General features: G+C 40.8%; 4 protein-coding genes and 1 non-coding gene across 7 annotated transcripts; 2 read left to right on the top strand and 3 right to left on the bottom strand.

Annotated features, from left to right (window-relative positions):
• Positions 1-749: 749 nt before the first annotated feature.
• Positions 750-20,713, bottom strand: F5 (coagulation factor V). The gene is made up of 14 exons (XM_040053871.2): positions 20,540-20,713; positions 17,336-17,427; positions 16,215-16,337; positions 14,945-15,157; positions 12,243-12,386; positions 11,069-11,290; positions 10,372-10,537; positions 8,450-8,627; positions 7,269-7,371; positions 6,683-6,894; positions 5,793-5,943; positions 4,905-5,117; positions 1,221-3,162; positions 750-831 (listed from the first exon to the last, which is right to left on the bottom strand). Exons 1-14 carry the CDS (start codon positions 20,698-20,700, stop codon positions 750-752), a joined length of 4,002 nt encoding a protein of 1,333 aa, XP_039909805.1. The 5' UTR covers positions 20,701-20,713.
• Positions 20,714-27,626: 6,913 nt separating this feature from the next.
• On the bottom strand, positions 27,627-49,553 carry ATG3 (autophagy related 3). Its single transcript, XM_040054819.2, has 12 exons — positions 49,403-49,553; positions 46,675-46,716; positions 43,443-43,492; positions 42,239-42,309; positions 40,421-40,528; positions 38,777-38,826; positions 36,784-36,865; positions 36,253-36,287; positions 35,364-35,519; positions 34,612-34,739; positions 29,551-29,619; positions 27,627-27,904 (listed from the first exon to the last, which is right to left on the bottom strand). The coding sequence occupies exons 1-12, from the start codon at positions 49,472-49,474 to the stop codon at positions 27,823-27,825; spliced, it is 945 nt and encodes a 314-aa protein (XP_039910753.1). The 5' UTR covers positions 49,475-49,553; the 3' UTR covers positions 27,627-27,822.
• Positions 49,554-49,733: 180 nt separating this feature from the next.
• Positions 49,734-61,240, top strand: SLC35A5 (solute carrier family 35 member A5). 3 transcript variants are annotated; one of them, XM_040054822.2, is made up of 7 exons: positions 49,734-49,823; positions 51,126-51,278; positions 52,014-52,112; positions 53,269-53,405; positions 56,535-56,602; positions 57,823-58,618; positions 60,055-61,240. In XM_040054822.2, the coding sequence occupies exons 2-7, from the start codon at positions 51,149-51,151 to the stop codon at positions 60,121-60,123; spliced, it is 1,299 nt and encodes a 432-aa protein (XP_039910756.1). In that variant the 5' UTR covers positions 49,734-49,823; positions 51,126-51,148; the 3' UTR covers positions 60,124-61,240. The 3 variants fall into 3 exon arrangements, with proteins under 3 accessions (XP_039910756.1, XP_039910757.1, XP_039910759.1); XM_040054823.2 differs by lacking the exon at positions 49,734-49,823 and adding an exon at positions 50,066-50,159; XM_040054825.2 differs by lacking the exons at positions 49,734-49,823; positions 53,269-53,405 and having other exon boundaries at positions 51,254-51,278.
• A 3,364-nt stretch (positions 61,241-64,604) lies between these two features.
• Positions 64,605-84,309, bottom strand: CCDC80 (coiled-coil domain containing 80). Its single transcript, XM_040055901.2, has 8 exons — positions 83,703-84,309; positions 81,415-83,315; positions 77,115-77,271; positions 73,234-73,370; positions 72,473-72,621; positions 69,129-69,232; positions 67,464-67,544; positions 64,605-65,881 (listed from the first exon to the last, which is right to left on the bottom strand). The coding sequence occupies exons 2-8, from the start codon at positions 83,305-83,307 to the stop codon at positions 65,535-65,537; spliced, it is 2,868 nt and encodes a 955-aa protein (XP_039911835.1). The 5' UTR covers positions 83,308-83,315; positions 83,703-84,309; the 3' UTR covers positions 64,605-65,534.
• A 2,440-nt stretch (positions 84,310-86,749) lies between these two features.
• LOC120749721 (U6 spliceosomal RNA) lies at positions 86,750-86,812 on the top strand. The gene has a single exon (XR_005699771.1). It is a non-coding gene; the product is annotated as a U6 spliceosomal RNA (small nuclear RNA).
• Positions 86,813-144,179: the final 57,367 nt, after the last annotated feature.

Genomic DNA, 144,179 nt, shown 5'->3' on the forward strand with positions numbered 1-144,179 from the left:
CCAGCTGAGAATGAACATCTCTGGAGACACCTATATAGAGGTCTAAGCATAAAAAAATTCTTGATTTTGCAAGTGCCCGAAGAAACTGTCTTGTTTCTGCTAATTTTGCAAGTGCCATTTATATGGACTGAGATGAGGCAGGAATAAAACCTAGAGCATACTGAAAAAGTTTTATTTCCATCAAGCTAAATGGAAATTCAATTTGAGAAATAATCTACATTTGCAGATTAATTTTGCATAATGAAAATTTTCTTGTTCCTGTTTTGGCTGCTTTTGATAAAAATCTAGTTGTGCAAGCTTTGGTTCAGCTTTCTGATGAAAAGTGAACAAGGAATTCTCTGCCTCGTTGGGTGAGCACTGATCCTAACCTGTATCAATTAAGAGAGTGAATTTTTAGTACAGTGTTTCTCTCAGTATATTCTCAGATATTTTTTGCTGTGGCACAGTAGCCAGTCTTCCCCATCAAAACGTAAGAAAATCCCTCAACATTAGGGTTTGTGATCCAGATTCTGATTCCCCTAAACAGCAGGAGCAACAATAATACTTCATGCAGCTTTGTTTTTACTCTTAATATAAGGCAGTCTCCAGTGTGGTTAAACACTTTGCAGCTTTCATATACTTTTCAATACTGCAGCTTTGTGAAGTTGGAAAGTGCTGTTATCCCATTTTCCAACACAGAACTGAGACACCAGAACTATTTCCTGCTAGTGCTAGAAACTGATTTCTTCTGCCTAGAAGCACATCCCACCCTAGATTCCATCAGTTAGTCCATCAAATTCCTGGAAAGACATTGCACAAGGAGGTCTTTGTCCTACGTACAGGTACCAAGAACTAGAGCACAAAGTAAAACAGGTCATTCAAGTACAACAAAAATAACCTGCAAGATTCCCTCTTGAACTCTTACAATGAGTTTTCTAACTGATGTATTGAAGACTCTTTCTAGTGAGTCTACAAAAGAGGGTTAAGAAAAAAAAAAGAGTTCTTAGCTGTGTTGTCCTTGATTATAGTAATCTCACTGATATTTCTAAGGGGTGTGAGTCTCCCGTGGAAAATTCTCATGGTTCTGCCACTGAAATGTTGGAAATCAGATGGCACATTACAGATGATTTTAAGTTTATCAGCATGTGAATCAACATTCTGCAAGGAGGTTTCAGGATGGCCAAATGAAAGCCAAATGAAAGCCAGGATGGCCAAATGAAAGCAAACTATTTAAGGCAAACCTTTTCTTGTATCCTGCATAGTTCCAGCAGACCTCTTTAGCTGCGATGTAGTATCTCCTCTCGTTGCCCCTGCTGCGCAGGTAGTGCTCAGCGATGTCATCAGGGTTACGCTGCCTGCTGATGTTCACCTTGGGGTCTGTCATGTAGGGGTCATCAAAGCTCACATAATGGTACTCGTATTCCCCAGCCAAGCTTTCGTCGCTGTAGGACTCTCCTATCACGTATTCGTAGTCTCCGTCGGTTCGGGGAAGCCCGATTGTGATGGACGGCCTAAACTGCCGCGGGGTGAGGGTGTGGTTCAGCGACTCTCCGTGCCTGGCTCTACTCAGATCCACCCTCTGGCTGACCTCACCGGGCTCCTTGGTGGCGTTTGTGCAACACGGCGCTGCGGTGTGGTTGGTCCCACCCGGAAACAACGCACGGCCAAACCCCACCGTGGAATTGCTGGGCTTTTTGGGGTTTTTACTCCTTGGGCTCAGCAAGTAGGTGATCTTTGCATCATCCTTCTTTCTCCTACGGACCTTGATGAAGGTTCCAGACAAAGTCAAGGTATCGTTGTTGTTTCCCTCCTTTCCTCTCTGAGTTGGGTCCACGTGGATTCCTTTCTGGTTTTCCCCCATCAGATGTGAGAACCTTTGATACTTCTTCATATCATCCTTATTTATGGATGCTGTACCATTTCTGCCATGATGATGTAACTTACCATCAGCAGATTTATCTAAGCTTGCCTCTAATCCCAGATTCGTCTTTGAAGACACCAAATTCCATTCCTCACTAGTCATTTTAGATGAATATTTCCCAGCCCCGGGCAATGATGATTCGAGTAAGTTCTTCACTACAGCAGGGCTGGAGTTAGGGCTTGTACTGTCTAACATATATTCTAAAGAAAAAGCATCTGCTGGTTTATCTTTGGATATCCTGGGTTCAGAAAGGCTGGATGCATTAGACTCATCTCCTACTGTGAGGTCCAAATCCAGTGTCAAGTTAACTCTGTGTGTGGCATTTTCCATCCTCTTTCCCTCCTCTTCCAGATCATCCTCATATTCATTTGGCAGTTGGCCAGTTCCCACCATGGCTTCATTGGATGTGTCCTCTGTATGATGCACAGAATGAGGTGCATCAGTCTTGTCAGAAAATGAGGCATTTTTATTTCGGACATGATTTAGAAGGGCATTCATCTTTTGGACAGAGTAAAACTTAATGGCCAGTGAGCTTCGCCTTTTCCTTTTCTTATTAGTGGTAAAATTTCCTCTTCCTGTGCTTTGCTCTTGATGTTCATCTGGAAAAGGTTTACTGTCCTTTCCACCAGCTGGAAGTTCTTCTGCAACATTCACTGGGCCTTCCCCACTGCTCAGCAAGTGTTCACCTGAGGACATGTTATTGTGAGTTATTTCATAGTTGCTCTGGCTTCTATTCACAAATACCAAGTCAGCCTCTCCATCACTTGTGGTAACTAAAAATAAATCCTCTTCTGCTGTGACTGATGTGTGATTTGTCTGGAATGTTTCGGCCTTGACTGGGGGAAGAGGAGTGATAGGAGTTTCTGAGAACTTAGAGTTGTTTGTTGTTCCACTACTATTTATAGCTGTCAGACCTGAGCCAGCTGCCACCTCAGAACTCGAGGCATCAGTGTCTTCATACTGCTCCCAGGCCAGTGCTGTAAGATTTTGTTTTTCTTCATCACCTGCTGCATTTCTTGAGCCTCGGATAGAGTAAAAAGAAGCCAGGTAATCCTGATAATCTGATTCCTCCTTGTCCTCCTCATTTTCTTGCACATCTTCCTCAGCTGAGGTGGGAACAGCCTTTCTTTCAGTCTTGGTGGGAGTTAAATCCACAACATCCAATGTTTCATCTTCCTCAGACTCACATTTAGCGTCCCTGAATCTCAGCCTCATGCCATAACTCATTTCTGGGGTGCCCCAGGATGCCAAAAGCCAAGTACCTGCAATTGAAATAAAAGTGTTATGAGAGTGGACATTGTCTATCAAGTAAGTGGCCAAGGCAAATAGCTGGGGTTGCTTCTACTGCATCTGCTATAGCAGACTGCTAATTTTTATCTGGGATATTCATGGGCTCTCATTGCAATGAAAAAGACTTATTAAATGTAGACAAATAAGAGCACATATAAACACATCTAGGAGATGGAACTCTTCTCCATAGATTAAGCTGTAACTAGAACCTGAAGCCAAAAATAACCCATGAAAGAGATGGATATGAAAAAGAAAGAAACAAATTAAAGGATCCTATGTTTAGATCTGGATCTAAGAGTGAGACCTTTCAAGATAAAGTTTCAATTTTATCCTGTCCTTACTAGTGCATGCACTGCTACATAGATAGAACATTCTGAGCAGAGCAAATACATTGTGTGGCAATGTTGGCAAACATCTGATAAACACAGTATTTTAAAAGCTTTTGAATGAATAATGGATGATCTTTAATAAGTATAATAAGAATAAAGCAATTTGAATTTCCAATCTGGCACAAGCTACTAAGCTGCCAATCTGAGGCATCTCAGATTAATTTAAAGGTTTTAATAATTCCTCCAAAACCTAGTCACAACATAAGTTCTCTATTGGAAACTAGGATCTTCAGAGAAGAAAATAAAATCTGTTTCCCCAGACAACATCAAATCAAATTCTTTGCTTGTTACACCTTGCTTTTGGAACTAGCAGAAATGACAGAATAGACGGAATTAACACCCTGAGAAAACAGGGGGTTTTATTAAAAAGGCCACATACAGTTCTTCCTGTATTGATCAGCTTGAAGTAACATGCACAGCCTTTCTGTTTACTCACAGCAAATTTATCAAAGAAAATATGCCCTAGATGGAAAGAATAGAATGCATACCAAAATCAAGCAAAAATACAACTTTATTACTGGGGAAGTTTCTATAAAGTCTAATAAAGTTTTAATGATTCCCTAGTCTTGAGCAATACAAGCCACTTAAACATTTTTATGTTAAAACGTCTTGATGCTGTGCAATACATAAAATATATTTTTTAAAAAATAAAATATTTTAAATGTGATAAGGATACTTAAACCTCGAGGGATTTTAGAAAGGATCACTCAAAGTGCACAGACTTCTACAACAAAGAATCTGTCCTTTTGGAAGTAATGCCTTAAATGTGGACTACATGGGTTCTGATGCCCCCTCTTCCAAGACATGGCATTAATTCTGTGTAGATATTGAGATGCATCCCACAGACCAGTGACCTGGCTCAGGCAGGCAGACTTTACTGCTGCTGAATGACCACAAGCCTAAGGTCAGGTGGAGCCATTTTGCTCAGTAATGACCAGCAGAATTTGACAGTTTCAGCCCATTTTACACTGCTCAGGATAGAAAAGAATGTGGCAAACCTGGAAATCATACAATGGACTTGATACCAGTTTCTAAGAAGATTCTTGCCTTAAAATTACCATTACTAACTCCAGTATTAGTTGTGAAGTGAAGAAAAACAAATTACAAGACAGCCAACAAAAAGAGCTTCAGTGCAGCATACAGTTATGCAAAGTTGGTGCAGCCAGCAAGACTCCATGAACATCACTTGCACTGGGGAATGATTCGATGTTTTCCAGCACTGTGTTTATCAGAAGGGTTTTTTCCCTATTTAGGTAAGTCCTTATAGACTGGAGATTAAACAATGTCTTAGAAGTGCTGTCAAACACTGCAGTTCCACCACTTACCACCATTGTCCATTTCTACTGTGACCGATTCTCCGCTCATTGGGAAAAGACTCAATGTATCCTCGTATTTCCCTTGATACTGAAAAGAATGTCCAGCCAGGCGAACAGAGACGACCTCATCATGAGTGCCAACACTGAAGAAGTGCCACTGAACCACAGTATCTCGGCAAAATCCAAGGATTTCGCTGCTGTCAGACACATAGCCATTTATTGCTAAAAGGAAAGCAAAGTAAAACTGGTTTCAGTATTTTTATTTTAAAACTTCCTGTTATTTGATGCCAGTCCACTGGACTCATGTTTGCACTGGAAAGACACCGGCACAGGGCTGAAATCATGGTAATTTCCATCTCTGAATATATTATCTCTAGGGCAGCAGGGTGCTGCATCAAAATTTAGCTGACCCTTGTCTTTGTTTCTGGGTCCAGAGCCAGCCTAGCTACTAGTGGCAAGGTGTGGGCCTTTTCTCCCTGGCAGCTAGCAATAAAACAAGGGGAAATGGCCTCAAGTTGCACCAGGGGAGGTTCAGGTTGGATATTAGGAAAAATTTCTTCACTGAGCTGTTCAACCACTGGAACAGGCTCCCAAAGGAACTTACAGGGTCATCATTCCTGGAAGTGTTCAAAAAAACAAGCAAACGTGGCACTCTGCGATATGTTTTAGTGGGCATGCTGGTATTAGGTCAGAAGTTGGAGATGATCTTGGAGGCCTTTCCCAACCTTTCAAATTCCTATGATATTTCCTACTTCTGTCCATTGCCACTTGGCACGGTTAGAGGCTCACTGACTCTCCGGAGGATTCCCCGATCACACATACTTCTGAGAAGAAGCAACCACTGAGTGCTCAGGTTCATATAAGCTTTCCTATTATTCATCTCAGTCTCACACTCACTGTGCATTATGTTTGAGTTATAGAACTTGGGATCATCCCTTTTAACAGTGGCTGGGTTGCTGCAGTACTCCTTGATGTTATCCTCTAGGTACCAGCTCTTATTTTCATCGAACACAGCGAACATTGCCTGCTGCTCCTCATCTGCCTTTTTCTGAAAGACAGTCAACACCACAATTACATTTTATCAGCAGACACACGTGTTAAGAACTCAATGCTACAATCTCTTTCTTACTATATAAGCAGCATAAGCTTCACCAAAGTCCTGGAAAGTGTGATCCAAAGGCTATGGGGAAGGGAGTAGAAGATCCAAAGTTCAATCCTACTACTGCAACCAACCTGTGGTAGAACACTGGGCAAGCCTCTAGCACTGCTGATACACAGGTGGTTTATTATTGGGTTCTCTGTAACACCGCCAGACTTCCGGTTTGACCTGACAAAGCTTTAGATATTTTTTAATCTCAAGTCTTGCTCAAGTCTTTGACAAGAAAGATTTCAATAACTGGTAAAGGGAAGCCCTCTCCCAGAGCCCTCCCATGCTGTTTTGTTTGTTCTAGATTCATTGTGCCTAAGATTGTCAGATGCCGTGGAGTAAAGGACCTGGTCGGATCTAAAGATCTTCAGAGTATGAAAATATAATAGCAGCAGGAAAATTTATTATCAAGTCTAGAAATAGGCTTTCAAGTCAGGCTGACCTTTTGTTGACCTTTCTTAGCTCTTGCTAAGAAACACAGAACATAATTCCTCTACTGCTATGGACAGTTAGAGGATTGCTCCTTCAGGAGCCTATTGGTTTAACTGCTCTCTACAGAACAGTTCTCGAAGGAAAGTAAAACTAAATTCAGTGAAGACCAAATAACATTACTTGACCAAAATCTGCCCAAACAAGTTACCTGCACACCCTTTTGTGTCAGTGCTTCACTTTTACAAATCAGAAGTGGGCCAATCAGTCCAGAGGCTATATCTCTCTCAATATTTACAGCACTGTGATACAGCCTTGTAATACACTGTGCATCCTGTGCAGTGGGTTGGTCTGTTTTAGCAATTTTCCACTCGTAAGTGTACGTCTTCCCTGGTTCAACTCCTCTGCTCTGGGTGCCATTGCCTAAGGGAAAACAAGAACAGTAATGCTACAAACTCAGACACAGATCTTAATATCAAGCTGCACCTTCTAATAACATTGGTGCAGTTTGGCCATTAAAAGCTACCTTGAGATAACTGAAGTTCAGCAAGAGCTTTTGTCTCTCTAAAATCACAAACAAGAACAGAAAACTAAGACAACAAATAGAAGGTATTTGTCTCTGCTTTGCAGAAAATACCTTGGTTTCTCTACAAGGCAACACAGCAGGTAAGCAGAGGCAGAGCACAGAACTGAGGTCTCCCAGTCATGCACATTCCCAGCCACAGCACCCCTTCAAAGCAACAAAACCATCCATAACAGTTAGTGATGTGCAAAAATATATTTCACAAATTTTTTACCTGTGGGATCCAGAGGATAATCAGCTCCTTCTGCATTCTTTGCAAGTGTCACTCCATGGAAATAAATGCTGTAGGGTCGACTGGCCTTATTTTTGAATACGATCTACATTGATAGGCAAATGAAAAAAAAAAACATAATTAGAATTCAACAAATCCTTGTCTGAATACATAATGAAGTTACCACTACAGTAGAATTTGCCTGGGTTTAGCCCAGAAAGTACCAGGAAGGCAAAAGGGTGTCTTAAATACTGTTTGATATATATAAAGCCAAAGAATGAATACTGTTACCATTCTGATGAACTTTGTAGACCCCACTGAGTGAAATTCAGCTGCTTACAGCTGGGCTCTGGAAGGTCTAAAAAGAACATTTCTTCTGCCAGCTACTAGGCACACACTATCTCTGGGAATATGAAGTTACTGACTGAAGTCCTTAAAAACCTCCAGTATGGGAGAAAAGAAAATTTAAAACCAAAACTTGTCACAGATTCTAAGACCCAGAGGGGATATGTAAGGAAAACATAAATTTTCCTGCCTATTCTTGACAAAATCAGGATTAAAAAAAAAAAAAAAAAATAAAAGAGAGAGACAGAGAAAGAGAAGAAAAAAAGGAACATGCTAAGCTCAAATTCAGAGCCACAGAGTCATGGTGGAAATTATAGAAGTTAAAGGCCATGGAACTTCATGGTGCATTATTAAATGACAACAGAAAGACAAGTGGATGTTGCAGCAGCACAAGTTTGTAATGCAGATGTTTTGTAGTTTCATGGTATAACCTCATGAAATAACATTTGATTATGGAAACTGAGTACCTTTGTCTAAAACAGCCAGAAAAAAATATCAGCATAAGAAACAAGAGGCTCATGAAGTTCAGCCTCACATATAAATCCCCTCAGAAGTCCACCCATGTCTAGGGTTTTTCCCCCACATTTTGGAATGTCAACACACATTTTATAGAGTGCGACTGAAGCACGTTTATGTTGTAAAATAAAGCACAATCACAGAAACTATAGAAGGAATACTGAAAAATGCAAGCTAAACACTGTTACTTGTGATCATACCTTTTAACAGGGCCAATATTTAGAACATCAGCTATATTCTTTGAAACACAACACAAATCAAGCTAGTTCCTTTGTATCTCTGCCTCAATGAAAACCAATAATCTCTGTATTAATGTTACTTACTTTGACTTTATCATTGATCTGAGCTCTGATAATAGGGCCCAAGATTCCAGTTTCCTTGGGACGAGGATTTTCCAGGCGTTTGGTGAAGCTGGCATCAGTATATTGCCTAAAAATAGCCTTTTTATACCTTTTACCTATGAGATTGGAGAAGTTGTCCAAGTGTTGTGATTTATAGTGTCTTAAAAATAAAGGAAAACAAAAAGAAAAAAAAAATTTAAAAAAGAAATATTCAACAAAACCTGAATAGCAGCATCTGTTAAAATACAAAATTAGTGTTCAAGCAACTGGTAGAAATCTCACTGCTTGAAAAAAAAATCCAAACCCTAAACTAACTTAATGCTTTTCACCCCAAATTCTAACCTAAATTAGATAAGAAGAATCTTCGACAATCACTTGTGTTTTGTTATTACATATGACCAATTAATATCAGAGTTTACCTTTAATTTAACAGTGTACATACAAGTAAGAAACAAACTGGAGCAGCAGGTACTTTCAAGGTAAGATAGAAATCACTGTTCTCCTTTTTCAAAGGCCTAGTTGAGCATAGAGAAAAATTTGCTGATAGTAGCAAAGACTCCAGGAGAAATAGGAACACAACCCTAATCCCAGCCAGGCACCATACAGTAAGCAGTGTTACACAGAGGTTTCAAACATTAAAACTGTTAATGCTGAGAGAAAAGCTGGAATAAACACTTCGAATTTACACAGAGCAACATGTTTTTGTCATTCATACTTCAAAAAACGTTACAGTAAAGGGATAAACTCTGCAGTTTTGAACAAAGGAGGAAAAATCGGAGCACTCTGGTGGTTAAGTGAGGCAGTGTGATGGGCAGGAAAGATATAAATGTTAGTTCTGTGAAGTTCAAGAGCACATAAGGGAAGCAAATCACGCCAAAGGAGAACGAGTTGTGCCAACACTGTATTTCTAAGGAGGTATATGAAACTATAACCCTTACAGAATTAGGAATTTGTTTTGTCCTCCTTAAATCCTTAAAGATTCTTATGAATATCAGCTTGCAAAGACTTGTAAAGGTGCAAATAGCATTGGGGAATTGACAGATTGCAAATTTAACCCCACAGTGCACTGATAGCACTATATACTATGACATCATGTATGTTACAGAATTCCTTCTATTTGTCTTAAGTTGAGCAAAACAGCCCAATATGCTTACTTATTATGATTTGTACTCCATCTACATTGGGACTGTGCAGAGGTCATCTATAGAGAGCTCTTTCTCCTGTCACCTTATTGTACTGAACTTGTAAAAACTTTCAATCTCCAGAAATAGTCCCTCCCTTTCTCTTCCTCTTAAGGATTGTTTATTTCAACAGAATTGATGCTGAGAAGTATTTTAGAAAATAGGCTTGTATGCTACTTTGGACAATTCCTAAGTAATCTTGTTATTTTGGGCTCCCAGTGAGAAGCAGAAGGTGTCCACTGTTGGGCTTCTCAGCAAAGAAAGGCACTGACACTGGTGAGAGTCCAGTGAAGGGCCACTGTGGTGATCAGGGAGCCAGAGCACTTGGCTTAGAAGCAAAATTCCAGATTCTTCAGTCATGCAAAGACATAGCTGAGGGAGCATCTTATCTTTAACCTCAACTATCACATTGACATTATAGAGAAAGCAGGACCACATGCTTCTCAGAGCTGAATGGTGAAGAGATGAGACACAATGGACACAAGGTGCAATGTGAGAAAGAACGTTTAGATATAAGGAAAAGCTTTTTCACTGTAAAGTTGCAAAGTTGCCGAGACAAGCTGAGGGGTCCCTGCACTTGGAAACTATAAAAATGCAACTGCATAAGGTCCACTGCAACAGGATCCAACCTTGCTCTTGGATACCAAGTGGTTCTTTCCAAATAGAATTATCCTGTGATTTCATGCTAACATTCTCTCTTATACTGACAAAGTATTATTTTACCTATCAAGGGTGTCTGGAATATTTGGGGCATAATCCCAGGTAACTTCTTCTGCAGCAATGAAATAGTCCCAGGTTTTGACCATAAGACGTTCTCTATAGGAGAGACGACTCTTCTTCACCTCTTTGTCCCCACAGTCCCTTACAGTGAGGTAACCGTGCATGCCAGCTAATTGAGAGGAAACAGGACCAGAGTGATTTCCCATCTGAGGAACTCTTACCACTTCGGCTGTTTTTGACCCCCCAAAAATATCTCCAGCTCTTATAAGACAGATTTCTTTCCTCATTCTTTAAAACAGAATTCTGATCATTGCTGAAAGATACCACTTTCAAATGACAAACAGAAAATATTTTCATCACATTGAAGTAGCCTTAGGTGAAAGCACTCAGTTTCTCAGGAAACAGGTGGTTTCTTACTAAATCTATAGTGGTGCTTATCTGAACAATTCACAGACACTTAGATGCTGGAGTATTGAATCACTGCTGCTCTGTAAGGTGGACACTGCAGTAAAGCTGCAGATAAGAACATCTATCAGTTCACCATACACTTCCAACAGAATGCCCTGTTCTTGGGTCAATTTCTTAGTGAAATGACAAAACCACCTGAAACAGATTAACTGTACTGTTGCAAAACAGTAGAAGCCATTTGGGACATAGATAAAGACAGCTTTACATGTGCCTAATAACTAGGTTTCCTTGCCTTGCAGGTGCTTTTGGACAAGAGAAGATATGAGCCACCTTCCTTCCTCAGTCACGGTCATGTTTATGGTGGTTGAGGCTCCTCCCACCAAGTTAACAGCAGAAACTCGGCGATGTTTTTGCTCCATGGACTGGCCATTGATATGAATGGAGAAGATTTCTGGCTTGGAACTCATTCCTATCAAGTGCCAGCTAATGTTGTCGTATGCACAAGCCTCTAAATCTGAAAGAGACATGAGATTAGGGTTCAGAACGCAGGCAAATCATGCAAGTTCCCCATGCATCCTGGGTTTGAAGTGAATCTTCACTGAAAACATTAAAAAAAAATTGCTGTGATTGATGCTTGCAACAAGAGGAAGTTTCAGAAGCGTGTAAATGGAACAGATACCAAAATCCTGTAGGCCAGTGGAAGACAGGTGTTAAAATCTTACCTTCAAGTGACAAACTGACTTACAATGAGATGGCAAAATAAGGAAAAAAAACAGTGCCTTCTTTTGGAAAGCTGACCTGGCCTTGCCTGGGGAGTGAGGTGAAAGCAGGGCAGGAAAGGCAAAGAACAAAACAAGGATCTAAGCTAAAGACTGATGGCAGTACCTGGTGACAGTAACTACCCTCTCCAATAGTTCCTTTAAAAAATCTCCACTTAAGAAAACCTTATGTATTTGCTCAAAGGATGGGAGAGAGATATGAAAGTTTTTTTCTTAGCAGAACAGAAAAACACTAGTAACAGAATAGCCCCACCATCATCTTCCTAGACTTTTCACTTAATTGAGTCTTTTAATGATAACTGACTTTCCACTTTCAAGAAGTTTTTCACCCAGCAGGATCTATATGATGTAGAACCAACAATTCACTTAATCAAATCACTGTCTCACCATCAGCTTGGTAAAAAAAAAAAAAAAGAGGAGCTTACTACATTTTTTTTTTAAGTTAGTAATCCTTTTCTTCAAGCAAAAGTCTTCTTAGAAGCAATCTCATTGCTCCTACCAGTAATTTAGCATGACTTCCCTTCAGCAGCACAGTTTTTCTTCCAGAATTTAGATGCTCACAGACACATTCTAAAAAAGGCTGTATCCCATTTCCCCACATTCTCATTCTTGTGCATGAAAAGCAACTGAAGGTAATATTCAGTGGTCATAAATGTTAGTTTAATTTCACACAAGCCTGGACAGTACCTGGTAACGTTCCATCAGAATAGCCATTAATTGTATACTTGACTGATGCTGATCTTTGCCAACTCTTGTTTTCATCAAACACACCGAACATCAGTACATATTCCCTGTCAAAATGTTTCTGTGACCCATCCTCATTTAGACTTCCTGTGAAGGAGAAACAACAGGTCTTAACTTAAAGCAGAAATAAGGCAGATTTCATGTGCAGTTGCACTAATGTGTATCTAATGAGCTTGCTTCACCTGTTAGCATGTACTGGCTGAGCCAGATCAAAACAAGGCCTTAAGAATGCTCATAATGTGATTTTATTTCTGGAAGTACTTTTGGATTGGGTAACCACCAAATCAAAAGTCTGAAGTATTCCAGAGAGGATAAACATCATGCAATGAATTGTCTCAGACAATTTCTGGCCATGTGTTGCAGAGATCACCTTAATGAAGGGGAGCATCAAACACCTCCAGTTCACAGTCAGGTGTTGCCCTCTCTTTTCAGACTGTGAGGCAAGGAGAAGAGTGATGGCAGAGTCACCAGCAGTGTGAACAGCACCTTTTCAAGCACTGAGGTCATCAGCCCTTTTAAAAAGCTTAAAACTGATCACTCAGCAAACAACATTTATACACAAAACACTTCAACAGACACTGCTGCGCTGGATTAGTTACAAGAAACTGTCCTGGTTGATTTTGTGACACAGATGTAATTTCTGCCAAGAAGGAGAATTCATTCTGGACATGCCACACAGTTCTGTAGATAGCTCACATCAAAAACTTCCACTTGCTACTTTCAAAACATTATCTGGTCCCTCTGGATTCCAGGAATTAAAAATTTGCAAACTTGTTGATTATTCTACCTAGGAAAAACAGCAATAGAAGAAATTATGCCTCCCCATCTCAACAGGACAGGAGAGAATACAGGAAGAACAAAAAAGAAAAATCTCATGGGTCAATAAAGATGGTTCAAAGGTGAAGGAAAGAGGGGTAAACAACTAGCAACACAGAAGAAATCACTCATCATCTCCCACAAGCTGACTGATGCCCAGCCAGTCTCTCAAAAACAGTCACCTTGGAAGTCAACACCCCTTGTCCTCCCCACACTGTTGTTTCCTCCTCTGCCTCCAGCTTTTATTGCAGAATGATGTTAATGGTAGAAAATAGCCCATTGGCCAATTTGTTTCATCTGGGTCCCCTCCCAACCCACTGTTTGGGGAGGTCTGAGCAGGAAAAAGAGAAAGTCTTGACAGTGTGCAAGCACTGTTCAGCAGCAGCTCAAACGTGGGTGGGTGTATTATCAGTGCTAATAAGCCACAAATACAAAACACAGCACCATATGAGCGAAGAAACGAAACTCTGTGCCAGGCAGACCAAACACAGAGGTACATTGTACATCTACCAGACACAGTGCCCAGTCAAAAAACTGTGTTCAGAAATCTTAAAAATATGCATAGTGAGCTGTTTGTCTTTGTTCTGGCCAGAAATGGACACCTGCATTTTCGTGAAGGTAGATGTCACACCAGTCCATCCCAAATTCATATCCTACTCAAGCCCAGAGAGCATGAATTTGAGAAGCTTGAGAAGGAAGTAGTTTCAAAGTATCTGCCCAGATCAGCTCAAACAGTATGCCATAAAATATACATATACACAGAAACCCAGAGAAAGAGAACCCAAGAAAATTAGGAAAATAACAAGTCCTAGATAATACTAAAAGCACTGATCATCAAAACAATTCAGGAGGAGCATAATTAATACTAATGCCACTCCTTTGGGGTGATAAGAGTAGGTGTGTTCTGCACTAAAAAGGGTATCTGTGGGTGAGGAGAGTGTCCTTGTGCAACCCACACTGAACCAGTGTTCTGTTTACTTTCAGGAAAGCTTTGAGGTCCAAGTCCATGCAGTCTGCACAAAATTTTTGACCCAAGCTAAATAACTCACAGCACGTTCACAACAAGAAGGATATATAACTTGGATAAACCTTGGATTTAAGGGACCAGTAAGTAGTTTAAGTACTTTACACCGTGGCACATTGTTTCAGTTGTCCCTTAAACCAGGGATGTGTATCTAGCAGCTATTTACAAGTGCTACAAGACACCAGTTATTAGTGGAGATGGAATCCAATGGTTCAGACTGCTAAAATCTAAAACCCCTGATCACATGAAAAAACAATTCTAAGATTTATAATCTGTTCAAATTTGGCCATATCTTCAAATGACTAGCAAAATACACACTGCTCTGCAATTTTAAACCCATGTTACAGAAGAGAGATTCCAGGTTCTGGATCAGACAGCCTCTAAAAGACAATGGATAAAACAATTATTTCCTGCCTTATTCTCTGAAATGGCCAAACCATTTTGAATGAAGTTTTAGAAAATATTTATTCTAAGACAAGAAATTTGAGGTCATAAATTTAGCAGTTAAGCAACTGGAAATGCAACCGCTAAAGGAAAACATATTTATCTGCAATGCAAATAAATGAATGCAATGCAAATTTATTAATGTTTTCTGCTCATCTTATAATTATAGGATGGAACTGCATGAAAGCTGGCATTTAATAACTTTAACATCTAAAAGAATGATGTTAAAAATATTTGGTTTATACTGCATGTAAAGATGTGAAAAAGAAAATAATGTGTCTTCTCTCATTATCATACATTATCATCTTTGTTAAGAAATAAAGATGTATTACCTTATAGTAGGCTTACTGCATTTCATTACCTTTCTTACAGATCAGCAATGCTCCAATCAGACCAGAGTTAAAATCCATTGCCATATTCTCATGAGAATAGTAAACATAAGTAAGACAAGGAAGGTCAGCTTCTCTTGGACCAATTTCTTCTGATATATCCCACACATATGTGTAGAGCTGGCCTGGAAGTACAGCATCATCTCGTTTTTCTGCAGGTGATGTTCTGTCATCATACAGGGAGCCTGCCAAGAGAAGAGTCAGTGAGGCGTCATGAAGACAAAGAGCAATTAATAAGCCTGGAATATTTCCCTACAATCAGTTCCAAAAGCTTGGTTTGATCTTGCTTATATGATATTTCAGCTTCAAAGAGATCACTCATGACTCCACTCACACATTCAGAGTAGCATGGGGAGAGTAGCTATTTCAACACCACCCTGTTTCTTACAGATTAAAGATTTCCTGGAAGTATCATCCCTGCCAAAAGGTTGGGCTCTTTGTCAGTCTGGCCAGGGTTAGGATGGGATGAAGCTTCAGCCTTTGCTCACTGACGCTCTGCAGTGGAATGCTGCTCACTCTGTCACCTTTCTAACTGTCTCTCATAAAGCCACTGCCTGGGCAGGCACTGCCTTGCTGCCTTACGCCTTTTGTACACTGCACATTCACACTGTGAGCAGTAATGGCTCATGTCTGAGCCTGCCATATCCAACAGACCTGCAATATGACAAAGGGGAGACAGAGAATCGAAATCCAAAGTGCAAAAAGTACATTAATTAATAAGACAGTCAAACTGAACTGCCCATCACTTCCTATGAGATGTCCTGTTCAACTTCATGAGATGGAGTTGCAAAACTCCTTTTGCACCCACACAAAAAACAAAGTCTTGCATGAATTTGTAAACTGAGGGTCAGAGCTCTGTCTCAGCACCCAGGACAGGGCAATCCAAGAAGCATGAGCAAGTAAATGTCTATACTCGTCTTGGTATAGACATTTTACTGTCCATTTGGTCACAGTTTATCATCTCTTTCTGCTGGTCTAGCAAAGCACTACAAAGCTGAGCATTAAATGCTGAGTATCAGAACAGCATGATCAGCACTGTTAGGAAACTGTACTCATGACACTCATATTCCTAGTGTTACACAGGAGAACAAGAAAGGAACAAATAACGGACGTGAGGTTGAGATCGAGGATCAACAGATATCTGTGTTACACATAGCCTCAAACACTGATCTGGATCCCTCTCAACATTTCATGCAGTAGTCTACAAGTAAATGAACAAAACAGAGTTTTTACAGTATTTACCTTCTTGATTTTTGCTGTAAATGAGGCCCTGAGGATGAATACTGACTGGCTTGTCAGCCATATTTTTAAGGTGAACTACTAAAGTATCTCCCACTTCAGCACGCAGGGTTGGTCCCAGAAGTCCTGTAGTTATTCAAGATAAGAGAGAGGAAAATATTAATAAAACAGTATGTTTAGTGAAACAAAGAATTTTCTCCCCCGTTAGAAAATGCTGGCTCTCAAAGTACACGTTCCAAAATTAATGCAGAGAATGCAATAACACTGCAATGAAGACTTACCCATAACGAGGCATATCAGTACTTAAAGCCTGTATTGCATAGCCAGAAATGTTATAAATTATGTATCTGGCAAATAGCACTTAAAAATCACAGGAAGATAGTAGATTTAGGGATAAAAAGCTATTTACAGATACAGAAACTTTATCAAAAGTCATCTTGAGGTTCATTGCAAATTTCTAGGAATCTTTCACATACAATTTAATTAAATAGTTCTAGAAGATAAACAATTTATAGTTTAAGAGTTTAGAGAAAGACATTCAAACACATTGCTTCAAGTAGCACTCTGAATTCACAGAAGCCACAGAACAAAGAGATCTTTCAAACCCCAAATGTTATCCAAATAAATAATCAGTTCCACACTGCAAATTTCTTGAGGCATTTCCTGCAAAAGGTTTCAAGAGCTTGTACCCCTATTACCCATGTTGCAAAAACAAGCAATTGAAAAGGCTACTAAGACAACTTTTGGCTTCTTAGTCTCTTTTCTTGTAAACTATTTTGTAAATATTTAGTTTCAGGCCTCAGGCTCCTTCCATGTGAACTCAGTGTTATCACTGCAGCTGTGCCATACAAATATACATGCCTGTGGTAAATCTCATCAGACGCTGAAAAGAAAGGAAACAACTTTGTATGGTGCAACTGATTTGCAGACAGCCACATCCTCTGAAAGCCTAACCTTTCTATGGCCTTTGGAAGCCTCGTTCCTGCACGGCAGAGACCTCACCCCCTGTGCCTATTTGGTTCACGTGCAAATAATGGACACAAAAATACAGGCTTGCTTAGGTTGCCAGTGGCTTTAAAACAAGCAACAAAGGAAAATACTCAGAACATTTAATTCCTGTTTACCTGCAAAGGTATTTGCTGATTTTTCTTTTTTAAAATCCACTTCATATTCTCTGTAAGAAATTTTCTTAAATACAGGATCTGAATGTTCCAATCTGAAACCAAAAGAGTTACAAAAAATATTGAAAGGACAAAGATTCTCAGAGAGGTCATTGCTGTTTAAAGGATACCTCAAAAAATGAATCTTGGAGATATATTTAATCACTTGCACATTTTACTGAAGGCAAAGCACACAATCCAACTCTTTGTAGTGTCGTCCCTTCCCCCTCTTACTCTGTAGAATCTATGATGTTCCTGAGCCAGATCATATAGGGCATCCAATATGCATACCTAGAACAGTTCAACACTGATTTTGCTGGTGGTTTTAATGGGTCCTTTTGATTCTGGGGTAAAGATGACTTTGTTTTGTCCAAGCTACAGAGGAAGATGTCCCAACCATACTTAACCTAGAAAGCATCTGACAAGACACAGTGAAAGAAATCTGGATTTCTGTTTATTTAGCCCTATGTTTGAACTTTAGGACTCACCAGAATGGTTTTACAACAGCACTAGCAGCAGGTTCCTGTCACAGGAATGACTCTGGAGGCAAGCACAAAGCTGTTCTCTGACAACAATTACGGATCTCACAGCACGTTAGAAAATGAGAAACACTGCAACTGCCCTTAGTCTCGTTTTGTAAACAATTTGGCACCCAGTAGACCACACAATGTTTTCTTAGAAAATATTTAGGCAAGCAGAAGGAAACCAGCACAGGGCACTTCTGCAATGGAAATAATGACGGGAAGAGGGCTGAGAGCATAACAGCCATTCACATTTATTGCTTGATTTACTACAGTATGTACGACGACTGAATCCAACAGTAATTCCACTTGCTTTCTTTGTAATGCCCTTCCAGGCACACTTGACAGTGAGGATGGGCTGCTCAAGCATGTCGAGGCTGAGCAGAGAGAACAAAGAGAACCCACTTCAGTAACATCCAGACTGCATAAGGGGGAGATCGCTTTTGGAAGAGATCTCTTGTAAATTCCTCTGCAATCCTCTTGCCACAGCAGAGTCAGACAGAAGAAATTGGTGTTTCAGTTAATTCCTCTCTCCTTAAAGTCATTGATAAAATTTTGTTTAACTCTTTAAGGGGAAGGATGGGATCCACAACCTTCATTGACAAGAGCTGCCCTAATGTGGCAATGTTCAAGAGAATATGCATGTAAGACTGTAGGGTAGAAGAGGAAATTTATCAGTTGTATAGTGAGGAGGAATAAAATACAGAGTGCACTAACACTTCAGAAATATCACACTATGCAAGCAGGTCTAGATACATAACTTTAGGAATTGCAGCAGCAACACTGCAAGATGCACAGATAATATATTTTCACTTTGTGCTGAAGTGCCTTACAAATAAATAGCACTTGAGCATGGTAAACTCTGTGAAGATGAGACTGACACTCAGAGATGTTAGGTATCCTTTTCTAGCCTGCATGACTGGAAAATTAAGGAAATCACTGAGGAAGAATCCATTTTCCTTTCAGCCTCTCCTCAGTTATTTAGAAATAAAAGCACCAAAGTATCAGATTCTGACACTGCATTTAGACATTCAGCTTCCACTGAAATCAGCACAAGTTACATACTCCAATACCTTTGGGATCCAAGCCATTAATTCTTCCTCAGTGAGCATATTTGTGTTGTGAGGTTTTTTGTTTTTCTGGTTTGTTGTCTTTTTTTTTTTTTTTTTTTAAGTTGCTAGTTTTGTTGGGTTTTGTTTGCTTGTTTGTTTGTTTTGGGTTTTAGTTAAATTTCTATAAGCTCTACAAAATTCATTAGACCCATCTGGGATGTGACTTGCTCTAAATACTTAGGCAAGGTAACTCAATAGATATTGCATATAAAATACTGCTGGGTTATCTCAGAGAACTTCAGCTGAGGTTTTAGACAGTCTTGTGAGTCTCTACTGCATGAAAACACTCCATCCATAATGCAAATTTAACCAAATAGCAGCTGATGCTCAGCGCCCAGTGCAGAAGATAATGAAGTTCTAATTCATTCAGGTCAATCCTTAAATGGCATCTGGCTTCATGTTCCTGCCTTTAAATCCTATTTTCTTCTGTCTCGCCAGTTTGACATCATGCTTATACTAGCTCTATTAAACTTTCAAGGGAGTTTTAGAAATCAAAGAATCTTTGTTATAATTAAATCTTGGGGAAGAAAAGCAGTTAGAAAGTCATAATCTGAACTAGAATTCTTCCATATGATCCTGAAATGCAATAAATGTTTAGGAAAAAAAAAATTTAAAAAAATTAAAAAAAAAAAAAAGGCAAGTAATCCATCTGTATATATATATATATATATATATAAAAGCAGAAGTATCAAAGAACACCCCAATTTTTAATGTAGGAAAACAAGTAATTTTTAATTAATATTAATGTTTAATTTTTAGTAATTTTCCCCCTAATTTAAACAGAACTCGAAATTACATCCAAGTTCTGTAATCTGTAGCATTGTACGTGCAGTATTTATAATCCTAAGGACAGTAGTAGTAATAAAAATAACTTATTTCAATACTCTTGATTGGTGGATGCAGGTAGGCTGACCACTGTGCAACACTATCTGAAAAAAAATAAAATCATTCTTTTTCACTTAATGAAGCAGAGTAACGCTTGATCTTACCACCTTTACTCATCAGAACTCAGAATAAACATTTCACAAAACTCCTGAACAACTCAGAAACTGTACAGCTAGTTCCAAAGTTCATCTGGCTCTGAGGCAAGTGAAAGTGATAGCATCAAAACTGGAACATAATTATTCCTTCAGCAAATTCAAAAGTCTTAAGGTTTTTGAAATCTTACCAAACCGTGGCTCAACCTAACATTGCTCAACATCCATGCACCTAAAATAAATACATTAAAAAAACCCAAGCAATCGACATTAGGCTATGCAATAATGACAAAAGTAAGTCCTGGAGCTTATTTAACAGAAGTGCTCTGAAAACATAAAAATAACTCTATCCAATAATGCAGCAAATAAAAAGGAGCTTTTAATATGTCACTGGCTCTAGTTCAGATCATGGTGTTAAAGGTCAACCAGGTTCCTCTGAAATCAACAGACTCCAAAGTCCTCTTGGGCTCTGCAATTCCACAGGAGATGAGAGACACAAACCACTTCTCAGGCACAAGGGAGGACTAATTTCATCCTCCTTTCGCTGTACTTTGTTACCTGGACTTTTGCTCCGGCTCCGGTTTGTAGGTCCAGCTAGTGATCTGTGCAGCTATATAGTGCTCCCTGACCCGCACCGCTCCCGCCACGTGCTGCTCTGAGTCTGGCCACCACGAACCAAGCAGAAGCAAGAGAAAAAACTGCAAGCAGTGCAGCGTCATGGTAGAGGTGCCTGTTGATGCTGCTCTGGAAGACAAGGCAGGAACCACTGCTTTTATTGCCGTTGCTGCTTCTAACTTCCCCTCAGAAATGAAATAATTATGATGCAACAGGGTAACATTTGCTATGCTCAGGTCATTGCTCTTCACCGCCGCCTCCCCTTACTGACAGGGATCCAATAGAGATAAAAAAACTGTTTAAACTACCTTCCTTCCCCTCCTCCACACCACCTCCTGCAGGAGACCAGCACCAAGGAGAAGCAGCTTCAGCCCCACTAGGTGGTTGTGCCACTGTGTACTGAAGCAGCAGGATATCAGAGGCAGAAGATTATTTAGATTACTTCAATTACAGGATGTTTGACCTGTACGGCCAGGAAAAAGGGGGGCAAATTTTCTATCTTCCCAGAAAACAGAAACCCAGCACATGGCTGGCACTGATGGAAATTTCCCAGGTAGATGCTGCACCTCCTAAGAAATCATTCCCAGGTTAAAAGCAAAATACTGAAGGATTAGGTAATGAGGAGTAGAATTGGGTGCAGAGCTAAGATCTAGTTCAGATCACCGTGTACTGCACGCTCAGAACAGTAAGGCAGCCGCCTTTCCAAACACTGCCAGCTTCAGCTTGATTCCCACTACACTCCCAAATACCTCAGGTAATAGGTAACCAATGAGCTTCTCAGTGGCAGCTACCAGGTCAGACTGGAGACTTTTAATCTAGTCTGGCCTAGGGTCTGTTGACAGTTATCTAACAAGAAATGATTAGGAAAATACCTTTTGATAAGGTAATTACCAGTGTCAGATGTATTACCAAAAATGTTTCCCTGCTTTTGCCAGTGCTAAGAAGTTGGACAAAACAACAAGGAAATTGTTGATCATGTTTCCACACACTCAATTACTAGAAAAAAGAAAAAAATCCTACTATTTTTTTTTTTTTTTTTTGGCCAGAAAATGAGAACATTTTCAATAATGTTGTCCTAATATTTTAATAAAAAAAGTATCTAGCACTCCAAATCAAAATAACTCCACTCCAAAACTAGACAAGGACAACGTTTCATGTTGGATTACTTCAAAAGAAAACCTGATCAATTCTAGCTTTGATCTATTTTTTTAACAGCAGAATGGCCTAACAAGCAGCTTGGTTAATTTTATCCAAACTATGTGGTACTTAGAAGAAACAGGGAAGATGGTTGGGAAAAAAACCCAAACCAAACCAACAAACAAAAACAAACAAACAAACAAAAAAACCCCAAAACAACAACAAAACCCCACAACAAACCAATAAAACAAACAAAAAACCAAACCAACAACCAACCAACCAAAAAAAAAATTGATGAAGACCAACAAATCTTCCTGTGATTCTGTTTAATGAACTAAGTGTTTATATTTGAATCTTCCATTATAAGTAGGCTTCTAATAATTTTTCCTTTTAATAAAAGGCTAAAATATTGCAAGCTAAAAATTATTACCCAGATTACCTGATTAACAGCCCCAGCTTTGTGTCTGTGAGCTGGGAATCATCAAAGCTGATGTCAATTGGTTACTTCCCTTTTATCCATTTTGAGGAATGTGGGAGCTGTATTTTTAAAATTCCTTAGTCAAGAATTATGCAGTATCACTCTAAAGGTAAGAGTTTCTTTCATAAGTGTGGCTGATCATATTGATAGTTTTAAAGAACAGTATCAAATTGCACTAGATACTATCCATTAAGCTACATTGATTACCATTTGTTACCCTTCTTTAGCCCTTTAAGAACAAGAAAGCCAATACTGGCAGCTTGCTTATTTTCTCATCTTCTCACATTTTAAGTATCAATGTAAAATTGACCTGCCTGAAATCATCTGCATCAGCCTTAGAGTCTTCTCTTTTTTTCTTTCTTTGTTTAAGCTATTTCATCACACTGTATCCTCTAGGCTTTATGAAGTTTCAGTGTTCTGAAAATCATTATCAATCATCCAAAGACATTGTTCCCTTCCACCTGATCATTAATTTCTAATATCTGCAATTATATACTGTCTGATGTTGCAACTGTCTAACACATATATATATATTTTTTTTTAAAAAAAAAATTAACATTGGTTGCCTGAAAGCTATTGCTATTAGTCCCTGACAAGTGACTACAGAATATATTCTTTCAGGCTGGAGTCTTCCAAGACAATGCAACTTTATTGGCTATTCATATATTTAGCTCTGACCTTTTTTTCTACTTCACAACACTGCACATGCTGCAAACTTCGTATTTCATCCTCAGTGCTTACCCACATGTTCAAGTGTAAATTACTAGTCAACAAGAACATCAAAAAATCATGTGGTCAACAGCCATGCAGGGAGGAATGTGGCTCCAGTGCAGGCTGGCAAGACAATCGCTGCAGCACAATGAACAAAGCCATTCCCAAAACAAAGTGGTACCTTTGGGATGTACTGATGCTGAAATGCCAAATGAAAACAAAGCCGTTATCTTTTAGCACTAAGAGCATGTCTGCATCTTCCAACTGGGCAAGATTATTGTCTATTCTGACACCCAGTAATTATGGTCTTGATTTCTTGTTATGCTACATGTGAAAACATACTAAAGGTATACTTGCAGTCCTGCTCTAAGAGCTGAACTGTGAAATTAACTAGCGGTGCCAGTTTTCCACCTGGCCTGGGTGAAATAGCCTAGGCTGATTCTGAGTGATCAAGAACAGATCATTAAAAAGAGATGTAAAGCAGTGATATGCAAATAACATTCCTGCAAATAACAAATTAGGATCCACAACAAACCTGGTTCTATTTCATCAAAAAAAAAAAAAAATACCCTAAGTGCCACAGGCAGTCATATCCTGATGCCTGCCATCAGCTTTCACAACTGGTGGTGGAGAGGGAGCTAGCACAGAGAAGAAAAGATTGTACAACAACAGTTGTGGAACTGGTTGCTAATAACGCCCTAAGAGAGATCTCTCTCTCATTCAAACACACAAATCAATCCACAGCAAGCGTACTTTAGTGCAGGGTGAGCAGGCTTCATGGGCAAACAAGGCGTTAAGTATTGAATCAGCAGCGAACACGTGGTTCTGAAGTGGGTAAAAGCCAGAGGGGGCACTTACCAACTCTGCCAGGCACAACGGGGAACAGAGGCCGTCAGCCCAATATCTTCACTTCTGCAAGCGGGTGCTAAAGCCAAGAAGGGTTAACCTGTGAAACAGCTCCGTTTAGAAGCTGAAAGTAGATGTGCCACGCCAAAAAAACATACGGGCAGGCAAAAAGAAAAGATGGCAAGAGAAACTGAGGCTTTCTTTCAGAGAACAAGTTACACAAAAGAAGATGTATGTGTTTTGATGACAGCCCACACAAGAACACATTGTGTACACTGTTAAGGGAAGGCAGGCTGTATGACTTCTGTGGTCATAAACAAACTAAAAGACAGTAAGAATGTAGAAGGGCATTTCTGTTTGTCCTGGCACTTCAGAAGCGCTTCAGAAGACAAATACTCTTGTTGATTTAAACCTAAATATATTCACAGTATAAAATTGTATTTTTCCTTAGCAGAAAAGCAAATGTCCCTTGTTAGAATTGGGTGTTTCTCCAGTTGATGTTTGCCAAAACCACTGATTTAGCAGGACCCAAAACTATTTGCACAGAGATGCTGAATTCAGTAAAGTTACAGGAAAAAAAAATAAACATGTTTATTTTCTAAATGCCGTAAAACCTAATTTCAGTGATTTAAGGAATTTGCCTAAAACCACTAGCTTGTGGTCTGAAAAAAATAATTTTAAGGAACAAACACGGATATACAAGCTTCCTCTCTTCAAAAACTGCATTAATGACATCTCACTTAAAATTTCGGACTGACTCAAGTGAAGCCCATCTTTTTCTTCCTGTATGTTTAATTTTTGCCAGAAAAATTTCAGTTTTACTCAACAAAGAATTTTGCTCCTACTCATTGTTTGTGTTCTCTGTGTTCCAGTTTGTCCTCTTTACTAAGAGATTTCTGTATTTGCTCAAGCTTACAACTGATATGCACCATGGGAGCAGCTGGCCTCATGCTGTCCGTCTAGCAGCATATCCATCTTGGACTTTTCTGTAGAGAACAACAGTAAAAGGATACCAGTGCAAAAGTTTGGAGCAAGGAAGATCCATATTTTTTTCATCATAAATCCTTGTGGCAACTGAAACTGTACTATCAAAAAAAAAAAAAGCCCCATATCAAGTTGTGCACACCTACTTCCAACAATAAGGATGATATTCTGAATGAATTGAATTTTTCATTCTTTATACAGTTTTATTTTCTACATCCAGGTTTGTTTGTTTTTTTGTGTGGTTTGTTTTGTTGGTTCCCCCCCCGCCCTCCCCCCCAAATAACAGACTTAAAACAGATCTTGCAAGTTCCTGGCATAAAACACTATTTTCCACTAGAAAAGCAGATAGGCATGTTTCAGAAAGAAACATGAAATCAGTAAGCTTTTAACATAATAAACCCCTAAATTATAACTGTCCCTACAGACTTCACAACACAGACAAATTCAAAGCATTCTAGTTCTCTAGTAGGCTCAGGCTGTTTGTTAGCAAGCTGGTTAAACAAACTATTTTCCCACATCTAAAAATGCTGTCACAGAAGGACAAAGTTGAAATTGCCCTGTTTGTGTAACACTATTTCCATCCTGCATTACTTGCAGCTTAGGCTTTGATTAGACATTTAAAATACTAAATACAGAACTGCACTTCCCACAGTTACTGCTTTGATTTTTATCTTCCACATTTATTTTTTATTGGAAGCAAGTATTTACTGGTTTGTTTTGTTTTTTTACTATTATACTATTTTTACAGTTCATGTAAATGGAAGACTAGATATCTGAAGTTTTGAAGTTTGACAATAGGCTGGTCATTATTTTACATCTCTGTGAGGTTATTCCCTTTGTATCATAACTCATTCACTGTGTATAATCTTTACATTCAGTAGAATCAAAAATTCACTCACACCTTCACTGCATGCACCTGTAAACAAGAATGTACCCAAGGTCCAAAATCAAGCAAGCAAAGAACCACAAGAACTGTAAGGTGTGTAGTAGGAAAGTGTGCAGAGCAGAACTTGTCAGAAGCTCTTCTGATGCAGGCACAAAATTCAGTTAATTAATAATCATGTAGGATTTGACAGAAGCTTTAACTGAAGTTACTATGTTTGTATGTTTATAGTAGTTCCTACAGCAGCAATCTTTGGTTCTATCAGGAATTTGAAACATTAATCCCAAAGGAAGAGGAGGATTGAGGTACAGTACAACTGCTGCAAGTGCACCCAGGTCAAATTTGCTTGCAGGTAAAGCCACTTTGATAAGCAGCCAAGCAGAGTCCCATGTCTTGGTCACCAAGGATTGGCTTCTGTGACACCAGACAGCACAGGGCTAAAAATACCATAAGGCATTTAATATCATGGTGATGATGGAAGCCATTGGCAAGTTCTCTTCAGTTCTGCTGTGCCTCTTTTTCTGTTAGGGTCAGAGAAAAAGGCCTTTTTTGGTTTATACATAAAAAAAAAAAACCTAAAAATCATGCCACTAGCTTTCATCAAAAGCCTGAAAAGGAAGAATGTGGTATTTTATAACTTAACTTACTGGAAATTTATGAAAGTAAGTCACCTTCTTAAAGGAGGAGAACAGATACCTTTTAGGGAGAACGATGTTTCAAAAGATTCTGATGCATCAAAGGAAAAATATATACATCACTACTGGTTATTTTAAGTCATACTCCCTCTCTTTGCCCTGCTCCAAACCCCCCTATATATTGGGTGGAGGACAGCTGTTTCCTCTGTTACCAGAAAGCCCAAAACATCTTTGAGATTAGACTCATAGGCAAATTCCTATGGCATGACTCAGTGGGTGTGGTCAAGTTTTTGACAGGTTCCAGCCAGCATTACTCTTCAATTGCATAGAAATTGCTTAAGATACTGTCTAAAAAAGGAAGTGAAGACAGATATCAAGAGGAAAGTCAATTTTAGCATAGAATACAGAACCTGATTATGTGTTTCCATGTAAGTAAGAGCATGGCACACAGGACAGCCAAACCAGGGACCAGCTGTGCCAGGACTGGGACCAATCTTCCTACCCAACAGTAAATTCAGCCCATTGCAGACACCCAACATCTGATTACTTTGAAAAATGAAAGATGGATGTTTGGGAGACAAAAGTGCTTTCCTGAAAGCCAGTTTAAGTGAATCTAATGACTATAAATATGTGCACAAATATATATATAGAGACATGATGGTCCTTTCCTACAATTTTCATTAATAAAAACCTTACATTTTACAGGGCAGAAAGTGGCTGCTAAAACCTGGATGCTTCTGCAATATCTGAATCCACAAACAACTCCATGTATGTTCATCCCAAGGAGGAAACCATCCTATTAGACTGGCAATTAGTGTAGCTGAGGCAGAGAAATCAAGATTGAACCTTGCTCTGCCACAGCAATCTTTTCCCTTTACCCTCAAGCTGTATTTCTGTCAATAAGACAGCTCTTTATTACAAGAAAGACTACATAATCAGTATTCCTCCTCTGTCTCCCTAAATATTCCATCTCTAGTCTTGCTCAAGTGTAAATCACCTTTCAAAGACTAGTTAGTTACAGTTACTTGTTTAAGCTGTAGTCAAACCTTCCTAACAAGACAATCAATCACTTATTTTTTTCATCTTTTAAAACCTTCCTCCAGCTAGAGAAAACATAACCATTCAGAGCTGAAAAAAACCCAAAAAGAACCCTCCACAAAGATCTCAAGTGAATTTAAATGGGAGGGAAAAAAATAAAAAATGAACATTTTTATGTATCAGCAACAAAGCCAAAACTATTAGGCTTCTACTACAAAAGTAGATTTCAGTTTCTAATATACACAAAAATAATCTCATGGAAGAAAATTAGAGGAGTTATGGAGAAAAAAAAAATCCCACCTCTTAGAGCAGCATCTGTACTGGAATGAAAGTGATTTATTTATATTACACACAGAGATTTTTATTAAAAAGGCTGGTAATGGAACATTTTATTTTAATGCATCAAGTTGATAAAAGATTAGTTACAGAAATTGTGTATAATGTTGTATAAGTCACATGGATGGGCTATTTAAAAAAAGATTTGATAATTAGAGGAACACATCTCTTATTTTAGTTACATCGTAAAGTGCCTTGTGTAGTCATACTCTATCGTTGGAATGACCGCCTGTACAAATTTCAAGAAAATAAGAAGGTACCTGAGTTTCTTATTAAGGAAAATGTACAATAGCTAGAAATCCTGCAAAACAAAGCAGAAGTCACATTCAATGGGCTGCTCAGCAGTATTACCTGCAAACAGGAAAATAACACCTAGCTACTTCAGAGCTAAGAGACTGGGAGATCAATATTACAGAATTCTGATAATGACATCCGATGCTTAACCAAAAATAGACCTTCCTGCTTTAAGTTAATGCAGGGAACCAGGAGCCATCTTCAATATATCTTGCAGACACCACAAAAACGTTACCAACCCCATTTACATTCTTAATATTTGTTAGTAACAAATGCCAATGTGAATTGTACCCAGCAAGGCTAATACCTAGCTACCTTCCTGTAGTTGCAGGTAAAGCAGGCTCCTCTGCTCAGTATTTCAGAGGCTCAGGGAAAGAAAACAGCTCCTATTCTGAGCCATCCTTTGAGAGAGCTCCTGCCTGTTCACAAGGAAAATTACAGAGATTAGCTTTACCAAGCTGAACAGTTTACCTTTGCAGAGAAGAGTTACGTTGTGTATATCACCTTCAAATGCATGTTGGGCCTGAATTTGCAGTCTGGAGCATATTGAATAATTACAATCTAAAATCTCTGTCTATGTGGGAAAGAGGTAGACAGGAAACTGAAAAAATAATATAAATCACTACTTTCAACTGACTATTAAGTTACATTGGTACTGGATGTAAGCAAACTCAACTGTTTTACATAACGGTCTCATGGACTATTTCTTCACAAACGGAAGATACATGAAAATGAGTAAAGAAATGTTAAAAATGCCCCCATTTGTTAAATGATTTAAAAAAAAAAAGGAAGCTATTTGCAACTACTGAGGACTAGGAGACTTGAACAACCGTGACGGACAAGTTATTTGCCAATTCAGATGCAGCTGCTTGTTGCAAAAATCGAGCAAGTCTCAACTCATGTAAATAAGAATTTTACTGATTCAGGACCTTTAGTTGCTCAGTAATTCCTGCTTATTTGCCTTACAACAGTAAAGAACACTATTTTGAAAGGACACACCTGCTTTTATCATGGAGTTTGCTCCAGTCAGAAAGTATACTATCAATTACTACAAAGCATAACTAAGATCACTCAACTTCCTGAAAGAAAATACTAATTGTAAGGTGTTTGATATTGATGTTCAGAGTGATTTAAGTGATTTTCACTGCTTCCTGTCAGCAATGTTGTTTTACCACATGCAGAATAGAAAATAGTGGGAACTCTACACCTTTCAGAAATTAATTTCAGATTAAAATATATAAAAGCTGCTCTGCTAAGCAGTGATTACACTCTGGATGGAGTCTGCGAACCTCCAGTCTCACCCTCCTACACTGCCATCTCTGTTTCATGCTCACAACTACCTCCTTCACCCTTACAAACAAGGGCTCAATCCTGTCCCTTTAAACCTACCTGCTTTCCCATTGCTCCTGCTGGGCACCACCTCATGTTCCCCCAAAAACTTAATGGAGTCTGCTTGCACAAAGGAGCTCATCCCAGAACTCCAGCAGGTGCTCTCCCAAGCAGCTGTTCACTGCTTTCACACACAGTTTTGTTTCAGCTTATGAACCCTGAGGTAACAGACCTTACACTGCAAGAGGTCTCCAAGAAACTGAGTAATAATGAAGAAGGATACATATGAACTCCAAGTTCTCCCCCACCTTCTGCAACAGTCTCGATGATTTTCTTCATGACTTCTGCATGCCTGAAAAACAGATCAGAAACAAAATATTTTAAAGAAGGGGCAACTCCCTCTTCATCAGCGAGAATAGGTTTTGTGCAAATTGAATAATTTTGGACCATTAGCTTCAGAAGCAGCAAGGAAATTTTCAGTTTACTGAGAAAGTAAAACAGCAACAGCAACTGAAAATTAACATTAAATGATGAATGTAACATTATTTAACAGCTCCTTACATTCCCAGAGAAAGCAAATAATGTATGCTACAATGTAGACTGAGTGCCATGAGAGTGAATGCATACTGCTTGACACCAGTGTAATTTTGATTGCTAAATGCCAATAAACTCCCCAGATAAGCCCCCAGAAGATAATATTGACCAGCAGCCGGCCACCAGAAGTTCCCAGATGCCCCCTGAAGATGATGTTTAGAGACTGCTGTAATCTTTCTAGCTGTCTCTGCTGAACTCAAACTTGTAAAGCTCGAAGAGATTTAAAACAGTAAAATAATTCGTAGTTTTCTAGGAAAGGCATATTAAATCAACCCTGCAGAAATTCAGAACTATTGCTTGAGGACTGGTTTAGGGATGGAAACTTTCTCTGGGTTCTATGGCAAACCAACAGTTTTTAAGCTAATTTCTTCTTTCTTGTAACTGTTATTGTAAAGCACTACAGGGAAGGATAAACAATTCCTCAGGTCACTGAGTTTTTACATTCTCAGTGACATCCCAAACCTACTATGAACCACACAATATTTGTGTACAATGCCAGTCCTGGGAATGCAACACAAAATTACAGAATAGCCAGTGCTGGAAGAGACTGGTCATCAGCTAGTCTAAAACCCTCCCTGCTCCACAAGCAGTCAACTGGAACAGATCACTCAGGACCTTGTCTGCTGTAGTTTGGAATATCCTTAATGACAAAGACTTCAAATCTTTTAATGACCAGTCACAATGTGGAAGTAATGTTCTTGCGTTCAAGGCAGTTCAATCCCATAAACTAAGCGATGAAGAACATATCAAATCAGAGAGGAGAACTACTATATGTTAAATTATATTTTATTTATGTACCTTTAACACAAACTCCCAGGTTGTATAGTTAATCTTACTTTTCTCTATACTTCAACCTTGTTTTAAATCGATGATTCTGTAAGCAATCTTCACCAGTGTCATAATACTGGGCTATGGGCATCCACCTACACAGCACTGCAGGTTAGTGAGCAGCAGCAGTTCAAAATGCCCATCCCAAACAAACAAAGTGCCAACTTTGAGAGCAAGGATGAGTGGGAAGCAGAGTTTACATAACTTTCTGACCATGCCTTGATACCAGCACGTCAATCCAAACAGCTGACCAGCAACTGGCATTTAGTAGTTACCTCCAAAGTTAAACATGCTGCCAGTGACTGCAAACAAGGAAGGAAGCTGTGGCAAAGTTACCAAGACACACTGTAAACAGGAACATGCAAGTCTGGGGAAATATTAAAGGTCAGCATTTGTCATTTACTGTTGGTCTTTGCAAGACAACTAACCCTCAGAGCTGATTCCAAATCTGGATCCCCACGATGCCCTGTGGAACACATGCCATTTCAGGTGCCAAGGCCAGCTGCTTCTCTGTAGGAACCTGGCCATTGCCAAAACCTAAGTTTTGACCTTATGCATAACTGTGGACTATTTTTTTTTTTTTACTGGCACAGAATACAGGTCACCATGCAGCCATCAGAAGCATTCTGGCTCAGCCTCATACATCTTAATGACATTAATGACATTTGTGCTTTTCCATTTTCCAAGAACTACTCAGGTATCTCAAGCTCTACAGTGGCCACAGAGTAATGGTCATCCTTGCAGTAACAATGGTCATTCATACAGTAACTCATGGAAAGCTCTGCAGGTGCTTTATAAACTTTGTAACGTTTGTTCCCTGTTTTCAGTCTCCTGTAAAAAAACTTGGAGGAATGAATATATAATATGTAAATACTACTTCCATTACAACGGAAAAAAATAACTTCTGAAGAAATGTAAGCTAAAATATCCTGCTATCTAGAAATGTTTCCCTGCAGATATTTAGAGTACAACAGAAGAAGTTCAGAAGCCTATCACTATTTATTCTGAAATGGAGAAAAATAGGTCCTTGGAATCAGTGCAAGTAATTACAATTTAATTGTAAATGCGTTGAGTAGTTAACTTGTTTGACAGTCCCTTCATAACACTTTTTCGTAACAGAAAAAGCTGAGAATCATGATTAAAGCAGTTTACAGCAATTAATGAGGAAGTTGACTATGTTCCTTCAAGTACCATAAAAACGCTGACAAGTCCTACAACTTAGAGAAGAGCTGTAAGATGAACAATTTTCACTAACTACTCAAAATAGAAGCCATCCCGAGCAGCTGACAGTGGCATCCGACCGCCGTTTCTTTCCTTTCTCTGACGCCCGACACGAGGATACCCACGTCACAAGAAAAATGTTTGGAATCATACAAATATCCTACATTGCACAATTTCTGTAACATGAGGAGAAGCAACAGCAGCAGACATAACTAAACGCTCATAGCTCCTACCTGAATTAAAAACAAAGCAACAGTTTGGCTCTTAGTTTTTATTCAGAAGCCCAGACCTTCTTAGCTGTTAGCCTTACCAATCTGAAAAAATTGAATAGCTCACCTTGGAGAGTAGGAAGACCTCCATTTTAGATTTGCTAGATTAGCCTCCTTCTTCACAGCCTCAGTGTTACTTTTTAAACTCTTTCCAGTGTTAAGCAGCTGCAGACCCATGACATCACTTTGTGAAAAGGGCTACAGTTTCTTCCACTTTTAAGACTAACAACAAACCTGTCTCACTTCACTATCAATCATCTCTTTCATGCTTAAAGCTGAAACAAGTCTCATGATGTAAACCATTCCTTCAAGAGTAAGTGTAAATTACATTACAATGGAAATAGCACTTCACTGGCTTCAGAGAGAGAAGTGAAAACATGACCACAGGGCTCTCACCTGGGAAGAGACTCAACCCAAATTCACAGATCAGCAGTGCACTGCAAACACCTCTGCAGAGCAGTAATTAAAATGAAGCAGATAACATTGCAGCTACAGCCCAGGATAAACCCCACAGTTCTACCCCAATGAGGGCTGTCACGCCCAAATCTCTCTGCATCTTTGTTCTGAGAGTGACCTCCAAATATGCATCAACAGGAGCTTCTTCCCAATTTACTAGCAAGGCTTCCAGCAAACACAAAGTAAATTAAATTTTGGCTTCAGGATTTTTTTTCCTCCTTTTCTCCTATTAATCATCTTCCCAATCTGTCAGTTAAGACCTCCTACATTCCACTCACTTGACACCCCTACCAAAACACTAGTTGCACAAAAAAGCTGCATCAATTTTTTTGTCTAAAATCCTTCAGACAGCAAACAGTAAGACTGTCAAAATCACTAACAGGTTGAGATTAAGCCTGGTATGTTCATACAAGGTGCAAGAACACCTGACTGCATCAAAACAAAGATCTACCTGGTTCTGCTTTCTGCCTTACAGTACATGCTCAGTAAAGAGGCTGGAACAAGCACCTCATAAATGCTCTGTCCAAATTTCCAGCAGTACGCTGGAAATTCCCCAGGGACTTTCTTATTCTGAACCCTTCTAGTAACAACATTTTTAATAACCTTGACAATTTTTTGTTAATTTCATTAACATACTATTGTTTAAATAAGTACTTAGTTTAGTTAGGTGGTGTGTGCAGAAATCAATCCTTTCTGGCTTTGAACATGCCAGCAGAGTAGCATTCAATGCCACCAGTTTCACTACTGGAAAACTTCAGTCCTGTTACTTTACCTCCTGTATCATTCATAGTGAAGGTCACTGATGTCACAACTCCCTGCTCAGCTTTTTGCAAATATTAAGGGTCACAGATTATACATCATTTCTTATGGGATAGAGCTTTATAACTCCTGTTATCCCAGACAAATCTCCGTATCTTTTCCGGTTTTAGTCTTCTTTCACCTCACAGACCACAGAACAGATGACGACAGCTGTACTGCAGTATTTACCATGTGGTGGTCCTACAGATTAACAGAGACCTTATGTTGTTTTCTGTTCTCTTCTTTATTATTTGCCTTACAGTTCTCCCAATTCTGCTTCTTGTATTACTCTCGAGCACCCAGACTAAAATTTTCATGTTAGTGCAGACTTAAACCTGACGATTTAAAGACCGAGAATAAACTTTACAAGTCAAAGGAAATTAAACTTAAATAGGCAATCTGATCTCTGATTTTTTTTCTTTTAAACATATTCAATCATATAAAGAGTATCTTTTCTTAAAAGATAAAAGCCCAAACTTGTATCTCCAGGAACTTCATAATGTCAAGAGGAATTACACTGTTTCAGCTACTGGCTCTGTATCACTAAGACATCTAAAAGGATGTTAGGGCCTACATCTAAGACAAGATGGCCCTTTCAAAGACCTTGAAAAAATATCTGTGCAGCAAGTCGAGCTACAGGCTCCCTATGTCTAGGGTGAGAAGTGTGGAAAATGGAACAGAAAATACCTAAAAAAACCAAGTGTGTTTTGCAGTTGTGCTCAACAAATATTTCGGTGTGACAATTACAGGATTTCTATCAGTGCAAAATTTAAAGGGGAGCAGGAGGTAGTTAAGATAAATTAAGAAACTGCTGTTTAATGTTCCAATAGCTTTTTCTGCTGCCAAAGTATACACTGTACTTCTACCCTCCCCAAAAAGTAGACAAAAGGATAAAACTTTATTTCACGGAGTTCTGCCATCTTCTGGAGTACATAGGGAAGCCAAGTTAAAAAAGCAAGTTGATCACAGAAGACTGCAAACTGCAGAACACACTTGCTGCAGTGAGCACTGACATGAACTCAGAGAATTGCTGATCCCTTCCTTTCATACTGCCTCAGAAGCTTAGAGACCACCACTGCAGCCAACTGTAAACCTGAACAAAATCCTTCACAAGAGCAGTGAAGTGGTAAAGTGCCTTGTTATCTGCAGGCTGTAGCAGCCCAGAAACAAAGACTTACCTGCATGGATGAACTGAGCACATGGGAGGAGGAGGAAGATGAGGATGGTTTTCAATGGTCACTGTTTTCTTGACATGATCTTGACTAATATCTTCATACATATGTTCTACTGTCAAAGGCTGCCGCTGCTACAGAGGAACGAGGAACACGAGAACAAAGGCATTACTAACAGAGAATCTTGCTCCTTTCTAACACCAGTAACAGATGATGCCCCCAGAATTACAGGCATCTAAAATATAAAAGTTCTGAAGGTACAATGAAAGAACTGAGCGTGTTAAAATCCATATGGTATAGAAACAGCACTGCACAGATTTTCCTTTGGATGGTGAAGTCAATGTATTTGACAACTAACTACGTTCCCACCTTGGTATTTGAGCCCTACCCATCTTTAACTCAAGAGACCTAGTGATTAAAGGGAAGAACTATTTATATTCCTTTCCTTATGAAGGTGATGAAAACACATACCTGCTTTACTTGACTGAGTTTACTGGGGTAATTACCAGTTCTACAGCACCAACAAATATGCCAGTGGCTTCCTTCAAAATGTGCTCAGTTATCATGTGCAGCTTTCAGTGAAATTGCTCCAAGTACAATACAATAATAGTCCTGCCTACAAGCCTGTATTACTTAACAGTTTCCTCACCAATTTTTCCTTTAAATTTCTATTGTGAATAAGCAACAAAATAACCTAATTGACACAGTGAGCCTAATTTTACAGAAGGAGGGAAAAAAAAAAACCAACATAGATATACCTCATCATATCCAAATAACCAGAGCCTTGGAGTTTGGTAATATTTGTCATAAGTGATGTAGAGGTCATAGGTTCTAGTCTGTAGAATAGCATCTTCCCCTCCAACATCAACTTTAGTTTTGTTAGCTTCTACAATCTGTCTTGTGTCAAGAGTTGCCTGGTTCAAGGTAAAAATAACAAGATTAGTACAGTTTTGCTTGAGTTCCCTCCTTTCTCATCCTAAGTAGTTGCGTAAAACTGTAACACCTTTAATAAGCGGGCACAAAACCCCCCAAAAACATATAGTTTGTTTTTATTTCTAAATTAGGAGTATCAGTTTCTCCCCCAACAAATATTTTTTGGTTCTATTTTTGGTGTGTTTTTTTTACTTTTCAAAAAGGTCCCATTTCTTAAGGAAATAGGTAGCTATAGTGGTACACCCCTTATCTTCTTTCACAAGTAACAGACAATTGCAATGAAATTCAGAAGGCAAAGGTCTCAGTTTGTGCAGGCTCATGAAGACCTTGGCATAGTACCACAAATAATGGTATTCTATTTTCTCTCATAGAAGTCTGATGGACTGTTGTGATCTACTGAACCTACAGGCCACTCATCCTCCCTGTGTAAGCCCCAAGAACCACCACTGCATTTTTTAACTTCTCATGAATACAGCGCTGTGTGTACAAGCACAAAAAGGATTAGCAAAACCAAGGAAATTTTCTGTGGGCAAGATCTTTGAGGACCCAAGGGGTTCAAGTTAGTGCAGTAGATTGGCAGGAGACAAATCCATAGGAATCCAAGCTCAGTAACCCTACTACTCATAAGCTTGTTATTGCAGCCATTTGTTATCATTATTTTTCCTTTGCTCGTGCTTATATTGTAACAGGCAAGATAGAGAACTGTTCACTCACATCATCTGTCTCCAATAGCCCACTTTCTTCATACTCTGAAAAGAAGACCCATAAAATTCTGTGTTCAGCTTGTAGCCAGTCATTATATTTGTCATTCATCAACAACTACTTTAAAAAAATCCACACGTATCTAAAGTTTTATTCCGGTAAACTTCCCAATCCCCAAACCAGACTATCCATTTTTAAATACAAATTTGACCAAGACTACAGTAAGTAGGTGAGGAGCAACACTTCAGTGATTTGATATAGGCACATTGAGTTTAAGTGTAGGTACAAAGCTGGAAGGAAGCTGTGCTAAATCCCTAATTTATACTTTCTTAGATCTGTTCTGCTACACAGTTTTCCAACCAGGTTTTGGCACACAAGTTAAAGCAAACATGCATCAATAAAGCCGTACAAAAGATGCTAAAGAGCACAGGCCTACTGAAAATTTTCAGCATGAATTCCTTGCAAAGAATGAGCGGTGTTTTAGTGTACTGCTTTAGTTAAAGACCTGAAATAAAATATGTCCCACCCAATTTAAGGGAATACCTTCCATGTCTGCAGCTTCTCCTTCATCTTCCTCATCATCATCTTCACAAGATGCTGAACACTCTGGTATTTTTATATTATCCTTTGGAAGTTAAATTGAAAATACTGCTTTAATGACTGTTACATCTACATAGCCTAACAGGCCCAAAAAATTTAAGGTGTTAAGTCCAGTCAACACATTCAGTGATGTAGAAAGATAATTTCTGAAATATTAAGGAGGACTACACTGAACTCAAATATTTGCTTAATAACTCATCATAGCTTCAAATTCCTAGTATGACTTAAAAAAAAAGCATTTAAAAAGCTGTCTTTTAACTTTGCAATCCGGAATTATTTAATTCCTAAAAGAAAAGCTACCACGGTGTTAAACAATGAAAAGATCCACCTATCTCAAACGAAAGGCAATGAACAAACAGCTAAGAGCAAACACGTAGGTTAAGACTTTTTAAAGTCTAACACACAGCCAACTGCGCATCAGCTATAAAATATCTAAAGGAAGGGACTCGTAAGGATGATTGAATCCAACCCCCTCCTCTTTGTGAGACTACATAAAACTCTATCTATATGACTAAAAGTGTCACCCAGTTTCACATACTATGAACCCCGTCCAGTTCCATAATTGCTTTATAACACAAGAGTCACAAAAGGTATCACATTTTGATATAATTCTGCAAGGAAACACAGTCCAACAGAAACAAATACAGCACAAGCCCACAGCTGACTTTTGGGCCTTGCACGGCATTAGAATCCAATGGACAACTCCAATGAAATTCAGAAAGTAAACTCTCAATTCACAGAGATTTCATAAAGATTTTAGGAGAATATCCAAATAACTACTACAGTTAGAGGCTCCTCTGAGCATCAGGCGGCTGCCTTTTCATTTAAAAAACCCAAACCACCGAAATCAGTAAGAAACTAAGTTACAAAGTTCATTGTCAAACAGAACATCAGCAGGAAAGAGCTATCCTCCTGGACTGGACCTGCAAGCAAGCAAGTTTTCTACATACAATAGAAATGAAATCCAATGCAAAACACACAACAGCAGTTATAAATCACTGTAACATTGTGCAAGTGTTGCGTTTTGCAGAAAAAGGGATCAGCTTTAGTTATTCCTTGAGTATTTATTTCATCCTCAGGTTACTGACTTATAAAAAAGCAGTATTTTGACTCTATTCAGCAGTCATTTGGAATATCTACACTTCAGAGTTCATCAAATCAATAGCATTTTGAGCTGCTTATAATTATGCAATAGCATGGGGCAGCCCATTTTCTTTCTCCCTAATTTTTAGAATCCAAAGCTTGGGTGGTTTAAACTCTCACAGCACACAGCCAGAACTCCCCTTACAAACTCATCTTTACAAGCATTTTGTGTCCCTGTGACTTTTTCCATGTTTCTTTAACATGTTAGCCAATGCATTTGCATTTGCAAGTACTTCCTGAGGACTTAAGTTTCAGGTTTTTCTCCTACTGAAGTGACTTTGTGGAAACATGCAGAAACCGAGGATTTCATAACACATATACATTTAAACAGGTAAAGTTCTTCTAAACTGAAGGGCATAAACCTGTCAAAGTGGACCAATGTGTTGAAAGTCTGCTTGCTGTAGTTGAAGATCACAAAGAAATACTTCACATTCCCACATTACTTTCCCATGTAAAAATTTCTTTACACTGGATTTCCAAACACTAATGTCTTGGAACACAAATGCGTGGCATGAGTATAACCAGAATTTCATTTTCAGTTTGTAGAAGCCTGGCACAGGGCCACACTGGCTAAAGGCATTTCAAAAAGACAAATGCCACTATAAACACAGCAATAAGGAGATGCTCATGCTTAGACTAATACCACAGGCTCTGAGGGTCAATGCACATCTGCAAAATAATTAGTGACCAAGTATAATTTAATCTTTCACAGGGAGTATTAGATTGCCACTGGAAAAACTACTATTACCTTCAGGTCTGTAATAAAGCAACAGAAAAATTTAGAAATAAATACCTTACTGTCTAGTGTGATCTCCTTAACTGCTTCTGTTGCGCCCACTATACCTGTAAATTGAACAAGAAGTTTGTGTTAAAAAAGCTTGGTTCTTGGTTAGAGAATAGCATAGAAAGAGTTTGCAAGGATTTCAGAAAGCAGTGTCTCATCCTTCCACGTCACATCTCACAATAACCTTGACATGTGAGAGGCTGTTCATTTGGTATTGCTAACATGCTTCGTGCTGGACATCCCTGAGCAAACCAGATGAGTAACACAGGACACCATAGCACAGACTGCCATGTCTTAGAAAGTCTGTGATGGAACTCTGGACTTCTATTTTAAGGTATGTTTGCATAAAAGTGAGTTCAGGACAGGCACTCACATCACAATAATGAAACTATTTCAGGAAAAAAGGCTGGCATTTATGAATATTTCTGTGCTTCCTGAAAGCAATGACAGAGCAAAATGTAGCAGAGCACTCAATGCTTTTAGCTGAGGTGATGTGGGGGTATAAAACCACCCCAAATCATAGCAGGGTCCACTCCTGAGTTCCTCCCCATTAGCCTTCTAGTTTTACTGCAGTTCTTACACACAGTACCTTTTGGGATATGTGCCAAGATTCTGCTTTGACAGAGTACATTTATCTGATTAACTCTTCTTCTGGAAACAGATTTTATCTCATCTGACAGCACTTAGAGACCTGGCAAGGTTTAGTTAGGGTGTTACAGCTGTGCTGTACTCTATGGTGCCCAAGCCAGTCAACTCTAAAAGGAAAAACCTGGCAGAGGAGTCCATTCACAGCAGGGATGGATACTGCACACTTAATTCAAGGATATGACAAAGTATTCCAAATTATTTCTTTGGTGTGGGGGCATTCGATTATGAACGATGATGCTTCTAAGAATTGCCAATGATGAAAAATGTATGTCCACGGAAAAAAAGGCATCACCTCAAACTTTTTTTCTTCTCACCCTGGCAAACTATTAAGAAAACTTTCTCCACATTACAGCAAAAAAAAAAAAAAAAAAAAAAAATTACACCAAAGAAAATAAAAACTGAGAGGAGTACTTTTGGAGAAAACATCATTGAATGACAGAATTGTATAAACATGTGACAGAACATCAAGAAACAGATTTAAACTAATATAGTTGCCAACTAGAAGAAAACAGAAGCATTTATAAGACACTGTGCTAGAAAAGCCAGTGAGATAGATTCATATAATCAATATTTTTTAGACTTCTTTATAAACACAAGCTCATTTACGGGCTGATTGTAAAAAAGGATCATCTCCCACACTCATGTCTGTACTTAACATCTTCTTTCATTTTAGTACAGCATCCACAATTTAAACTAACATCCTCTTCACAGGATTTCCTGTGAAGCTGAGACACAGCTCATATTTTAAAATAATTTCCTAGAACTTTAGTAAGAGAATACTGAAATAATTACCATCACCTCTGAGAAGGGGCCTGTTTCAAGCATATACAGCCACACAGTTAAACATCACGTACCAATCAGGTGGGTAGCTGATAACGTAACTTATTTCCTCCAGACTACATATTGGTACACAGACATATGTAGCTAAGAAAGATTTTACTTTCTAAGAGAGGAAACTGAAAATCAGACTACCAAATGCAAAGCATGAAGCAAGACCTTGAATACCTGCATTGTGAAAAGTGTCTACCCATCCCCCATCACCATCATCTTCTTCTATAATTGCCTCCTGCTCGTCTGAGTACTCCATCTGCTTGCACCTTTTATAGCACGGCACTACAAGAAATGGCAAAAGAAAAAGAACGCATTCAGTCATGTTCATACAAAACCAGACTGAAGAATGATATTGTCCTACAAGGTCCTCTAAAATGGGGCAATCTTTCATATACCCCTATGTAAGGAACCCTAAGGCTGTATTTCAAATGCAAAAGTATGAACTCACAAAAATGTGTTGATGTGCTGTATTTATTCATGTAAAATACAATGATTGCTGTAGCCTTAGAAACTCGTCTTTCTGTTAAGTATTAGAGTAGTTTCATTTAATCTCTTAAGGATTAGTAAAGAATTAATTTCTCATTTGCTAACAACTGGAGAGAACTTTTAAGTTTTCTTCACATTGGTAAAAACCTATGGACTACTTTGCTTGGATTTTCATCAGTTTTCCAAAGTCATTTGGCTTTAGAATTCTGCTAAAAGTTTGCATCAGCTATTTATGTAACACATTAGGTATGTTTAATTATAATTTAACATCTAGACATTTAAAAGGTCAGAATTCATGTGATATTAAGAATAATTTCGGTCATATGCATTATAGAGCCAGTCAAATAGAGATTTAGATAATATTTTAAGAAAATAGTTCAAGAAAGCCTGAATATCTGATTCAGGTAAAGCAGGCATTTTCCAGTAGCAGAAGGACTACATAGAAAATGCTCCTTCCTTTTCTATTAATGTGAAGAAAAACAAATCTACTGCATGATGTGCAGCATTTGAAAACTGCTCATTAACCTTTCAGAAAGGGATGAAAGGGGTGTGAAAGTCGAAGTGAAGTCATCCAAAGGCTTCCAAAATGAGGTCTGTAGGATGGCTCCCAGTCTCAACTACAGCCCCCGACTTTCACTCGGGTGGGAGGCCAATGTGACACCAGCAGCAGGAAACACATTATTTTGGAATGTGATCAAGAAGGATCAGAGCAATGAAGAATCTCAGTAGTGGCAGGAAAAGAAACAAAGCAGATCAGCTAGCTGGCCATCAAACCATGAGCCCCACCTCAGGAAAATGTCCAATGCTACTGCAGTGATTTTCACATCATAGTGCACTGCAAGACTCCAAAAGCCAGCTAGGAAAATACAAGCATATAATACAACCCTCTGCAGGCAAAAATCTCTTTGGGTTTTCTTAGTGCTAATGCTTCATCTAATAGCTTTGACACATTATGATACAAGATCTTTGGGATTTCCCCATAGTTGTGCCAAAACGTTATCCTTCTTATCCATTAAAAAGGTAGTCACCACATGTATTATATAAATACAACTGTGAAGTTGATATAAAATTAATTCAAGATTGTATTTATAGGATTCTGATTGACAAGGATATTGACATTAACTACATACTTGAGTTAGAAGTATCAGTGTCACTATGAAAAATATTTTGAGAACTCTTCAATAGCCTGAATTTTCCAAAGGAAAGAAGAAAATAAACATATTTTGGTTTTAGACACTGAACATGAGTTGAAGCAAAGAGATTAATAATGTTTAAAGTTCATTTATACAAGGCAAGCTTTATGTCTTTGTATAAAGCTCTACTATAAAGTGGTCTAAGAAAAAGAATTTAGAAGTGCAGGAAAAAATTCTTTAATATTGCAAAGCCAGAGCATCTGAAGTGTGAACTATTTGCTTCCCCTATCAATACAGACAATCGGTAGAGCTGACAGCGCAATCAACCGTGCTGTCAATTCTAAGAACACTTATATTTAAATTTCAGCCTTACCATTTTTAGTTACCAAAAACTGTTTGTCTGTTGGCAGATAAGCTTTGACTTTTAGTTCTTCTCCTGAAGCCCTGCAAAATGAAGTGCACCATTTGAGAATTTGATGACTTGCAAACAAAAGAACCCTTCTATTTTCAGGCTGTGTCAGGAACATTTCATATAATCCTGTCGGCCTATCCTCAGAATTGGTTTGCTATGACTTTACTCTTCCCTACATAGATTTGATATGGTTTAGAAATCTTGGCCACCCCTAACTGTTCTGAGATCAAAACTATTTTATGCCTCAAAAACTACTTTCACCTTGAGATGGCCAAGCAAAGCCGGCTTGACAGAATAATCTATTCTATATAAAATCTTCTAGGATCAGCAACAACAAAGTAGCAAATGTCTGAAGAAAGCAACTTCAGAAAAGCAATGGACCTCTATAAATACAAAATCTGTCCATAGTCACTAGTGCTTAAGTACTCTTAATTTCACATTACCCAAGCATTTGCCTTCACCTTTAGTGGTTTTTGGTTCGAAATAAAAGTAACATTCTGAACAACCCATTCCAAACTGCTGCCAGACTCAACATCATTTTTTCTCTGAAGGAGGTGGCAAAGGGGCAGCGAAACAATGATTCAAACATAATCATTTTTCCTAATGATATCAACTACATAGATGATGCTCATTTAGGAGCAGATTAGATTAATAATGCAAGACACCAGTAAAACATAAGGAAGCACCTTATTTGCACCCTCTACTGTACATGAAACAGAAGGGATTTCACAAGGGCAATCACTGCACAAAGTGAACTGCTAACTTGAATACATTTATTTACAAATGCTTGTCAAAATACACCATTTACAACTACTGCCTAGCAATTCCAGTTGCTCATGGCCTTTGCTTTTTCAATCACCAAGACAAACCCGGGGAAACATGCTGCTACTGCAGCTAAGAGCTAAAAGCATTCATAGTATGTAACAGATTATTTCCCCTAAAACCTTAGAAAAACAAAAAATCCCCGAGCAAATCCTCACCCCAGCTACTGCTATACAGCGATTAGTAAGCCCTGCCTGACTTAAATATAGAGCCATCATAAAAGTTTTACTGGAAAAGTCCACTTACTGCTCTGAAATGAGACAACTGTGTGGCTAAATCAATGGAAACACAGCAAAGCACAGGTAGGAATGCTAACTTCTACAATTCTTTCAAGTTTACTTACCATTGCCAAGTAGGACAGTGGTGAACTAAGTGATCTCCAGCTGCAACAAACTGTTAAGGCAGGAGAAAAATTACTGTTAAATATGGCCCAGAGAAACAATATCCAATTTTTTCTCAGCATTAGTATTTCAGTTCCACATTCCTTTGATCGATTAACTGTGTAATTAACACGTTTCAATCAGCTTGATGCTCTATTCTAACCCCATTTCTCAGCTAACCACAAAAATGCAAAGACTAAATCAACTTCACCTGAAATGCTTACTAAGCACCATGACAAATTCAGCATTTCAAAAGCTGCCATACTACCTGCTGGTCTAGTAAAACTCAAAAAAGACCTAGTAAGACTGTTTACTTCGTAATAAAGAAATTATTTTTATTTGCCACTATTCAAACTTTTATAAATACAACAAAGAGCTTAATGTAAAAATGTTTCGTTCTCTTTCCTTGTCCCAAACAATTTTACAGTAAGAAAAACGAGACCATCAATCCACTGAATCAGTGAGAAATGCAACAAAGAAACAAACAGCACAGATTTTATATAATGACCATCACCAATAGTTGATCACTGATGTTAACTAAAAATCCATCAGCACTTAATAGTACACTAAAATTCTTACAGGTAACTTTATTCTGAAGAAATATTTTTAAAAAAATTTCACTCTGCTTGTTCTTAGTATCAAAGATGAAGCCTTTTATAAAATTACATTACTATTTCAAAGTGATCCTGGTCAAGTTAAACTTTGTCAGCAATGTCATGCTACACTTGTGTACAAACCCAAAATTCACGCAGCAAAGTCTAACCCTCTGGGCTTGTTTTTTTTTGAGGAATTGAGGAAGGCAAGCCCGCACTCCAGTGATTTCTGTGGGCTTTGCAGCAGTCCCTTTGGAATATGAGGTACACAGCTATTGCTACAGGTGCTTTCTTGTCTCCAAGTGCCAGTTCATAGGAGCACCCTCCCCAGCTGCCCAGAAGCTGCTGCAGTGTGACATAAGAGGCTTGCAGCGGGTCACAGCCATTTCCTTACGGCGTGCTCTGAAGGGAGGCGGATCAGCGCGGCAGGAAACACCACAGTGCGTGCTGCACACGGATTAACGGGCTTAATCTCGGCAAAGTGCTTCCCTTTCACCTATTTTCAACAGAGGCCTCTAGCAAAACTGAATCCTTTAAAAACAAACCCAGCAAACTCTCCCAATACACAGGGAGAGTATAAAATTCATTCTCTCTCACATAGTAGACATACGTGAAACTCCAGAATTATTTGAAATTCTCTGTTCAAGGAACTGGAACTCTGTTTGTGACAGCAATGTTGAAATATATTACTAAAGATGAAAAAACAGTGTAGTCTGTGGGTCTAACAAATACATAGCCCTAAAACAGCATTTGAAATTTTATCTACTTTTTTTTTCACTTTAGGCAGCAAAATTATCTAGCTGGTTTCACTTTCTGTTTCTCAAGCACTGATGCCACCTCATATATGAATCAGTACTGGAAAGTGGAAGGAGATCAATTTTAGGACATCTTATTTCTATCCTGAAGGGAACGATTTTAACAATTTCCCTGTATTTACATGCATAATTAAGACAAATGTCATCTTTTGGAGGTATTAACGAGTAAAAACTCATGACAGGCAAGAATTTTTTGAAATTAAGTACACAGATAAGTGAGAAGAGGGAGTAGGTGTTGAGTTTGATTAATGAGTCATCTTTAGTCTTAATTTATTCATCCTCAGATGCAAGTCACAGGAACCCCACAAAAAAATTATACACCACTTAGTGTCTCAGACTAAAATACATCTTAAATTACCCAAGAAATCCAAACTCATTCGAAGAAAACATCCTAGTGTCATTATTCTTCTTGAGCAACCATTCTTATATAAAGACTGTCAAAGGGACAATCAGCAGATCCATGCTCCAGCTTCATCTAAATTTACCAAAAATTGAATCTTGCTGTATAACTGGTTCCTTTGACTACTGTTTTGAAGGACCCAATTTATTCATCCCAGCAGCATCTAACTTGACACAGAGAACACAGACTACTCACATTCCTAGTGGTGTTTAAATGCTTCAAACTGTTTAACGTAATACAGCATGGTTCTTGCTAGGTTCAACAGAAGGTGCCTTTTCTTACAGTACTACTGCAAATTCCTCTCCCATAAATCACAAAGGGATTAGGTATTGGTAGAACATTTGTCTAGACTTTCTCTGTTATTCTAGTTTACGTACAATAAGGATCACGTATTATTGTTTAACATAGATGAATATTTATACACACACATACATATGGTTATCAGAACAGGACACCATGTTGCTAAGCCTGTTTGTCTGAGTGGTACTTCTGTGTCAAAGGGAGAGAATGACTGCTTGCTTGCCAGGCAACACAGCAGAAAAATGCAGGCACCAATATTAGGAAAAATACTTCTGTCCACATTATCTACCTGCATCAGTCATCATTTGTTCCATTTTTTTCTCCATCTCCACGGTTTTTTATTGTTTCATTTTTCTTTCAGTCTACCTAACAGTCTTGACACTGTTTTATTAGACCTCTGTAAAGACAAAGTATTTGCAGATCAGTAGCACTTTAATATGAGAAAAAGTATAACAGGAAAATCAAAACAGCTCAACACTAAGAATACTAAGTTAGTATTCTTACTGTTCCAGGAAAAAAAAAAAAAATCCTGTTTGTTGCTCTTTGCACTGGAGTTCCTAAAAAAACCCACAACTGCTTGGCACCAATCCAAAATATAGCCAGCCTAAAGCAGCCTATAGAGAAGAAGAGGGAGAAATAATAATCCTTGGATACATGGTGTGGACAAATATACATAATGATCTTCAGAGAGCCTTGGAAGGAACCAAAGCAGGTAAGCAAGGACTGTTCCAAAGATAAAAGCTCCCCTTCTAGTTCCTCAGAGGAAAGACTTCAAAAATCAATACATTCCTGCTTGAGTCCTGAACTCCCATGACAAATGGAGCTGTTGATCAAGCTTCTTTACAATCCTTTGACAGCATAATAGAGCAAAGAAGCATCCCACAATCAGATGCCTAATGCCACCTCAAGAGAAATTATGTTGACCTATTTCATCTGTAGAGTAAAAAACACCTCTTAGAAAATTCACCGTGGAAATTGTCTCAAGAAGCAGTAATTGGCAAAGATACGATCTGTTTAACATGGTTGTTTTGCATTAAAAATAATGCATCATTACTTTCAAAATAAATTTAAGTTTCTAAACACTTACTTCTTCAGGTGTAATTACTCCAGTTTCTTTAAACTTGGACTCCTGCAAGAAAAAAAGTTTAGAATTTTGAGAACTGCTGACAAATCAATGCACTCCACTTTACTGGAAACACAAACATCTTCTCTAGTTTTGTTTTGCAACTCATTCTGTCCACAGGTCCAAGAATCAGCCCAGAGGGAACCTCTGCCACAATTAACAGGCATCTTACATTAGAAAATAAAGAAGTAAGGTTCTCCAAAATTACTTGTTGCAAAATATGAGGTATTATGAAAAATGATCACTTATACAAATAATTTTTTTTGCTACTGCCAATTAGAGGAATAATGAAGAAAGTGATGACTGGCACTCAATATTACATTTCCCAGCAAGAAACAGAAAATCAGTTGGAATCAGTGATTCTAACCATCCAGAGTTCTAAGCACTGAACAGCACTGCAATGCATCAATATGAGGTTTTGCAGTTAAGAAGTCATGAATGAAAGACAAAACCAACTCTCCTCTGGGGTAGAAAAAGTTAAATACAAAGTCTTAGTAACACACAGTCTTTTAATGCCCATTTCTCTGCCTTCCTCATGCACCCCACAGAAACAGCTTCAGTTTTTGCATATTGTCCTGGGGAGATTTGTGGATGAAAGAATAGATGGCAAGCAGAGACCAGATTTATTCTGCATGGAGAAATGAAGTATTTTGGCATTAAAGACAACATTTATGAAGTTTAAGAATAACACGTCTTGTATAATATTCAAATCTAGACTAAGTGTATTATGTTTTGATTTCTGGTTGCTTGTTTCTTCAGAAAAGCCCCAAGTACCAAGGTATCCTACTGTCCCCCAACATTAAAGCTATCCAAAACCAGCTTTTGAAAGGGAATACAATTTCAACCACGGCATAGCTGACTCCTTGCCCTAAGGAACCTATTTTTTTTTCCCTACCAAGACTAAAAACATCAACTAAAAATGTCTTGCTTCCAGCCACAACTTCACCATATCCAATCAGTTGGAAAGCACTGAAGAGAAGAAGACCCAGCTAAACTCAGTTATTCTTGTTCCTTCCCCCAATATGTGCTATCATCTGTGCTACCGAAAATGAAAGGAACACACTGGTTTGATATGCTACTGATTACTGCCTTTCTGCCCCAGCTCTAAGTAAGATACAGTTAAGAATAAGATAAAGGCAGGGAAAACAGCAGCTGTACAAACATTGTAACATCATTATATGCTAGATGACTGAAATCAAGGTAATTTAAATTGCTACAAAACTCAGAATCCTCAGTAACACATTGTGCAACATCACAGTGGAGACAACTTTCTGCTTCCCCTCAAAATGAACCAGTAGGGAACATGCACAAACTCGTGTCTCTGGAATTACGGAAAGAAAACATGTAAAATATCCATCCTCTGTTCCCTAAGGGTAAATAGTTCATTTTTCCAAGTAAATTCTTTGATTGTGAGAGACAGAGGTCTAGTTTTTTTTCAAAAGTTACCAAGGTAGAGTATTTATTTCCCCCTTGTAAAGGGAACATATACACGTAATATCAACACCTTCTGTTTCTGGAAGGTTCTACTCCTGCCTCCTCCCACTAATCCATCTGAACACCTGAATTTGTCTACTATTACACCAGCTGTAGAACAATAACTGTTCTATCCCAAACAATTGACTTCACCTTCCCATGCCACAACTTCACTGCAACCCATACATTTCACATGGGTGGGCAACTCTAGAGAAGTCCACTAGCCATACAAGAGCATCCCACAAACCACAGAGGAACAAATCCAATTAATCATTGACTGTCACTGCTATCTTTCCAGAGATGTACGCTGCAGGGTGCAAAGCACATAAAAGGTCAAACCACAAAGCCACAGGCAGAAAGGCTGCTGTCATAAACAAGTGTTTTTTTGAAAGCATGCAGAAGTAACAAAATCAGTACTGAAAAAACTTCTGCCAAGTTAAGCACTCGTTGGAGTGCACACAAAGTTGGAGGTTACATAAAAAATTGTTTGCAAGTAAGAGTCAGAGAATGGGATGTAGTCTAACAACTGCAGAACACCATCATTTGTTTCTACCTAAATATGCAGTAATAGGAATTATAACAGATGTGTTACCTACCTTTATAGTGACCCAATGTCTCATTTCTGCTATTCTCAGCTATTTTGGTGCACAGAGGCTTGTGTTAACACTGCAATTCTGACACAGGAGTAAGCTCTGCTATATAAAACATGCTCATATAACGAAGGTGTGGCTAAGTTTGTTGTTTTGTTACTTATGTCAGCTGAAAAAGTTTTGCCCTTTACCCAAAATAACCACTGCAACACAATTCCTGAGACCAGGCTCAAGCCTGTCTGATTTCAACTTTCGCATTTCAATTCCTGGACGCACAAGCAAGTAAAAGTTTCGTGACTTTAACAAAAAACGGCAACAACATTTAAGTCATTCTTTGAGAAGCAGGAGCAGCAACACCTGTTCTTCCAAAGTCCCGCCCCTCCCAGCGGGATGCGAACGCCAGCTGGGGTTCCCCCCATCCCCTCCGGCCCGGCGCGGGCTGAGGGCCGATGGCTGTGCCCGGCACGCCCAGCACCGCGCCCTTCGAGACCCGCAGCCACGCAGCTCCTCGGGCCCGGCCGACAAGGGCACCGACAGCTCCCGGGGCTCGGGCAGGGAAGCGCGCCTGAAGGCGAAGGCGGCCATAGGCGTCCCTCCTCCCCATCCCGGCTCCCGCGCAGCACCGGCACCTTGAGCACGGGCGTGAGGTACTCGGCCACCTCCAGGGCCTTCCCCTTCACCGTGTTGATGACGTTCTGCATCGCGGCGGACGGGCGGACAGACGGACAGCGGCCGCCCCCCGCCCTCGGCACGGCGCTCCCGCGGCCGCCCCGCCGCCCACGTGACCCGCCCCTCGCGTTCCTCCCGCCCCCCGTCGCTCGCGCGTGACGACACACGGTGCGCGCGCGCAAGGCGGGAAGGGGCGGGGCCGCGGCTCCCGCCGGGGCGTGCGCGAGCGGGGGGCGGAGCTCTGGGTTCCTCGAAGTCACGGGGGCGGGGCCGGGGCCGGGCCGGCGGCGCCGAAGCTGGGGAGGAGGGCGCGCGCGCGCGCGCGCCCGTGAGGGGCGGGGCAAGGCAAGGCGGGGGGCGCGCGCAGCCCCGCCCCTCCAGGTGAGGCCGGGGAGGGGGGGGGGGGTGGTGAGTCGGGATCGGAGACGGGGCGCGGGGAGCGCTGAGGGGGCTTCGTGTGGGGGACGGAGGGAGCCCGGCCCTGGGCGGCGGGGACGAGTGGGGGGAACCGTACCGCCGCAGCCTCCCGGGAGCCGGTGCGCCGGGGTGCGCCTGGCCGCGGCGTCCGAGCACCGGGCGCTGCCGCCTCGGAGCCCCGCTCGCCCCGCGCGGCCGCCGCCCCGCCGCTCGCGGCTGCAGCCTGAGGCAGCGACGTGGCAGGAGGCGGTCGGCAGAGCCCGGCGGGTCTTCCTCCTCCGCTGCGGAGGAGGCGGCGAGGTGGGTGTCCCGCCGGTGCGGTTCGCCGCGCTCCGGCCGCCCTGCCGGCATGGGACGGACCCGTCACCGTGGGACGGAGCCCAGCCCGCAGCTGGCCCGGAGGGGCTCTCCCTGCCCGCTCCTCCCTCGGGGGCTGCTGCGGCCCCGGGGCCCGTTAACGGGTCGGGCGAGTAACGGCGGCGCCGCAGGCGGAAGACGCGGCTCCGGTGCCCGGCTCCGGCTGCCCTGCGCCTTCCCTGCCCCTGGGAAAGAGCCGGCGCCGGATCAGCTCTGAGGGGCTGGTCTCGCTGCGCTGTTGTAGCGCTTCTCCTTGCTGGGGTTAGGAGCAAGAGCACTTAAAAAAATATTAAAGAAAAATACGCGTGTGAAGTATTTAATCCTTTTAGCTAATCCGTATGCCGCGGTTGCAGACTTCTCAGGAACCGACCTCCTTTTGTCACCTTCAGAGTCCCTGTGTATACATCGTTTATCCCCCTTTGACTGTCCTTGTAATATACCCTTCTCTCGGGTGTCTACCCTTACGTCACTCTGCCTGAAAGGAGCATGTAGCCAGGTGGGAGTCAGCCTCTTCTCCCAGGCAACCAGCAACAGGACATGAGGACACAATCTTAAACTGTGCCACGGGAGGTTTAGTTTGGACATCAGGAAGAATTTCTTCACAGAAAGGATTATGTATTGGAATAGGAGGTGATGGAGTCAGCATCCCTGGAGGTGTTTTAAGGAAAGATTGGACGGGGCACTTGGTGCCATGGTCTAATTGACATGGCAGTGTTCGGTCGTAGGTTGAACTCGGTTTTTTGGGGTTTTTTTAAAAGAAAAAGAATAGTTGTTGAACAAGATTGTGGATTGTTCTGTGATGAAAGCATCTTTGTATAACACAAAACAGTAAAATGCACTTATTTTGCCTTGTGTAGCCAGTTTCTGGAAGTACTGTTCACAGTGGTTTTTTTCTCCTGCCATCCAAAGGGCAGTGACGGTGAGGCAGCAGAATGAAGTTGGAGTGGTGTGGTCGATTTGCCCTTTGCTCCAAGACAACCAGCCAGACCTTTCTGCTTGGAGGAGTGTTTATTGCGTTGGGCTCAAGTCGAATCCTCCTGATGAAGTATTCTGCCAATGAAGGTACTGTTGGACAATATCCATGATGTACCTTGAGTAAGAAAATGTTGATGTTTGGGCTAAAACATACCCAAAACCTCTACTTCACCTGCAGAGTTCCTGGCATAAACATCCTATTATATTTATAGGGACATGTATTTCTGCACTGGAAAATTTCCATCTACCAGTGGTCTACCATAAAGGTATAACTTGGGTTGCAGGGTGTATGATCTACCTTTAAAAGATGAGGCAAGTGATTTATTTTATAGCTAACTCTTTAAAGACAAGATTGTTGTGTAAGCACTATTGGCAGTACATTATTTGATTGCAATGTATTTCTTGCAACAGGCTTAGAGAGAAGTAATACCCCAGTGGGTGTGCTAAAACTGGCTGGTATTGCCAGTTCTAAAAGAAGGTTATGTCATCCTGGGAGTAATTTTTTTTGTGAGGGTTAAATACCACATTGGTGTTTGGGGAAAACCTTCCCATTTTAATTTGTTTTTAAAGCAGCCATGCTATTAAGTTCTTCCAAAAAAGTTCTGCTGTAAACTGGGACCCAATGAGGAAAGATTTCAACTCAGAAAAGAGGCCATTCAGGAAGCTGCATATCATAAACTTTGAAACATTTATAACAGAAGTTCTGACAAAGCCTTTTGTGACTAAAATTGTGATTGGAATGGTTAAAGTAGATTCTTACTCTAATTAGGAGTACAGGGACAGAAACTGATTGTGTACTCTCTGATTTGCTGGATCCCACAGATAACAAGTATGATTACCTTCCAACGACAGTGAACATGTGTTCTGAAGTAGTAAAACTGGTCCTATGTGTAGTGTTGGCACTCTGGAATAGGAAAAAAGGTTAGTACCTACAATTTAAATAACTGTGTTGACTTTCTAAGATTTGCTGCCCTACAAACACTTTTTTTTTTAAACAATAGATGACACTCTCCACTTGCCACAGGTTCTGCATTGCAGGTGATTTTTGTTTTTTCTTTCTTTTCTGTCCTGATGTAAAAACTACGAGAGATTAACTTCATAGCATTTCAAAATGGTACAGAACAAATATTTAAATTGGAAGAAGGTGTCAGGCACTGGAGGTTCACGTTAAATTGAACTGTTGGTTTTGTCTTCTTCTCCAGGAAACAGTCATTGCTCTGGCAAGCTAATAAAATTTTCACCTTCACCATTTAGTACAGGCTTACCTAAGAAAGTACATATATTCAATTGGTGTTTGCCATCATTGCCTACCATGACTGCATGTTTTCTGGTTGTTTTTTTTTTTTTTTATATCCAGATATCTGAATTTTTCTGAACTCATTGTGTTGGTGCTTTAGGAGAGGATTAGATATCATTGGATAGTTTTAAATCTGTGCTAATAAAGTACTTTTGGTGCCAGCTCTGGAGTAGTCTAAAGTTTATCACAGCCTTCCTCCTAAAGTTTGTGTCCTGAATACCTAAGTAAATGTCACTCTTTGTGCTTTGTCCTTCCTTTCTTCATTTCTTCCTATATGTTCTCTTTATACCCAGATCATGTACTCTGGTCTGCAAACACAGAGTTCTGGTTTATTTTGTACTTCTGACTTTTGGGTGCTCTATGAAGGAATCCACTGTCTGTGTCATTGTTCCTGTTGTAGATTTGATCAATAATCAACAGGAAGTCACACCCAGAAAGGATGTCACTACTGTGTAGGGACTCTGGGGTGCTTTTTGGCCCTCAAAGATCGGCGACAATGGAATTTTTATTCCCAGTGGACAAACGCTGTGATGGATGTAACAGGTTCTGTGATGTTTTCTCTGTTGAAGCAAGGAGGTGAACACCACACAGGGTTGCTGCTCCAGCTGTGTGTTCTGCCCTGGAGGACAGGTTCCTGTGTTGCCAGAGAACTGTGGAACCCAAGTGTTTTCAGTCTAACACTGTTCCTCAAAGGAGAACAGTGATACCTATTCTTTTACAAGGGAATGGGCTTTTTATAATAGAAATTTAGTCTTTCTTACTGATTTCTTTTCCTTTCAGAAAAGGGTTGTATGGATCATCTCTCTGAATGTTTTTCCTGGAAGAATGTATGTAATTCGATGAAATGGTCAATTCCTGCCTTTCTTTACTTTTTGGATAACTTGATTGTCTTCTATGTACTGTCCTACCTCCAGCCAGTAAGTATACTAACACTGAATAACATGACTTCTAATGTCTTAGTGGGGAATACTGCTCTTAGGCTATCTACTGTGGTAACTAACACTGGCAAGGCAAGACTGTAACTGAGGCTGTCTGCTGTTTTAACATTGGCAGGTGGAAGAATAAATAATCTGTTACCTTCCCATTCTCTTGCTGGCTGGTCAGCGTTGTACAACTTCCAGCAGAGAAGAATCTTTATATTTTCTCCATCAAAAGTGATACAGAAATAGGGTGAAGTGCTTTAGAATAGGAGGGATTTTGTTACTTTTCCTGCTTTGCCTTCTTCTACTCTGTAGTTCTCTTTCAGTCCATTTGTTTCTCTTGCTATTATTTGAGCTGCACTTTTCTGTGGGGCTTTTACCACTCCATATATATGACATAAAGCGAGTAAACGTAATCTCACAAAAGGAATAAGTGTAACAAAAACTGAGGAGGGGATGAAGAAAACCAACTTAATTTTTGCATTTGTTTGTTAGCTACGTTTAGGTACAAAATTTAGTTGGTACTTTCTTCTAGCTACCCTCAGCCTTTTGGCTGAACCCCAATATGCTCAGGAAATTGTACAGGCTTTGTGCTTGTTTTTATTTTTATATCATGATACTTTTTGGTTCAGAATCTATGATTGCAGCAAGATGGAAATGGATAGTTTGTTCTTGCTATAAAATACTATGGCTGTCCCTGTTGAACATTAAAAATAAATGGTTTTCTACCTTCTCTATCAGAATTTCACTTTAAAATATTGTTTTCTTCGGTTTGTATTTCTGCCAGTGACAGACCAGTCCAGAGTCTAGAACAGGACTCAGCTGAAAAAACCTAATAAAATCGAGTCCAGTATCTTAAGATAACATGCACAGCTGCTTGGGTTTGTGGCTTGTTGTATGGGGGTTTTTTGTTGATGGGATTTTTTTTTTTTTTTTTTTTTGGGGGGGGTGATTTTTGGTTGGTTGGGGTTGCATTTGGTGTTTTGGTTTTTTGTTTGTTTGTTTGTTTTGTGGGTTGCTTTGGTTTTTAGTTTTAGGAAGGAAATTCAGCTATAATATATGTAGACGCAAAGCCTGGTGTTTAGGAGGTTACATAAGTGTTATTTTTCTGTTAAGCAATTTCATTTGGTTCAGTTAAGGTAATCCTTTGTAATACACAGAGCTTTTGTTTTACATACACACACACACCCAGACATACCTTGTCTTTCTCCCTTCAGAACATGGGCTCTAAGATTCCTCTTTTTAAAACTTCTAGCTTCTTTTAATTAGAGAAATTCTATGATGGTTAGCTGAAACTATTACTATGATAAAGAAGTATTAAAAGAGATAACTAAATATCTCTAAAATGGAATATCTTGGTAGTGTACAAGATCATGAATGTGAAATGTGAAGATGCTTAAAAGGAAGATGGCCATACCTGACTGAACTTCGTCATGTGACTTTAAATACAAAGTAGTTTTGGGACTAAGTAGTACCTGGGTGAGCAGTTACTGGAATTAAAGAGTTGTTTTGGTGAGATTTTTGTGCTTGAAACTTCACCTATAAATGTGGATACTTTTTAGTGGCTAAATTTCCTAGGGACTTACCTTAGGAGATTTTGCTTGTGATGCGCAGATTAATGGCATGGGGAACTTTGATATTCCCATTCCTTTTCATCTAGAACAGAGGTCTCTTGAGGTTTCAGAGAACAAAGTGACTCAAAATTAATTCTTTTGGATGGGGGGCATTGACTGTAAAGCAAAACCAGAGCATGCATGGAACACTTCTACATTTTGTGTAAAGGCTTTTTTTCCCTGAGTGATTTCTGCCAGATTTCCTTGTTTATTCAATATTTTTCTCCTTTCACAGTGTTCACCTACCATGAATATTTACTGAGTTTTAATTTTGCAGAGTGGAAAATTAAAATATGTTTCCTTAGGCAGGTGTCTCATTGTCAGTAAGTCTTCAGCTTACTTGAGAGCCTGTGTTATGTTGTTTTATTAGAATTATTGTTCAGCAGACAGTATGTTGGGATAAAGTGGAATGAAGATAATGAGAAAAAAGTCTGTGCTTTTCCTCTGGTCAATCAAAAAGACACTACACAGGAGAATTGTGATGTGGAAATGCTGATAAAATTCAAGGAAAAAACCTGTATTTTGTACTCCCTGAGTCCATATATGCTTTTGTGTAAAATTGTCAAAAAAAGGTGAGTTCACTCTGAGGCTCAGTTGGACCAAAAACTTCAGATACCTGGATCTTTTGTCCATGTACTGACTCTACCAGGCAGTCGAGAATAACAGACAGTTTGCAGAACACCTCCACCCTCAAAAAGAGGACTTTTTTTCCCTACTGGTGCAGGTGGATTCTGGTCTTTACTGGTAACTGGAGTGCCTAAAAGAGCCTCTTCTTGGTCTGGTGTCTCATTATACAGTGTCTAATACAGAGACAAAACAGATTGTCCTTGCCACGAGGAATTTGCAGCTTGGAATCATGGCCAATAGTGGATTAGAGCACTGAAGTTGTTATATAGTTATTCCCAAATTAAACAGAAACTTCAGAGTTGTCTTCAGCTGTACTTTAAATTACAGTTGCAATCTTGAAAATTCAACCCAAGCACCTCTTTATCTTTAATAAACTCTACAGCAAAAGCACTTGACATACAAGAAGTTTGTTTTCTACAAGTGCCTTGTCCAAGTCATGAACACTGCAAATGGCACTGTAGCCAGGAGCAGCCTCACCTTACTTTATTCTTTGTTTATTCTCATTTTGGAGCGACTTCCTCCTTTGTGCCAATGCAGCTGTTTTGCAGCTGCCTGGTCAGCCCAGCTGGGGAACTGATCTGACTGAAAACTAAACTGTCCTCTGTTATGTAAGTTTTCTGTTGCATTGGTTTCTCACATCTTCATTTCAGTATAGCTTTCCCCACTAGAATGGAGCTTGGGCTCTGTGACTTCCCTGAGATTTTGAAATGTGACTTGAATATCATTTTACGGGTGTGTCGTTGTACCTTTTGGATGAGGAAGAAAATTCAGTACCAGTGTTTTTTACTGTGGCACCTTGCAGGAAGGTGAAAACTTGAAGTCTGTAGGTTTTTGGTGTCCACAGTGTGTCTGGAGTATAACTTTGTTCCTCTCCTTCTCTTTCAAGGCAATGGCTGTACTCTTCTCAAATTTTGTCATTATAACAACAGCTCTTCTCTTCAGGATAGTGCTAAAGTAAGTAGTATTTGCTAAAGTAGATGAAACTAAATCTTCCTAGCTTTGATGAAGTTAAGCTATGTTTTTTCTCTTTGTCTGATGGGAACAGTAATTCTCTGTCCTTGTGGCTCTACCATCTTGGAGAGATGGTTTTGTTTCCTACATCTGAAGGTGTAGGAAATAATATGTTATTAGGAGTCTCTTCATGAGTCTACACATTTGGTCAACTCTAGTAGAAAACAGTTGAAATCATGATTATAATAGTCATTGAATGGTAAGAAGAAAGCTTTCATTTATACATTAAATATCTTATTTCATGATTGCCGGTACTTCTTACCAGTTACAGTTCTTAATTGAGTGTAAACATGGTTGAGTAAGAGGAAATGAGACACGTAAGAGTGAAAGATAGGGTTGTGTTTGGTTGATTATTCATGTGACAAAAGTCAGACAATGTGTTCCACTTTGCCGAATTTGTGCTCTTATAGTATTACAGTATTATAGTCTTAATAGTATGATTTAGATTCAAAATAGACTGTCAGGGAAATGGGTATTAACTTTACACTCTAAGAGTTGCTTGTGTTGAATATGGCACAAATAAGTCATATGCCAAAACAGTGCCTGATAGTCTGACTCAAAATGCTTTTTCTCATTTTAGTTTTGTGTCTCTTTGTGATGTCACCGTTCACTGAATCTTCCAAATTTTTGATTTTCACCAAAATAAACAGGCTTTTTTTGAGTGGAAAAACGGTATAAATAGTTCTAATAGTATTTTGAATTACACTTGTAGATTTATGTGAGTTACCATCATAAAATACTATAAAAGGACTCCAAGTCATGGGGGAAAAGAGCAGTATAGTGAACAATTTCCAAAGAAAGGTGGTAATTATGTGGATATGATTTTGTAGTTTATTCATCAGACCTTTGTTGCCATGGAGATGGGAGTTGCTTTTAAGTTGTTAGGTAATCAGTATCTAGAAATAACGGGATCTTGAAAGGCCTTCCTTTTCCTTATTCTTCCAAATGAAGAATACTTCATGATTGCTGGTCTCAGCCCCCTTTGCCGTAGAAAGTCACGTTGCATTTTGGCATTTTATGGTATTCTGAAAAGACTCTTCTTTACACCTGTGTGTCTCCTTATCTGTGGCATGATGTCTTTTATATGTTTTATAGATCTGGATGTTCTGTCATTTAATTAATGCCACTGTGTTTCTAAATTTAGTGGCTTTTTTGTGTACCAGGCGAAGACTCTCTTGGGTACAGTGGGCGTCTCTGGTGATTTTATTCCTATCCATCGTTGCCCTGACTCGAGGAACTGGAGGCCACCAGCACAGCTTGGCTGCACATGGATTTCATCACAGTATGTTTTTTAGGCCATCTAACCACTGCCTTCTCGCTACTGGACCTGAGGAAGCGTGCGTGGAAAAGGGCAACTGCGCAGCACCAAGTTTCCTCCACAGCTTCCAGTGGAATGTGACCAATACCATGGCAGGAGCATTGAAGCCTCTCCGCCTCAGCCTGGGCCATCTGCTTATTCTAGTGCAGTGTTTTGTGTCTGCGCTGGCTAACATCTACAATGAAAAGATGCTGAAAGATGTGGATCAGCTTGGGGAAAGCATCTTCACACAGAACAGCAAACTCTATGCCTTTGGAGTGCTGTTCAATGGGCTCATGCTAGTGCTGCAGGCTAAGGACCGGAGGCAGATAGGGAACTGTGGCTTCTTTTATGGGCACAACATCTTCTCCGTGGCTCTTATATTTGTCACAGCTTTCCTGGGGCTGTCTGTAGCCTTCATCCTGAAGTTCCGAGACAACATGTTCCATGTTATGATTGCTCAGATCAACACTGTCATCATCACTACTGTGTCTTTCGTCATCTTTGACTTCAGACCTTCTCTAGAGTTCTTTTTGGAAGCTCCTGTAGTGCTTCTCTCCATATTCATTTATAATGCCAGTAAAGGAAGAGGCCTGGAATATGCCACTCTGCGGGAAAGGGGAAAACTTATCAAAGGAGATGCGTGGGAGAGGTCAAGTGGGGTAAGGCTTTTCAGTACTTTTCTCCTTTGGTTTCTCTTTTGTTTCACCTTCTTTTTGCTAAGAAATGTTGGGAAGAATCAACTTGTGTGCGACTGGACTCATCCCTCAATGCCAGAGTTCTGCAGTATTTCTTAAAATCTTGGGTATTGCTTTCCATATGCCACTTTTTGAAATCATGAAGTCTAGGTAAGCATTGCTTTCCTGCTGCAACTGTATACAGTCCTGTGAGCAACTTCAGCTTTGTACAAACTTTTCCTTGAAAGCTTTACAACCAAGAGAGTTTACTTGCCCAGGGCACTCAGAAATTGGAATTGATGCCTGGGAAGTAAATGTACCTAAGTAGACTGGTAAGTCTCTGTTGCTTAGACCACAAAACAAGGAAGTTAATACATTTGATGTTAAGGTTCTTTCTGCCATAACAGTCAAAGATAGCTGAAGGCAAAAAGGCAATGTTTAAATGCAGAGTTTTAACATGGTTTGGGTTTTTTTCTTGCTGTATATTTCCTCCAGGCCTGCTAGTGGTTTTTGTTCTGATTTGAACAGTGATCTAGTTACCTAGAAGGTGTCGGGGACGGCTTGCTCTTAGAGCTGTCATTCAGCTGAGCTGAGCCGTCGGCTGATGGGGAGGGTTAATGTTTGTGCACGTCAGGCCGCGGCTGCGGGCGGGCCGGGTGGATGCCCACTGTAACCAGCAGAGGGCGCTGTCCCCACTGCCTTCCGACAAACGTTTAACCTAGGAGATGTTTTCCAGTAATTCCACGTAGTGCCTTTTCGGTTGTTGTTTAATGAGCAATAAATAACACAAATTCATGTATTTTTGGTATGCCAGATGTCATCTATTCTACCACTTACAACTAAGCAGCTGTTGTAGATACGAATAGCACCATGTGAGCATGCAAAGCAAGCTATATCTTGGGCTGCACCAAAAGCAGCGTGACCAGGTCACGGCAGATGATTCTGCCCCTCTGCTATTGTGAGACCCCACCCGTAGTACTGTGTCCAGCTCTGGGGACTTAGATCTGCTGGGGTGAGTCCAGGGGAAGATGATAGTAAGGCTGGAGCACCTCTTCTATAAAGACAGGCTGAGAGAGTTGGAAATGTTCATCCTGGAGAAGAGAAGGCTCCAGGGAGACCCTCCAATATCCTTCCACTACCTTCCAACCCAAACCATTTTATGATTGTATGGAAGAATGGGCTACAAGATGGTTTCGGCAGTGAGTCACTAAAAAGTGTTAAAGATGCAGGGAATGTTTTTTGTGAGTATGTATTTCTTAAACCTTATAGCACACCAGTAAAAGATTTAAATTACAGGGTCTTGATTTTGCTTGAAGTGATACCTTCAGAATAAACCTCACTCTTTTTTTTTCTTTTTCAGTGGTATTAATAACAAGGTGACTTTCGCTCACATTGTTCTCTTTTGCTTCTGGTTCCCGCAGGATGGAGAAGAATTTGAGAGGTTGAACAAACCAAGCAGTGACATTGACACAGATGAAGATTCCCTGTAGCATGAAGCTGGCTTGGAGGAGTGCTATTACTCACAGTGAGAGAGAGTTAATATTTTATTAACATAAGGAAGGGTTGTTTTTCCCCACTGACAGACTGTTTGGAACTGGTTTGGGGCTGGATGTCAAATGTGGATGAGGACGATATTCAAGCTGTATATATGGAGAGTTGTATTCCTTTGTGCCTGTCTCCCAGTGTCTGGGGAAATGGAAATCTGGAATGCCTTTGGAGCAGCTGCTGAATTTTACATGCAGCTTACTTGGCCTAACTTTGAAAGAGCTCGAATAAAACAAAAGTTCATTAAACAGTATGAACGCATCATCTTTTTTTGTGTATGTGTTTAGAAGGGCTTTGTGTAGAGGCTTAGTTTGCACTGAGCCCACTACTGAAAACAAATATTATGCAACTGCAGTAATGCTCTTCAACATCTGGAGCAGTGAGCAAGAGAGTGCAGGTGGCAATATCATCTGGTGTTGTTCTGCCCTGGCAGACTGATAAGGGCTTGCATTCATTTTGTAGAGAGAGAAGTCATTCTGCAGAGTGCCAGGCATAGTGATCTCAGAATTTCTGTTGAGGCATCTGCTGGATTGTATTTTGACTGAGATGAGAAATAGGTTCCAAATTATTCAGAGAATTTTGAAACAGGCAAGGGAGCAGGGATGCTGATAAGGGATTCCTGGTATGTTCCTAAAGCCTCTTCTCTTAGAGCAGTGGAAAAGATGTTGGTTTATAATTTCCTCCCTTCAAAAATGTGTCTTTCATAGTTGAAAGATACTGTCAGAAGAATTCTTAAGATAAGCAATGAGTTCAGTGTCAGAGCCTCATACCAGAGTGTATAGTAAGCAGTAAGTGATGCACTTCTCTGGACTGAAGACAGTCCTGCCTTTGTTCCCCTCTGCCATCCTGTCCAGGCTCTGTGTCTAAAGCTTGTGTGTACTGTATTGATGGCTTATTGCTGTATTAACATACCTCCTGTCACTGACCCATCAGGAGGGGCAGACTGTTTTCATATGTGCCCCATGGTTTATAATTGTCAAGTTATAAACTATGAATCTAAAATTTCTATTAATTTTTTCTGTATTTTTATAGTATCTATTAAGAATAGCTGTACAAAATTAATTTAGTATTGTTGAGAAGTTTTTTGCATCTAATTTCATTGTGCTTATATAGCAGGTCATTTCAATATAAGGAATCCTAGTTGTTTGCATCTGTACAGAAGGAATAGAAGGAATAGTTCAGTGTAAATTCCAGAAACTCCATTGCTCTCATTGGTTTATGATGTGTTTTGGGAAATAAAACTTAAAAAAAAAAAAATCTCAGACTGTTAGAGGCTTAGAAGCAATAAGTTTTGGGTTTTCTTTTCATTGCATACAGCTTTGCAATATATACCTGAGTTCATTACCTTTTTCAGTCACAGGTACCAACTTTAGCAGGTACTTTCAAAAAGAGTGAAAGTACTGTTAGCTTTAGATTGCTTTGCACTTATGTGAGCAGTAACTTTTCACATGAAGTTCCAAAGACCCTTGGGTTGCATCAAGTGAGAACACAGAAATCAGTGGTGATTGTACTTCTAAAGACAGAGCATCAAACCAAAGATGAATGTCTTAAAAACCATGTTTGACCTTTGTCCCTGAAATTGCTGCATTAAGAGACGGAATATGGAAATGACTGATCTTCAGCTATTATATAGTGTATTTAGTTCTTGCTTTCAACTCGTATCCAAAATCTTGTATGAAAGTTTTCCTTTCTGTAGATTTCTCTAGTACTATCATGTTTGCCAAAGCCTAGATTGCACAAAGGTATTGGTTATATAAATGTTGATCCAAGTTTTTGCTCATGCTGCGGATTTGATTCTGTCTAACATAGAAATCTTTCTGTTGTCTTCAGGTTGGAGGTCTCAGAGAGATTATGTTGGATGGCCAGGCAGGTTTCTTAATATAATGAAGGAGAACTGTATATCCCCTTTGCAGCAACAAGAATGTTAACTGATGTCTACATGGGTAAGGATTTGCACCCACTTAGCAGTAACATAGGGTAAATAGTAACCCAAAGCATAACATGCAAATCTATGCTGCTGTGCTATCCATGATGTAGTGTGTAGGTGAGATTTGTTAGAGGAAGTGACTGTGAACAATTGTCAGCTGGAGAGCAGCCCTGGTGAGCAAGGGGGAGCAGTTCTATAGAGTTACATGTTTCAGAGAGATCATGGGAAATCCCACTTGATTAAGTATTTCCACTATATGGAAACTACTCCATGTTGGAAAGCTTAACTTATATTTGCTCGAAATTACAATAGGGAAATTTATGAGTATGTTTTTGGAGAGCAGCATTAGTTTGGCACCTAGTCTTTAATGAATACATTGGGCAGAGTGCTCATGCTAAGCTTTGATTTAGAGCCCAGATTCTCAAGCGTTTGAACTTAATTGCTGCTGAGGGTGTTATGTTCCTCCCTCCAGGTTTGAGGAAAATAGTTCACAAAACATCCCAGGAAGGGAAGTGTGTTCATGTTTCTCTTGCTTGTAACAAGTCAATTAAAGAAGTAATAATTTTGGTTAATTTCAGCTATTTTGTGACTGTAGCAGCTTCAAACACAGACTGTGGATGAAAACAGCCATCTTGGAGCTGAATCAAATGCCATAAATATGTATAAGAAAAAAGATTTTCTTTATCATGTAGAATCTTCCCACTAAGGTATGTTGAAATAGGACCTTAATCTCAGTAAGTCTGTCCTTGGAGTGATGCTGCAGGGACAGATCCAGTGGTCTGGATTGGATTTCTTTTGCCAAATGAAGTCTTCATTTGGGGAAATATAACTCCTGAATGCATATAGTCTGCAAGATAACGGCATGTTGTTGTTGAAAGAATATTTTGGCTCGGTTCTCCTTACAGCTTTGCTTTTAGTTTTCCATAGGGAAAAGTGGGCTGCAAAATCAGGATTTTAAATAATTCCTAAAATTTTCTGGTGATTTAGTGTCATTTTGTAATGGGGGCAGAAATAGGCACCAGAATGCAGAATAATACAGAGTCTTCTACAAATTCTGTGAATATTTGGATGTGTGGTTTTGGCTAAGAGCCCATCTCTACCTCCCTTGATAAGTGGACAACTTGTTTCAAGTTGTCTTTTTAATGCAACTCCCACTGTATGCCTAGGGTGGGTTTGGTACTTGCACAATTTGACTTTGAATTTCAGATGGGGGGTTAAAAAAAAAAGGCCATTTGGATCAGGTGCTGCACTCTTTTTAATGTAAGTTAACCCTCACAGCACAGGACATTTAATTTATGTGATTTGTAGTGTGAGTTAAAAGGGCTTTCATTTAAAGATTTTACATGAAAACAAGATTACAGGAAAGTTTAAGTGAGCACCTGAAAGAAAATACCCCAAGGGTGTTTTTCTTTCTGTCTACAGGAGGTGCCTCTTAGGCATCTGGTATACTTTCCTCTGCTTTTGCTTTAGGCAAGGAAAGTTAGGCAGCTGACTTTGATACAGTGATGCAATGAACTCTTGTCTTCTAAAAGTGAGCTACAGGACACTCCATTTTCTTCTAGAAACCCTTCCATCCTGTGATTCTTTTTGGTTTTTTGAATTTCTCTGTCCACTGCTTTCAGTTGTGGTAGTGCTATCATCACTGAGAGCTCAGAAGCTCTCTGCAGGCAGCAGTCCTCTCAAAATCATTCTGTCAAATGCCTTCTCCCAGCTAGCTCCAGTCACCTGAGAAAGGTAAGTCAGGAGCTGTGCCCTGCACTAACTGGACCTTGTGATAGGGAGGGCAGCCTGCCCCAGAGAGTGACCAAGGCTGTAAAGCTAAGGCCTTGTGACCATTTGTCTGCCTTTCTGACATTCAGAAGGGCAAGTAATGCCTGACTTTTTGTGACTTAAGTTTCTAAAGAAAGCATCTGTTTTTAAGTGAACTTGTTGCTTTAGCCAGTTTTGTTTTCACCAGGGAAAAAAAAAATCAGGAAAATGCCCAAAGTCAAAATGCAGAGCGTGCTCTGGCCATCTTAGAGCTGTAGCTTCTCCCTGTTCCGTGCAACTTCTGTGATGGCAATACCCAGTACGAGTCCTGTTGTGTGCATCTGTATGTGATGTGTACTTACATCGTGGGTTATTGAAAGAGATGTGACTGGTCAGGCACACCTTCAGAAGAGACCAATGTGCCATTATAAAGGGTGACATGGTACCTATCTTCACTTAAAGACACTTCATAATCTTTCTGCTTCCTGTTTAATGTTTAGAAATCTAACCCCAATGGTGTTAAAACCATGACTATGCATGCAGTTCCTGCCACTGGTTACAGCAAGGTAGGGTGATGCTGCAGGTCCAATGCCTGAAGACATCAATGAGAAGGGAGAAAAAAACCACTTCTGAAAGTGTGGCAGAAATAGAGATGGTTTAGCAGATTAAATTAATCTCAAATACTTTTATAAACATTTAATCCAGATCACTTTTATAGGGGAGGGTATGAGAAGAAGAGGTAAAAGAAAATTTGAAATTTAGAGTAACAGTTTAATTGAAAGCGTTATTATAGAGAGCTAGTTACAACTCATTGAAAATATACTCAAATGAGATTTCATTTTCTGATGAAAATAATGCTTTTCAGATTTCTGTATTTCAGACAGTGCTAACCCTGGTTGGTGTTTCCACTTAGCTCTCATTAACTTGGATTTAACAGTGAGATGGGCAGGACCTAAGAGAACAAGGACCCCAACTGAAAGAATAAATAGCCATGCAGTAAGCTTTGTAGTTAAGAAGTTTACATTGTATTGTATTGGAACAAGTTCTGCCATAGCCATAAATCTTACTTTCATTCATAAAGTCAGCTAATTACAATGGTAATGCACTATAGAAGGGATGCTGTCTTTTTAAACATAGTGTTTCCAAGAGATTTTATTACTGTTGTTGTTATTATTAAAGAGTATGCCCCAAGTTCCTTTCTTAAATTTTCCTTTTCTGAGAGAGACCCAAAGTGTGGTTCTTTGTTTCTCTTCATAAGCATAAAGAAATCTCACTTTCCAATAAATATACTTTTTTTTTTGTCCTTAGAAAAAGTAGTAAAAAGCACATTGTTGGACAGTTTGTTCCTATCCTACTGTAGTGCCCATGGCCTGGGGTTGTGGAGTTTTTTGTTTGGTTTTAATACAAACAGCACCTGCTGATGGCCTTTGTTTATAAAGGTTTAAAAATATAAAGGAGTCTTTATTGTTTAAAGCTTCAATACTACTGGTTTGAATTGCTTCACTGTAAAAGCTTCTGCATTTTTTGAGAAGGCAAATGACCAAAGTCCCTTGATTGAACAGCAGAAGAACGAGGAATGGATATCTAGGTGGCCTGGGACGATTTTCCGTAGCTGGCCACCTCTTGATCAGCTAGCTATTGGAAGAGAGACACGGGGGCAGCCAGGGGCTGTCGCTCTGTTCAGTACGGATATCCATGGTGGTAACTTCCGTGGTGACGGTAGTCATCTTGGTAACCTTCCTGGTAGCCCTGGTGGTAGCTGTGGTAGCCATACCCACCATACTCGTCATCGGGGCACTGCATGCCCAGGGACTGCTGGATTGTCATTTCCTGGCGCCGGAGCTGCATGGAATCGATCAGGTCATACACAATGGCCATTGACCACATTGGAGAAGGATACCAGGATTTGACATTGCCGTCTTTCCCCACCAGAAGCATGGAGAAATATTCTGGGCTAATTTGGAAATAATTTCGAATGTCTTTCACCAAATTAGCCGGGATGTCTTCTCGGTCTACAGTTGAGCTTCCTAGAAAGCGATCACATAAAATCGGCATTAATGTTTTGTTTAGGTGATGAGGATTTCTAGGTAAAAAAACCCTTAGCAACAGGAGATAGAATATAGCCCAAGAGTTGGCAATATAAGATTCTTGTCATTTGCAAGTTCAGACCCATTTCCTGGATCTGAAATGAAATTACTCTACTGTGAGCCAAGGATGTGCTTTTAACAGCTTAAGTTTAGTAAACTTGTCCTTATTCTCTAGCCTGAAGCTACTGTAGTGTGGTACATCTTTTTGTCACCCAAAATCCATGAACTTCTTTGATGTCTTTGCAGCTTGGGTCATCAGTTTATGTATTGCAGAATGCATATGTGAAAAAAAGTAGCGGTGAAAGAAATTACTGGAGTTGGAGTGTGATAGAAGAATTGCAGGATATAGAGCTTATAGAACCTCACTCTTGAACTGTCATGATATTGTGAGGTATGGGATGTGGTAGATGTCATTTCCGCTTCAAAGTATATGTTCTAGCGTAAATCTGGTGAACTCCAGGCTTTTAAGTGTGAAGTCTGTGTTGGGTAAATGAGTAGAAACTGTGAGACAACTAAGATCAGTGGGCACATATATATATAGCTGGCTTGGCAGTAGGACTCTTACCCAGTGGCACCCTGCCTTACACACCTAATGTTCCTGGGCTGTAGAAGGACTAGAATGCTTTCATGCACAGGGCAGTTGGAGCAGAGATGGGATAAATAAGCTGCTTTCTGTCTTTGTTCCTCCGCTGATGGAGGCAGTTGTTTGGATTAGGTAGTAGAGGAACCTGCAGCATTTGACAATGGGAGTCTCTTAAGGATCTACCTGGAAGAGCCTGCTGGGATGCAAGTGGAATACTAAAGAGAGCTTATAAGAAAGATGAAGAAAGACTTTTTACCAGGGCCCAGAGACAGAACAAGGGATATTAATTTTACACAGAAAGAGGGTAAATTTAGATTAGATATAAGGAAGAGGTCTTCCTAGATCTTCCTAGATATAAGGAAGAGGACCCGGGTGGTGTGACCCAGGAGCAGGTTGCCCATATGGATGCTCTGTCTCTGGAAGTGTTCAAGGATAGGTTAAATGGAGCTTTGGGCAACCTGATGAAGTGAAAGATGTCCAAGCCTATTGCAGGGGGTTGGAACTAGATCATCTTTAAGAGCTCCTTTTCACTTCAAGCCATTCTATGAATATAGATGAGGGATCCATAGAGGAGAATCTGTTGACTGTGTGTTCTATTAGCCCTGCAAACCATTGAGCATGTAAAAAGGCACAGACATCCCTGTCTTTGACAGCAAGGCTGGCAGAAGAGTGTACTGGGGACTGTAAGCTTAGGTGGGAAAGCAAAATGTGAAATGAATTTCAGATATTTTTGCTTTTCTGCCCTGAAGAACCTATATAATATTTAGCACAGAAACACCAAGAAAGCTTTTTGTTTGCTTTTGTGTCATCTTATTTCTTAAAAGAAACAGAAGAGGAAAGTCATACTCATCCCTCTAAAGAAATTACAGCAAAGCAGTACTCAGCACTGTATAATACCCTTCATGGGTAGTACTGAAGAAACTGGAAACAGTCACTTACCATTAATTGGATACAACTCTAACACACCTCCAATATCTTCTCCAACTCCCAGCAATTTGAGGATAGTTATGTGGCGCAGACCTGTGGAGGAAATGAAGAGGGTTTTGGGTCAGACCAAATCTTTGTGCTTATCTTTGGGCAGTTTCAGTTTAATCAGCCAGGTCTGTGCTTGCTAAATTAGGGCCCAGTCTCAGCCAGCCCTCCAGGAGAGTTACTGATTTCTATGGAGTCCCTGCCAGTCACATCATCTGTCCCAAAAGGATAAGCTGATGTGTTGAGTAAATGCAATATCAGTTGCACAAAGCTGTTCCAAGGACAACAGCGTAGTGATGTGGTTCTGTAGCATAGGGATACAATCATCAAATACACCGGTAAATTGCAGAGGCCATTCCCCAACTCCAGAATCTTTCTGCACTGTTTTCTTCACTAGTTAAGCTTTTACTTATCATACACGCAGCAAAAAAAATATTTAGAGGCAATATAACCTATGCCAGTTAAACTCTGAATGGCTGCAGGGAATAGTTTATGACATATACTCACTTCTTCCATTTGTTCTGCACAGAGGCTTGGACTGTTGCCTCTGCTTTGAAGAAAGACCTTAGGGACAGCAGGATCAGTACAATCCATGAAGTCTTTGATGTAATTACTTTTGTAACTTGGAGGTAAGATGCTTGGAAACATACCACTTAGTTAAAACACCCATTTGACAAATGCTTTAGAAACTCACTGGGTCATGTTCAAGCCGTCCCTACCAAAGGGTGGGGATACCCAACTGTTTTGATTACATTTTATTCTTCAGAAAGCATTTTGCAGTGGCCCATGTCGCAGTTTACTTTGATGCTTTCCAAATGAGGTGATGCTGATGCTCTGAATGAAAGCCAGGTGATTATGAATAAGCAATCACACTGTGCAGGTATTCCTTCTGGTGCAATTGAAATGCATTGAATTAGCAGCTGTTGAAAGGGACCTGTTTCATTCTGTTGGAGGAGTCAAGTCTAGAGCCTGTATGGTACATGCATTGTTAGGAACTTAAGGAGTAAGTCTCTCTTCAAGACAAGAAGACAGAAGAGTGCCTCTGGGTCTTGTCCTTAGCTGTCTCTTGGAGAAGCCCCTCTCTCTCCACTGACTATGCAGGTGGAAGTTAAGTACCTAGTTATGGGTCTGGAGGGCCTTTATTGGATTGAAATGGCTTCCATTGATATTTTTACAGATTTTGGCAATGAAGCAGTAAGGAAAAGAAAAAAAACAAACCCTGATGTCCGTGCATTTCCCTGACACCTGCCCGGTTCTCAGCTGGATCTTAAAGGATCTGCCCTTACCAAAGCATTTTTCTTACATTGTTAAGTTGTGAGGTACAAAAAACCCCCAAAACATCTATTACTCTCCTGAAGTACAAATCTGAAGAGAAGTTTTGGAATGCTAGCATTTTCTGCTACATTAGTGTAATGTTTCAAAAATTATTCCAGGGCGCACTTTGTTAAGCTGTCCTAGCTGCCAGTGTGCTCTACTACCTGCTTAGCGCAATCTTCCATTTGGATCTGGAGGAAAGTTTTCAGTTGTCAGACTCCTTGGACTGTTCAGGTTCAAACTTGAGCAAAGGAATCCATCACATCACCAGGAAGGATGTGGTTTGGGGGAGCAAGAATGTAATTCCTTTTGACTCACCAAAATTGCAGGCTTGTCCACTGAGAGCAGCAAGCTGCTGGGAATAAGCCCAGTCTTCATCACTGGGAGCAGAGATCACCACCAGCCGCCTTCTCCATCGGAACCTGAAAAAGAGAGTGTGGCCAGGCATGGTCGTGACACGTGAGTCAAGTCCTCCCAGCATTTCTGTTCTCTGTGGGCTGAGATATGTCATATCTCTCACAACTTCTAAGTAACAGCTGGATGGGAAATATTCCCCGTTCTGTCCATCAGTGGGAGAAGTTAAAGCTTGTTTTGAATTTTACAGCTCTAAAACTTTCAAAGAAACACCTGCAGTGCTGCTGCTTCACCAAACAAACACTGCGAAGTTTATGATCTTTGCTCAAAGCCCCTTTAGTAGTTACAGCAGTGCTGAGAAGTGTATATTCAAGAGAGAAGGATTCCTGTGGAATTCCTCACTAGGCATTTACCTTTTACGTCATTCACCACTACTGGAACTGCAGAGTTATTTTGCAGTCCAAGGGCTGTCTGAGAATTAGGGTGTATCTTCATTTCAGACATAACTCATACTTCTGTGTAAATAATCACTGACCTCTTTTTTCTTTCCTGCACCACGTTTGCTCAAAATACCTTCAACATGGGTTTAAATCTGAGCTTGTTTGTGTGTGTTTGTGTCAGCCTGTGGCTGTATAAGGCTTGCAAGGGGCAATAAGATAAATCTTGGAATCTTTCTTTAATAGGGACTGCACCATCTACCCGAGATTTTGCGTGAGGATCTCCTTCCTTTCCTGTCAAAGAAAGGCAGTGCCATAAGGATACTTGAAATCTTTAAAAATTCTAACTCTGGAGGTTCTTAATACTCTCTCAACAACTTGTTTGTTGAATATAGTTACTTCTCCACTTAACCTAAATAAATCAGGTTTATAGGAATTTTCAAAGCTGCGGGGATATTTTTACAGCAGGAAATGATATTTTAAATGGATGCAGATGTTACTGTGTTATAATAACAGGCTGCTTTTCTGCTGTACCATGTGAAGATCTCAAAATGAAGGCTAATGCAAAGGGTCAATTCTGCTTCACTTAAGAGAAGCTTCACTGATAGAAACTGAATCTTCAGCTTCTATCACCAGTCCTATGGTGGGACTTGCTCAAAGTCAGAGAAGAAGTTGTTAGAAGAGCCGGGCATGCTGATGTCTTTGCTTGTTGATTGATACTGACTGGTTTTTTACAATTAGAACAGTAAATCCTTGAAAAGCAAACCTCCTCAATTTTCATCTTTCTCAGGAGGAACAGCAAAGAGACGTGAATGTGTGTGTACAGTTAAGTGAACAGGAATGAGAAACATTGAGGATCACATATGTGATGTGAAGAAAAGGAGGGAAATTTTGTGTCATTATTCTGAAAATGGGGAACAAGATAATCTTTGTGTTATTTTGTATAGAAAAGCACCTAGTTACCTATGAACAGTGAGTGAATATGTGGCCATTAGAGCATATTTTCCCAAGGGAAAAACTGTGAGTCACTTTAAGATACTTTTGTATTTCTTTCTGGTTTTTTTTAATATCTCCTTTGGAGTTACACAGAGCTGAAAAGTGTTGAAAGCCATTCAAGCTTTTTAGTCCCCTGCCCCAGGAGCACTTGGTGTGCTTATCTGGGACTACTTCTTAGAAATTAATTCAGTAGATCCTTCACAGCTGTTAGTTCACCAGCACTAGTGCACAGATTTCTGCTTTATTTCTGACATCAGAAGCCATGGACCAATACTCCTGACAAATCTGCCAGACCCTTCCCTGTGCGGATCCTTCCTTCCTCCTCTATCTGTTTTGCATCCTGTTCAGATGTGTGAGCCCAGAGAGCAGCACAGCCAGTATCTAGGTCTTAGAGGGGGACTCACATCCAAACTCAAGGTTTCCTTCCTTCTACATGTGGCTTTTAAGCATTATTCAAGCTGGCTCTGGCTCTCATGGTCTCCTTTCACACCAGGCAGGTTTGTTAAGAACAATATTTGCATTATTATAACTGAGCTCTGCAATGAACAGCGCCAGGGAGATGATGCCAGGGCTCTTGTTCAACTGGGAAAATGATATTAGACAAAGCTGGAATTAATTTTACTGGGAATCTGACCAGTCAATGTAGCTAGAGAAGTCCACCCAGTATTTAAAGCCTGGTGCTTGTTTTACAGACAACAAAAGCATTCTGTGCAGCAGCAGTTCTGTTTATAGATGCAATGTTCTGCATTTTTTGTGCTCAGTTTTTTTAATGTGTGTTTATTGCTAGGGCTGTTTCCAAGCAAAGAAGGATTTGGGGCCTGTCCCTTTCCAGCATACAAGCTCTTTCTTGTGCTGATCAGCTGTTTCCAAACTGTGGTTCTTCTTGGTGGTCTCAAGCATGAATCACTGGGACCTAAACAGGAGGTGGTGAGGTGGGTGGAGTGGATCTTGTTAAAGGTTCTGCTGAAGTGGCCATTGAATTTTAACATGTTTATGAACCAACAACCTATTCATTTTCTTGTTGCTCTTCTCCTCATCTTAATCCATCATGTTGCCTCAGTTATTTTTAAAGCCATCTGGCACTAGCAGTGCATGCCCATGGATTCTCACAGTAGGTGAGGAGGATGCAGTTGTAACAGGTAAGGCCTAGAATGATGGGGTAGCCCTAATTTCATGTCAATTATCCTGTGGTATTTGAGAGAAGGCTGTAGCTGCACAGCTCTTCTGTGGGTCTGAATGCCCACAGTTCAGATGAATTTATTGCCTGGAATTTAGGTCTCAGGGTAGTGTAATAACACAGCACGTAGACACTGCATAAACAAAATTGTCTTTCTGTAGAAGGTGTCCAACATTTTGCAAAAGACATCTGCAAGACCTTTAATAATATGCATGACTAATACTAGCAAAGACAAACTGTTATCTCAAGCAGGATAAGAAGCAAGTTAGAGAGAATTAATTACTGATTTGAACTACATGGCAGGGATTAGAATGGGATTAATGAGATTGGGATGGTTGGTGATCAAAACACATAAACACTGTGCTTCATACATTCAAAACATTCAGCTAACATCTGTGAATTAATCCTTATTTGCTCTTCTAATGCAAATCAGTTTTATCATCTCCATGTCATGATGGGGAAACTGAGGTACTGAAAATCAGTGTCCAAGGAAGATTTAGTTCATCAGGAAACATGCTTCCTGTCTTTCAGCGTTCTATACAAGACTGCATTCAGCTCTGGCTGCATCTCTGTATTTGCTTAACATTGTAAATACTGAGAAATCTGTATTTAAAAATCCCAGAAATAGTAACACGGGTATTTTTCCTCTACAATGATAATTAGTAGAACAAGCAGCAGATAAGAACAGAAGGTGATACCTGGATAAGAAGCTCTCAAGGGATTGCTTCTTATCTTCTTTGCAGACAATGCCCTCCTTTTTCTGTCTTTCCATGTCTTTAATTCGTGATTGGAAGGTGTCAATCAAATCAAACACTGACTTCATTGCTATGGGTACTTCATAATATTGCTGTTAAGAAAAAAAACAGGACAGCTCGGTGTAAGGATACTCATATTAGTAGCCTTTCTGCATGTATCACAGCATTGTAGGATATTTACAGATCCAAGTATTCTAATTCACACACAAGCAATGCAGCCTAAAACAGATCAGAAACTACGGACAATATAATTGTTTTTGTAGTCAGACTGCCCTTTGAAATTTTGTGTGATAAGGCCAGGACATTGCAGTTATTATATTCTCTTGTAAGGCCATTCAGCTAGAGGATTGTCCTTATGCAATGAGCTGTCATCCTGTTGAGCAGGCAAATTGTATGTTTTAGAATTCCAGGTACTTCATTAAAACCCTGTCAGGTGTGGGGAGGTTCTGTTCCTCATCATTCCAGCAGAAACACACAATTCCTGAGATCCCCTAAGTGCCGAGAATGAAGATAGTTACCTATGTTCTGAAAATTTCACCTACTGTTTTTTGCTTGTCCTCCAGCAATGACCAGGGCCTGCATCAGTACCTTATGTGCTTCACAGGCAAGTGTGTAGTGTAATTTCCTAAATTTTTCAATCTTTCCATATGTTTCCAATGCATTTTCTCTCAAGAGAGCTGAGTTCCAAGAGTTGAAACCCTCACCTTGACCTTCATGTCAGTGTCTGTAAGCACCATGAAGAAATCATTGTAGGTCATCCCATACTCTTTCCTCAAGTCACTGATGAGCTGCTGGTCCACAAGATCTTCATCTTCTATCACTTTCATGGGCTTTTCATTATCTTAATGTGAGGCAAAGGAGAAATAAAAATAGTTATGGAATCACACAGCACTCCACCTTTAATTTTGCCTCAAAAAAAAAAAGGGAGAATTCATTTCTCAGAAGCTGTCTTCTTGCTGCATATTCAATGTATTACAAACCATGTGTGTGAACTTTTCATTCATATGACTTTTAACTGTCTAGTTTTCTATCCCAATAGTCTTTGAAAATCAGTTGATCCTAGAGCTCATGCACTTCAGTATTTATCATTTGTATGTTCTTTTGAAAAATCTTGCTTTTTCCTGGGAAGATATTTGAGAGTTTTTCAATATGCTCATACATGTATATGCATGTATTACTCATTTCACCAGCTCCTGAAATGTAGTCACTTCTGTAATTAAAAATAGAAATTTTGACAATGTGCACCATGTGCAGATGAAACAGCATAGGTGGTTTGGGTCAGTAAAATATAGTTAGAACAGCTTGAGGTTGGCCAGGACAGTAGAGTTAACCTTAACCAGTATTAAAAATTTACATGTAGTGACCATAAGAAACCAGAAACTGTTTAATATGTCTTGAATGCTGCAGTGCTGGCAGCATACCTCTCTAGATACCCCACTTTGGTGCTCCCTCCTCCTTCTGCTTTGCTGATTCTAGACAGGCAAAAACTTTCTTTTGAGTACGACTTGTACCTATTCAGTGGTCCGCTCTAAGGAAACATTCTGAAACAATGAGAAAAAGACTTAATGAAGACAGAGATTTGAAGACGAGCCTGTGGAGTTAGTGAGGTTCCTTTCATCCTGTGGAACCAGGGTGCCTTGAAGTCAAGTCCTGAAAGTCTCAGTGTCATCAGCACAGCCCTATACAACTGCAGCAGGGCTGAAACAAGCCTCTGTATGCAATTGTAGCCCTGGAAAGCCAAGGACAGGCTAAATGTTACCTGGGCACCAAGAACTCCCTGCAAAGACTGCTTGCCTGTGCCCTGTAACACCACTATGAATGTTATATTCATATCCTCACTTAGAAATCCCGGCCATGGCTTAAGTGAGCTGCCTGAAGTCAGAGACACAGCAGGTCATCAAGAGGTGGAATCCAGAGGTACAACTTTTCAGTCCCTTGCTCCATAATTATCTGTCAGCAAATAGAGATGTGATTAATTGATCCAAGTTAGGCACGCAGCAACAAGAAAGATTTGAGTCATTATACAGCAAAGCGTTTAAAATAATTTTCTAAACATACATGGCTTTTAAAGAACATATTGATCTGTTTCAAATTTTGCATAGGTCCATCCTGTGCATAGACTGAACGAATAATTTGAATTTAAATTTTGGGAAAATGTCTGAATTAGAATCTGATCTTTAGGCTTCACACCTTGAACCCATTGCTTACAAAAAAAAAAAAAAAAAAAATCAAGCTAGCAAATATTAAAATTTGGTTACACTTACCACGCTATATATCTAATTTATCTGATTTTTCATTTTTATATGTATACCTCAGTTGAAAGTTCTATAAAGAATTAACAAGGAATGTTATTAGCTTTTGATTGGATGGATTGCTGGATGTGCTAATTGGCTATCTGCTTCATAAATTTATATGAATCCTGCATCAGGTGCTTAATGAGTGAGACTTGTATTACTAGTAGAAAGTATGACCATTAAAACATAGACTAGAAGTTCATGTTTAAGAGCAAAGACTATCTCATTGGCCTAGATGGAGACAGAAAAATGCAAAAGTTGTTGTTGTGAAATGTGATGGAAAACAGCTAAGGTACAGTAGTACATTCGACCATCTGACCTATGGCACCCTTCTGCTTTAAACTCTAGATATCAATATGAAGATAGCTCCTTAGAGTTTCCTTTTTAAGACATTTTCGTTCAAAACTTACCATTTTTGTAAGAAAAGAAGAAAATTAAACTACAGAGTGATGCAGAGAAATTCTGTATCAAGGAAAAATATAGTGCCACAAAGGCTAACCAGACTTTCAAACTTGGAAACTATTTCTGTGGAGAAAAAAAGAAGTTGTTAATCTAATTGCTTCTTTCCAAGTCACTGTTTGTCTCTGACCCCTGCCTCATAAAGGACATCTGGGATCTGCATGAAGATCCACTGGAGCTGAGACTATGCTGCTACCTGCAAAGTCCTTGTTCTCTTTGCATTTTCTCTGAAAGAATGGAGAAATATTTCTCCATATGTCTTTGGCAGCTAGACAGGCTGGGGAGATGAGTTATCTTCAGAAATAATTCCAACGAGGTTACAAAGAAGGCCAGTAGGTTGTTTTAGCAGTACAGCGGCCTAGTATTTTAGATACTTGCTTTGATTATAGGATGGGTAGCCAGAGGCTGATGTTTAGTTGATTAAAGCCCTGTTTCCCACGGGGAAGAGACCACATTTGCTAACTTGGGCTGAAGAGAAGACCTCTGCAGTGACACTCAGCTTTTGGGTCATTCCAGTGGAAAAGTGGGAAATATTCTCTCGTTTCACTGAGCTAATGGTTTCAAGAGCTAATCTTGACCAGTGTCACTGAGCTCTTTCATTCACCACTTCAAAATGTATTTGAAATTTCAAGTGAAAAGTCTTTTCTATTGACTTTTCTGTTGTTGTCTTTTGTATTTCAGTCACAAGATGCAGCACTCTGAGTAGACTTCATCATGCTGGGTGCTCAAGCTTCTCACTACAGAAACGTATTGTGTATAAAATGTTTCTTAGGAACATTTGCTGCCCCTGATGCTCACAGAGAGTGAGCCTTGAAGCCCTGTTTTTCGTCAACAATTTAATTCCTCCTATGAGAGCTCAGCTGTTATATACACTTATGTGGTTTGGGGAAAGTTTGGATGTAGGTTGAGTTTGGAACAGGCTGAAAGAGTATGGTCTGTGTCAGAGTGAATATCTGAATATTAGCCAGACTAGAGCTAAATATAATACTAAACAGTCCACTGACAGGCAGATGGATCTAGGTACACAAAAAGTGACCTTGAGTAACCTTGGCCTGATGTGGAAAATCCCGTAGTGCTCCAGATTTGTCAAGGAGGTGCATAAATGGGTAGTCTGGCAGGGTTTGTGACTTGCTGTCATTTAGGGACACAAGGCTAGATCTTGTCCCTCTGAGAGTAGCAGAGGCACAGCTGGAAGCCAGACATATATCTGTGATCTTCTGGCCATTTATATGCCAGACCTGAAACACCCTGCAGCTGGTCATGCCCTGAGCTTTCTGTTCCATCACACATCTTTTTTCCCAAGGTTTGGTAAAACCAGAAGAACTTTGAGGGGAAAGATATGGTGGACTTGTAAGTGAAATTGGGAGCTTTTATTCTATTTGCAGTATAGAACTGTAGAAATTTGTATTTCTTTGGCTTCATCCAGCAAAGCACTCACAGTGGTGTTAACCTCTAGATACAGACAGAAATGAAATGGTTCAATGATTCAAGAGATACCTAAGCGTACGTGCTTTGCTGGACTACAACCCAAAGTCTTTGTCCAACCACTGTTGTTAAAAAAGGACAGGTTTTCACTGGCTTTGGTGGGTGCTTCCCCATGACCTGAACTCTCACAGCAGTTGTTTCAAAGCTACCTAAGAGAGGTGGATGCTCAGTGTCACCTGTCTACATGGAAACTCTGAATGTGAAATAGGTGACACAAAATATGTCTAAATGAGCTACTTTTCAGCTCCTGCAAGGTCTTAGATTTTGACCCAAGCTGGGGCAATTTTTCCCTTTGCTGTCTGTATTGTGCCCATGAGATGGAAAGAAAGTATTAAAAGCAAAAGAACCTAGCTGGAAGTGGTCAATTTTCATGCTGCTGTTGTTCATGGTGCCGAAAATTGTGATGACTGAGATCTTCCTTGTTGCCATCTTGCAGAAGCTCTCCAGATACTCGTCTCGCTGCTGTACGTACATGGTGTTGTCTGCCTTGGGGGTTGTGATCAGCTGGTTGGTGGCAGAGACAAAAATTTGGTTAGTATAAGGAATGAAGCAGCTGATGATTTTACTGATTTTACTGAAGGAGAACTAGTCACCAGCAAAGTGGGCTCTCTTTCCCATAAAGCTGTTATTTATTTCTGTTTGGAGTGGACCTTCATACCCAGGCCTGACCCAAAGACAATCAGCCAGCTACAGGAAAACCTTTGGAAGCATGTACAGCTGGTTGCACCAGCTCCTCTGCTGGTTATACCACAATGCTGGTAGAAGAAATATCACTATGTTTTACAGAAAGCCACATACTCTCCTTGTATCCCTTGCCCTGCCAGTTCCACCAGGTCTCCCTCACAGCCTTCTGTGATGCTATGACTTGCCCACAGTAGGAGCCCTGGGAACATGGCAGCCTCTCTGCCCTCATCCCATGGTCCAGGCAGGGCTCTCGTGGCTGTTTTGACTGCCAAGGGGTGAGTACAGATAGGGCTACATGAGTACTTATGTAACGGATGGCCATCTTGCTAAGGCCACTGTGACCTCATCTGAAAACGACTGATTTTGCTTTTCTTTGTTCTAAGCCACTTTGATGTCTTATGGGACTTACACTTGCTCGAAGGCACAGCTGTGGGTGAAAAGGAAGAGGAACAATTATGATAACAAAGCATAAAAAGCTCTACATTTTACAGTACTTACTTCAAAGCCTTCTAAGGATTGCAAAGATTTAATTTTAAAAAAGTTTAGAGCACAGGACTCAGATCCTTCATCAGTGACTGAGAAGAAAATATTCCAGGGAAGGGGTATGTGTAAACAACATTCAGTGATCCTATGCAGCAGTTTGCAGCAGAAGATGCCTAGGAATGTAATCATTCCCACTGGCAGCAGAGAACTGCAATCAAGCACCTGCCACTGATCCCCTAAATACAAAGGGAACAGGAATATGGACTCAAGTTTTATGATTTAAGGTCACAAATAATCACCAAAATCCTTCAGCTGCAAATTTATGCTTTAATCTGTAAAAGAAGTAATAACTTTCTGGCTGCCTTCTGAAGTTTGTGGGGCCTGAAGGCTAATTTTACTGTACACTTTTTATAAATCCAGTTCATCAATGTAAAAACATTACCAGGCTTATAAAATCTGCCTCTCGTTTATGCAAAGGCCCCTGGCATGACTACAGCTTTGGGACATGAAGGTGAATGAGAGAGTGACAGACACAAAGAGGATCTGGTTTCTGGGTTACAGCATGTTACATATTGCTTTTGAATTGCATGTAAAAATGCTTCAAATGAAAAAAGGGATCATGAGAAGAGTTTGAGAACCAAGAGGAAAAACAGACCATTTGTTTATATTGTCTCCTCCTAGTTTTGGAGATCATAAACTGGAATGAAGAGTCAAGCCTGAATCTGATCCGCTTCGCCAAATGTTGTAGAACAAAACAAATTTCCAATCAAAGCTTTGTGCCAGGTCTGTTTTAACCCAGGCTGTATATGCACTGTCTCTATCAATGTTTGTATCACAAAATCACAGGATGGTTTGGGTGAGAAGGGACCTTCAAAATCATCTTGTTCCAACCTTTCTGCCAGGGGCAGGGACATCTTCCACTAGACGAGGTTGTTCAAAGCCCTATCCAGTCTGGCCTTGGACACTTACAGGGATAGAGCATCCACAACTATCACTCTCCCTCTTTTCTATAAGCTTTCTTTAGGTACTGGAAGGCTCCTATAAGATCTCTCTGGAGCTTTTTCTTCTCCAGGATAAACAACCCCAACTCTTTCACCCTGTTTCCATGGGAGAAGTGCTCCAGTCCCCAGGTTATCTTTCTGTTCCTTGTTTGCATGTGTGTGTGTGCATATGTGTATACATGCATGAGAATATATATGGAGTGTTACAAATAAACTGTCAGTTGGCATTTCATCACCACAGAGAAATAAGCAAAAAATCCAAACTCACAAGGCCAAAATTTCTCAACATTTGTAAGACTCTGCAATAAAAGCCTCACTATAGAGAGGTGAGGCTGTTGGAGTCAAAACCCATATATTTGTTATAGTTTCTGCACCTGGGACCTATATTTGTTATTAATTGAACTTAACCCAGAGTAGACTTCAGAATTCCAGATATTTGAAATTCACACTGAAATCTGTAATTGTTAATGATGTAGAACTTAAAACCCCATGTCCTTCTTAAAAGACGTTTGGAAAAGAACTGAAAAAATGTCCTTGGAAGCCAGTCTGAGAGAAAAAAAGTACAGCAAAGCAATGGGGAACAACTTGGGTAGAGCTGCTTCCGCAGCAATGTGGGCTAATTCTCTAGAAAGGGAGTTTAAAGACTCATGAATGACAGAGTTAATTGTAAGGATTGTTCCCCTAAGGGAACTGAACAGTTTGATTGGAAGGAATGCAAATAGGCACGTGTGTGGATTCAAAGAAGCTTGAGGAGTTCTTTGTTTTCCACATGTGCCGTGCTGGGCAATGAGAAAAGAGTTCAGGCACTGCTTTTACTAATAACCAAACCAAACCTATTCTTCAGGGAGCTTCAGAGAAAGCAGGTTGAGGATGTTACTAGATTCTGGAAAAGTGAGGTGCAGCATGGCATAATCATTAATCTTCAGTGAGTTCTGACCTGATAACCTGAGATTGTGCAACTCTTTTCTCAGAGATCCAGCTGTGAGGTGGCCCAGTATCAGAAGGTTCAAATTTCAGATGATCCTTTAAGTTGCCAGGACTGTGATGGTGTTATGAATTAGCACCCTGACATCTGTGAACTTTACTTTTGGCTCTTTTATTTTCAATTTTTTATTTATTTTTTTTTTAATATTTGTCCTGATGCTACACATATTCTTGGAAACCTCAGCATTGAGACCAGATTTCAAGGATCCCAACTTCTACACAGTTTCTCTCTCTGAGCTTTTGTTTTGGCTAAATATTAGTTAACAAGTAACTAATAGGCATTATTTGCAAAATTTAGTCAGGTTCAATTTTTTCAAGTATATGGCTTTTTTCTACTTCTAGTGCTAGCTCTTCACAGTCCCTACATCTTGAAGAATGGGGAGGAGGAGAAGAAAGTTGCCTTGTTTTCAGGCCCATGAATCATCAGCAGAATGATTCATTACATTCCAATGGTTGAAATCTTAACTTGGCATCTTAGCTTGGCACCTTAGCTATTTACACTGGAATATGGAGCATAAAAGTCAAAGGCATTTGTGACAATGACTATTGGACAATAACTGTGAAACTGACCAGTTTGCAGTAGGAAAATTGCAAGAAACCAGCTCCCACAATAATATTTTTAAAGAACTGTTTTCCAAAGTGTACCCTTCAGGATATGTGTCATCTGCCAGAAAAAACATTTGTACTATAACTAAAACTGTTTCCTCTCCCAGGTGAAGTGGTTTTTATAAGTAGTTGGAAAAATATACAGCACTATAAAACCTGGGGACAAATAACTCCAGATCATGCTGAAGTTCTCAGGCTTGAAAACTTGCTGGGGTGTTACAGTTTAATACAAACAGCAGGCGAAAAACCCAAACCAAAATAAAGTTTGCACAGGATCTCTGAAGATGTCTAGGAGATCTGAATGCCAAATTCCCATCAGATCTTAATCCCAAATTCCTCATCCCTCAGGGCATCTGATCACAAGCCTTTGTGTATATCCTCAGTCAGACGTGCACTGGTGTTGCCAAGCCACCTGGCTTTCTTCCAGCTTTAGGACACCAGCACCAGTATGAAGCAGGTGTGCCAGCTGGCAGGACATGCAGAGCACTGAAACGTGGTAACTTTGGCAAGTACCCCAAGGTGACAAATGGATGTAATCCACACTGGAACCTCATTTTTTTGATCTTAATGGTACAGATCCTGACACCTACGTATCCACTGGAAGTAAGATAATCTGATGGCTATATGGTGGCTCATGGAAGTGGCTGGGAACAGGTTTTAGCCTAATCTCTGGATGACTGATTTTTTAATACTGCGTGTAAGATTTCCAGCATGAGGTTGTCAAACCTGTTGAAAACAATCATTTGGGTCTACAAATTTTACCTCTTAAGACAAAAGCACCAAAAAGAGTAATACAAACCCCCTATAAACTTATAGTTCCACATATTCCTACTATGAGGGAGATATGACTTTATTTAGGCAATAAAATTCAGATGAATTAATTACTTACAATGAGCCTCCTCTTGCCTTCAAAATATTCCAGGAGGTTAGTTGCTGATTTCCTGGGAGGCTGTAGGAAAGTCTTCTTGTTGGACTTGGGAAAATCCTCATTCTCAGTCCTGCTTCCCTTTTTCTTCTTACTGCGGTCTTTGTCCTGCTTGCTCTTTTTTTCAGCTTTGATCTTCTTGGACTGCTTCTCACTCTTCTGCTGTTTGTCAGGTCTGTCCTTCTTCTTCTTCTTCTCAGGTTTATCTATTCGGTCATGCTTCTTTGATTCTTTTCCTTTCTTTGGGGGAATATTTCCGGCTGCAAATTGTTCCTCTAAATGGGAACTAGCAGGCTTGCTAGGGTCATATTTATCTTCATACTCATTACTGAGTATCTTTTCTTGGGTCTTCTTTTTTGTTGGTTTAGTCTTAGTTGGTTTGTGTTGCCCGGGAGTGACATTCAGGTCCCTGTGGTTAAAGTCCTTTCTGTCTGTTCTGTTATCTTTAAATCTACCCACATTTGCCTTTGTATAGTGCACTGAGGGAGTTGTTGGGACCTCTGTGAAGCTGTCATAGCGGGCAGCCTTGTTTGGTTTCCGAGTGGCTGCCAGCTGTTTCTCTTGATGGCCACGCTGCCGGTCCCTGCGGTTTGGTTTCCACACAGGAGAGTAGAAGTCCTCAGAGGCTGTGACTCGTGGCGTGGTAGCATCAGGGACTGCTGGCAGCTTGTGGTACTCTGTGGTCGGATGTGATTTCATTGTCCAGGTCCTCTGTGTGTTGGGGAGGGGTGTGGTTGTTGTTGTAGACCGGCTGGCTGTTGTCACTGCATGTGTGGTGGCACGAGTAGTTGTGGTGGTGGCAGGGAGGATAGTGGTCCTTACTGTAGGCAGAGGAGGGGCTGCTGTGGTTGTCATTGGTTTCCTCACTGTTTTGGTCCTTGTTGGCTGATTATTGCTCTTCCTTGGATCCTCCTTCCTTGCTGACACCTGGACATGTTCACTGCCAGGGGTAGGCTGCATGGTGCCCCCATTATTGCCTTCCTCAACCACTTGCCCCTCCACCCCAGCTGCTTTGCATGTCTGGATGAAGCCCTTCTGCCTCATCTTCTCAATTTTTCTGATGGGGTTCTGATCAATGACTTCATACATGGCCTCTAGCCTGACTGGATAAGGATACCTTTCCTCCACTTGCAGGGTTTTCTTCAACAGTACCATGCCAAATTTCCCTTTCTCCAGTTTCAGAAAGCTCATGAGCTTAGGGATGAGGGCAGGATCTAGTGGCTGTTCCAGGATCTTTCCTTCATTGGTTATCCTTCTAATTTTTCCCCCTTCTTCCCCTTCTTCGTGGAACAGCACGATCTGCTGGATGTGCCTCTCAGCCAATTCACAGTAAACATCATTTTTCAGCAGGCTCATCATGAGCCGGTAGTAGCCCTCAGAGGCATGGGGGGCAGAAATGACCCACACTCGATTTTTTCCTGCAAAGCTGGCCAGGACATTGGGAGAACTTGACCCTGAAGGGAAACGTACCACTCGTGACTGGGTGGCAGAGGATATCCCTTCGTCCTTAATCATCTCGGACTTGGGGTATTTGGCTGCAGCTGTGAGTCTCTGTACCAGTCTCATTCTGGTCCCCATGCCCCTGGCCTGGGAACGTGCTTCCCCTTGAAGGAGCTTGGCAGGTGGCTTTGGAGATGCTGAAAAATTCCTCTTGGTGACAGGGTGTTGAGGATTTGGGCTTGAATTCCTCAGGGGTGCTCCAGACCTTCTCAGGAGGCTGCTTGGAGCTCTGTAAGCGAGGGGCACTTTCCTAACTCCATGGCTCCCTCTTTCCACTAGCCTCTCTGTATTTTCAGAGCCACACACTAACCATGCTGCCCACAGCAGGGCTAAGCTGAGAGCTGGCCTCCAGTTCATTGTGCAATCTGTTGGGGGGGTGGGGGTGGGGAGAGAAGGAGAAAAATTAGATGTTAACAGTATGATGATATCTTGCACAAGTGATTAAAACTGCAAAGCACAGGCTGGCTATTTTGTGTGATTTATAAGTGCTTGGTTACACCCCAGTCCTGTCCTAGTGGCTTTGTAAGTTTTACAGTTATTTTTGGAAAAACACAGAATGGATCACTTTATGAAAAAATGAGATCATCCTTCTGTAACATGATACTGTCTATCTAAAACGACACCCTGATCTGCATCCTTCTCTCTTGCTTTCCCCGTTTCTCACACACTCTCACTATACACACATGCAAAGACACACAGAGAAAGGGTCCCGTACATAGAGCAGAAAGGCAAGAATTTGACTTGAAACTTACACTCTCAGGGAAGTTCCCCTGCCAGAGACGAGTTTTCACCGTCTTTTTCCTTTAAAAGGAGACCAATGCCATACAACTTTACTGTTCAGTGATTTATCTTTATGCAGCCCAACAGGTCGCAGAGCCTGTTGTGTGTCTTAACTTTCTTCTTCACCTTCTTGACAGGCGGGATGAGGTTAGCGGAAATTTCCTTTGTGATCTCTGCTTCTCCATTTACCTGCAGGTCTGGATTTTTGCTGTACCGGTTACCCACACAGGCAGGGATTTCATTTAAGAAAAGGGAACTTCTGGCTGCTCCAAGTCTCTCTTTTAAACTTCCCAAACCTCCTTCCCACTCCTTGCTTCCTCAGTCCCGTTTAGCTCCTTTGTTTCCAGAGAGGAAAGCACCAGCACTAATATATTTTCCAGGCTGAAGAAAAACACAGGAATGTGATGCTGAAAAAAAAAAAAAGGACGCTTCCCTTTCCCCTTTCTCCACACTTTGACAAAAGCAAATTGTAAAACACTCGTCTTTTTTTCTTCTTGGCTGGCCGCGGTCCCAGAAATGTCAGGGCAACCCCAGCCCTGCTCTGAACCAGCCTCAGACAACGGTGGCCACTGGAAATGGGGGAAACTTCACTCAGGATTTAACAGCTCAGCAGAACCCGCCTCCTCCCCACTCCGACACAGGGAGGGAGGAGGAGGAAGGCTCTGGGGGCTGAAACACTGCACAGCATCACAGAGCACTTCAGAGAGGGTGACTCCAGCCTTAACTCTTTCCTTCACGCATCGCAGCTCTCTGGTGCTCTCCGACCTCAGCTTTTTCTTTCCTCCCACAGAACGGACACTGTCTGGATAAAAACGCATGTTTCTCCATCAGTCTCAATAACAGCTCTGGTGTTTAATAATTATTATTTGAAACCTCATTATTTCTGCCTTGTCCTTCCCCTTTCCTTGTTTTTTATTGTTTTCTAGGAGTTCCTCAGTAAAATCCAATTTTTCTTCACTTTTCAATCAATTTTTCTTTCAGGTCCTCATGTATGTCAGTATATTCTTTCCTCAAACATCATATGGGTATGGCTATTTGTTAATCTGTAGTTTTTAAAAGGATCAGGTTGTTTACTATTGTACTAAAATTAGAGTAATATCTATTTCCCATGAATGTGCACCAGCAATGGGGAAAAAAAAAAAAAAAAAAAAAAAAAAAGAGAGAGAAAAGGTACAAAAATACCTACAGAGACAAGGGTAAAGGCAGGGTCATGTCCTTGCTCTCCCTTCATGGTGTAAATGACACCATTCTATTGAGCTGACGTAAACTGGCACAGCTTTGCTGGCAACACCTGGTCTTTAGCTGATTCACACTGGCTTCAGTGTGTTGAGCACCTTCAGTGTATTGTAGTTGATGGCTAACACCTAAAAATATCCAAGATCTTAATACTACTTTAACTGCTTTCCAAGATTTTGCTTATTGACATGATGCTGTTACATGTCTGTGATAACAGACTGGATTTGATCTCAGTTATATTGTCTGGAGGTGAAGGTGCACTTTCTACTTTCCTTGAAATTAATGTCTCAAAGAAAAAAACTTTCCTTTCTTTCTGTCTTATTTTCTTAGTTTTTATTTACATTTTCAAATGCACTGATAAACATTAGATGTGGTTTTGCTAGTGCGCATTCAGTTTGTTTTTTGTGGCCAGTGGTTTGGCCTGGAGGTAGGTGATAATGCTGAATGCCTGTGCTCATATTAACACGAGGGCAAAAATGCTTAGCCTTTCCCAAAATATCACATTCTACATTCACTGGGAGGTAAGAGGACTGTACGTCTCACAAGAATCACAAAACTGGAGTTCCATGGAGTAAGAGTGGGTAACATTTTCCACTTAAATTAGTATTAAGCCTGCCAGTTTATTTATCTTGACAAGGAAAAAATGTCATTTAAAAATACCTTGTTTCATGATGACATTTTAAATAGACTGTAAACAAAAATGAGGTTTCCATTTCAATGTTTCATCCAGTTTCATTACAAAGATTTTAAAAAGAAGTGACCCTACAGTGCTGAAGCCAAATATTTGATTTGGGATAAATCAACTAAAATTTTAAACTTCCTCAATTTTCTTCGTTTGGTAATAATCTGAAACCACACAGAGGCAAAGCATCACTCATCTAAGTCTAATGATGCCAAGGAAAATACGCTCAGTGCATGACAGCAGAGGAAAAACCCAGATTTCCATATTAGCTTTGCTGTCCATCCTATCCAATTATAGACATGCTGAAGACCTTCTGTGAGGACTTTCCTTTGCTTTCCCAACCTGACTGAAGAAGTAGCATGCAACAGAATCTGCCTTAAATGTATCAAAGGGTGGCAGATCAGAGAAGATGATAGGTTGCAAGGCAGGTTTAGGGAGGATCTAGCACACAGAAAAGCATGCAACCATGGGGATTATTCTCAAGGCTGATGTTTGATAGTACCTTTGTCCAAGGCGAGGAATAAACTTGAAATGACTGCTGGAAATATTTGACATCGAAATTTCTTAGAAACTAAACAATTTATACAGGCCAACAGAGGACTCCTAGTAAAGTGAACACATATTTTAAAGGGCCAGTGCACGGTTTTACAGCAAGAAGAAAAAATAAAGACATAAAGGGTTCATAAGATACAGAACAATATACCTGAAGGCAGCTATTCAGTAAGAGACTTAAGGGTCACTGTACATACGCCCTGGAAATAGGCTTTTGGTCTGATATTGCAGCAAGGAGAAAGCCTGCCAGCAGCCCAATGAAAAGTTGGGTAATGTGATTTATGCTGTACACATCAGGGTTTTCGAAAGGATTGCAAACCATTCAAAAAGTGATGTGATAGCTGGATATGATCCTACTGAAAGGGAGGTGAGGGAAGTGGGGAATTAAGTATGTGGAAGGCACAGCCATGCATGGTTCATGACCTTCTTATGCATATACATGTCCTGGTTTGGGACAAATTTGGGAGAAAACCCCTGTATAGGATCCCTCCAAGGAAGCAAACCCACGTGGCCCCTCCCTCCTACCGGTCCGGAAAAAAACCCAAAATCGTTCGCTTCGGCAGCACATATACTAAAAAATTGGAACGATACAGAGAAGATTAGCATGGCCCCGTGGTGCTTTGAGACAGGACTCAATATTCAGCACAAACAGAACAGACGATTGGGGATACAGGCATCATAAAGTTACCCTAGGACAATACAGAAAAGAGATATCTGCAAATAAATTGCCTTTTAATCCAGCAGAGGAAGGCAGAAGGATAACCAATGATTAGGAATTAAATCTTTCTAAATGCAGACTTGAAGTAATTGCTTGCATTTTTAATAATTATCTTAGTTAACCCTGGGATAATTTGCTCAAGAATGTGGCTGTTTTCTCTGGCTTAGTCTTCAAATCAAGGCTTTAAGAGACCTTCTTGGCTGGACTGGAAGTAATCACAAAAGGATGGAATGAAATCTCCCTGGACACCTCTACATGGAAATCTGAGATCAAAATGACACCCACCCATGGAAAGGGCAGCTCTCTGGAGGTGTATGGAAATGCATTCTATAGCCCACTGAACTGAAATGAGCAGTTTGAGAAAGGTGGAATGCAATGTACAAAATCTGTATCCCTTAGAGTGCTTTTAATAAGGAACTGAAAGTTAATGCTGTGTTCACAAAGGGAAATTGTATCTCTGTTTAAGGATGACAGTACTGCGAGTCTTTTTATATTTTGCTTTAGGTATCAGACTTAAATAATGTGTCAAAAAATAAATGTGTCAAGGGGTGTGCACACAACTACACTATTTCAGCTGCTAAAGAATTAATAGGAAAGTCAACTACCCCATGAACTAGGGGATTCTAGGATTCTTTCTCAGTCCTTCAAAGCCTGGAGGAATAAGGTAGCAGCAAGAAGGAGACAGCTGAGGGCCAATTGAGAACTTTCCTTTAAGTAGACTTCAAGGCAATCGTCCAGGGAGTGAGGGAGAAACTGCTCCCAAGGAAGGTGAAAGGAGATGAGGGGTTTAGAAAACTGGCCTCGTCTGCTTTGTTCAGTGCTGGGAAGCTGGGAGCCAGATAAGCAGGTGTAGGTTCCCGTGCTGATGCCAGCAGGGGGTTATTAGAGTGGAGAGCACCAGAGCCTGAATCCTGGGAAGCCAGACATTGTTGATGCTCTAAGGAGGGACAGGTTTCTTGAACCCTGCTGGGTCCTCACTTTCCTGAGGGGGAAAAAGGCTATTATTAGTAATCTGACTGGGGTCATAACCCAGCCAGCAGCTGGAGAAATAACAACTACCAGTGTAAACAGGGGAACTGCACTTCAGCCCCCTGTATGTGAGCAGGAAAGGGAGTCAGTACAGGGAGGCTTGCAAATGCAGTGACCCGTGACAAAAAAGCAGTGCCTGGTTAGTCAGATCAAGCTCCTAAAATAGAAAGGAGCTTTTGATAAATAGGTTGGCTGGCCTCATTTGAATCTTCACTTTTTAAATATACATTTTTCTGTGGAGTCCTCAGCAATGTTGCTTAGAAACTGGTGATGCAATATGACACTCAAGCTTAAAAATAAATATTACAAACTATAACATTAAATGTTTTGAACCAAGGCTAAGCTTCCTAGGTACTGATAGGGTTGCAGCCCAAAAAGTTCAGGCTATAGTCGAGATTCAGGGAAGTTCTAGTGCCTGGATGTTGTTACTGGCCTGTGTTCAAGCTGACTTTGACTTTAGCACCTCTGCTTGTCCAGTTTACAGAGCTTCCTGGTGAGAGGAAGGCTCTCACATAGACCCATTTCTTGTTCTACATCTGGTTGACATCTGCGATGGAGACATCAGCCAAAGAGAACAAAATATCTTCTGGACAGGACTGACACAAGTTCTACACCAAACTGATGCAACTGGTGTTATGTCCGCTAAGATGAAAGTGTTATACAGAGAGCAAATGAATACAAAGATTGCCATCTGCCGGCCTTGCAATTGGTGTCACCCAGCCACAGGCTGAGGGGAGTGGTAAAGCCACTGCAGCATGCTGCAGGAGGTCCCTCGACGATACATCTGCTGAGCTGAAGCATCCAGAAAACCACAGGAGCAGTCTCAGAATAGTTACAGACAGACAGACAGATGGTCACAGGAATAGTTCTTGAGATGGTAAGGAGAACGAAGCTTAAATCAGCTTAAATTGTCAGTGGGTGAGGCCAGCATCCCTCTGTTAAAGCGATATAACCCCACTGGGAAGCTGTGCTACAGGCATCTCATAATGCTGACATTGAAGACTGTCCCATGAAGTGCTGTTAGTAACAGCTCCCAAGTCACATGCCTGCACAGCTAAATGAATTTGGCCACAGCAGTGAAGTCACCAGCTGCAAGGGCTTGGATTCCCATCTCAGTTTCACACCTCTGTAGCAGAGGGCTTTATGCTAGCTCAGGTCTGAACACTGATACATGCCACATCCTTTCTCTGGTGTGCTTCCTTTGTCCTTCTCCTTTTGTCTGGGGCACTGCCAGCTGATGTTGAGACTTTCTGAATGAGAGGAAATTGTCTCATGGCTCTCACAGCCCCACTTTGTGGTACAAAGCGGATTCAAGCAGGATAGAAGCTGGTGCTTATGCAACTTCCTTATGCACAAATACTTGGTTTCTTAATGCAGAGCTCCCAGGCCTGATCTCTTTGACAGCTGTTTTGCCCAAATGCAATCACTTATGGATTTGCCCACTTGGAATAAGATCAAGTAGAAATTGTCCTGCAATACAATCAGCTCATTCACTTATCAAGGAAGACTCAGCTCTCCTCTGCATTGGTAGAGGAACTTCAATGAGATTCTGCCATAAAACTGAGCCCACTGATTCAGGAGGGATTGTTCCTTATGCATTTGTGGGAGTCATTATCTATCCTAAAATATCCTGCCTTACAAATTTTTTCTTGCACCCTTTAATTTAAATTTTAAAAATGTTGGTTTGTTTGTTTGGGTTTTGTTAAAGACTTGTTTTGATTATGAAATTGAAGGGGTAGGAATGGAGGAGTATCATGTTTAAAAAACAGACTGTGCCACAGTTCATCTGTAAAAGAGTCTTCCAAAATAGGGCTGTGCACAGTGATTACTTTCAGGGACTGCTTGTCAGAATGCCTTGGGGATAAATATAAAAAATTGCTAGTTACATGGCTGCACACACTGTTGACTAACATTCACTGGTAGTCAATGAAGAAGATTCAAATTCTCTGATGGTTTTAAGTCAGAAAAACAATTAAGCATATACTGAAGTGCCACCTCACTTTGCTGCTTGCATGGCTCAGTGGAGGGAAGGCAAGGCTGTCGGGGGCTTTCCCCTTTTTTCAGGTGGTTTCAGGGTCCTTTGCTCCCCTGCACAGCTCTGAGCCAAGCTGAAGGAAGAGATGGAGTTCTCAGGTTTAGATTTTTCAATGTTGCATACTTCGTTTATTTTTTCTTATCTTACAATTTTCTCAGAGTCCGACAAGGTGTTTGCAGCTGAATGGATTCCTCACGTCCCCCCCATAGCTGGGTTGTCCTTATCTTTTATACTAATTACTACGTATTTCTTGTTTACTATTTCTTACCAATGTCTATCACTATTACTAAAAAGGTCATCTTTACTTTGACCCAATCCTCACTAACTACTTTGTGCCACGTCAATGCAGCAATGGAGTGAGGGAAGGAGAAGGAGAAGAAGAAGGAGACAACGCCCCAGATTCTCCATCTTGTCCCCATTCACTTCAATGCTAGGAACCTAAAATTACTATTTTCTCAACCTGTGATAAGCTAAACTACTATTTTTCACATTCTTGTGGCCTGTAAACCTTCTCTCAGTGTAGGAAGTTTTTCCCATGGACTGAGATCAAAGCCAGTGTCTCTCTGAGCTCTGGGCTGGGGTCCCAAACCCCCCTGCCCAGGTCCCTGACCCTCCAGGGCAACCGAAGGAATGTCCTGGACTCCAACACAAGGCAAGGCGAAAATCGAGGTAGAATGAGAATTTAAAATCTATATCCCCTTACTTCATATCAGATTGAAGACAGTTCAAGTCTGAAAGTGACAGCAGGAAATATCACGTGCAGATAATATACCATTCTTCTTTTCAGGCTGTTTATGCTCACTTGCAAGCACTGATGGCCTTTGTCTTTATTTATAAGTTATCAGTTACATCACAGTGTGTAATCTTCAGTGGAGCCACTCTTTTCTCTTTCCTTCATGTAAACAGGCACTCCTGTGTCTCACTCAGTGGCAACCTTTGGCTCTCCCTCATCTCCTCTGGCCTGAACCAGATCTTCTCTGCCAGACATTTTTGGTATCTTTCCTTGATGAATGGCAGAGGAGGGGGGCACCCACTGCAGGGGGTGCTCTGTCGGGTGCTCCACAGGCCAGGTGTCTAAAACTGGGGAAAAACAGTACAAGTAGTTGGAAACTCAGGCCTCTTTAGTTCTTTTCTTGAAGTAGTTTTCAGCAGCAGTGTCTGCTATCCAGTGTCCACTGGGAGACAGAGAAAAAGTGGACAAGTATTGGCTTAAACTCGAATATTTAGAAAATCTAGACAGAAGCTATGTCATTTAGAGTGAGAAAAAGATCCATGTCCTCCTTTCAGGGATTTGATTTGCTTTCGAAAGGCCCATGCCAGCCTCTGAATACACTCTTTGGTGGGTGAATACAGTTATTCCTATTTCCTTGCAGATTTTTTTTTCCCCTTCTGCGGCTTTTTAGGGGCAGAACCTACTCAATTGGGAGAGGGGGAGAATGGCTAACCTGGTTGGTGTCATCATTCTACAGACAGGGACATGAATTCTGTGACCTCCCTGTGCTACTTGTGGAAGTAGAAGTATGCACAGAACGATGTGGGTGTATGGTTCTTAAACTATAATTCTTGAGGTGATGGCGAATGGTCATCAGCTGCCAACAGAACAATTGTGACTACTCTGGTGATTTCAGCTGATAACACAGGAAGAGGGTGAAAAATAGTGTGAGAAGTCATGACATTGGCCCAAAGGTTGGGAATTAGGAGTTCTCTTGTCTGTTTTTTTAAGTCTTTGACATAATCTCAGCTCAGGTTAGAACTGAACCCTGGTGTCATATGGATATGTTCCCACCAGACCAAAACCTAACAATACGGTTGAAGCCTAATGGTTTCTGTAGCAGAAAAAACCCCCAAAAAATGAAAAAGACTCATCCCTGATAGTGTCTCACATTGAGGAGATGTACATATGCATCTCTTTGCTGATTGGTAATACTAGTACTACTCTTTAATCAAACAATAATAAGAAAATCTGGGGGTTTTTGATGTTGTTGTGGTTACTTCACAGGCAATAAATTCACATAAGCAAAATTGATGCAGAAGGGATTAAGATATACAGCAGAGTTAGGGAGTGGTCTCTGCCAGGCACAATCAGTGTCAGTATTTTCATTCAAGATAAAATACTTTTAAAGGGTGGAAGAACTTATGCACATGAATTCCACATCTCAATTTTGCACTACAGGGTAAGAGACATTTTTCACAGCTATTGACAAAGGACATTCCAGCAACTAGTGAGATCTGGATTTCATTATGTATTTTGGGCTACAGTGCAAAAGTACTATCTGCCAGAAAAAATGTGGTTGAAGCATGTTTTATTAATATATTGCTGCTGCTCTTGGATTATACCCCTGTAGAGGCTCACATCTGAAATGACACATCTCATAGTCTATATATTAGATAGCATTTCAAGGTTTATTTTTGGATGAGTTTCCCTTACAATATGCAGAGGCCATGCATATTTCTATTTTTAAGCATTCAGAGGAAAACCCTCAGTGCCCTTCTCCGAAGAAATCATTGTGGGCTGTTCATGGAGCACATTAGTGCTAGAAGCACAAGTATAACTACAGTGCAGCTAGTTCTTACCATCGAGTTTGGTACCTCTGTATGCATTTTATGATTAGAGAATGACTTTCTATTCCAGACAGCTTCTGTCTAAATACATGGAATAAAACAGTGCAGTGCTGCCAGCATTTCTGTCCAATGAATGGGCTGAGCACTGGAAGTATCAGGAGGCCCAAGAAGACCTGGAAGACTGTCACCTCAGTGTCACCTCACCTTAGAGAGTTATGTTAATGATAAAAACTCCCCGGCAATTCACAATCAAAAAAAAAAAAAAAAAAAAAAAAAAAAAAAAAAAAAAAAAAAAAAAGGGAAATTCTTCTGAGAAATACATGGTAAGGACTGATATTTCCATTGCTGGTTTTGCTTTCTTATCTTCATGTTAAAGGCAGCCTTATATGTGAAGCCACATGTCTTCCTGATATATGGAACACAGCTGCCTTGAAATCAATGGCAAGGTTCCTCTGTTCAGTGAAGACTCTTGGATTTTGCTTGTATTTATGGGATACAATTAAGCTGAAAAGTTAAGAGAAACCACAGCCTTCCAAAAATTAAAGAGGAGAGAGAAAGAAATGAGAAAACAAATATGTGGTGAAAGAGATCCCAGGTGAAATAATTGGTCCAAGTTTTCGTGTCTGGATTTTGTTATTTTTTCCATAATTACTATAACAAACTCCTTCTTCCACCGAAGGGAGGTGACCTGGGATTTTTCCAGTAGCAATGGAAATTTACACACAAATTACCAGAATTGTTAAAACTTTTTTACTCATGTATGTCAGCACTGGGACATTCAATATATAGGTGACATCATTTAGTCAAAAGCAAAATTTTGTGAGCATATTTGTGTGCACTCAAAATGGAGACCAAAGAACCAAAACCCTCTATCTACCAAGCAGAGATTATCTTAAATACTGAGTAATGCACAGTAATGTAGGCATGGGTAAAACATGATTTAGGTATCTAATTTAGTTCAGTTATCTTTGAAAGCCGCATTGTTGGAGTAAGCAAGTGCAATTGACACTGATACCACCTTCAGCTGGCACAACACACCTGCTGCTGTTGGAAATGCCACTGTATTTGGAGCTGCAGTTCTCTACAGTGTCCTTTCTACAGAGGTGACTAATATTACAGTAGCCAACTCACTTCACCTCCCAAAACAAATGATTTTTTAATCTCCAGAAGCATAAGCGTATATCCACACTCTCCAAAACCATCTGGGATCTGCCTCATCTTTGCTGGATATACAGGAGATGATCAGACACTCAGTCCATTTAATTTGTTTTCCACAGACTTTCTTCTCTGATTTCATTTCACTAGGATTATAGTTTCTAACCCTTTCAGAGCAAAAAAACCAACCAAACAAAAGCAAACACAAAACACCAAACACCAAAAAAAACAGAGAAAGCAACCCAGTCCTATTATGGACTAACAACACTGCAATTTATCAAAAACTACTTACTGAAAAGTACCATTTCACTTGTCCACTAATGCCCCCCACCACTCCTTGAAAACTCTCCATAAATATCTATTGCCAATACTTGTCTGGTGCTAAAACTCTAGCCAGCACTCTGATCCTATTTGTCTTTAACTTCACCCTTGGAAATCTATTATTACATCAGAAAAAAACTTATTCTTGCTAACTGCTAAGAATTCCTGCAAGGAGTTTATGGTTTCATCCATGGTGGCTATTAGTCACCTGGCTGTGGCCTTGATTCTATTGTACTTGCATTCTAAAACCTAGGACAAGAAGAAATTCTCCTTTTCAGGGAGATTATAATCTCTATTGAGACAAGGTGGTGAGATGGATGCAGGGCACAAGGGGCAATGAGAGTACGAAGGCAGGAATGTCACGCCATTGTGGTGGGACACCAGTGGCCAAAGTTTTGTCAATTAGCTCAGTGGCAGTGGTGTGGGGGAATTTTAGCTGAGAAGAGATTTTAGGGATTTTTGAGGAACAACATGAAGGAGAAGAATGATTGCTATTTTTCCCAAATGTAAGTGACAAAATGTGATGTTATTCATCAACAGCAAAAAGCAAAGGGAGCCCAGTACTGAACTAGCCTTCCATTGCTTAGTTCATTTAAGGCAAGATCTCAAATTTTTGTGTTAGGGAAATATTTCTTTATTGCTGTACTGGTAGCCAAAAATGTCTGACATCTGCATGACTAACATCTGCATGTCATCATTCACAGCCAGATGGTGGGCTATAAAATGTCAAGAAATTTTGGTTATGGAAAGATCAGCAGCAGACTGAAACACACACCAGAACTATTTATAGAGGGGGAGATTTCATTTTCTTTGAGAAGAACAGCACAAGTGATTGAGAGACTGAGAGACTGACTTATGAGGAGGTAGTGAAAAAAGTAGGTATGTTAACCTTGGGCAAATGACCAGCCATCAGCCTGTGATATGACGAGGAGAGGAGGAGATTTCTTGCTGTGGAGCCTAGAGCAATGGGATCACTGGTCAAAGACAAGTCCAGGGTGAAGATTTGGAGGCTAAGGAGGAACTGTATGAAAACTTTGCAAGTAACTTTCCAAGGGAGATAGCAAGAGCTTGTTGTGAATCACATAAATCTGAGCTGGCCAGAGCACTAGAGGATCTCTTGCTGGCAGGGGATTAAGTCCCAGATGACTGTATTGGCCTTTTGTGTCTGCTCCATCTCAATCTGGCATTCCAGTCCTGGAGAGTGTTGGGTACATACACACATCCCGTGTTGAAAGAAGAGGGAAAATAGGAAGTGCCCACCCAAGCTCACGGGTGTGACTTGATCTTTTGTAAACATGAGCCTGCTGACTGCAGAACAGGCACAGTTCTCTACAAGGGAGCTGGGCCATGCCAGGCTCACACATCATCAGCAAACTCATTAACTAAACTGTACAGGCACAACCAAATTGTTCTCCCTTCTAACATTTGCCAAATCTAATGCCTCTAGTGCAGCTGCACAGCTGTAACTGAGTGCACACCTCAGAGGCGGGTGGCAGTGCCATTGAAATTAGGAGGTAAATTCAGCTGATACCCCTGGTCCAGGTGAAGTAGAGAGATGGGATACTGACTTGATTCCCAAAGCTCCCAGCAGAGAGGCAAGATAACTCCTAGCTTTTATTTTTCATATTGTTAGGGTTCCATCAGCTAATCTTAAGTATTAATAGCTATATGACCTCCCCATAAAATTTTTGGAAAATCAGCTACACCACAAGTTTTAAGGGAAGGCGGTGACTGAATTCACTGCTTGACATTAGAAATGTGCCTGACAAATTTTCCAAGTTAGGGATGGAAACAGCCCCAACTTTGCCACTATCCGTGGTTTCAGCAGATTAGCTTGGTATTGAATGAGTGTGTGGCTACATTTGCAGGAGCAGCATGTAGGGGCTGTGGTAGAGAGAGAAAACAGATGATTTCTATGTGTTGATTCTTTCAGTTTTTTCACATGTGAGTTAAATATGCTTAAAAGAGACTGGAGCTGGTACTCAAACCTGTTTTAGTGACCTTGTAGACAAAAGCAGGTTCTGTGGGGCATTGCCCCGTAACAGAGCAGCCTTTTACACAACCTTCCCAGCCCTGTGGTTCACCACTAAACTGCACCGTAACTGTTTCGCAAACGCCATCTAGTGCCACACGGGGATCCGCGGAGCACTCAGGATGCTGCTTTTCTCGGATTTTGTTGCAGTTGCACAGCCAATGGCTTTGCACGAAGAAAAAATGTTTACATTTAACAGCAGTGACAATTAAGCCAACAGATAGGAGAGGAGCATTTGATCCATAGGATTTGAGCTGTTAGTTTATTCTAAATAGGGAAAAAAAAAAAAAAGAAAAAAAAATAGCATGCTGAAGCAATAATCACTTCCCAGGCAGTACTCAGAGTCCTACCCCAGCTTCAGGTCTTGGTGTAAGGCTTCATGATACAAAAATTCCCCATTGCTTCTAGTGTCAATATAAAAACTACCTCTATTTATGTTCCATGGAAAAAGAGCCCCCAAATAAGCATACTATGTAAATTATGCTGGTGCTCTTTTAGAGCAAATTAAAATACCCTTGACTTAATCATAGGCCTATTAAAATGGAAGCCTTACTGAGAAGTTATTGATGAGTTCCCCACTTGATGAACCTGCTACATAGCCAGCTTCCAAGATTTATAAATCTCTGAGGAATGAGAGGGGAGGAGAGTGATACAGTCTCAGAAAAACCAATAACCTCCTTCTATAACCTTTATCTGTCTAGAAAGCAAGAAACCATTCCCCCCCTACTTTTTAAAACTTTAATATTTTGGAAAGTGTTGGATTATTGGTGGATTTGGGTTTTTTTCAACTTAATTATTTTAAAAGGACTAATGGAAACCTTATGCTTGAAAACTGTAATAATTTGGAGGAATGGTGAAGCCCTTTTTATCCTGTAACAAGTTCATAACTGAATCCTCTCCCTTTCTAATGGTAATTCTTACTCTGGTTCTCCATTTGCCATTCTTGGACAAGATATAAGGAGAAGTTACTTTGCATCTGCTAAATTCTTCCCATCCCCTCCCTTTTGAAGTGTTCTGGTCATTTCACAGCACAAATGTTTGGTGTTATGTTTTTTGCATTGAACAGAAAGTTTTGGAGCAATCCCTTAATCAAAACCAGACATCTCTTCCCTCATCCTTCTCTCTAGCTGACTCTCTATCCAGAGGGCTGTGTGATTAAGGGATACGCTCTTCTCTCAGCAGCACCCAGCACAGGCCAAACTCACTTGGAGGGGAAAAAATGGTACTTAAAACTTTCAACTCCATGTGTGTGGGGGAAAAATGAACACATTCTGCCCAGAGGAATTCTTCATCAGCTGGGCTGAATACTAGGTGCCCTCTAGAAGGCAGCCTGTAGTTTGAGCAGAAGCTGTGAGGATGCATGCAATGCAGTGATAACCATAAGCCACATTTGTGTGATAAACCTGTTTTACTTATAAAAGTCTCTGCCCACAGATCCATTTCTGTAGGTGGTAAATTCCCTTTCTGTTATTCCAGGGAGCAAGTGTAATAACACACTATGTAACAGGTCGGAGATCCATGTGTCTAGGCACTGCTAAGTGTTTTTATTAGAATCAAGTGAGACAATGCTGAACAATGCCATGGTGCCTTCATTTAGTACATTCACTGACCCATCTCAGGCCAGTGTTTTTATGTGGATCCGTACAGGCTCATATAAATACAAGCCTCAGTCCCTGTCGCGCCATTCACAAAGGAGATATTATGGCAGTGCTGTGGGTTTTTTCCTGTTTCACACATCGTGCCCTGTCTCGGAGGATAATGTTGTCTATATCTATTATTTCCTATTTGAGTTCCTAAACTGAAGGAAGCAGACATTTAGGAATATGTAAACCTCTGCAAGGCCAAGGCACTTTTGAATACAGCCTTTGCCTCATGACAGCCTTTCTGTCAGACACAGTCTGTAAATAGAGAAACAAGTTCGTAAGAAATTTGGTGGTTTTCTCTGTCACTCCTTCTATTTAGAATTGACTCCAACAATGTCAGCTCCTACTCCCTTTTAACCTGCACAGGACATGGACTCAGATCTGCTGTTCTTGAAAGTGGGTTTATCTCTCGTCATTGCTTCTAGTCAATAAAACTACGCACAAGAGGGGGAAAAGTACATGAACAAACATGTAGATCCTCCATTCTTATGTAGTTCTTGAAAAGCTTCCTAAGGATATTACACAAGTTCCATCATTCTAGTTTGGAAATACATGGCCTATAAAAGTCCTGTTAAAACAGCCAGTCTTAAGAAAATGCGTATTTTTAACTCTGGAATACATGATTCATTTTTTAAAATATATTTTTTCCTGTTGCTGCTACTTATGGGCCTCTTTTCACCTCCTCTGTGTATTTCTGCATTTCTGTCCTTAGTGACAAAAGATAGGATTCCCAATAACGCAGCTTTTCCATCCCATAAAATGCGACAGTATTAGCTGTGGGTTTGCTGAAATGCCCCAAAGTGTCCTGCTCCCTTTTACTGAACATGTTGCATGGGTAGCAATGCAGCCCTGATGTCAAGGAAGGTTTTTACAGTTTAACGAGCCTGGCAGGCAGCTGTGCATATAAAAGGAAACCCAAAAAGGATGGAGATCCAAAATCACACTAGGAGGGCAGCAGGCAGAGCACAGGGTAGGCTTCAAAGCCAAGCAGCAGCTCACCCAGGCCAAGTGGACTGAAAGAGCATGGCCTTGCCTACCAGAGCATAAACATATTGGCTGATGGACTGGTAACTGATGGCAGGATGGAGGCTATAAATTGTAACTCACCACTAAATTCTCCCTTCTCAGCACCTCTCCTTCTACCATGATCGTGGCTGGGAAGCTTTTTCCTTTGGTTTTAAAAATAGCTCTGTATGCACTACTGTCCTAACTCTTCACACACTATTTTTGAATGTGTTGTCATTTCACCCTTTTTTCCACAGGATATGACCCCCTTCTCCCTTTCTCTCCTCCTCCCCTGGCTGGGAGATTGGAGTTAAACCTGGTTATGAATGACTTATTTATGATTGCTGCTCTTTGCCCATTTCATTTCCACTTTGGCAGTGGTCAGGCCTTACATCATTGCTCGCAGCACCCAATGCCAGCATGACAAATCTGAGATGGCAGTGGCAGTCCTGGATGTGAGAAGACTGACGCTTCAAGTTCAGAGTTTGAGTCACAGCTCAGTTAGAAAATTAGGAGTTCTGATGAGGAAGAGCACATTGGAGAGCTGGCCTAAGCAATTGACTTCAAAAAGAGCTTAAATTTGTTTGGACCAGGTCTTGGACCTTGGAGCCTGCCTTAATCTTCAAGGAAATTTTATAGGTCCAGAGAAGAATTAAAGTCAAGGATGAGGACATGGACTGCGTAGTGCATTATGTGAACTCCAGATGTAAGTGAAGAAGCTGTACACTCAGTCTTCTCTCGAGCTCAGACATCCCAGGTGTCTTCCTGCAGAGCAGGCATAGCATGCTTCATTGCTGGTGTCCTCTGTACAGCAACAGCTCGTTACATTTTCTTCTGTTTCTGAGCATTGTGCAGATGGTGGCATGAAGGAACCTGTTACCCCAGGGAATGCTGTAATACCTGTAAGGTACTCGGATGAGTCCTGTCAATGTCTGTGGAGCTCTGTGGTCCCAGATGGATTGAGAGAAGAGAATTTTGTTTCCTCCTGAAAACCAGGGATAAGGAATCTGTAGGTACAGTATGTTACAATATGCAGCCTTGGTGACCACAGATACATTTTCAGACAGTGATTCTCTAATTAAAGGGAAGGTGGTTTGAAGATTATGTGATTCCAGCTTATTTGTAAGATTGTGAGAGAGCAAAGCTAACCATTAAAAAAAAATAATCACCAAAATACCAACATGAGCAGAATTTTTCAGGGGAGGAAGCAAAAATATCAGAGATATTTGAGTAGATATTTGTGTTCCACCACTGCACTGGTTCAAGCTGAAGGAAGGGAAAAGGGAATGGAAAGCCTTTAAGGAATAGCTCTACATTTCTTGAGATATGGGCTATTGCAAACTTTAAACAGTGAGGTAAACTGAGGATCTTTGCTATGTTAACGCTGGATTTGGCATAATTCATTACTGATGATGGGAAATGCAGCTACTTGATTTACCAGGAACAAAAGAAGTGAAAGTCCTCTGCGATGTTTTCACTGGGCTGAGATTGCCTTTGTCAGAATATTTGCAGATGCCAGTTAGGACAAATGCTTACGGACATCATCCACCTGCAGTGCTATTCCTCTCTCTGTTGAATGAGGTGCTAGAGGGATTCCCAAGTATTCATAAAACTGCTTATAAAGGGTAAGAGGCAAATGGGAAAGCTGCAGAATACAAGTAACCAGTAATCCAAGAGGATTCTGTGGCTCCTCTTTGAAAGAACATTTTGAGAGTTTTTCCCTGTAGGAGAAACCACTAAAGATATATATGCACAGCCCAAATCCCCTTATTTGGGACAGCATCAATTAGCTCCTTGTGCAATGGAAGCGAGAATGAACAAGAAGAGAGTAGCTTCTCATTTGTGTTGTGCACTGTCCAATTGAACTGGCTAGCTGAAACAACTCAGACATATCTGAGAACTCTTTCATTTTACTCATTCTTTTCAGAACAAGGGTGAGTTGTGGAGGAAATGGAACCATCTATTGAATCACAACATCTGATAGAATATCCAGAAATCCAGCCATTTTCTTGGTTTATTACCTGGGTAAAAAGTTTATTTATATGAAATACTGGATTGCTTTGTGAACTACTCCAGCAGGCCAAGCCAAGTTGGTCTTCCAGCACCATGAATTTACGTCCTTGCTGTGGCTTCCTGCCAGCATCCTCTCCATTGAACTTTATTTACATTAGCTCTGTAAAACATTACTTCATTCAAGTGTCTGAAGTGAAGCACTCACTCCATGCACTTTGTCCTTGACTGTTGCCAGCTGGTGAGAAGGTAGCTGGTTGCCTTTCCCACCTAGACCCTGCCATTCTGAATGTAATGAGAATTAAAGCCACTGATTCACTGGGGCTGCTCAGGATCCAGTTTTAAATTAAGTTCACAGAATCACAGAATGTCTAGGTTGGAAGAGACCTTTGAGATCATCAAGTTCAACCCATGCCCTAACACCTCAACTAGATCATGGCATCCAGTGCCACATCCAGTCTTTTTTTAAACACATCCAGGGATGGTGACTCCACCACCTCCCCGGGCACACCATTCCAGTACTTTATCACTCTTTCCGTGAAAAACTTTTTTCCTGATGTCCAACCTATATTCCCTTGGTGCAGCCTGAGACTGTGTCCTCTCGTTCTGTCAGTTGCTGCCTGGAGAAGGAGACTAACCCCCACCTTATCACTCTCTACAACCACAATTTAGGAAGTTGTAGAGAGTGATAAGGTCACTTCTGAGTCTCCTTTTCTCCAGGCTAAACAACCCCAGCTCCCTCAGTCAAGGTGTGGCCTGACCAGTGCAGAGTACAGGGGAAGAATGACCTCCCTGCTCCTGCTGGCCACACCATTCCTGATCCAGACCAGGATGCCATTTGCCCTCTTGGCCACCTGGGCACACTGCTGGCTCATGTTCAGCTGCTGTCACCAGTACCCCCAGGTCCCTTTCCTCCTGGGCACTGTCCAGCCACACCGTCCCCAGCCTATAACGCTGCAGGGGGTTATTGTGGCCGAAGTGCAGGAGTCGGCACTTGGACTTATTAAACTTCATCTTGTTAGACTCTCCCCGTCCATCCAACTGTTCCAGATCTCTCTGTGGAGCCATCTTACCTTCCAACAGATCAACACATGCTCCCAGCTTAGTGTTGTCTGCAGATTTACTAATGTTGTCTTACCTACTACAAATGCAAAATATTGGACAATTAATTCCTTCAACTAAGATTGAAAGGTAAATCCTTTGTTTAAAAAATAAATGCCTTCAGCAGGCATTGCCTTTGACATGAGATCTTGGCACCCTTCAGTCCATATACTGGTAAACTAATCTGGTTGATGGTTCACTGCATTTCAGTTTTGTTTTGTTTTTTTTTTTTTTTTTTTTTTTTTAATTCTGTAACTTTCAAAGCTCTTTACAAAGTGGAAGATTTTTCATTTTATGGAAGGCAGAAATGGAGGGAAGAAGAGGCAGATCATGTTGTCTAACCTAGTATAGATCCTCATGTGAAGCATCTCAAGTTTGATGAATCAGTGGGATGGTCCCAAGGTCTCTTACTGACAGAATGAAGACAACTTCTGTAGGAATGAAAGATAAAGGAGGTTTGACTCTCTTTGGTGTGCTCTGGTGCATAAACGTTCAAAATGGAATTAAAGTCATAAGTTCTTCTACATGGTCTAAAAGGGCTTTCTGGAGGTCAAGATTTGCTCTCTCTATTTCAAGAGAAGATTTGAATTAGGATATTTTTATTTTTAAGTTTGTTAAATAGTTTGGAAATGAGATTTCTCAGGGAAGTGTCCCTGTTTTAGAACATGTAACTATTTCAGTGTTAATATGTGGACAGGGGTATAGCAAAAGTTTTCTGATCTAAAACATAATCTGTGTTTTGGTTTACACCAAAATGGTTTACAATTTTATGATGGTTTACAAACGTCATAAAGTCACCCTAGGATAAATCTGCATGTCATTTCACTTGCTGGCTTAGTGCTCCTTCCTTTGAAAAGGACAATAGCACTTACCATTCAACACCAGGGCATCAGGGCTGTGTGAGGAGCCTCAAGATGCTTGGATACAAGGTTTGAAGGAGCTAGTAACTACTGCTATGTCTCTTGGTATTATTGCTTCAATTTTATTCCTTCCTCATTCTTAACCTGCGCAGATTTTATCTTCTGTCTGTGGAAACCACAAGCAGAGAATAAGAATAAGGAAATGTTTTCTTTGCTCTGTGGGAGCCAAGCAAGGGAAATTTGTTGTAGGGCTGTAGGGACAGTCAGCAATGAGAACTACTGGCACGGCCTTCTTCCCTAGGGTTAAAAAAAATCTCTAAGCCAACAAAAGTAAGTTTCTCCATTACTGCTATGGTACCTACCAGTGGAGCATTGCTATTCATCAGGGTATCTCTGCAACACCTCCAGGATTTGAATGAAAAATTAGCATAAATTAATGAAAATTTGTTTGTTTAAATTTGCTACACACATGTTTGCACCTACGTGGGAAGAAACCATTTCCTTAAGCCAAAAGCACTGTAGAACTGCAGTTTTCATGGAGGTACCTCATCTCTCCCTCCTGGGCATGCAGGCAGCTGCTGCCCTCTCTTATATCCAAAGAGTTTCCCAGTGCTGTGAGCCTGGGATCTCTCTGAAGCAGGTCTCTCTGAATCTTAAATGTACCAGCTCTCCTGCCCTGAGAAAATACATCCTGTTAACTGATGTTAACATGTTAACTGATGTTAACTGGTACACCCCTGGAAGGATTCTCTTGGAGAAGGTGCAGGTGACAACAGTGAAGATGTATTAAAACTTGCCCGGGAACTTGCTCTTATTTTAATGAAGAATACATTGACTACTTCTGTCTACAGGGTCATGGCTGGTCAGCAATGAAGGAACTTAAAACAGTCTGGAAGCCCACTTGGACCTGTCAAAGAGCACTGTGATCACTTCTGTTTATTTATTCTCCCCTCCCTTCTCTTTGGTGTAGATTAGAGGTAAAATTTTCCAGAGAGTGGGTTCCTCATTAAGATTTCCGATACCTCCCAGGCTGCAGAGGCTGGGATTACCACATGAAGGGCATCCTGCTATTTTTGCCTCTGGTCCAGGCCTTTTGAAGGGACCCTGGAACACTTTACAATAGCACAGATTTATGAGCACTGTGCAGCCTGCCAGAGCCTTTCTGAGATACTCCTGTAAACCAATTATGGGAAACTGCCTCAGGTTTCTGTCATTAAAAATACATTCTTAGCATTTCATGAACAAAGCTTAGTTTCCTCCTTCTGTTCCTATAGGATATGATCTGTTTCCTGACAGATGTTTATTCTAAAACATCAAGTGATTGTTGCTGAGGAAAGTAAGTGAAAAATGGTGTGTCACCTATGATGAGTCACAATGTGAATCCTGAAATCCCAGTGTGATCTTAACTCCTCCAATACTCAAAAAAATTACTTTTTAAGATTTTTTTTCTTACATTCATCTAATTAGAGACTGGGCACTTGGAGTTCTGTAGTTTGTCGTCAAGCCTTCCTTTTCAACACTGTCTTAGCATGGCTTTTGACCAAAAGCCATTACCCACCCACTGGCTACTTGGAAACCTGAACAAAATGAGCTGATCCATCCAACTGCTTGCGCCTTGCTGGCTCTTAGATGCTACCACGCGGGGTGGCAGGAAAGGCAGACAGATATAGAAAAAACAAGAGTGGCTGTTGGCAGGAGTGGAGCGCTGGCTCACGAGGGCAGGTGCCACAAGGAGTTTTGGCTGGATTGCGTGTGTGACAAGGGTGCTGGAGCACAGGGCAGGCTCTGTGTGCATGGACCATGTGCCTGCACGCAGATATACATGCTCTCCATGTGCTCATCATAAACACTGCCCTTGGAGACACTTGCTCCCTGCATAGGCAAGAGCACAGGGGCAAGATGGAATAAAGACACCAAATTCAATTCATCCCCATGGAGAAGACTGGGGCACCTTCTGGTTCAGACAGGTGGTGAGGTTATCACCATTTACCTGATTATCTAAGGCCAACTGTGCTGCCAGGATAGGGTATGCTTCAGATGGCCTAGCCTGTAATTACTGTATCATTAATTGCTTTCATTACCTCAATGAAAAGCCTGACATACGTCAAGTTGTTCACCTGAGCTATAACTTAAACTTGCATTTTGCCAGTGAGCGAGGTATGTGTAAGCACTTCAGCTTTCTGCTGCTGTTGCATGTAGAGGGTATCAACTGGTGCCCCAATTCTTGTTAAGACCTGAACTCCTTGTGTGTGTTTTAGATGTGATGTGCATGTGCATAGTGCTCACACAGATCTTGATTTTAAAGGAGGTGAAAAGTCCAGGGTGGAGTTCTTCCCAAAGCTTTCAGCTGGTGTATAGGTCAAGTGCCAGATGATCTGCTACAGCACAAGGCTTTGAACTGATCCCTGAAATTCTACAGCCATCTTCCTGCTATAAGGTTTTGAGCTGCCAAGTAAAGTGCACTGGGAAAAATAATATGCAGAAGGATGTCCATATTTTCCATCTGTAAATTCTTAAGACCAAAGATTCCAGAGGAACAGATATATCTGTTTTGGAGTAGTATTATTACTGAAGTTCTGATTCAAATTAGCCCCCTGAAGTTCTGATTTAAATTAGCCCTCTCTTCATCTCCCCCTTTACTTTTCAGTGGGGTTTCTTGGTTGACTTGTTAATTTTGATTTGTTTTTTGGGCTTTTTGTGGGTGTGGTGTTTTATTTTGTTTCTTATTTTTAATCTCTCACAAGGCATCTAGGTTAGTAATGCACGCTGGCCACAACAGGATGTTTACAATGCAGTCTTCTGCTGTGCAGATAATTTTTCCCCCTACAAGTGATGGGTCTGGAATACTTCCTCAGAGTGAGATAGATGCAGGAAGAGAATCTGAAACCACCCTCCCCCCCATGCCACACATGCACAGAAGAGGAAATACTGAGGTTTTCTGTGGTGTGAAGATTTTAGGGGACAGAAGGCCTCTTACGAATGCTGCTGGAGATGACAGCAGCTGCAGAGAAGTCAGTGAAGAAAAGGGCATTGACAGATGAGGTGAAGGCAGATGCAGGAAAGTGCTGGTACATGCTTAGATGAGCTGAGGTGTGTTAGAAAGGAATTGCAGGGTTGACTTCCTGTATCTCATCCCATGAAAATGTGTGCAGGCAGGGAGGATCCCTTGCCAGCATGGATGGTGGTTAACTGATTTCCATTAGCTGAAGCTCTGTCTCTTGACATGATAGCTTTCTACTCGTTCTTGCCATTGGTGTAAATGATTTTAAAAAATGGGGGATCAGAGAAATGGGCTGCAAGCCCCTGGGAATACTGGAGAAGCAGCACAGCACAGCCTCCAGTTTGAAGTGGGTGTAGGTGAGGGAGCAATTGAGGTGTACAGGGTAGGGAATGATTTGGACAAGCAAAGAATTATTGGTGGACTTATCTGTCTGTTTGTGCATGTGACCCTTCTGATTATTTTTCCTTTTCTCAGCAGCATAGTCTGGATCTAAGCCTGTTCCAGACAACCTTAACTTTCCCCTTCCTTATTTCCCATAATAAAGGTTAAAAAAAAAAAAAAATTAAAAAATGTCAAATGATAAACAAGTTGTAGGCTCAAACTTTCCTTTAGAACTTTGAGAAAAAATTCCCTTCCTTCCCTCCCCACTCAATTTCTCACACTCTTCCAGCCTGTTTTGGAAAGATCCTCAGTCTTTCCTCCTGAAAGCTGATGTTTATAGATGGATCCAGCAAGGGAGACAGAGAATTCCCACAGAAGAATGGGGCAGAGGTGTGTGCATCCCTGTGATTTTTCTGGAAGGGGAAAATGAGGAAGGCAGGGTAGGCTACTTTGCAGCTGAGGTCCACCATGTGTGACACCGTGCCAAACAAACATCTCAGCTCAGAGCCCAGAAAAAAATAAGGGATTTGGATGGCTTTTGGACTGGCTTATGAATGTGCTGGAGAGGCTTCATTCTGGTACAAGGCAGACTCCAAACCCATCACCAGCAGTACAACAGGACTGCCTCCTGTTCCAGAGCCAGCAGACACCAGCTTGAAGAGCATTTCCACTGTGTTTCTTTGCACAGCATGGACAGCATGGACAGCATGGACATGCCTTTCTGCTATACCCTTGCTTCACAGTGTGTCAGTGTGGCTGTGATCTGATGCCATCATGCTCCTTTTTCAGCAGCAGGAGAAAAAGGCGTTTTAGTGACACTAAAGCTCATGAACCACAGGCTCCTCCACTCCAGCTTTTCCACTGATAGGGCACTGACTGCTATCACACAGGGGAAGACCTGTCTCATTAGTGACTTTTTTGTGAAAGCATGAGTTGATACAGCCCTGGCTATTTCAGCTTCTTCCATCTACTTCCACTCCAGAAGAAACCAAAGGCAGAAGCAATACATTTCATCTCACCTAATCCATTTCTGGCAATATGGAATAACTCTTACTATAATGATGATTTTTTGTGGTATTTCCTACAGAGTAAGTGCTCTCCCTTCCTTTTAAGTCCGTTCCACTCCCTGACAGACTTCTCTATCTTATGTTAGTAAGAAAGAGTCACTTCTGGAGCTGAAAGAGTGATAAGAGGCTTACAGAACATGAACTGGGAGTAAAGACTGAGAGAGAGTTTTGTTTAGTCTAGGAAAAAGAACGTGGCAGGAGCAGAGGTGGGAAATATGATAGTGTTTGAACATTTTCAGGGGTGTTATAAAGTGATCTGTTCAACAGATCAAGATGGGGTACAGCAAGGAGAAATCAGCCTAAGTTCAGCAAAGAAGACTTACATTAGATGTTTAAGAAAGGTAGGAAAAAACCTTTCTAACTCTAAGTTAGAAAGTAGTTAAGTAATGGCTGTCTAGGGACTTGTAGAATTACTGCTCTTACAAGGTTCATGAGAAGGCTGGAGAGGTAAAGACTGAAAGAACAGGATCCTGAAATTTTACTGTATTTCCACAGTAACTTTTGTGGATCACTACCGATTCAAATTCTATTTAGCTTTGACTAGTTTCAGCTGCTTGCAATCACCTCTTTTCATTTTCTCCTCCCCACCTTCCCACATATAGGTGTTTTCCTGTATCCTGTACTCCTCTTGAGCCGTTTCATATTGCCAGATGAAAAGATTGAGTGATTTTAGTGCTTCTGTAATTTCTGTACATCGAATTTGGACATTGTCATTGTAAAATAGCAAAGCTCAGCATTTAGCTGTTGCTTTGTATGGCTTCTAGCACAGCAAGATTTTTGTTTTTTCTGTCACTGAAACCCCAAATGATCATAGAACCTATGATTCTACAATCATAGAATATCCTGAGTTGGAAGTGACCCACAAGGGTGGTCAAAAGCCAGCTCCTGGCCCTCAACAGGACCATCCACAAGTCACACCATGTGCTGGAGAATGTTGTCCAATCACCTCTTGAACTCTGCCATGCTTGGTGCCCACTTCCCTGGGGAGCCTGTTCCTGTGCCCAACCGCCCTCTGGGGGGAAGAACTTTTTACTGATATCCAATCTAAACCTCCCCTGACACAATTTCAGGCCATTCCCTCAGGCCCTGTCACTGGCCACCACAGAGAAGAGATCAGTGCCTGCCCCTCCTCTTCCCCTCATGAGGAAGCTGTAACTGCAGTGGGGTCTGTTCTCAGCCTCCTCTTCTCCAGGCTGAACAGACCCAGTGACCTCAGCCCCTCCTGATATGGCTTCCACTCAAGGCCCTGCACCATCTTAGCCCTCCTTTGCACACTCTCTTGTATTTCTGGTGCCCAAAACTGCAAACAGGATTCGAGCTGAGGCTGCCCCAGCTCAGAGCAGAACGGAAAATGCTACAGGAGAAATAATATATATAATAATAATTATCACTATTATAACTCTTCTACAAATAACTCAGTTCTATCTTTGGCTGCAGTTAAGCATTTAAGAGAGCCAGGGATGTTTGTTGCATTGAGCTGGATGAAATATTACCTCTTGGCTGTGGCAGGATAAGTGCAATGTGGAAGGTACAGTATGTTTCAGTTGAAAGGTCTGTGACTGATTATGTGAAGCTGCATGAGAAACGCATTTGGTGTTTTGTAAGTATTCACCAGAGAGCAGCAGGTCAGCAGTAAGATCTCATGCTTTGGAAGGATACACTGTGCTACATGCATTTTTGAGCTAGTGTAATCAGGTTTTTTTTCCATAGGAATCCACTGAAGACATGTGATGCAACCAGACCTCATCAGCTACCCACGTGTCAGCTACCCACATTAGCTGCCCAGTGAGGCAGGACCAGCACTGTAAGTTTATGTGTGATCAGACCCTGACCATGAACGAAACAGATTGGAGGAAAAAGGAGAAGAGAGGGTTAAGTCATATCTCCTGCTTAGCTACTCAGTGTCTGTAAGCAAACCACAATCATCCTGTGCTTGACTTTCCAGAGGCATTACTGTCCCTAATGAGGAAGAAGAGGCTTAGTTCCTCCTTGGTCTGCATAGGACCACACGCTGCTTCTGCATTAGCAGCCAGACTTACAGCCCAAACAGCATCATGTAGCCCAGCAGAAAACACAGCCAAGCTTTCCTGTGGGAAAGCTGGCAGCCCTCAGGGACCTCCTCTAAGTCCACCTTGCTCCCTGCTTCTATCCAGGCAGCCAGCCTAGAATCTCCTGACAGCCCCCCACTCCTTAGTCTGGGTCTGTGACCCTCCCATCGCCCTGGGCACTGACTGTCCTGGGGCTGCAGCCCTTGTGGGAGCAATGTAGCCCAGCAGGCACTGGGACAATCCCTTCAGGGGAGCAGTGTCTAGCTGGGGAGTGTGTGTGCTGAGCTCTTGAACCACCTCGGTGTCCAAAGCCAATATCCTCAAGCTGAGGCAAATCAGAAGTTAAGGGCTGCTTGTGAAGGTTGAATTGTGACATTTTAAAGGACACTGAGACTCATTCAGTGCGTGCTTTGGCAGTGTGTCCAGCCTGTCACAAACATGTCTGAGCTAGTGGCTGAAGGTGAGGGAAACATCAGCCCTCCTAACTCAATGTATGTAGACATTGTTTGGAGGTAATGGGGAGTCAGGACCAGTGACCGACGCAGAGATTTCCATGGGAGAGTATCTGGCATTAGGTGATGGCTGCTCCACTTGGATTGAACTGCCTCTGCCCAAGTTGTGACATTTTGTAAGAATGATGGTCAAGATTTGGTGGAGTGTTTGGTTTTGAGGCTGATGTGTAGATAATGTGGGGAACGTGCCCTTTTTGAAGCATTTCAACCTGAACACGTGGCCTCTTTGCTCTCCCTGCTTTCCAGAGTCCCCTAGAGGTGTAAACCTTTCAATGGTGCTTCCTCCTCCACTTGCAGTTTCCCCCCTCCATGGAGATACTTACCAGCTGCTGCTTTTCAGGCTTTTCAGTCAGTGAGGCAATAAGAAGAATTTCAATATAAACTGGCCCATAGGATGTTGATGACATTTCCCCCTACTGTATTTTAGACCATGCTAGCTCAAGCCATCTTGTATCTATGCAAAGTTAGTGCCGACAAGGCAAGCTTTGATCTTTCCAAAAGTGCAGCAGTGTACGTCTGCTGTAATGTGATGTCTCTTCTATTATTGCTGAGCCTGGAACACAATAACATCTTATAGAGGGCTTTGGAGTTTAGACTAGAGCCCATTTATTTATTTTGCTGGAGCAGTGTCCCATAAGGAAAATCCCAGGCTGGGTTTAAAGAGCCAGACAATGGAGCAGCCGTCACATTTAGATGTTGCTTTTGAAACAATACACTAATGCTACATCACTTTGCTCTGTTGGGTTCTGCTTCTACTTGCCAATGGCAGAAATCACAAGATCAGAATTAGTGAAAGGCCTTTAGTGATGTTTAGTGCAAAGCATGTTGAAAATGAAAACACCGACTCAACTCTGCTGAAAAAGCAGCTCTCTGGTTCCTAGGTTTCTTCTCAATCAGTGGATAGAGGCATTACCTCACACTCAGTACAGAGTCAGGCAATGGGCTCTGTGTCTCAGACTTTTGCAAGAAAATACTAACGTTACGCTTACAGTAAATATTAATAGTGCCAAATGTATGTCAAAAATTTAGACCATCTGTTACCATGGAAAGGGGCTTGAGACCCCCAGTATTTATAGAAAAAGAAAAGAGACGTGTCTAGTCTTACTGTCTGTGAAAAGAATCTTAAAACATTTTTAGAATCTACAGAGAGCCCTAAATAACAGCTTAAAATTGTATGACTTGCTGTATTTACAGCCTATTGATTTTTAATGATAAAAGGAAAAAAGAGCAATATTTTGTACCAATAGGTTCAGTTGGAATTTAAGAAAACATACAAACAACTGTTTTCAGTGAAGATTTTTAATGCTGTTTTCTTGCTCTATTTTCCAAGCTTCTCCTCCTGCTCCCAGTTTTAAAAAATACAAAAATTGTAAATATAAACAGATAAAAGCAGCTGCATATTGCAAAGGGGCTTGGGGTGAATAATTTTTCATTTATTAAAAAAATATGGAAACCACGACTGACATTGGTAAACAAAAACCTGGAAAAACATTGGAAAGCAAACACTTGAAATTTATTCTGTAAAGTGAGCTTTCAATTCTCATTAGCTTGAGTAGAGCAATTTAAACAACTCTTCTCTTGTTGGCTTCCCTGTGGTATTAGGCACCTCTTACAGTTTGCTGAATACCCTCAGCATCTAAAAGGACTTTCATGGCACTTTAACGCCTCTGTTAGGCTTCTAAATCTCTCTTGCTGTCTTAAAATCGGTGATCTCTACAATACAATTGTGTGCAAGGATTTTGGAATCTGGAGTTATGTATGTATATATCTTTATATATCTGTCCAAGATAGACACTGAGATACCAGGACAAAGGGAATTCTGCATTATTTAATAATTTCCTGATGAATCCTCTCACAGTGTTAGTACTTTTTGGATTTCTGAACTTCTTGAGATCTCTCCATCACATCAGATTGCTGCAAAACATGGGAATCTTACCATGAAAATTAGGGCTAGTTTGACATGGATTACATGCATTTTTGCTAGTAATTATAGGAACAGCACATTTGGCAAGCTGTCATTTGACAGAGGTACAAGTATGACGGGTCAATCAGGGTGACAGAAATTACTGGGAGCAGCTCTTTCAGCCAAGTTTGGTTTCTAAAGGACCAAGTCACCAATAACAGACCAAACTAAAAGTCTAAGTCTAAACCCAAACAGCCAAGACTTTGTGTGATACTCTACCTAATTGCTTAAATTTTTCTAACTGATTGCCACTTTCTGTGTTTATTGAGTGAGTACAGAGTTTCTGAGCTCTTGCTCTGAATAGAGACCCACAGCCCTGCATATGTGCAGCTGTTAAGATCCATTTAAAACTTACTTTGTGCAAAGGGATATTCTATTGCATAAACTGAGAAATACCAGGTGATGACAGAGCTGAAAACATAACACATGCTCGGGGACAAGGCAAAGACTGTGGACCCAACTGGAAGGCTGAAATGACTAACTTCAGTATGATTAACTATGTGATCTTTGAAAAGCCTGCACTGCAGGAGCTTCATATCTTCAAGATTTTTGTGAGATACCAAGAGCGTAGGTCTATATGGTCTTTCTGCAGAACGATTCAAAGCCTGGAAACCTTACCTTCGGGGTAGAGATAGAAGAGGCTTAATCTATTCATTGTAGCAAAGAGAAGGTGAAGAGGTGGCTTGGTCAGAACCCACAAGACTTTAGTGTGGTAGAAGGTTTCTGTGAACAAAGAACCCTTTTATGCAGCAGAGAGAGGCATAATAAACCCTGTGTCTGGAAGCTGCAGCTCAGTTTATACAGATGGGAACTGAGGTGCAAAATCATGGGCTTGAGGCAGGAATCACTGGCAGAAATTCTATGCCTGGTGTTACACTGCGGATCAGACTAGGTCATCACAACCAGCACTCTTGGCTTTGAAATCTGTGTGCCTATGATTAACGTGATTCCCACATTATATGCACACATCAGCATTGCATTTAGTCACTGAAGAAGAGAGAGAATGTATTCAATTAGCTCTGGGCTTTCTGCCTAAAAAGGGAAAATGAAGTGAGATTTTGTTTAAGGACAACCCTGGTAACACTGAAAAACACCATGAAATTATTAGCATTTGGGCAGATTGGACAGGTTTTCAAGGCCCAGCACAAAAGATCCCGCAGAAAGATCTCTGCTCAGCGAGCTGCACAGAAAGAGGGCCAGAGCAGTGCCATGGAAAGGGACCTGGGGGTCCTGGTGGATGGAAAGTGCCCTGAGCCAGCAGTGCCCTGGCAGTCAGGAGAGACAACCCTGTCCTGGGGGCATCAGGCACAGCATCACAGCCAGGCAGGGGAGAGGATTGTCCTGCTCTGCTCTGAGCTGGGGCGGCCTCAGCTCGAATCCTGTTTGCAGTTTTGGGCACCACAAATACAAGAAAAATATAAAGCTATTAGAGAGTGTGCAAAGGAGGGCTAAGATGGTGCAGGGCCTTGAGGGGAAGCCGTATGAGGAGGGACTGAGGGCACTGGGTCTGTTCAGCCTGGAGAAGAGGAGGCTGAGGACAGACCCCACTGCAGTTACAGCTTCCTCAAGCGGGGAAGAGGAGGGGCAGGCACTGATCTCTTCTCTGTGGTGGCCAGTGACAGGACCTGAGGGAATGGCCTGAAGTTGTGTCAGGGGAGGTTTAGGCTGGATATCAGAAGGTTCTTCCCCCAGAGGGTGGTTGGGCACTGGAACAGGCTTCTCAGGGAAGTGGTCACAGCACCAAGCCTGACAGAGTTCAGGAGGTGTTTGGACAATGCTCTCAGACACAGGGTGTGATTGATGGAGATGGTCCTGTGTAGGGTTAGGAGCTGGTCTTTGATCCTTGTGGGTCCCTTCCAACTCAGTGTATTCTCTGATTCTGTGATACCATACTGGGGCTTAGTTGTGGCCCTAGAATGCATATGACATGCTTAGATAAACAAATCAGAGGTAGACAGGGCTATACTAGAACCCTTTATTTCACTCATCTTGCTTAAATAGAAAGGGAATATCATTTTTTCTGAGGATGGTCTTATTTAAAAATGGTGGTATGAATTATTATGATGGTGATGGGAAGGAACTGCATTGTCTCCAGACTGGCCCTGGTTTAAATGTTTTGGTTTGCTGGAAAACCCCTAAGTTCTTGTAGGAATTTGAAGAGAGTCACTTTAAAGTGTTCCTGACTCACATTACCATAATTCATTGCATGGAAGAGGCAATTTTCAAGGCTAAAAAATATGATTTTCAAACGCAAAGTAGCTTTTCTTTCAAAAGGTAAGCAAGATACCATTTTTTAACCTGAACTTTGAAATCCCATTGAGGTACTTAGATGGTATTAAAATGAAAATTTTTGGTGATTCAGAGAGAAAAAATTTAATAATAATTATGGTGCATGAATAGTGTTCATTCCTTTGACAGTTTATTAAGATTGGAAGTACTTTGAAGTTGTCTCAGAATCACAGACTGAGTAAGTTTGGAAGGCTCCACAGTGGGTCATCTAGACCAGCCTCCTGCTCAAGCAGGGTCATCCCAGAGCCCATGGCACAGGATTGCATCAGGACAGGTCTGGAATCTACCATGAGGGAGACTCCACAACCTCTCTGGGCAACCTGTTCCAGTGCTCGGTCACCTGCACAGTGGAGAAGTTCTTCCTCATGTTCAGGTGGAATTTCCTGTGCATCAGTTTCTTTCCATTGTCTCTTTTCCTTTTGCTTGGCAACACCAAGCAGAGCCTGGGTCCATCCTCTTGACACCCTCTTTTAATGTACAGGACCCTGCATTTGCCTTAGTTGAGTTTCAGGAGGTCCCTCTCTGCCCTCCAGGCCCTTCTGAAGGGCTGCACATCTCTCTATGCGCAGCCTTCTGGCCGCTCCTCCCTGCTTTGAGTCATCAGTGAACCTGCAGGGGAGGCATCTGCCCCTTCACGCAAGGCATTGATGACTGGGACAAGGAAATCACTTTCTATACAGCCTTAATTTCTGCTGCCATGGGGTGCTAAGGCATCTGTAGTTGTCACCCACATATATAGGCAAGTCCTTTCAATACAGCTCTTTATTTTGCTTTTTCATTCTTTCCATCAGAGTGCTAAGTTATTGCAGACCAACACCTATATTTGTCGAACATTTCCTATCATCTACCTCCAAAGTCCTCTGTCTAAGCAAAACACTAAGGCATGGATAATTGAACTCACTCATTTGGGAGGCTGGGTTGTTATTGCATTCTCTCTTGCAAACTGTCATTTTAAAAGATCACAGTTGTTTTTGTCAAGTTGTGTAATGTGGTCTTGGGTTTTCCCATTCTGTTTTCCAGTCACCTTGCAAAGTAAGTATCCTGTGGAGTCATGCTTTTGATCTCACCTAGTATGCTGGGCCTGCACTATGCACATCTGAAATAGCTGGTTTAGACCCTTTTCTTTTTCATCTTGTTGCTTTTGGCAGGGGAAATAGTGTTCAAAAATAAGAGAATTTGTTCCCGTCCGATTTGAAAACTGAATGGCTCCCTGTTTGTTTTTTTCTTTTTTAAAATTCCTTTACATGGGACTGTTTTTTGAGGGCTTGTGATCATGCACATAGTTTGCTTTCTGTCTAGCCACAGCAATTTACCAATTACAAAAGAGTCTTTCAGCACCTGACCATAGCTATATTCAGGGTAAAATCTGCAACTTTTAATTGTTCAATTAGCTGATCCAAGCTTAAAAATATTTAACAGTGCGTTCTTGGGTTATTTTAGGAAGCATCCCCACAAATTTTTCATTCATTTTCCACTGCTTGTTACCCAGTAAAAGGAAGCAAAGCAATCAGCTCATCTTCAAAATACTTGCAAATAGCCCTCACCTTCTCAAGTAACGAAATAGAAACTATTCCCTGAACCTTCTTATGTACTGTGCTGTTTGTGCCTGATCTGCTTTCTGCTGGGGAGAAGTGTGAGTGGTGGCGGTGGTAAAAAGAAAAAAGACCTTGTATCTTTTCATTGTTTCTTTGTTTAGTGGTGAGTGGGAAATCCTTTCATCTGAAAACTTGTATATTCTCTTTTTCTCCTTGAAAGGGTGGAGTCAAATATAATCCTAAACTGGGTATGAAGGTCCTTTAAATAAAGTGACAAACAGCACACAGAGCAAAGACTGCTTGTTCTGACTTCCACTGTGAAATAAAACAAACAAACAAAAAAAAACCCCAAAACCAAAAACCCAAAACAACAAACAAGTAAACAAAAAAGGTGATGAGTAAAGGTGAAAGGCAGTGCTTCTAAAACTGCTTGAAATGTTTTCTTTTTAACACCAGTTAACTGTGGAAGGTAGCACTGCCAGAAACAAAACAAAATTTTGTGGGTTTACAGGTTTTGACATGATGAGGAGAAAATTTAGCTACTGAATTCTTTTTCTTCTTCTTTTAGTGACATTCAGCCACTCCTGCTAGAGGAAAATGAGTTAGCATTTGTTTGCCACCTTTATCAGGCTGACAAATTATCTCTTCTAATTTATTTCTTGTAGAATTTCCAATATTTTTAATTCAATAATGCTGGAATCCAAAAGATTAGGAATAAGCTGCTTCAACATTTATCTTTTCTGTTAGAGATAAACAAGAGTGGACATAAAATACATCAGTAGTGCTTTCATGGAGCCACTTTTTAGACTGTAGCTTGCTTTTCAAGTCAGCATTGCACTTGGCTCAAATGATGAGACACTGACTTTAAATGCTACTCAGGCAGAGCCAGTGTTAATATTTTCAATGCCTTATTAAAAAGGAAAGAATGTAAACTAATTCTACTTCTGTTGTGATGAACTTCCTTCATAACATCTGAGCAAAATCAAGGCTGTTTGAGCACTTAGACAAAATGTGATTTTCTGCTGTTTATTTGGGGCAGTGAGCAGAGGGAACAATTTTTAAAATGCTTACTGAGAGTCAGCTAATTTTCCTCATCCCTGTTTGAAAGTTTCCAAAAAAAGAGCATGAAGAAATCAGGTTGACTCCCATGGTCAACAGCAGCCAATGCTAATGAATACTTGTGCTGTTGGTTAGTGAAACTCATTATTCCTGTGTGCCAAAACAGAGACAATGGAGACAAAACCCACAGCCTTTCAACTCCAAATATATCACTGGCCAAACTTGCCTGACATGACTACGGAAATGATTGATCTAAAGGAATTACAATGCAAGAAAAACCCCACTTCTCTATCCCCAGTCTTGTCCCCTCCAGCATTTGGCACTGGCTAGATAGACTACAGGGCACCTCACAGGCTGCTGTTATTTAAGCTACAGGAGAGACAAAATTTCTGCAGCAGCTGAGCACTAATGCATTAATTCTGGTAACTCCACTGCAAAGTACCAATGGGTTAATCTATGCATTTTGCAGATGAAGAAAAGGGTGGCACTTTCACTTCAGCGTTAATTTGGTCTGGCTTGAGTCCTACTCATGTCTGTATAGTAGACTGACATCTTTCAATTCTAGCAGGCTCATTTGCCATCCACCTGCTTTATAGCCTGAGCTGATCTGACTCCTCTGCTCTGTGTTGCTACAGCCCTACCCTGTGCAGTTCACACCTTAGCTCAGAGCTTGGTCACTGGTCACACTCCAGTCTAGCTTCTAACCATAGTGAGCTGTAGGCTATCCAACCCTGGGGACATTGCACCTCATCCAAAGAAGGCTCCTCCTGTGAAAATCTGGAAACGAAGAATGCTGACTGGGAAGCAAGAACCAGACCATCTGAGAACCAGACTATCGCCTGTTGGGATAAAACAGGATAGACCAGTATCATTCCATTACCACCAGTTATAATCTGCAGTCTTTCTGTATCTTATAGTGACAGATCTTATGAATGACAACTCCTTCCCAAATGCCACACAAAAAAATATTGTCCCCAGCTGGTGATAAACAACATGAGTAGGTTTAAGCGAAGTTAGGCACTCCAGTGCTTTGCATTCTGTAGAAGTTTATAAATGACTCTTGCAGTTCTCTTTTTACTCTTTGAATGGCTTTGGATGACACTGTTTTCCTGGAGGGTGGATAAGGATATGAGGTCTGTGAGGGTAAAGTGGTAATTCTTACTGTTACATGAGAGAAAGAGAGTTGAAAAAGCCTGTGAACTAGAACCAATGGGATATATGGGGATTTCATGCTTCTTGTCACAGTATGTTGACTGAAAAACTCTGTCATGACCCAAGGGTATGCCTGGTACCATCTTAGCTGTATTTCAGCCAGATCAGCCACTGAAGAAACATGGCCTTTAGGAATTTTTTCTATTCAGTTTCCAAGTGCGAGGAGAAAGTTCAGTTTCCTGGTGCTGCTGCCATAGCTGAGGAAAAGGTATGATAAACATGTATATTAAGCAGGGATGGAAACCAAAGGAGAGTAATATACTCATGTTGAATAAGTGGGGCATTAGGAAGAGAGTTCTGTTGGAAGAAACGTAGAGGTAGCCTTCAATATTCCTCTCCTCAGTTAAACAGGACCTATGCAAGTAAAAGACTTGCAGGAAGAAATACCTTTATCCATGCTCCTAACTCCTTTAACAGAAATCTATCTAGGTCCAAAGATTCACCAAACTAGATTCTGCAGAGAGACAAAAGCAGTAAAGATGTGAGGAAAAAAACTTGATTTCAGTAGTTTTTAAGTTGCTGCCTTTCATATTCACTGTAGTCTACTTAATTCTCTGTTACAGTGGGAAACAGAGATGTGATTGCCCCACGCTGGACATCACAGTGTAATCTGCTCTTTCTATTTAACTGCTGTCTTCATTCAACAGCTGATTGTATGTTCATCAGATTCTCAGTTTGAAATTTTTCTTAGGCTGAGGGAATCTTTGCTGCCAGTTTCAAGAATCCTTCTACTTGTCTTTGCTACAAACTTGTGTCAGCTTAGACTAGTTGCACTTGGCCAGACTGCAGTGCCCTTGCCTGTGACAAACAGAGCTTTGCTGCACAGACAGGCCTACTCTCATAAGGGATTGTTCTCAGCAGAGAAGGTTTGAGCTAGCTGCAGTAAAATCTATTGTCCTGATAGAAAAGTCTGCTGTGTGATGAGAATCTTCCTCATCTGGATGATGAAAATCTGTTCTTTCCTTCCTTTTGCTGAGCATGAGCTCTACAAATGTAAACCTGTCCATACTTGCTAAACGTGTGAGTATTTATAGGCATTTCTGTGGTGACCTGCATCAGTAGTGAAAGAACCTATCAGGAAGTAGAGAAATTATCTTTGAGAAGCTGGAGATACTTTTTTAAGAGCTGAAGGGAATGACAAAATGAAAATTTTGCCAGGGCACAATTTTTTACAACATTTGGTCTCATGATTTTCTTAGTTAGGTCAATTTGTTAAAATCTGTGTTCTGTGTTTTAGAAATAGCTGCACTATATTTAGGTGAATATTTATAGAAAATTTAAGCCCTGCTGCTAGAGCTTGTCTCTACTTTCATCTTTTCTAAATCTTGGTATTTATCATCTAACCATAGGAAAGCATGGGTTTCAAGACTGTGACTGACCAAAGTCCTGAGGGCCTGCCACGCAAAAGATGACTTCACCACTGGTTAAAACCCATCAAAAACAACTTTTCCACTAGATACACTGGGAAACATCTCACTGAATAAGGCAACTTTTCTAATGAGGATACAGTTTTGTGGCATAGTTCTGCTGAATACACTGAACTTCTGCCTCAGAAGGATTTTTCCCCTTGCCTCTTGCCTTTGCTATTAAAAACTTTATAATATTTGCTATTATAAACTTTGCTGTTATTAACTCTTCTGCTTTTAATGGATAATTGAATCCTGGTGTGATTCTTCTGAGTAAGCTTGCACAGAGATAAGACTGCTGCAGGACTCTGTATGTTGCAGCAAATTGCAAAGAATAAATCACTGGAGTATTTTTCATAAAAGCAAAGAAAAAACCCTATCATACTCTCTGCTGCTTGAAATTCTTGGTAAGTTTAATGTAAAAACAGAGACTATATAGCTTCCATTTCAGAAATGCCAGATCCTCAAGTACTCTTTGACAAGTTCTACCACTTCAGCTGCAAAAATTTGCATCATTTAAGGTAAAATGCCATTGCCAGTTTCTTCTGTGTTTTATAAACAGAAATTATCTAAAATTGGAATGTTACCATCTTACCCATCCAGCCACTGGGTTTTACTCATGAAGGAACACTGGTATGAGCCATCCCATGCCTGAACTAGCAGAACAAAACCAAAACTGGTGAGGTTTTCTGACCTCAAACTAAGCCTACCTCTCATAACAGAGATAAGAATAAACGGAAACCTTTTATCTTAATCCCAAACTGTGGTGGTCTAGATGAATAGGGACCTGAGGCCAGGCTACCCACAGAAGCTGGAATGCAGCCACCCAGGTCAGAGTCTGGTCCCAGCAGCAGAGGCAATTTCTTGTAGTTTCTAAGAGAACTGGAATATCTCTCACAATCAGAAGGCTGTCTTTGTACTCAGACAAACCCCAAGTGTTGACACTGTGATGCCAAGCTGCAGCCATTCTGCAGAACAAGCTCTCTCCTTTGCCAGTCACAGCAGGGCACTGTAGCTAGCTGTTTGTGGAAGCAATAGCCTCATCCATAATTAGAGGCTGAATGGGTACACATGTAAAATGCTCTTGTGATATTCTCTGCTTGCATTATTTCTCTCGCTGCAAAAACAAGGATAAGTGACCTTCAGGTTTCATTTGGATTTATTGATCTCATGACCATCTGTGGCCTCAGAAGGACACTTGGCATGTATCATGTGGCCATTTGGTGACATCACTGTTTACTCAAGTGGTCCTGTATTTTTCATCTCCATATTCAAGATAAGTTTTCTTAGCCTCCATTAAAAATTATGTTTTATTCAAGATTTAGATAACCTTTCCCAGCCCACCATTCTTCATCTCTGTCTCTGCTAATCTTTCAGTTATCTGGAGCATTTTTTTTTCCTCTAGTAAATAAGCAGTTATCTTAAAGAAGAAATGTGGAAAGATGTCTGTGAAAAGGGTAAATGTAAGAAAAACAAGGAAACAAGTTGTTGTTTAGTTTAGGGTCTCCTAGCCAAATTATGTATCTACCACACTTGAGGATGTGAACAAATAGATGACTAAAAGCACATGTGTTCTTGCAGAAAATATGACTCTATAAAAATAGTGAAATTTGCATTTATGGTGTTTATGCAAGATAGAGTTTTTGACTGACCTTTGTCCAAGGCACCTTGGAATGCTTTGTGTCAGCTGTCTCTCTCTAGCAGCAGTGCTCTGTCATTTTCTAATTAAGTCTGTGCAACTGTTCACACTGGAATTAAAACTCAGCAAAAGGTTGCAGGGTGCTGTGTCTTCATTATCTATTTTTCTCATCTCGTGGCTCATGCTGAGTTGCATTCTGCTTAAACAAAGCAATATGGTTCTTACAATTGAGAGCACAGGACTGCAAACAGCAAGCTAGTCCATGACTGTGCTGTTGTTTTGTTCAATACCAGCTGGTTTTTATTGAGGAAACTGTACCATGTAGTTGAATAATTTTGGTCTCTACAGTCCTTATTGTTCTGTTTTGGAAGGGGTGAAAAAGAAAGTACTAAATCCTTTGAAGAGCTAGGAAATGACAGTAACTGGAAGAGTATGTACTGCACAGCTGATGAAGAACCAGATGATCTTTCTTTCTCTCGCTGTCTCTCTCTCTCTCTCTTTTTTTTTTTTTTTTTTTCTTCTTCTTCTTATTCTTCTTCTTTTGTTACTGAAATCACTGATTGACCTATGATGGGTTTACTGAGGGGAAAAAAAAAAGAAAAAAAAAAAAGAAAAAAAAAAAGGAAAGGAAAGGAACTTTCTTCTGTTTTCCTTCTTCTAGTTTCAAAACGATTAGAACATAACACTGCTCTTCCAGAAATCCACCAGATTTTTCTTCTCAGAACTGTCCCACTCTATTGCTGCCTAAATTGATTACCACATTTGCATCATCTCAGCATGCATCAGTTTCCTACTCTGTAAAATACCTTGAGTTCTTAAAAAGAGCTCTCTGTCTCTTAAGTTTATGACTTAGAAACTTAGAGGTCTGAGGTTGAACAAGATGAAGGTCACACTGTAACCACTCAGCAAACTGATCATGGGGCTTCAGTTATGACAGTAATGCTGATAGATATCAGTGAGACAGATAATTTATTTATTTTGCATACACATGTCTCTGTGCTCTATGCTGAGGACCCTAAATTTTTGCTGTGGTGAGTGATGAATCTTCCACTGAAAAAAGGTCTTTTGCATATATTAGTAGAGAATCAGGCTGGTGCACCCAGTGAAACTTGTTGCTCTGTTCTTATCTACTCCTAGGTACAGCATGCAGGCTGGAAATTATGTCAGCCATGTTTTGTGACATCTTTTGACAGCAGCCATAATGAATGGACTTTGGGCTGCACCTCCCTATGACGTGGAATGTTTCTTTGAGTCAGGTCAGAGGAAGAGAATCATCAGGGATGTGGCAGGGGTATGAAATGTCTCCTTCTTCTCTGCCAAATGAGTTTCTTGGGAGCATATCCCAAAGCAACAAATGGTATGAGATTAGAGCACAGCTCTAAGCTTCATCACCCAGATTTCTAGTGTGCTTGTGCCAATGCAGAAGGTTTGGCTTGCTGGAAAGGAACATCCTTGTGGAATGGGGACGCATCTTTTAAATGAATGTGGTTGGATGGGGAACAGTGGGAAGGACTGAGTGCAGAATTTATCCTGTTGCACATTTCACATGATGAAATTTCCCTTGCTAAAGCAAACCAAGAAAAAAAAAAAAAGGAACAGAAAGAATGGAGAGGTTTTTTGTGGTAGAGCTGTGCATCACGTGCTGCGTTATGAAATGAATCCAACTGTAGGCAGCAGACTTTAATTAACTTTTTATTAGGAGGAAAAACAATCAGCTCTACAATATAGAATACTATTTAAAAAATGAAGTATCTTGGCTATTTTTGATCCCAAATGCACAAAGGAACAAAACTACAACACATTCCAGTGGCTTGAAATATTTTGATTGGAATAAAGAAGCATATCTAGTTTTGAGTCATACAAGAAGACATCGCCACATCCTTATGTTTTAATGCCTTTGCTTGCACTGAAATAGATAGAAATCTTTTGTTTTAAAATCGTGATGAAATTACAGAACTAAGAATGGCATCTTCACAGTGAATTTCTGCTTTGGGTAAAACATTTAGAGCTAAATTGCTAATCTCTTCAAAAATCTCTTCAAAAGCTGAATGAGACAAGGAAGAATGCTGATTTTGGGCTTAATATCAGCAGTATATGTGTCCATATCAGGAATAACATAAATAAACCAGAATTAACATGGAGGCCCTCATCATCTTGTTCCCATTCTCAAACAATGGCTTAGCTGCTTCTAACCTACCCCCACTCTAATTTTTTATGGCAAAAATTCTCAGGTACAATGCTTTCTTAATATGAAGTAAAAGGAGATTGTTTTGGTTTTTTTTTTTCTGCTGAGTTATTAGTCTATCTTTCCAAACCCTGGCTTCCATTTTCACCTAGTAAACTTGAATCTGATGGAAATCTCAAAGATAATTATTTTCCTACAAGTTTTGTGCAACTAAGAAGAGGAAATAAAGGTCCAAAGTAATGCCTTTATGAGGGAGAGACAGAAGGCAATCAGGCTTTATTTTTTTCACCAGCCATGCTATCTCTTATGCAGGAGTTTGCACAAGAAGACTTTTTATGGAGTGGAAATTAGCTTTACCAAAGTGGGAGAAAGCAGGGGGAAAGAGTCTTACAAAGTCATTACACCAAGTAACAATTTTTGGGAAAAGTGAATGAAACCATTTTGGCAAAATACTAACACCTTGTCCTGCCCCAAGAACAGGCAGAGGCATTTGCCTAGTCTTTGTCTTTAGAGTTGTGTGCTTCTGTCTCAGAACTGACACAATAAATTTTGTTCAAGTTCAGCTATTTTCTAGATTTGCAGAAAGAAGAACGAATAAAACAGATTCATTCAATTTATCAGAAAAACATTTGAAGGGATCTTTAAAGAGGTAAATTGGACTTTGTTTCGTTCAGCTCTCAAAGAAGCACAGCGAACGATTTGACATCCAGGATCCAGAGGGCAGAAAATGTATAAACCAGTTCAAGAATGTCTTCTCTTAAAATCAGTTATTCCTGAAGCTGAAGTATATTATATGATCGCAAATTTGTCTTCTTGAAGTCTGCTACTCATGGGTAATTTTTGTTGAGAAATAAGATTCTGAGAGCCATCTTAACTTTTCCTTAATGAAGCCTAGAGGAAGATTGTGGGAAAATTTTCTGTAAAAGATAAGCATTTCCATTAGGATCACAGAATATTCTGAGTTGGAAGGGACCCACAATGATCATCAAGTCCATCTCTTAAATGAACTGTTCATACAGAGATCAAACTCATAACTTTGGCATTATTATCATCATGTTTTGACCAGCTAATCTCAAGGGGATAGGGGGTTGTCCAATATTCATAATTTATCATCATGTCATATTCATTAAGGATTGTTGTCCAGAATAAACCATAAATTTATGAGGTGCAGAACAGAATTCAAAAGCATTTTGATTCTGTAGAACTGCTGTGTTGCCAAGGGGCATATTTTAAATTCCTCTTCATTAACAACTTCATTGCTTCTTAAACACAGAATCCATACTTTCTTCCCCCTCTCCCTGAACAAACATTTTGTGTCAGTGTTAGAATAAACATTGCATAAATCTCTCCAATTCTCCCTGATCTAATGTAGATATAAGCATCTAATACTTGTACAGTAAAATAGGGCATCAGAATATATTAGGCCATAAACATAGAAAAGATCCATAGCTAAGTATTAAAAAACCTCTCCTTTCAGTTTCAAAAGTTAATACTTTAAATTTGGGGAATGCTAAATATGGGACAGCAGAATGTGGTATGGGGGATCGTAGAAATATTTCATGGCTGCCCATTTTGGGAGACAAATCACACTGAGAGGGGCATGTGCCCAAAGCAAGACACAGCCTCTGCTGTGAGGAGCACACAGCCTGAGACAAGGGTCCGTCCCCAGGGCCTCTGGCATGACTGGCTGACAAAAAGAGCTGTGCGTGATTTCCCAGCAGATCATAACTTCCTCACTATCACTGCCTGTGTGTCAACAAAGGCTGGGGGCCACTGGTATAAAATGAACTGGGAGAAAGGGAAACTGGAAGCTGCTGGCATCCAGCCCTGGCTTCAAACCACACAGCTATCCTATGTATTTTTTTGTGTATCTGAACAGGGGTTCTGTTTGAGGTCATCTTTAACAACTGTGTATTCACCCAAGGACCAGTCCTATATATAGCACACTTGTTTATATTGCCCTGCTGTGCCAGAAGCCCTCTCTCCAGAAGATCTGCATTTTTGACTCATTTTGTCATTGTTCTTTCTCAGCTCTTGCTGGTAAAGGGCATAGTTGTTGCAAGCTGGTGCTCTACTGAATTTGCTGTTCATTATATATCAAATAATTCTGAAAATAAATTCCATGGGTTTTGATATTTTCAGTTGCACACAGTCTCCAGCTTTGTGGTCCAGTTTTATTCTCATTATAAAATAAAGTTGACTTGAAGAGATGGAGATTTCTTAAAAGAAAACCTGTGTGTGCAGGGGAATGGGAAGGAAACACTCCAGAAGCAGTTAATTGGGAGATACATCTGAGTCTAAGCCATTCAGAGTTGCTTCAAGCCATTTATAAGTGTTTCATTTCCAGAACTTTCAACTCCTGCTCATCCCAGTGTAAAACACCATGGTTTATGGTGACCTCCAAGTGATGGCTCACTAGTTGCTGCAGTATCTCCTTGCCACACAGAAGGCACAAGTCTTAATTCTGGTTTGGGGCAACTGGATGGATTCCATCCTGTGGTTTACTGTGGTCCTCTAGTCCTCTACATCATCAGAAATTCTGTCTGGGTGGATGAATACAAGCACAGGAAGTTGTGAGGCCACACTGGGGCTGCTCTGGACCTCAGGATAAGGATGGCACAGAACATGTGTGGTAAAAGAGCATGATGTTCACAGAGATGGTGTCTGGCAGTGGTGTTATCAGTGTATCAACGGAAGCTGGGGGCTGTCATTGCAATGAGGATGACTTTGCATGCCAAGCCTCAAGATCAGGAAGAATTTGTTCATCTATTTCTCTGATAGGGCTGCAGTGCTACTTACATTTCTGGCACTACTTCATGACTATTTCTCTGTACCTTTCTAAATCTGCCTTTTTGAGCAAAAAACAAAATTGGAGCTAAGATGTAGCACAACAGCGGATAGTTACAGTATTTTGGCAGAGCAAGGAAAATCTGGCTCACCAGTGTCAAAGGACATGGGGCGTCTCTGCCTTCCCTGGTTAACCTATGCTGGTACAGTGCAGGAACATACATATCTGCATCTGGGATCTAAGCTTCACTCAGGGCTGTATTCAGGTGCTTGAGGTGGAAGGAGAAGACACAGAAGGATCTCAGCAGTCTTACAGGATATTTCATACAGAGGAATAAAATTTTTAGCAGATTTCTCCAGTAAGTAGCATCAATTTAAACAGGTGAAAAAGGTGCTGTGGTGAACAGCCTGCTGCAAATGTCTGCAGAGCAAAGCAGCATCACAGTTCACATTTGGGGAAAACAGATGGGAAAGCTGATGAATGCCTAAAGCTGTGAGGTTCAGGACCTGCTAGAAACAAGCTGTTCCCATGCAGAAAGGTCCCTGGTGAAGCTGTCAAGTCCTGTTCTGTTATTCTGAACCAAAAAAGTCAATGTTTGCTCATCCTGGCTCAGCTTCAGCAAAATCATCATAATAGTTTCCTGTGTGGTCTGAGATAAAAAAATAGCAGCTCAAAATGGTTTTCTGTTCAGATTCAGTTCAGTACCCTCTCCAAAAGGCACTCAGGAGGAACTGCTCATGCTCAGAGCATACCTGTGTGCCTGGATGGTAAGAGGAAAGGTTTTAATTGCTCTGTGGATTTTGACCTCAATTTTGCCCGTGCTTTGTTGCACCTACTGTTGTGCAAATCACTATGTCACTGCTCCCGACTCACGCAGCAGCTTCACTGCGATGAGCGGGTGGATCACATCTTGATTCCTGGTAGGTGAAGACCCAGCTTAACAAAATCACTGCTGTGTTTGTACCTTCACAGAATTAAAGAGGCCAGTGGCTGACTAGGCCATGGAAATGGGCTTCTTGCCTTTAAAAAGGACCCTGGAGATTAGGGTTGCAACACATCAGCATGTGCTGTTGGCAGTAGCCACTGCTCTAGCTAATTTTTTAACACGTGGAAGATATCAGGCTCCAGGATCATCAATCATACATTAATTTGTTTTAAGGAAAGGAACAAACAAAGGCTCCAGTTTCCCTGGAAAAGGATGAAGAAATGCTTGACCTAATGCCAGACTAAAAAATATTAAAGGGAGATTGTCTCTTTCCCCTTCTCTGTAGATAGGTGTGCTGCCAGTTCCTGGGCCCCAGACCCTGCATTCAGTGGAGCAAAGGAGCAATCTTCTGTGCTATTCTCTGTGCAACAAATGCAAGGTCAGACAGGACTAAGTGCTTTTCCCCTTGAGGGAGAGCACTGCTGTATTATGCCACAGCCAGCCTGCACTGGGTGAAGTTGCTTTGCTGGATTATCCCTTCCCATCCTGTCTGCCTCCTTGGCTTGTGACCCTCAGCCTATTCACAGCAGCATCCTTATGGTGCTGGGATCCAGCTGGCAGCTTACCCAGAGCAGCTCTGGTGAAGGTTTTGCTGGGCTGCTCTCCTCTTCCTCACTCCCACCCTAAAGCCACATGCTCTCATGTCTAATGTATACACAGGCACCCCACATATGGACTTGTACAACAATCTGCTTTATCAGCCTGGACGTTTTCATACATTGAAGGTTTACACTCCCAGCTGCCATGGTTACAGCCTGAATTCACAGGCAAGGAATTAGACTACTGTATGGTCTCCTAAACTGTGAAGGCATTTGAAAGGCAGCTGCTTTACAGTGAGAAAATTTGATTTGTGCAGAAGGAAGCAAAATTATCAAGTTATCAGTTTTATCTTATTTTGGGCCAAATCTCCCCAAATCAAAGCCTAAAAATCATTGTGCACATGTAACAAATGAGAGAATTTGGCCCACAATACTCAAGGCTGTTGCTATAGATAGGGTGGGAGAAGCTCTCTGGTTATGATGCAATGTACTATATAACAGTTCCTTTCAGCTGTGTTTGGGCAGTAGTACACTGTTTTATTTTATAGTAAGGATTCCCCTTTGATTTGCAGCTGAACTTGTTCCATTGCTGTCAGTGAGCTGTTCCAAAAGAGGCTTTATTTTCCCTTATGCCTCCTGCAGTGACTCTTCCTTTTGCTGGTAATGTTTGTAAAACATCTACTGAGCAGTGTGACAAGAAACAAGGTTTGCTGGATGAATTTATTTTCCATTCAGTCATACCTGTAGAACAGGAGAAAACAACAAGAAAAAAACAATAAAATAATAACTGGTGTAACTGAACACAGAATTGGACTTAACCTGATTTCAACAATCATCACACTGTCTCTAATTTATCTTATTTTAATTCTTTCAAAATAACCTGTGAAATCATAGGCAGTCCACTTGGGACTTGTTTCTTTCATAATTTGTTCGTTTTGTCTTCTCTAAGCAATTTTTTATTTCCAAAACTTCAAGAAATGACACATAGAATTAGTTAAGCCTATTCTGATGCTTTGTATCCCTATATTATGCCTATTAATTGCTTCAGGAAAGCTACAGTATCACCAGTCAAGACTAAATACTAGTTGTCACTTGAAATTATGTCCTTCCACCTTTTCCCCTCCATTGCTGAGTAATTAGTTGTGCCTAGCACAACATACCTCATAGCATATTCTCTCAGTCACCACCTCTGCCTCTGTGTGGATTTTTTTCCCCTATTAAATTTTCAATTCCTTCCTGTATCCCACCAAATTCCTGGCAACAGTGGCTGCCTCAGTGACTGCCTGGGTTCTTATTTTCTTCTCTCCGAGATGTGAACTGGACTTTACAGCATACTACTTGCCTTTTCAGTTTGATGTTAACGTGGGCCAAATTTCCCCCCACTTTAACATTGCCCAAAATCACTGCACAAATGTGACAGCAATAGGATTAAGTCCATGGTACTCAAAACTGATGCTACAGATTTACACAGCCTCTGTGGCAGTCATCCAATATTCAGTAATAGTGTAATGATTTTGGATAGTTTCTTGATTTTTCTTAAGCATCTTCATTCTGACCTCAATAGTCTCAGTATCCCCTGTACAGAAACTTTCTGCTCCTAGTCACATTTGTTACTTAACTCTGTTGAATCCTCTGTGGCTCTTTTGGAGGTGAATAACTTGCCTGTAATAATAACAGGCAAGTGTGTGCCATTGATTCATATAATGCTCCTATAAAGTTTAATGCATTAATTCTCATTCTGACATAATAAACACTTTTTTAAGTCTTCAGAAATGAGTAGGTAACGCAATATTTTTTTCTTCTAGTTGTCTATCACAGAAATTGTCATGTATAAAAGAAGCCCATTGTTTCATTTGCAGTTCATCCGTTCTGTCCTTTGTTCCCATCAGGACTTTTGGTGTGCCTGTTATCGAGCCTTGGTGGCTTGTTTCTCTTTTATTTGCTCCTTCAGAGCTTCTAGTTTCTGACAGTATATTATCTTTATTGTCTGAAGAGGCTGACACCAGAGGCAGCCTCCCAGCACTGTTCATTTAGCCAAAAACCAAGGTGATGAAGGTTTTCCGCAGCCATACCCCATTGGAAAAGTGGAAACATTGGAAACATCCAGCTGTTTTCAGAAGCACTGTGAAAAAATAGATTACAGGAGCATTTTGTCAAAAGGAAGGAGGGATGAGAGGAATTATTACTAACATAGGGAGCCTTTCACCTGGAAGTCAGTAGTTCTAATCTGTGATAAACAAAACTAGTTTAGTCCTGAATCTCTTTGGTTGTTTTGTGCTCCCTCTGGTTGTAGTGAACACCTGTATCATAACAAGCACCAACAGCTCCAACTGCAGCGCATTCTGCAGTGAGGAACACTGCAATCTGTGGATGACTGAACCCTCAAGCTAGCCTGAAAGCAGCATTGAGATGATGATGCCTTGAGAAGGCTGATCTGGAACGGAGACTAGACAGAGCTAGAGAATAAAGCAGGTATTTATTAAAAGGCCTTTAAGGATACACCTTGGGCAGCACAAAAGCCTGGCCAGGGCTACAAATAGGATGGACACAAAATGGTCACAAAATGGATGACCAGTCACAAGGTCTCACACTTTTATAGGTTTTGGTCCATTTACATATTGGAGTTAATTGTCCAATTACATCTTCAGGTTATGAAGTCCCATCCTCCCAGATTACTGTCCTCAATTTGCTGTTGTTTATACTTTTGGGGCCTGAAGCTTACAACGATTTTCCTTGGTCTCAAGCTGGAAAGGGATTGTTTTGTCTACTCACCCTGTAAACAGAACTTACTGACACTTAAGCCTAGGTGTGAAGCTCAGAGCTACACACCTAGGCAGCACAGAATCTGAATAATATGAAAGCTAAAACTTAAGGCATCAATGGATTTACACTGCTCCTGGGCAGCTTTCATAGTAGGGAAAAAGCGTAAGGAAAGCTGTTAAACTAGTGCTAACCAAAACTTTAAAGTAATTCACTTACTCCTCAGTGTGAATTTTTGTCCTAATGTAATCATTGGAAAAACTCTCCCTGAATTAATCTGGATTTAACCACAGGACCATAGAATATTCATGTGTATAAAAAAGGGATCTGTTAAAGAAGGTTCCCGGCCAAGGTGATACAAGCCTTACAAAGTGGCGGTTAGACAGGCTTTTCAGACAAAGTGTTTACTTTTGGTGTTTATTTGATTTTGTATATAAAATTGCTTGGGAGGGGAAAGTCAGGAAGAGGTAGACAGGCTTTCACCTTATCTGAGTTATAATCTGGACCTGATTGCTGTTCCAGAGCTCCAATCACCACGATTGATTTACCCTGATTAACAAGGAAACACTGCAGTGGAGTCTGTATCACTGCCCTGACCTCAGCTGAAACCTCTCCCTGGGTATGAGCTCACATATGCCTTTACAGAGCCTGCTCTGAATAGGAGCAGCAGCCTGAACTGCTCCCAAGTTGGAAGGAAGAGACAAGGTACATTACATCATAGTTTAGTAATTCAACCAAGAGGCACTTCTACCAACACTCACCGAATTTTTCTTTTCTCCTTCTGGAAAGAAAGCAAATTTTTATTTTACCAAGTTCTAATCAAATTTTGTGACTTTTCTGGATTGCTCAAGCAGTCTGTTGGCCTAAGTGAGTTAGAGAATAAAGTATCATTAAAAAGGTAAAAATTAATCATAGCTGTCTAATCAGAAGAAAGATGTTTGATCCATATTATCTCCAACACTCTGCACATGCTCCATCAATACCTGTCACACTGTTACGTGCAGTATTTTTGTGGGAATATGTAGGTTTGTGTGGACTTTTGTAGAGTGTCAGGATTCTGTGCAACCAGTGAGTTGCCATCTATGTAAACAGGTGTTTTGCAGAGAAAAATCTATGATCGTTACTTGTCTTCCATTCTGTGTGGGCTAGGATTTCACAATTATCCTTAATTCTGTTAGCTAGCACTTACCTTCAAGAAAATCTTCCTGACTCAAAGTCTTCAGCAAAGGAGAGACTATGACATATCCTGTCAAAAGGTTGACATCTCTTTGCAACATATGCAGTTGAGCAATATGCAACATATGTTTGTTGCATATTATGTTTAAACTAAATTTGCCTCAACGTTGATTTCTGGTAATGAGATGCAGTGAAGCAGCTGGGCTAGGATTAAGCACGTACTACTTTAGGCAGAAGCACATCATTACATACAAGCCATAAATCTGGAATCTTGGCTTTTCCTACAAATTCTTCATGATGCAGTGCTCAATGGCTGCAAATGTTGCAAGGAATCCTGAAGGTAAGGAATGTGCCCCACAGATCCCGGGAGTATGGTGTCAGGGACTGAATAAACCAAGCATTTGCTTTGCCGTAGCACTGCCAAGCAGAGAAGGCTTCCCAGAAAGTCTGAGGCACCACATGTTAATGGAAGAGGTAGACACTTGCTCCAGCATCTGACTGGCATCAGTCATTTGTTCATTTGTTTTGGTCCTTTTCACTTTTTTAACCAGTGGCTTTTATAAATTAATCCTGGTTTAGTGCTTGAGATGTAGTGTACTGTAAGATTAGTATATCATTCCCTAGGAGACTAACACTGCCTCTGATTCGGTTTATCTTATTTTCATTTGTGCAGGAATGTCTTTGAGGATAAGACATTGTCCTCAAAGACATCCCACTGAGAGATGGGAAAGGAGAGGTGAAGCTGGTACCTGAATACTCCACAGCTAGGAGAGGAAGTGGGGAGTTTGTAATTAGATCCAATCTGGCTTTACATCTATTGGATTGCATTTGCACTTCATGCTTGATCAAAGCACTATTACATTCACATGGAGAAGAAAAGGTTCAAAATCTGAATCTGGAACAAAACTGTGTTAAGTTCCACTCAACATCAGGGATTTGTTTTATCAAAGCTGATGGCTTAGCCACTGACTCTGGTATGGAGAATATCCCTTTTTGTTGTGTTTTTGTTGTTTTTAATGCTCTGGCCTCTTCGGAATAGTTTAAGCTGCGACAATAGTTTCCCAGGTGAGCATATACATTGACCATGTGGAAAAACAAAGCGTCTTTTTCACACCCAAGCCTTTCTGTAATTATTCTGTGCATTCTATACATGCCAGGTGAACCAGTCAGACCAACTGAAGAAATCTGCAGAGGCAGAGGCTTGCTTTGTGTTGGTGTTCAACATAAAATGATTCACATTTTTTATGAGAGCTTTTGAAATCTCTTACAGAGCATCGGCCCTGGTGACTGATCCAGTATTGCAGGGACATGGCAGTAACACCTGAACTGCTGTTACAAATCTGAGTCACTGATGCATAAACCAAAGGAGTGTAGAGGAAAAGAGGACCACAGTGATGGGTAAGATTTGCAGACTCTCTAAATCTGGGGATTTTTATGTTATCCCCTAGTTTTCCACTCTTCATGAACTCAACAAACTCATCTTAAGACAGTTGTTTACATTATTTTGTCAGCTCCAAAAATGATTCATGACAACCTACTTTATTGACTTCTGTACAACACTGCAACAATTAGAACAACTTGGAATCAATACCCTCCTTCATATGTGGGGTCCTGTTACTCACTGGGCCCTGTTAAAAGATGTATCTAAACTGAAATTAATGCATTAATCAGTGAGTCCACCTCTGTTCTTTAAGATATGAATGTACTTAGCACCATGTTGAATGTATGTCCTCACTTCAGACGTGCAGGCCCCCTTGTAACTAGTTCTGCAGGGTTTTTCAGAACATTGTTAGCACTCCTAACAATTCCAAAAGGTAGTAAAGAAGTAGTAAAGGTATTAAAGAAGTTCTTTTAAGGTGACAGAAAAGGAGTCAAAACCCTTTGCAGTGTCTGAGATGGTCCTACATGTCAAACAGCAAGCTGAGTTGTCCATTCTGCGTGATTATGTAATGAATGACCCCATTGTAACAACGTGATACACCCAGGGAGAAGGGGTTAGAGCCGCTCTGCAAACCTTCACTCTGACCTTCCTGATCTTTCTGCAATTAAAATTTCAGACAGCCTTGCTTGTGTGCATTCTTTAGACACTGCATTTCCTGAGAGGGAGCCTGTTTGGATTTTGGGCAAGAGACTTGAAAACACTGTTGGATAAATAAATGTAAATCAGCTGCAGATGCCATTGTGTAACTGTTACTCCTCCCTAAAACCCCTGCAAATACTAAACCTCTGTGTAATGAATAGGTGGTTTACATTAATAAGGTAATTTGAAAGGTGTTAGGGTGAGGGAAGGGAAAACAAAGTGAGGGATCATGAAGTGCTTATGAACTTGGGTCTGTTTTTCCTTTCACTGGCTGCGCAGCCAAGTGCTGCACAAAACGCAGTTGTTGCCCTCTAACTCATTTTCCTTTACAAATTCCAAGCAGGCCTAACACTTCTGACTGCTAAGCACAGTCCTGTTCTTCAGGCTGTCCAGCAATTGCCTTTCCAGTTGCAGCTCTCAGTCTCCTGTAACGTGTTAATTACATGCTACATGTCTGAATATGCTGCACAGCTGTGTGATCTTTTTATGACTTAATACTCACGGAGTATGAGGTCCCTCATGCCCCATCTTAGTCTGGACTGAATAATCCAATATAATTTCTGCCACATAATGCACAAGCATTCCTCAAGAATACTGTTTTGGAGAGAGATGTGAGCCAGTCCCGTGTATGAAGGAGTCTCATCCTCTCAGCAAAATCAATTAGCCCAACTAGATTTCCACATTAAACTGTTTCTGAAGTAGTTTTGGTATCTGGACAGTGCCAGATACCTCCAGATAACTCTCTAGAACCTGGGCTGTGGATTTCTCTGCTATCCTTTGTATACAGGCTTGTAAAAACTGCAAGCCCCGTCTTTGTGCCCTTGTGCTTCTCCCTGGCATTTTAAAGCTCTTGACAATATAAGACTGCAGGAACACAAGAGCAGGAGACAGTACAATTTTCTGCCTGAGCAGTGCTAAAGGCTTTAGTGTAAATGGTGATTAAGCTCTTTGATTCTGGATAATACAACACAGTCAGTAACACTAAATCCTTAGAATTAATGGAGGTTTTCTTTTCTTTCCCCCTAAATGAGAACAACTACCCTCCCAGCTCATGGACTTCTAAAAGGGGAATACTTCCAGATGGAAAGTGGACTAAGCTCTGCTCAGAAAGAGGCCTCTCTGGTATGGAAAGAATGAATAAACTATGATACATGTCCTCCAGTACACTATAACTTTAGTAAATTCCAAGTGAGCTAACAGCTTTCATTGTCCACAGCACTAGGCGGTGTATTCATGAACTAGGTTCACCTTCACATGTTCTTCTCCCCAGCCTCTCTATGAGAATATTCTGGTTACGAGTCATCCAGGTGTCATAATCAAGGCCTGGTAATACACAGCAACATCAATCTTGTTATGCAAGGTACAACTGGGATGCAGAGCCATGTAGTGTTTCAGTTTTCCTCTCCTGGCAAAACACATTTTTGCAGCCCAGCTCAGGTCTACACTACTGAAAATCACAACCTAGAAAATCCATGTAATTTTCCTAATCTGAGGGGTCAGGGAAGAAGGGAGAATTGAGCCTTTACTTGTATATGGTCATTGGCACAAAATACAGCTGAGTATTGCCTGGCTGAGGGAGATGTGCTCTTGAAAACGGTGTCCTTGAGGGCTGAATTACTCAGGACCTGTTGTTGTTCTCCTTAGGAGAAAAGCAGGTCTTTTGCAAGTAGCTAGATCATCAGCACTTTACTGAACTGTACAGGTAGGGTAGGGCAGAAAATTGGTCTGGCACCAGGATTCCCACATCCTGCTTCCCGACCTGCTTTGGATTCTCTGTATGGCATCTTACTTTTCTTACAGAAGAACAAATCACTATCTCCCTGGACTCGTAGAGTTTAATTTCGGGATCCTCTGCAAGAAAGACAAGTAGTGAAGAGACAGATAATCTACTGACAGTAACAGAATGGTTATAAATGCTGAATAAAACATGGTTTCCTATGATTGCTTCACATCAGATTTCCCCTCAGGCAAATCAGTGTGATTAGGAAACTGTAGCATCAGCAAGGATGTTGTCACATCAGGACGTCAAGCAAGTTACTTCTTTACCTCCTTTTTCAGGTTAATCTGGAACTGAAATTGTTCCTACTCAGTTTCAGTTCAGACCACTAATAATTTGTTAACCTCTTGCACCTGACTCACAACCGTCAGTTACTGTAAAAGATTCAGTAGAACAGAGCTTCAGGCACCAAAAATACTACCTCCTCTTGCTAAATAACTTCAGTAATTTTGAGAGGATCTAGTTCTAGTTGAGGTTCTGTAAGCCTCCAAAACTGCACTCCAATTCTGGTTCAAAAGAAAAATGACATTTCTAGGTGGCTTTTGATTGGGTTCATTTCTTGGCTGAATTGCCAGCAAGTATGGGGTTTTGGCCACCTGCTGTAAGAAGTGATGGGTGCTACAAACACAAAAGTCCTACTGACTCATTTACTCAATATTTCTGGTGAAATGGGTTTATTTGATTCCTTGCATTTGCAATTCCTTTGTCCAGTTAATTGTATTTTAAACAGTCAATAAAGCTTCTGTTACTTAAAAGACTGCTATTCCAATTAACAGATCGTCCTATCAGAAAGGTCCCTTAATTTTCTTACAATTTCTTCCAGGATTGCACAGGATTACCGTAGATAGTTTTTCCTCCAAGGAGGCCAGACCAATTAAAACTTGTGGTAGCTTTTTCTCCCTCTGTGTGACTCCATAGAGAGGGCCAGATTTGGTCCCCTTCTTCCCATTGATAACTTCTTCACATGAGTAGTCCCACAGAAAGGAAACACACTTGTATGACTAATCTGCTCAGCAGCATACAAAGTTCAGTGTCTGGACTAGAATTAAATGACTTTTCTGTAGAGAACTACAGAGGCTGCAGAGGGGACAGATTAAAACTCAGGAGTCCCTAGCGGCAAATGCCTTGCTTTGAGAACTCGACCGTTCTTCCTGTCTAAAAACTGAGTCTAGACACAAGCATTTTTTCTCAGATATTTTCTTTCCCCTTAAAAAAAAATCAATAAAATGCAAAGTTTTTCCTGTAAGGGTCTCCTCAGTTGTGCCATGCTATCTTAGTTGGATTAAGTGCCTAAAAATGGTCTTGTTTTCCCAGACATTTGCTTGCCAAACTTGTTGAGCTTGCAGGCGTATTGCTGTATGTTGGCACATAAATTACCTCAGCTTAAACTAATTTATGGGACCTGGCACCTCTGACACAGTTCCCCTGTTCCAAACAACAGTCTTAATCAGTCATACTCAGAAACACGTATAATGCTGAGGAGCTGTAGCTACTAGTAGCTTTTCTCTTGATTAGGACTTTGGCACTGGTCCATTATTCAGCCCTCTGTGAACAAATGCGTGAAGCAGCTCACTGAAGCAGAGATGGCATCGACAGATGGGTCAGTGATTTTTTTTTTCTGTCAGGAAGAACAAAAATGTGTTGAGACAACTGGGAGGCAAGGAAAGTCATACAAGAAAATCCTGCCTTCTTAAATTTCTTCCTTGAAAAAAGATGTCTGGAGTGAGCCTGCACTAGACCGTGGTAGCATTTATTTGTTGTTTCTTGGGATATCATGGAGGATAGAGCTTCCTGAGGTACTGGAATATCTCTACAATCATTTTGGAAGATAGGGATGCTGATTCTGGCTCTCTTCTCTACTTCCTAGAAAACTGCAAAATATGGCCCTCAAAATAAGCATACGCAAGGGGCTGCTCCAGTCTGGAGCAAGGTCACACATCTCTTCATGGGCTACTCTGAAGTGTGGGAGTGTGTCTTTTTCCTAGGTCTAATCTGCTCCATTGTTTCTGAGCTAAGAACTATATAAGAGAGCCCCTGGTTATGTACCATACTTATTCCTGCGTAGGCTGTGGTCACTTTCTCAGCAGAGTTGTGAATTTAGCCTGATATCCCCTTCAGCATCATTTTAACTGAGGAAAAGGAAGGAGATGCAGGAACCAAGGGCTAAGAATTTATAGGGAAATGCTAGATACAGCTATGTACAATCCTCTGTCCATCTGTTTCTTCAGCTTGTTTCATAACTCAGGAAAAGAATCAAGGTAATTAGCTAAAGGAATTCACTTTAAAGAGCGATCAGTGTTTAGAAACCTTAAAGTTTGCCAAAAATATTTTTTCCATTTAACTCACAATTTCTCACTGCCTCTTCCTTTACTTTCCAGCTAAGTGAGTTGTTTCAAAAAATATTTGCATGGCTTTTAAAGCAAAAAGGAGAAAAAAGGCTGGAAGCTATAAAGAACGGTCAACAAAGCCAAATGAAAACTTTTTTTTATAAATGAAAAGGTTTTTTGCATTTTTACTAAATAACTGGAAACCAAGGAAAACCAAATCTCTCTGAAGTTTGGTTTGGCCCTTTTTTCACCCTAAAACATGTTCAGTAAGATGGACAAAATCTTACAGTGAAAAAAACGGGCTCGTGGTGAACGTCCTGCTGGTGGGTCTGAAGCAGCTTCTTGCTAAGCTGGCACAGCTCACCCTCATGGCAATTTCACCTTGCTTTGCCCTACAAAGGACACCCTGACATACGAGGTGTTTCACCCTACATTTGAAAAAAAACCGACTAAAAAAGAAGGAAAACATGACTCTGGTTATTTTTGTCAGCCTGGGTAGGGTGGAGCTGCTAGCAGCGCACCAGACACCAGAGCTGGCATGGACTGCACTGAGATGGGCAGGGAGGGAAAGAGAGCTGCTTTCAAGCACTCCTGAGCTGCCAAACCAACACTTCACATGGCACTAACCCTGCCATGACCCTCCTGCCCTGCAAAAAAGGCCATTCTGCCCTACCCAAGGGCAGCACTGCCTCTGCACGAGGTTTCAGCCTATGTGGATGTGCAGGTTACGTGGTGGTGTTTGGACAGGAAATATTCCGGCCCCACAGCTGCGAGTGGAGGGGAGAGGAGGGCAGCCCATGGGCAGGGCATGGGGAGCAGCTGTGAGGCATAGGCACAGGCTTGGGGAGCTCTTCCTGAGGAGCAGAGAAGGGGACAGGGCTCCCTGCAGCACTTGCTGAGGTAAGAGCTGGTGGCCATAGCTCCCCTGAGTTCTCCTGAAGCGGGGAGAGAGGCCTCAACTAATGTGTGGTGGCCAAGCTGCCCTGCAGCCAGACAATATGGGCACTTCCTGTGGGATTCTGCCTATTTGGGTGAGGAGGGAACTCCTGGTTCATCCTGCTGCTTCTTTCAAGCCCCAGTATACCTTGGTAGTGATTTTAAGTGTCTGACAAATACCCTGACATCTGCCACTTTTGCCAAAAAATTACACGATGCGTAAGTATGTGGGACATCTATGTATATGTTCTGTCTGCCTGAAATAAGACTTTTTTCATCTGTCTAGAATGAGGTAGGAGGAACGGAGGGGACACTGTCTGATATTTGAAAATATAAGTAGGCATAGATGTGTCCATTTTTTCTCAGCGAATAATGTCTTGTCACCTGGGAACTAAAATGTAAGAAAAAGGTGCAAGAAAAATAATGCCTGGAGGTGAGATTGGAAGAACCTATGGTTTTCTAGATGTATCCTTTTAGAATTATATCCCCTTAACAATTTGAAACCAGCTTTCTCATCCCTCAGATTTAATGGGTTTACGGAAAATGTATTTGTGTACTATGGGATGAAGATAACAGAACCCAAAGAAATTGTCAAAAGCCAAACCCTAAAGCTTTATAAGTTTGTCTTCTCCTCATGCTTTTCTTCATGTGTCTATCTTCTCTGTGTTAAGCTGACCTGGGATTCTCTTCTCACTGGTAACTCTAAGGAGGACTAAGAGACTCAGGAATCTAGGTTTGTTTTTTTCAGTACTCCATGCTCTCTGACTGTCAGCATCCCATAAGAAGCAAATTGCCATGACTAATAAGTTCCATCTCACACTTCACATGAAGAGGTTTGGTAGCTTTTTCCAGAACCTTAAACTGAATCAGGGATAAGCCAACGAAGAGATTACAGATATATCAAGAGTTTACTTTGCGTGATTGCCACATATTTGCTGCCAGATACAGTATCCTGTTTTCCCTCTGCACTTCACTTGGAGATCAGATCAAATAAATCTCAGCTTCTCAGTTATGTAGAAATAAAGCAAACTGCCCTCCAGTTCTGAAATTCTTTTTATTCAGCCAGAAATGAAAAAACCCCAGGCATTTTGCCGAGCAAATTCACTTGATTTGAAAACAGATTCTGGTGTGAAGTTTTTTCAAGACTCTGAGCCTGTGAGACCAAACCATGACAAACAGGACTGGGGGAGAGGAGAGAGAAAAAACAAGCCTCTGTGGAAATTTTCACTTAAAAATACTTTGGTTGTTTTCTGAGAGCTTTTCCTCTGAGCCCTGACCTATTTCCACCTGCTGCCTGGCATTTGATGAAGCACATTACTAAATGAATCCATTGTTATGGTTGGAAATAAATTTCCTTTCTGGCAAATGTTAGACTTTAGGATGCTTTTTGCAGCCTTAGACCTTACAGTCAGCACATATTTGGGTGGATGCTCAGTTTTCAGGAGCAGCTCCTGGTGTTGCCTCTCTTCTGAGGTCTCTTGATGTGACTGGGCACAAGTGACCTTTCTTTGATCCGCAGAGACCAGTGCGAGCCTCTGTAGCAAAGTGGTTGCTTGTTACCCAGTGATTGTGAGTCCATTAAAAAATGCTTCCACTTTTACCTGACACAAGGAAACCCATTGCCTTGAATTGACAGTAAAAAACATCTCTTTCAGGGTTAATTATGTTGCAAGCAGTGATATATTTAGAAAGTTCATCCATCTTTAGTTGTGGTGAGTGAACTGGAGGACTAAAATGATCCTGCTGCTGATTGTTCTCGGAATAGTCAAGTGCTGGTGACTGCAATCAGCTCTGGCAAATAATATGCAAGTCAGTGGTCTCCAAGGGCATTTAACTATGAGCACATGAGTCGTGACTGCACACCAACATGCCCACCAGACTTACCTGTTCTCTTCTGTGCTCTTCTGCATGCACTGCTCTGCTCACAGCTCAGGCCAGGTCAGAACCCAGCTTCACTGGAAGTCAAACAAATCTATTAGAAACCTGTCATTCCAACAGCTCTTTACTAATGAGTAAGCCCTTTCTAGCTGCTGGTGGAAAAAAATCAGCTGATCCTATGAAAAGCAAATGTAGGCCTCCAAATGATCTAACTAGAGGAGCAGAAGTTGTGGACATCGTGATACGGAGGATTAGAGGGAGGTGCTGAGGAAATTCAGTTTATTGGGTTTGATGGGTGTGAGATGTTGGGATGCATTTTGCCTTGGCTGTTTAGTGCAGGAGCTCTGCAGACACTGTAATTTCATTTATTTATCCTCTGTGAAAATCACAGAGTACTTAACAGCAGAGTCTGAAGGCTTTATTGGTATACTAAAATGCATCTGTAGATGTATTAAAAAAAATGTTGTACTGTACAGAATAAAACTAAGGCAGATTCCTGCCCCAGGAGCTCATCAATTAGATTCCAAATGCCCATGTTGAATTCCAGCTTTTAGAATTTTGAGTGCCAGGCAGGCTTTCCACCTGCCTTGAACTCAGGGGTTTGCTGGGGCCTCAACTCTTGCTGCATAGCTCCAACCCTTTCTTCCTCTGCTGTTCTGGGCTGGCTTAAGAGGCTGTTGCACTGCGAGCTGTGAGAGAAGCAAATGATTCCACAAACTATTCCAAGATTTGTAGGGCTCTGAAATAGGTTCAGAACTGGGAAGTGAATTTGCAAGTTTATATCCTGGCACTTCGTCTGTAACCAGCTGAGCCTAATAGGTGTGAGCAGGGCATTCCTACAGGAATGGGCCTCCTCTAGAGGAACCAGCAGTGGCTTAGGGCCACCACACACTCAGGCACAGGAATGAGGCTGGGGCAGCTCTATGCACTGCCTTTGGTAGATGCAGAGTAGAAATCTGCCAGGATACTGGGTGCCTTCCCAATGATCCCCAAGGCCTGGCTTTGTTGTTTCTGGTTAGAGATATATGTAACCCGTGTCTTCACATCCCAGAGTTTAGAGGAAAAGGTTGAAATTCATTGGAAATCTGAATTGGTTGCCTCTGACCCATCTGTAATAAGGAAAAAAGTCTTAATAGATACAAATTAATATCAAAACTGAAGGTGAGGAACTTAACGGGAGGAGGGGGAGATCACTGTGGCTCACTGAAGAAGATTTCTCTTGCTCTGACCTACAGTTTTTGAGATGTGCTGTTTTTTACTGCGAACCATTTCACCCAGGTAATTTGACCATTCTCTTCAGTGATTTATTTTCACATTACAGAAGCTAACTCTGTTCTGCATGTCTTGATATAATTGAGAGAGGGAGCCTCGTTGCATAATCTTAAACTCTGTTCAAAAGATTAAAATAATAAACAATAAACAAGCTTCATCTTTGTTTATTCTTACCAACATATTGCATGGATTGTTGCCAGGATTCTGTGGATGGCAGGAATCAATCTTAATGAAGTGCCTAGAGAACAGTCATTGTGATGCTAAAGGAATCACCACAACAGAAGACTTCAATTCCTGTTTCCCAGCAGAGGTTTGTGGACTCAGACAGTTGCTCTCTCTTAGTATCTTATCCCCTTACTAAAATTTCTGTGCATCAAGCAAGGGCTGATGAAGAGGACATAATGAGAGAGAGTGTATTTTTCCTAATAGGAACTTCATTTTTAGAGCTCTCAAGAACACATAAAGTTCATAAGAAAAAAGTATTGACATTATCTTACAAACAGTTTTGCCTGTCATCAGGCCAGAAAGCTGCTTTTTCTGGATCTTAAACTGTAGCCCTGGAAGCATGTAGGCTTTATGAGCCTGTACTATGTGGAGAACAGGCTTGCCAGTGAAAGTTACAGGAATTTGCAGTTTATAAGTATGTAGTGCTTGCAATAACATCATAAATATTTCCTTTCACAACGCACTTGCAGTTCCCAGCGCTGTTAATACAGATGTATTGTCAATCCCCAGCCAGTGAGGAAGGCGAGCTTGTCTGGAAACTGGTTCATTCCTTTGCTGGAAAGACCATTCCTTCCAAAAGTGAGCTGGTTGTGAAGTGTGGGCCCCTGGTTTCCCTTCTAAGCACAAGGAGATTATTTTTGTTATTTCTTCTCTAGCAAAGACTCTGGGGTCTCTCATCTGACTTCCTGACATGTTTGTTTATCCTGGGCTTGAATAAGTCCTCCACCTCTTAAAGCCACAAACAGAACACGTCTCAGCATAACATCTTGGTTCCTTTAAATCTGTTGTGGGATAGGTGGTGGAATCATGTGTTCAGCCAATTTGCTCAGTAATGCATTGAGAGCAGGACTGTAGCAGAAGTAAGGCAACACTGAAAACAGTGGCTATTTTTCCCTTGCAAGGCAATGTCCGTGTACACACACTGGTATCCCAGCAAGCTTCCTTAATCCTTTTGTGCTTCTTTGTACCTTAGTGTGCTTAAAAGTGGTTCATTATGAAGCAATCTGAAAAGTAAAGTGTTTATCTGAGAAATTAGCACAACTTTAAATCCTGTTTGGTTTATGTATTTATAATAACAAAAAATTTAAAAATCCACTCTTTCCATTGAACCTGAGCAAAGAATGAATATAAAAAAGCTGATTTTGCTCTTTAAAGGATTCTGATGTGCAAAGTGTGAAGGTATGTCAGAAGCGAATGGCAAGATCTGTGAGAAATACAGGTGCAGGCATCAAGGCTCTTTCTCCAAATTTCGAGAGATGTGTGTCCATGGAACTGCTCCATCACCTTATCCAACAGCCAACTCAACACTCTAGCTGAGAGTTCAGCAAACAAGATTTTTGCTATGTTGTGTTCACTCACCTCTGTTCATGTCAGATTGTGATCCAGAAATCCTGACTTTCATGGTCCAGTGCAGCAGCAGTTGTGACACCATGTCTGGTGGGGCTCAGCTGGAGCTGCAATTGCACTGGAAAAGCTCTGTGGAAATGGACAGGAGAGATGATGATGATGAGTTTTGCCTAAGAGCTGAGGACATGGGTTTACGTCTTAAATCTTTGAATACTCTTGAATGCGGTCTTAAATGGAGCCTGCTGGACCTTCTTTTTAAAGTGTGTCATCAAAGGAACCCTTTGGCTTTGCAGCTTTAGTCTTGCAAGAATTCCATGTTCCATTGGGTGGAACCCAGCAGAGCTGCAGCTCTTGTTAAGTACCCAAATTCTACCAAGAACTAATGTTTTTAATACAACATGTTTTTTGAATCCTGCAAGAGCAAAATCTTCAGTGGAACTTCTCAAGGGGGATATCACAACATCCAGTTTTCTGCATGGAACTTAGATGAGTAAGATTTGAGTGTCAAAACACCATTGTTTCTGAAGAGATCATTATCCTGCCTAATGACACAAACACAGATTATAAACCTTGGATGTCATCTTGTGTATTTACAAAGTATGCAAAACCAGGAACATATTCCCCCAAACACAGTAGGAGTCAGGGTGTTTTCAGTTCTTAGCTTTTCAGAGACAGTGTGGTGAAAGCTGCCTTTCTAGACCTTTTCACATTTTTCAGTATTTCTTCTTCAATGTTAAATTTTGTTTCTTTTCTTTGCTCTCACTTATGTATCTCTGTCCCCTGCTCTAATACACAGAAGAACATGCACACCCTTGTGATATAAATATGTACCTGAAGAAGCCATTCTGCTGATGTGTTTCAGGTTTCCAAATTGCTTTTCATTTGCCTGTGCTTTGGGTGGTTGAGGTGCCTGTGCTTTGTGGTTGCTATCAGCTCATACTGTTATCAGACTTTGATAAATTGTTCTCTAATGGCTTTGTGTTTATTGACTTTGTCCAAAGGACTCAGTGGAACTTTAAGGCAGATTTTAAGAGCTCCATTAATTTCACTCTTTTTCAAATCCAGATAAGCAAATTAATGAGGCAAATGCTGATCCCTCTGAAAACCCAGCTGGACTTTAT

The sequence above is a fragment of the Hirundo rustica genome, chromosome 2, assembly GCF_015227805.2.
Source record: "Hirundo rustica isolate bHirRus1 chromosome 2, bHirRus1.pri.v3, whole genome shotgun sequence".
NCBI classification, from domain to species: domain Eukaryota; kingdom Metazoa; phylum Chordata; class Aves; order Passeriformes; family Hirundinidae; genus Hirundo; species Hirundo rustica.

Excerpts from the sequence above, each read along its gene's own strand:
- F5 (XM_040053871.2), bottom strand. The coding sequence starts at position 20,700 with ATGACGCTGCACTGCTTGCAGTTTTTTCTCTTGCTTCTGCTTGGTTCG. Across the intron at positions 17,428-20,539 it reads GAGCCGGAGCAAAAGTCCAG|ATTGGAACATTCAGATCCTG; the intron begins GTAACAAAGTAC and ends TTTTGGTTTCAG. Across the intron at positions 15,158-16,214 it reads TTACAGCAAAAATCAAGAAG|GCTCCCTGTATGATGACAGA; the intron begins GTAAATACTGTA and ends TTCTCTTGGCAG.
- SLC35A5 (XM_040054822.2), top strand. The coding sequence starts at position 51,149 with ATGAAGTTGGAGTGGTGTGGTCGATTTGCCCTTTGCTCCAAGACAACC. Across the intron at positions 52,113-53,268 it reads ACTCTGGAATAGGAAAAAAG|AAAAGGGTTGTATGGATCAT; the intron begins GTTAGTACCTAC and ends TTTTCCTTTCAG. Across the intron at positions 53,406-56,534 it reads TACTGTCCTACCTCCAGCCA|GCAATGGCTGTACTCTTCTC; the intron begins GTAAGTATACTA and ends TTCTCTTTCAAG.
- CCDC80 (XM_040055901.2), bottom strand. The coding sequence starts at position 83,307 with ATGAACTGGAGGCCAGCTCTCAGCTTAGCCCTGCTGTGGGCAGCATGG. Across the intron at positions 69,233-72,472 it reads CTTGAGAGCTTCTTATCCAG|GTTCCGATGGAGAAGGCGGC; the intron begins GTATCACCTTCT and ends TCTCTTTTTCAG. Across the intron at positions 65,882-67,463 it reads AGAGTTGTATCCAATTAATG|GAAGCTCAACTGTAGACCGA; the intron begins GTAAGTGACTGT and ends ATCGCTTTCTAG.
- ATG3 (XM_040054819.2), bottom strand. The coding sequence starts at position 49,474 with ATGCAGAACGTCATCAACACGGTGAAGGGGAAGGCCCTGGAGGTGGCC. Across the intron at positions 36,866-38,776 it reads AGATCACACTAGACAGTAAG|GATAATATAAAAATACCAGA; the intron begins GTATTTATTTCT and ends TAACTTCCAAAG. Across the intron at positions 27,905-29,550 it reads GGAGAACTTGGAGTTCATAT|GTACCTTCTTATTTTCTTGA; the intron begins GTATCCTTCTTC and ends TAAGAAACTCAG.